This window comes from Cavia porcellus, unplaced genomic scaffold (assembly GCF_034190915.1).
Source record: "Cavia porcellus strain 051 isolate PalLab524CR breed Dunkin Hartley unplaced genomic scaffold, mCavPor4.1 scaffold_30, whole genome shotgun sequence".
Lineage (NCBI taxonomy): Eukaryota > Metazoa > Chordata > Mammalia > Rodentia > Caviidae > Cavia > Cavia porcellus.
Window position 1 is genome coordinate 44,184,218 of NW_026947513.1, and position 144,179 is coordinate 44,328,396.

Sequence of the window (144,179 nt, forward strand, 5' to 3'; positions counted from 1 at the left end):
TAAGTGTTGTATTACATGGGTGGCAGTTTCTCCAGTCATAGGTGAAACAAGCATATAATGAGAAAAGGTGTCTATGGTAATGTGTAGGTATTTTAATGACCCCAAAAAAGGATAATGAGTGACATCCATCTGCCAGATGTCGTTTGGATGGAGTCCTCCAGGGTTGACTCCAAAATGAGGTACTGGAAGGAGAGGCGCACATGAGGGACAGTTTTTAACAATTTCTCGTGCTTGCTGCAGTGTTATACCATATTGATATCATAAAACCTGTGCAGCTTGGTGATGAAGAGCATGTGACTGTTGTGTTTGTGAAACAGCAGACCAATATGCGTGGCTCGATCTGAAATTGCATTTCCATGAGTCAAAGCGCCTGGGAGATTAGAGTGACTGTGAATATGTCCTACAAAACAAGGTGCAAATCGAGAATGTAAAGATGATTGAATGAGACCAAATAACTGTGCAACAAGATATTAGCAGTGTTGATAACAGGTACACATTCTAAAACAGACAAGGCTTGTACTACATATTAGCTGTCTGAAAGCAAATTAAAGGGAACATCAAAGAAAAGAAAAGCCTGATGAACAGCATAAAGTTCAGTCTCCTGAGCTGAAGTATTCCTCAATTGCCATACATAGGTTTGATTTGGGGATACCAAAGTAGCTTTTCCATTGGAGCTTCCATCTGAAAATAAAGTAATAGCATTAACAAGGGGTTTCATGAGTATGATTTGAGGAAATGAAAAGATAACTTTAGAGGCAAATTGAAGAATTTTATCCTTGGGATAATGATGTTGGATTTGACTGGTATAGGACACTAGAGAAAGAGGAAAATAATCAGTCATATTAAGCAACCATTCCAGCTGTTCAGATGTTTAAGGGATTATAATAGAGTGAGGGTCTCTTCGTAAATGCATTATAGACAATTTCCTTCCTTGCATAATCCTTTCTGCAACCAAAGAGGTGTAAGTGGGGAGAGCCCTTTTCGGGCAATGTGAACCATGAATCCATGAATCCATGAGAGAACTCCCTGCTGATATAACACACCTGTAGGAGAAAAGGACATGGGTATGATGACAAGACACCTGGGAGTGGAATAATCACAATAATGAAGCTGCACACTTTGAAGAGCCTTATTAACCAGTTCAAGAGCTTTGCGAGCTTCTGCTGTCATTTGGCGGGGTGAACATGGGTCAGAATCTCTAGCTAATAAGGAAAACAATGGGTGGAGGTCTTGAGTAGTTAACTTTACAGACACCAGATCCAATTAATTTCACCTAAGAGATTTTGAAAATCATGTAAAGTAGGCAAGTGAGAAGTATTAACAGATAATTGTTGAGTAGAAAAATGCTGTGGATATAAGTGAAAACCTAGATAAGAAAAAAGAGGTGAAGTTTGGACCTTCTCAGGTGCGATGACCAGCCCATTATTTATTAAATCCTGATGAAGAGAGACATATACTTGCAAAAGCGTCTCAGAATCTTGATGGGCTATTAAAATATCATCCATATAATGAATAATGGTGGCAGAGGCAAATTTAGATCTGGTATTGGCAATGGCTGCATGTACAAACTTTTGACACAAGGTGGGCTATTAGCCATTCCTTGAGGTAACACAATCCACTCATATCTTTCCATAGGTGAGGACAAATTACAGGAAGGAATACTAAAAGAAAACCTCTTGCAATCCTCGGGGTGGAGAGGGATGGTATAAAAACAATCTTTCAAATCAAGAACAATACGATGATATGACAGAGGTATTGCCATAAGTGATGGAAGTCCAGGCTGAAGAGTCCCCATAGGAAACATAGTAGCATTAATTTTTCTAAGGTCTTGTAATAACCTCTATTTTCCTGATTTCTTTTTTATCACAAATATAGGCAAATTCCAGGGGGAGGAGGAAGGTCGAATATGACCACAGACTAACTGTTCCTGCACTAATTGCCTGGCGGCTTGGAGTTTAGCCTCAGGCATGGGCCACTGATCTACCCATACCGGTGTATCAGATTTCCAATTAATTTTATCAGCATGGATAGCAGGACGATCAGCGGTCACTAAGAAAAACCCAAGCCCTGTTTATTAACTTTTTGTGGGATGGATAAAGGGTCTTTGATACCTTGATTATTTTTTCCCAAGCCTGCAAGTGGCAATTGGCCCATTTGCAACAACTGTTTGGTTACAGTGGGGCACTCCCATTTGGCTTAGTATGTCTCGTCCCCACAAATTTAGGGAAAGATTAGGTAAAACATATGGTTGGAATTCTCCAGTATGTCCCTCTAAATCAGCCCAAGATAATATAGAAGAGGATTTAAAAGGAGCGGAGGCTTGCCCCATTCCTTGGAGAATGGCAGGGGCAGGATCCAAGGGCCAGGATGAAGGCCAATCTTGTCTTATAACAGAAACATCAGCCCCTGTATCCATTATTCCAAGAAAAGTTTTTCCCTGTATTTTTTGTAAGCATTCTAGCCTGTCTCTTGTATTTGTCGAATAAGAAAAGCATCAGAGGAGCCAAACCCTTGGGTGCCTCGTTTTTTCCTAAGCATCTTTTGTTTTCCTTGAATAAGGGCAACAATAATAACTGTGCTATACGAGTACCCAGAGGTATATTAATGACTACTGTATCAGTTTTAGCCATAACTTTAATTTCTCCCTCATAATCTTGATCTATCACACCAGGAAGTACTATAAGTCCTTTTAAAGTAAACCCACTTCTCCCTAGTAAAAACCCCCAATGGTTTTGAGGTAATGGGCCATAAATACCAGTAGGTATCAGTTGGACTCCTAGCTCTGGGTTTAACATGATGTGGGTGGTGGAACTGAAGTCCTATCCTGTGCTTCCGGGAGTTCATCTGGAGAGGTCTGAAAGGGATTGTTTCTGGGTTGAATTGCCCAAAGATTTGTTGCTGGGCCTGGGGCTGGCCCCTCTTGGAGTTTCCCTGCTGGGGGGGGTAGTAAATTGCCTTCCTTATCTCTTTTAGAATAACATTCATTAGCCTAGTGATCTCCTCTCTTACAGCGTGGACATAACCCTGGGGCTTTCAGCTTTTTATCAATTTTAACCTTATTATTTGCATTATTATTACCTTTTGGAGAATCAGAGCATTGTTTGGCAATATGCCCCACTTTTCCACAATTATAACAACTTCCTGGAGGGCCAGGGGCATGTTTTTTGCTTTCGATATGTTGTATTGCCAAACATTCGTGCAGGGTTTGTCCCTGCAAAGCAGCTGCCATAGACAATACTTGAATATATCCTGTTCCTATGTCTGCACAAAGTCTGATGTAATCATTTAAGGTGCCCCATCCCTTCCAGGGACAAAGAGCTGCTTGGCAGACTGCATTGGCATTTTCAAAGGCCAATTCTTTTACTAATATATTGCTGGTTTCTTGATCATTTATTAATTGTCCTGCAGTCTGAAGGAGGTGAGAGACAAAGTCCTGGAAAGGCTCATCAGGACCTTGTTTAATCTTGCCTAAATCTCCCTTCTTTGATCTTGATTGGGGCAATTTTTTCCATGCTGCTTAAGTGGCCCACCAAGTCAAATCATAGGCATAGCCAGGGTAATTCAATTGAGCACCCAGGGCTGCAAAAGCCCCTTTCCCTTGAAGATGATCCATAGAAATTCCATTAGTAATAGCTTGATCGTCTAATGCATATCCCATGGTAGTCTCTTCATATTCTGATAGCCAAAGAAGATAATCTGCCCCTTTCAGTATAGCCTTAGCTAAAAGCTTCCAATCTTGAGGCGGCAAAGCCTGGCTCGCTACTGATTCAAGAATAGACATAGTAAAAGGAGCAGTAGCTCCGTATTTTGCAGCTGCCATTTTTCTTTGTTTTAAAAGGAAGCCCCTCATGTTCATTGCATGATTGTCCTTGTAGAGTAATTCTCCTAACTACTGGGTAAACTTGAAATCCCTCTAAATTTTCGCCTTGCTTTCTAGCTTCTTGAAGTGCACGTTGTAAGGGGGATACCACTGAAAGTGCAACAGGATGTATAGGCACAGGTGGGGGCAATAAAGGCATTGGTCTAAATCCTACTCTAGCAACAAGAGGTGTAGTAGAAGTTCCATATCGATCAAACAAAGGCCTTGCCAATGAAGAAGTACTACAACTTTTATGCTGTTGATCCTTTAAATTAGCCTCAGATAACTATTGAATCTGCTAAGCCATATCAGACAATTCTTTTTTAAATGTTTCAATCAAGTTTTCTAGTCACTCCATTGGTTCTTTACCTTGTGGATTTGCCTGATCTTGAAGCATGAAAGCCTCATGTTGATGCTCATATTGAGAGGCTTCACACTCTAATTCTTCCCATTCTTTTGGACCTAATTCTTCATCTGAATCTGAATCAGTTTCTCTATCAGGGTTATTGACTTGTAAATCATCAGGCCTATTGTTTATTTTGTTAGTGGTAGTGAGGTCGGGCTGCTGGTAACAGGGCAGCTCAGAGAGTGGTGGTGGAGCAGAGGGGAGGGTATAAGGAGGATGCCACATTCTCTGAGGATTTGGTTTTTCTTATAACACTTTCTCGAGTTCTTTTTTCCCATTTACTAGACTCAGAGTCCCCTTTTAAACAGTCCTTAATTAAAGTCCAAATCGTAAACACATCCACAGTAACCTTCTCAGGACCCCAAGCACAATAATAATCTTTAACCTTTTCACCTACTGTCTTCCAAGTCTCAACATTAACCGTTCCCAGTTCGGGAAACCAGGAGCAAACCTGATGCACAAAATCAACAAACTGATGAATTTGGAGCTTAGCTACAGGAATGCCCCTACTCTTTAACAAAGAGGAAATAACTTGTGCAAAAAGTTCCCATTCTGAAGATGGTGAGTTATCCATTCTCAATCCCTGTGTATATGCCACTCCCTGCTACTTTCACTTTTCACTTACCCGGGTCTTTGTAGAAGTGATCATCTCAGAACTCCCGATTCTCCTTCCACTGGAAAAATGCTCCGAATGCTTATATTGCAAGCCCCATGTTTGGGCGACAGGTGCCAGGTGCTGTAGCCAGCGCAGGGAAGGAGTCATGCAAGAGACTGACGACACAGGGAGACCAGTTGCTCAGGAGGCAAAAGGCGATTTATTGAAGGACTCCAGAGTTTTTATAATGTTTCAAAACAAAGAGCAATACAAGTCACTTCAGGACACATTCTTGTGCATACAGCAAAGGTAATCATGTTCCTGGGCCCATGAGAAACTTCTTTTGTTTATGTTATGAAGCTATTTCTAGGTTAATGTCAGCACGATGCTTTGTCTAGAAGGCTGAGGTTACTGCAGGATGAGGAACTGGTTGAGGTCCAGCTTCAGTGTGTGGTTTTCCACACCTGTTCACTGCAGGACCCCTGGTTCCTGCTCCCAACAGTATATATACATTACTGTGCCATATTTATTTATAATATGACCCAATAAAAAAATAGAACAAAATTGAGAGTACCCTAGTGTATGTTTTAATAATTTGAGAAACTTTTCTAGCTGCTACTTTCACATGGATATATAATTGTATTTATGTAGATAGGTACATATCTACCTATTCAGATCCATATCTATCTACATATATATGTTTACATACTCAGTTTATCAATTTTTTAGCAAGAAGTGCATATTAATCATCAATAAAAATTAAGAATAATGCTTCAGAGTCCATTTCAAGGTACAAAGGAAAATAGAATAGCTCTCAGTTTTGAAAATATTGTGACTACCCTCTGGAAAGTTTTCTCTGTAGTTATGGTGATACTAATCACTTGTGGAGCTTGAAAAATTTAAAATTCATGTTACTTTTGGAGGCTTTAAGAGAAAATAAATGCATGTTTAATTGCAAAGTAGCTAAATTCTAATGTGATTTATGATTATTAAAACAGAGTAGTTGCAGAGAAAAAGTCTATGCTCATGATTTGTTTAAATGCATATATGAGGACTGCTGGGGAACTTGGCAGATAGATAACGGCCGCTGTGGAGGCTCTCTGAGATAGCCAGCTTAGATTCCAGTGATGGTGTGGTGTGGGGAGTCCTACACAGGGGAGATATACCCTGCCAACCAAGGAACAAACTAAACTGAGAGAAACCAACTGAAAATGCAATCCTGGCGCTATGACTAGAACAGCTAAAGTCTCAGTGCCAAAGCTGGAACCCATGCCTCTAGAAGTGGGATTGAACTTCCTGCCACCGCTGTTGCATCTGAATTGGCAGAGCAGGGATAGAGATGCGAAAGCTCTGAGAGTGGAATCCGTGAACTGAATTGAGAGCAGAGCTGGCAGAGAGCGCTGCATCAACCTGTGGCGAGTGAGAGGAATGGGGACCAGTCCCAGAGATGAGGAGCCTCCAACAGAGGACATTCTGAGACCAGGCAGGCTAGCCAGAACAGGACACTACAATTTCAGTCAAATATTCCCCTCTCAAGCAGGATTGGTGAGGAGCACTTGATCTAGATAGCGCGATGGGTTAAGATCCCGTAGGCTAGCCCAAACCAGGTCCCAGAGCCTGGCAGTGAACCCTAATGCAGTGAAGCCTTCAACAGGTTCATGACCTGAAGAGGCTGATCCAGAATAAGCTGCCCAGGTCTGTGTCTCCCTAGTACACTGCAGTGGGCAGAAACATCTAGCCGGCACAATTCAAACAAACTTAACTGACAAAGAAAGAAACTGGGCCTCCTATATATGCCTTTATGGAAGGAAAAAAAAGTATGGGAAGAGGGAGAAAGAAGAAAGGGTCTTCAGTCCACCATTCTGAGAATACTGATCCAAGAAAGGTAAATGCACAGGGGGAGGACAGAAAACATGCAATATCAGGCATGGCATCAATAGACATAAAGGGATATCTCTTGGACCTCATAGACAAGTTCAAAAGTGAAGTATTTAAGCAAGTAAAGCAAGATATAAGTAGAATAGTTAAAGAAATGCTAAGCACCCCCCCCAAAAAATAACAGATGGTAGAATGGGAGATCATAAATAAGGGGAGAATTGTTTGATGGAGATAGTAGAGAAAACAGAATACATGAAGCAGGTTCAAAGAGATCACCAGGAAACTAAAAACTCTTTTGAAAGCTGGCATAACAGCTTGAAAGAAATGAAGGATATATTTTCTGAACTGGAGGACAGATTTGTAATGTGGGACTATGAAAGGAAAATAATTCTTAAATAACAAGGAAACAAACAGTAACAACACAAAGGCTAGAAGATGATAAGAGGATCTATAACTTAAAAATTAAGAATGTAAAGAAAGAAGCAGTGATACAAATAAATGAACTGCAAATGAATTCACAGAAATAATCGAGGAGAACCTCCCTAATATGGGAAAACTTAAAGATACTCTGTTCTATGAGGCATACAGAACCCCAGCCACCTACAACCCAAACAGTACTACACCCAGGCATATAATAATCAAAATTCCAGAAATCCAGTATAAGAACAGAATATTAAAAGTTGTCAGAGACAAGAAAAATGATCGCTTACAAGGGAACACTCATCAGAATTACAGCAGACTTCTCAGCACAAACCATTAAATCACTAAGAGTGTGGGGTGAATTATTTCAAGCTTTGAAAGATAAAAACCTCCAGCCAAGATTGATATATCCTTCATAACTGTCCCTAGAAATTAATGGAGATACAAGGTGCTTCCAGGATGAAGAGGAACGAGGGGAATTTGCAACCACAAATTCAACTATACAGAGAATACTGCAGGGCATTCTAAAAAAGAAAAATACCAAGAATCCAGAAACAGTGGCAGAAAGGCCACAATGAATGGAGCAGAAAGCAAAATGAAGAAGACGAATGGACAATTAATGACAGAAAAAGAGCTCAGCCGAAATGAGGCAAAGAAGGTTGGATGATAGGAACAGCTATTTTGGAGAAAAAAAGACATCATAATAGCTATTGCTGATTTAATATCATCTTGTTTTGAAGTCCCATCAAGCTTTTGTTCTTCTGTCTCCATCAGTCTCAACATGTTGTATCTTATTGGATTTTATTATATGTGATAATATAAACAAAAACTTTTATAGACAAGGAGATTATACAGAAACCATTGTTCATTTTCTGTAGTTGGTTCTAAGTACCCTGTAATACTATCATTCTCTTGAATGGTTTTTCATTGTCTTGTTATGTTTGTTGCTATAGTATACCAAGGTATATTCAAAGATTTCAAGGAAAGAGACACTATAGTAACTACTTTTATGACAGGATATCTTGTGGTGAAACACTATTTTGCTTAAATTTTTATGTTATGACCTGTGCTGTTTTGCTGTTTTGTCCTCTTTTACCTGAATCTCCTCTTTTATTATTTATTTTTTATTGTTAACTTTTTAATTAAGGAAAAAATAAATGAAAAATAGCAGGATATATTATAGTAACCCACTTTGATTTCCTATTAACCTGATTTGAAACCCTGTATTGCTCTCACCGTCTTGTTTTGACTGATTTTAGTCTATTCTGTTTTGCTTGATAGTACCAAATTTGAGAGTATAAGCAGCAGCTGTGAAGACAATAAGATTCACTATCATGCCCATTCCAGTTTGACTATTATCTTCTCTTGAAGTCCTGTAATGTCTCCAATGTTTTGGTTTTATTGGTTTTGTTCTGTACTGTTTTGGTCAGTTTTATTATATTTGATGATATAGGCAATTCTTTTTAAGATAGTAAGAGGCATTATGGTAACAACTGTTGATCACTGTGTATTCTGCTTTACATCATGAACTATGTCCGTCCTTTTGATTTGAATGACTCTGTTTTGTTATGTCACGTTTGGTTTTATTCTCATCAAAAAAAATAAAAAAAGGAATAAGAACTTTGGGAGTAAGAAAACCCAAAATGTGAAGTTGTCATTGTAAAAAAGAGAGGAAAATAAAGTGCTCTTAAGGATATAATGACATGTATATTTAGAATATAAGATATTCTTTCAGTTTTTGTTGGGTCATTGAACAGAACTGTTTGCATTCTCACTGTTTGAATGTCCACTTTATATGCTATAATTTTGTAACTTGAACAACTATTTCTAAGTTGATAGTATGTAATGTGTTAACTAGTGATTTCCTACTATTTATTGTTTTTGAATTTCTGTATAACTTCTACCCCTTTTTTGTTTTTTTCCTTAAATAGAATTTAAAAAATAAATAAATGCATGTAAGAAATTACATAGTATAGTAATTTTGAAATATCTTATTCTTTGTTTGCATTTTTTCATTCTGGAATTTCCACCACTTTGTTTCAAAAGATAAATAGTACAAAAATAATAACATTATCATGTCAATGTAGAAGGTACAAATTAGTAAAATTGTTGGAATTATGTGACCAAAGAGTTACAAACCATCAGTGCTTCAGTAAAATAATCACATATATTTCCACACTAAAACGTAAGCATTTTATACATATACATACATTAGGATCTTGGCACAACACTAATCCCCGGAATCAGTACAAAAGCGAATGACCAAGATGAAAGAGTAATTGCATGATTTTTAGCTGTTCAGTAAGGTCGAGACCTTCTAACAAATTTCATGATACTTTAGAGGTTAGATAAAACACTTCTACAGGCAACCTATATTTATTTGATTTTCAAACAGCAGAAATTCATGCTAAGGCAAATGTGTGAACAGAGCAGGACATTGCAAGTCAATTTAAACACTCTTCAAAGCAGTACTTTTTGTCAACAAAGAGAACTCTTTGATCTCCAAGGACAGCAGGTTGTGGCTCTGGAAAAGAACGAGGAGCAGCCCTGTCCTTTGCTGTCTCTGCTAGTTTACTATCTTGCACAGGCTCTCTTCCAACACAGCCAAAGGTACCTGTGTCCAACCACTTAACCCTTTATAACACAAACTCTGACATTTATCCATAAGTTAATGTACTGAAAACCGCACATATATTACATAGACAAAGTGGAATTACCTTAAAAAAAGAGTAAAGGTAAAAACACACACATGGTCATAATTTTCCATTAGCATTAAAATGCATATTGCAGAATGAATTACATTTGTTTTCTTACAAAAGGTGTAAGTGAAAACAATTAACTTTTGAGATAAGCTGATTCTATCCAACAAACGGAGAGAACATTTCAAAAAATTCTTCACTTAGTATTCATTATTCAGCTGTTTAGTACGCTTTTCAATATTATAATAATACCTGAAGAGAATTTAGTGAACAATGTGACCAAATATAGTAATTTCTTAATGAGGAAATAGGCACATGAAGAAAAACTCTTTCTCATGAGGTTAAACAGTGTCTTGCCTGACCTGTACTTAAAACTGTGCAAATTATGCTGTATGTCAACAAAGACATTTAGCGAGGTTCACAGCTTTTTTTTTTTAACATAGATGAAATAGCAGTGTGTAAATAAGAGTATGTATGTGGTTTCTTCCCTAAAATATTCTAAGGTGTTAAATATTCAGGTTGAGAATAATCTTAGATACTTTTTCAAATATGATGGTGTATGGTTTCAAATTATACTATAATATATTCTAAAAATAATTGTGACACTGATGTGGTTTAGTGTGTACTTTTTAACAATTTCCTTGAAAAAATGAATTTCCATAATTTTATATTAATGCTGGCTCAATTTCAAAGGCAATGGAAAGGTAAGGTGTAAAAAAAAGAAAGTAAAATTTAAAAAGAAATTCACTCTACACTGATTTGATTTCTCTTTGGATGTATACAAACAAAAAGTATAATGAATTAAAAATCTCATTGTTTCCTAGTACACAAATATTTGATCCCTTAATTTTATGTAACTCCAATGGTAAAGGAAGAAGGAAATGAAAGCTCTTTCTGTACTTTTTCCCTCTAGAGTTAGGAGAGAATAAATACTGCACCAAATGTGTGTAAAAAATGTTTTGACCATTGCTGCAAAATAGAAATGAATGATATCTGCATGTACATTTGCTTAACTCATTCTTGTTGCACTAAATGTACTTACATATACTTGAGACAAATAATACATTACTCAGGGCTCCAAAGGTTAGGGAGTTCAAAGGTAGTGTACAACAATATACATTATCCAGTGAGAGTTTGGCCATTGCTTCTAACACAGATCATTGAACAGAAGTCCTCTAAGGAAAAGAAGCAGTCTGTCCTCACATGAGAAGGTGAATAGTGTTTTTGCCATGTTGCCTTCTCTATAAGAGCACTAGATGTAATTCTTGAGGGGAGCCTCTTTGGATTAAAATTCTCTTAAAGACCTCATCTCTTTAGAGAACACTGGCAATCCCTACATTTTGGTAGGCAAACACTGAACTCCTACCAAATGCTATTAATTTCCATGTTCATATGCACATGTGTGTATATACACATATACATACCAATATGTATATATGTCACATTTTCTAAGATGACAGAAAAAATCTTTCATGAATGGTACTAATTTGCTTTGAACATTAACGAATATTAGTTCTGGTTTTTCATTATATGGAAGACACATACGTAGCTCAATTACGTTCCCCGACTTGGGAAAAGGATACAGCATACATGAAAGTCAGGCATATGTAACTCAAACTAGCCTTAACCAAAGTAAATCTATACTGAGACATATAACAAACAAGATCCAAGAAATTGAGCACATTAACTGGATATTAAATGCTTTGACAAAAAAGAAACAAATCACATGTAAAGAGATGAACAGTGTATACTGCTCTAATCAGGATTGTAGATGACCTGAATTCAACAATACAAGGAAAAACAGGGAGGGTGGAATAAGAAACAAGGTTCATCAATATGTTATATACAAGAAATACATTTAACTTAAAAGGAAATTCATAGACTGAAAATCAGAGGAGAGGAAACAATTGTTTCATGCAACAGGAGATCATAGAAAAGCAAGATTACCTTGCCAGTCAACTTCAAAGTGGTAAGAAAGTTATGATGTTTTCATATCGTGGAAAGCTACTCTTGTAGGTAAATGGATGCAACTGGATGTCATGTTCATGAGTGAAATAGTTTGAACTAATAGGGGTGAACATTAGCATAAAAAACAGTTAGTGGAATCTGAAAACAAAATAGTGGGAAAGTGATACAGTAGGAAACACCTCAGAAGAGAAAGTCTTAACCTGTGCTAATTTCTTATTGTCTTGATTTAAACTCTTATACTTTTTCAAAGTTTTGTTTGGTTTGACAATCTTCTACCTTGCTTTGCTAGAGTTTGTCTCTTGATATAGGCAGCTACTTTCAACATAATGGGATGTATGTTGTTGATCATGGTCAGTTTCTTGTAAGCTTGTTTTGAAATTCTATAGTGCTTTCATGCTATAGTTTAATGGGTATAATTCTGTTCTTTGTGTTAGATTTTATTATGTGTGATGGTATGCAAAGCTATTTTGAAAAAAACTGGATATTATAGTTAATGATATCTGATTTTGTAATCGTGTAATGTTTTCTTTCTTTCTTTTTTTTTGTGCTTGGCTTTACTCTGGATTCTATGATTTGATTTAATTATTTATGAGGGTATGGACAGCCTATTTTGAAGTGAACAAGAGACACTACGGAAGTAATTGTTTATTTCCTACTGTATTTTTTGAGGTTCCACGATGCCTTCATTCTTTTATTTTGATTGGTTTGTTACTATTTGCCTTTGTTTGATTGTATTTGAGAATTTATGTTAAGTTATACTAAAACAAACAAGGCACATTATAGTAGCTACTTGATTTTTTTATGGTTTTGTTGTGAAGATCTGTGCTGCTTGTATTTTTCTACTCTGATTTGCTTTCTTCTGATTTGTTTTATTATCTTTAAAAGAAAAAAAAAACAAAGCATAAGGGGAAAAGGATTAAAATCTTGGGGGTAAAAAGAAACAAATGTTGCTCTCAAGTGCAAATATTCTACTGTACACGTAGTTATTGCATTGACAATTGTATATATTAACTAAAATATAACAAGATTGTTTATATTTCAACATTTCTATTAGTTTAAATGATTAAAAACTTACACAAGCAGTTGGGAATTAATCCATGGATTTTCTTCTGTCTGGAGCATGTGTTGAAGGATGCAATAATAATTGAATAACAAACTTGTTCCCATTAAGAGCAAAATTGTATATAGTGGTGAAGCTATGTATTAGATAATTAACAAAATATTTGAAATGAGAATGTTTAATTGAACCAATAAATGCTAATTTGAAATCATATTTTGAGGGATTCATGTGTATTAAAAACACAAAAGAAGTCTATTTTTCTTATTAATATTATGATTATTAGTGCATAGATAATATTTTGGTTCCTATCTAAATGTCCACTAAATTCTCTTGTAATTATTTTTGGGACTCTGGAATGGATGGATATGGTTATGACCAAAAATTAAGAGTATATGACTCCTAAATTACTGCACTGTTTGCTTTAACATAATTCTGGGTTCTGATAAAAGAAAAGACCACCAAAAAAATTGGTGACACCATCCAATATTATTGTGTCATAGTCCCTGTACTCTGAATGTCCGTTCAATATATGAACTTTCACCAGTACGAGTTATCCTTTAACCCCTGCTTGAATGTAGACATTTGTGATAACAAAAGGCAGCACAATTTGTAAATAAATATATCATTTTAACAAGATGTCCATGAAATGGATCTCAGCTCTGTTGATACCACAATTTTTGTGTTCTTTTAACATTGGGAGTTGTGGCAATGTTTTAGTATGGCCCATGGAATACAGCCACTGGATGAATATGAAGATCATAGTAGAGGAATTGATCCAGAGGAGACATGAGGTTACAGTTCTGATACCTTCAAGCTTCATTTTTGTTGGTGTCAATGCATCATCTGGAATTAAATTTGAAACATTTCCTACATCTCTCAGGAGAGATCAACTGGAAGAATTTTATACTCGAATGATTTCTAACTGGATGGATATTGGCTCAATAACTACCTGTTTGTCATATTTTCCTGTAATGGAGGAGATGTTCAAGGAATATTCTGCTAATTGGGAGAATGTTTGTAAAGATGTAGTTTCAAATAAAAATCTTGTGACAAAACTACAGGAATCAAACTTTGATGTCCTCCTTGCAGATCCTGCTGCTCCGTGTGGTGAGCTCGTGGCTGAGCTACTGAAGTTACCTTTTGTGTACAGTCTTCGCTTCTCCCCTGGCTTCCAACTGGAAAAAAGTGCTGGAGGGCTTCCATTTCCTCCTTCTTACATACCTGTCCTGATGTCACGCTTAAGTGGTGAAATGACTTTTATGGAAAGGGTCAAGAACATGATATGCATGCTTTATTTTGACTTTTGGATTGAAGTATTTAATCAGAAAAACTGGAACAAGCTTTACAGTGAAACGTTGGGTGAGTCATGTTTTGAATACGAAGAGGGAGGTGCTTAATATCCTATGCTTTGGAAGTCAGCTTGAATAAATGTACAATAAGTGGAATTCACTTTCTGTAGGAAAATGGTGAACTGAAAATTAAAATTATCTCTCTATCACTTACAAATTTTGAAAACATTCACATTATGGGATCATAGTCCAGCCAGTGGCTCATTACTGATAGAACATTCTCAGAGCTCACACACTGCCAAAGGCAAGATTTCATGCTTTCATGCTCTCAGTTGATACCAACTTTAATGTCTTTTGAAGGAAAAGTAAAAGCAATTTGGCATCTCTGTAATGTGTTTTTGAATGAACAAAAGCAGACTGAAGTTACACGTTTGTAGCAAAAATACCTAGTAACACAGAGGAACTTTTCTCATGAGTAAATCAGTTTCTTTGTCTAAAATTGTCATTTTCTATACCTTCTAAAACATTCTGTCCCCTCTGGGAAATATTTTCTATTCAAGGTTTGAAAAGTATAAATTGGACATTTTAGTGATTCCACAAACTATAATAGTTCCTTATCAACCATCCATTTCAGAAGTTATAAATTTGTAGAAACATTCATATACAAGTACTGTATTTAAGCATGTTGTTTTACAGAAAAAAGAATGATGTATCATGTATAATTAATAATATGTGTCTCCCTAATTTCTGCAAGCTTTCCTAGAGATGTATGAAAAGTGTGTAAATTACAAATAAAAACTATTACATATCTGGTGTAAACAAAAAGCAAAGAAATGAACAATTATCACAGCCATAACATTAAAGCATTCAGGGTTTCTGTTGTATCATTTTACAAATCAAAAAATACATAATTTCCTTAAAATTTTTTCATGGTTGGGGTAGGTATACTTGAAATTCTAGCTAGAATATTGGTTGATATTTGTGCCTACTATGTTGGCGTCTTTAGAGAAGGAAGAATGCATGGTTTCTTATACAGTATTGTACTAAAGCTTCTGATACAGAATGCACTGAGGAAATATTACAGAAATATTTTCTTTTCATTCTGGGTTTCTCACAGACACAACTGAGCCATACCTAAAAAAATTTGTTATTCATGTAAAACTGTACTTTGTTTTATGTTTTCTACTTTTTTCTTCTTTACAAACCAGGAAAACCAACTACATTTTATGAACAAATGCAGAAAGCAGATATGTGGCTTATTCGAAGCTACTGGGACTTGGAATTTCCTCGCCCTACCTTACCAAATTTTGAGTTTGTAGGAGGACTCCACTGCAAACCTGCCAAACCACTACCTAAGGTAAGTATAACCCTGTCTTAGCTTTTATTTTAATTTTCAGTGAGAATGCTCTGCATTATTCTTGCGAGTCTCAGCTCACAATGAGAAAGATTTGAGAATTTGCAAAACTTACTTGCTGAATAGGAACCTAAACAGCAGGCAAGCATGGTATGAAATACCTGTAACCCTAGAATTCTATAACCTGAGACAGGAGAATCACCTGTACAAGCATGTCTGCGCTACATTGCACATTTAGGATTGCATAGAAAGACTTTGTTCAGAAAATTGAATTTTGATTTCATCACAGCTATCTGATCTTCATTACCATTACAAAAAATATGGGAAGCCTAAGAAGTATTCAGAAAAATCTCTATTAAATTACGGTCTTCATTTTTCATTTTGTCAACATTGTTTATTCAAAATGTATCCTTTGAATACTGTTCACCATCATTACAATATAATAAGCCTAGACACAACACAGACACTAGTCCCCTCCCACAATCTTGTATACTATATTAAAAACTAGAATATAAAAATTAATAAGAAGTACATGAAGAATAATTTATGAAAAGACTAATACTAAGAAAACTTTCAGTTGTGCTTGTAATCTATGCCATGATAATTGGTAATAATCCAAAGTTAATAAGGTGCAGAAATAAGCCAATTTATGAGAAGTCCAAAAAGATATAAAATAGAACGTCTAAAAAGTAGAAAGGATGGTATCTCAAGAACAGCAAGCTTATTGCATCAGGATAATAAATTTGCTAGGTAATTAACGTACAACCAAATAAGAGAGTAAAAATTATCTAATGAAAGCATTGGTGACATAGGAAAACATTGAGCTAGGGAGAGATAATCAGATTTTCTTTTTAAAAAATCTATGAAGATGTAGCAAATGGATTAGATTGCAGAGATTCAGAACACTAGAAATAGGAAGCACTCAGAGGGTTGGTGTAAGAGTTCAGGAAATTCATGAGTGAAATACAGACATAGGTAATCATCCAAAAGAAAGAGCTGCTACTATAGTAAAACTGTGACTTGATATTTAATTTTTCTTTTAATTTTTTTATATATTGAAGGTAGTACAACAGACAAGATAGAACAAAGTCAATCAAGACAGTGCAGTGAAATTGGTACAAAATATCACAACAGTTTACCAGGATAACAGTAATAGATACCATGGTATATTTCATTGTCTTAAAAATAATTTCTCTTTCAATCAGGTATAGAAAAATCAAATAAAATACAGAGCATTATAGAAATTACAACAACAGAATATTGAATAGAGCAATATAATTAATTAGCACAAAGCAAAACAGTGAGAATATTTGTCTTGAAAGAGATGGTGGAAGGAATTCCCTGCTATTTGGTATATCGCATATAGTCAACCTCCCAAGAGGCACACAGACCTCTGGCTCCCATTTGCTAAAAGGGGTATGGGGTGTGGTGAAGGATGTTTGATTCTTAGCCCGTGCACAAGTAGGCTCATGGCTGCTTACCAGAGAGGCAAGTGGGTTGCTAGGTTTCCTAGCACCCTAAGTTTCAGCATGGCATGGATCTCAGGAGATGTTGGCAGATTTTTCCCTGCGGAGGCCACTGCTTGCCTGAGCCACAGCTGCTTACCAGGGAGGCAAGTAGGTTTCTTTGTGTCCCAGGACCCTAAGTTCCAACATGGCCCATATTTAGTTCTTTGGGAAGAAAATTTAAATCATTTGCAAGAAAATCTCAGTGGCAATAATTCAATGGTACACATTAATGGAGGATGGGCAGAAAATGGATGCTATTGGTATCTTGTATTTTGACACTAAATTGATTAAGAAGTTCTGAATTTATTTATTTTCATACCGGGGATCAAACTCATTAATTTGCAATTGGTGGACAGGCTGTGCTGCTGATCTATGTCCTCAGCCCCTAAGAACTATTTTACATTTAATTTCACTAAATGGAATTTGACATTCCAACAGTTTAAGATAATAATCTCAAATAAACACACAATAAAAAGCAATTGTATGTACTTGTATAAAAGTAAATGGCTAGGTTCAGACAATTATATGAACAAGGTAAAATGAGGATGTATTATATAAACCTGTGAAGCTCTTTGTTAACATTTTACATTGCAAAAATACAAAAACAAAAAAGAACATTCCATTGAACCAAGGTGTGTTTGTGTACCCACAGCAATATTTGCTGTGAAACGGCATGCCGTTCACCTTGGCTTGAACACAGATTCAAAGACATTTTTCCTTCCAATAATACAATTTTATAGCTCAGAGCTCTCAAGGACTGAAGCACTTTGTTGAAACATATATTTAATGTCATTTGCCAAGGCAGCAGGATACCTGAGTAAAGTTTCCTCGTCTGATATAATCATGGCATGAGCATGACCTGACAGAGAAACACACAGAAAATTCAACAGACTGTAAATTAAGCAATTGATAGCACCAATGATTTCTCTGAAAGTCACATTGATGTGATCATACACTGTGGTGTTGTACAAGGTAATATTCCTATGAAAGGAACCAAAAATATAACATATTTTAAATTGATAATATAATTCTAAGCTATATATAGAAATGAAGCTATTATTATTGTTTCAGGATTATGACACTTCAAGAAATTCTTTTTTTTAACCTAAAGGTTTTTCAGAAATAGATAATGGAAATTTAAAAAAAATGGAAAAAACCAATATTTTTTAAATGCAGTTCATTTAGAAAATGCAAGTAATCCAGAAGTCAAACATTTGAAGCATTATCAATGTATATATGTATATGCTAAACAGAATATATATATATATATATATATATATATATATATATATACCAGAGAATATTTTCTGAATGAAAATATAACACTGTTAGGAGCAGCAGAACAAATAAAAAGCAGAGAAAAAAAAAGAACATGGAAAAACATCACTATGAATAGTACAAAAACTAGCTGCGGTTACATGCACAAAATTGAAATTTACAATCTCGCATCGTCTTAACATTTATATCCTTTGACCTAATGAGATACTCCTTTGAAAGTATGTGAAGAAAAATAATCCAGAAACACAAACCTAAAGGAAACTTCAGATTAAATAACATTTCTATGTTTATATCACTGCTCTTATTGTTGTAACATCAAAGTATTCTTCAGTAACTATAAATCAGCTATAATAAGAATGTGAAATGAAATCTTGGTGTAAATATTTTAAATTAACTTTGCTTTTAAGGGATTAAATAGAAACATAGGGGTGATGGTTTGGCTCATTGCACAACTGCCTGCCTGTCAAACACTGGGTCAGGAGTTTGATCGTGATTACCAAAAATCAATAAGCAAACAAATAAAAAGAAACATAAATGAAAAAATATTTTTAAAATGTTGTAAAAGACCAATTACATATAAATCTTTAGTTCAAGAAATGACTCTTAGAAACATTGATTCCACAACCATATTGTTAACATTACGCCTTGTATCTTCACCTGAATTTTTAAGGATGGTGAACTTTTTCTTACAAAAATTTTACCAGATGCTAATTGCCATTCCTTCTTGCCTGTATCAATTTCATCTATTTAAATACACTTTTTTTCAATAGTGTCTGCTGTGCTTTTGATTTTTTTACAATGGAGTCAGTTTTTTCTTCCCAGGAAATGGAAAACTTCGTGCAGAGCTCTGGAGACCATGGCATCGTGGTGTTTTCCCTGGGGTCCATGGTCAGTGACATGTCAGAAGCAACAGCCAATGCCATCGCTTCAGCCCTTGGACAGATTCCACAAAAGGTTGGCAAAGAGTCTCGATGGCAGCATTCACTAGAGAAATCATGAAGCTCTGCAAAGATTTTATTTCAGAAACTTACTCTTTTTTCCTATAGGATTGTTAAGGTCACTGTAATATGCAAGCAATGTTATGGAAAGAGTTAAACTTTACTGAAAATTCTGCTATCTGAGTAACATGAGACAGGTATCAAAAAAAGGCTTGAAGTAAATTATTTAATTTAGGATTTTTGTGTTATGTCCTCCTTTTAGTTCATACAAATTTTGGAATACACTTCTGTATTGTAATTTTAAGGGGGTATTAGAGCAGAGAAAAGCAAGAGTGGCCTATTCAGGATTCATATATGCATTCAGTCATGTTAATCCTAAAATAAGAAATCCTAGTCTGAGAGATTCCTGACTACACCTAAAGCAGGAAGAAGTTAATAATAGTTTGGGGATGACCTCTGCCCTTACAGTGGTACTTATGTATTACAAAATATTTTCTGCAAGGACTCTGAATTTTTCCCACTCGGTTAATGTCTTTCTAATCATGAAGCCAAAAAGGAGGAGAACAATAAACTGAAAGATACCTTTCTAGGGAGGTTGCACAGTTAACCTCAGCATATAATGGAGAAAATGTTTCTCACATCTTATACATGTGCAATCAGTAGCTATGAAATAGAGTAGGTTTTAGTTAATGTCAGTTGCATAAGCTTTATATTCTCCTATGCCAATTTTTGTCCCAGAATGTGAAGTTGCGTTTGACATTCCCCCAGTAACGGGATCTCTAATTCCTGCAAATGTTTCTCCAGTTAAGGAGAATATCACGGAATTACTAAAACCATTACCTCATTGGAGGACATTGTAATGAAATGCTTAAGCTATAACAGTAGATTAAGTTCAGCTGTGAAAATTTTCTATGGTGTCATGGGAAATGAAAGACTTTTAAAAAATAATTATTCATATGTTCTTTTTTGAAACATTGTATCACTTTTGAATTGCAAACCAACTCTTTGTGTTTAACATAGATTCCAGTCCTAAAAGTAGTGATGATATTATGAATTGTTTTCACAAATGCCCAGTAAATATATTCTATAATAAGGAATTAAAACTTAATAAAATCCTGTTATACGTCCTTCTGCATAAAATCAATTAATATCCAATAGAATTTGATTATATGAATTAGATATTTACAGATCAAAGTGCTTTTTTGCATGTTGATTGAGACACAGGTATCTACTTGGAATCTATAATGGTATTATAAAATCAGTCAATGATAACATTAGAAGGTATCATAAACATATACTAATGTAAATACAAATGTAATAAATTCTCTAATCCTTCTTAAATATTAATGTAGGGAGACAATTTTCAAATAATTCAACTTTTTTATATAAATTGCTTTATACAAAATAATTCAATTTTTATCTAAATTGCTATATACAAGATATTATGAGTATATTCAAACCATTAAAATGTAAAATGACTGTGGAAATTGTTTGTGTTCTGTTTGTATCAGTTTTTTTTTTTTTGCAGTTGTTAATATGTAGTCTCCCTCTGTTGATTTAAAAAAATTACCCCTTAGAAGGCACTCAAATTGTTTTCTAGGCTTTAAAACTCACAATATGGTATAATGCAAACTATATCCTAACAGGTGATTTGGAGATTTGATGGCAAGAAACCAGATACCCTAGGAGCTAACACTCAGTTATTGAAGTGGATCCCCCAGAATGACCTACTTGGTAAGATGCTGGAGAACAAGTACTGAAAGCATAAGGCTATAAGCCAAATGATTGCTAAAAAAGAAACAAACCAGGGAACACTTTTAATTACAAAGTCAAAACTAAACCAAACTTTATACTGCACCTTTGCAATGGAAGAGGAAGTAAAATAATTTGTAACAATTGGATTTTTGGAACAATTGTTTAGCAACAATTTTAAGATCCTCATTTCAAATATACTTGTCTCTAGAACAGGGATGTTTTAATAAATTATTTTTCTATTCTTTTAGTTCAATCATTGATTAAGAAATACCAACTCCTTTCTTTCTATAGAAACACGTGTTTATAAAAACAAATCAAAAAAATCTTGATTTATTTACATTAAAGTTGTATTTCTATTTATTGATGTGACACTTTAAGGCAAAAATTTCATTTTGTAATCATGATTTAATATCACACTCTTTATTCCCACTGCTGTATGCTGCTGACATGCAGTAACTCTATGTCAGATCTGTGACTGAACTACAGTTGAATATGTTGTAATGCACACACGACTCTTCATGATGATCATTTATTCATTGGTAAAGACATCTACTGTATCTTCCATGTAACATTCACTTACCTTTCCAGTGGATTTGCTGATTTTTATTCTGAGACATAAAAGGGACATCATTGCTCTTTCATAGATGTACATTATTTATATATAAAATGGAACCCTTTTAGTGACTCATAATGTGTATTTCACATTGTATTTCTAACCTTTATGATTAATTATGTTACTGACATTCACCCCACCTTAGGTCATTCAAAAACTAGAGCTTTTATAACTCATGGTGGAGCCAATGGTGTTTATGAGGCAATCTACCATGGAATCCCTATGGTGGGCATTCCTCTGTTTGCGGAGCAACATGATAACATTGTTTACATGGAGGCTAAAGGAGCAGCTATTAAACTGGATTTCCACACAATTTCAACAACAGATTTGTTAAATGCACTGAAGAAAGTCATTAACAACCCTTCGTGAGTACAAACTTTTGAAAAATTCCTTATCATTCTATTCGATAACTTCTTACATAACTTCCAAGAAAGTAGCAATAAGTGTGAATTAAGGATAATGGAATACAAACTTTCTTAATGCTGAATCCATCATTAGTAACCAAGTGGCAGTGCAAGAAATAATATTTTCAGCACTTTTATTGGATAAAAGCTTTAGGCAAACTTTAGCCAAGGTGTAAACTTTAGAAATAGCCTGTAAAATGAATAAGAAGAATCACTGAATGTGATCACAGAGGAATGACAATGAAATGTGAAGAAATAAAAATTTTAAAAGAATTTATACCTGCCATTTAGCTGGGAATTCATAAGAGATATATGTCATAAAACGATACATAAAGCTGTGCAGCATTCCAGAAAGGCATTCTGTTTTGTAGTTTTAATGACTAACCTGTGGATAAATTTCAATACTGGTTTTTAATTACTCATGTAATGATTACTAAGGTTACTTACAAGTGTTGGATGAACCATGGCAAGGATTTGTACTTGGTCTTTAAATTATACTCCTGATTTTGACCTTTAGAACAATATCAGAAACTCCAAAAATATTCATTCTATTATTTGTGAATTTTTCTGAACTTGTTTAATTTTCTTCAGCTATAAACACAATGCTATGAGGTTATCAAGTATTCAGCGTGATCAACCAATGAGGCCCCTGGACAGAGCAGTCTTCTGGATCGAGTTTGTCATGCGCCACAAGGGGGCCAAGCATCTGAGGCCTCTTGCCCAGAACCTCACCTGGTACCAGTACCACTCTCTGGATGTGATTGGCTTCCTCCTGGCTTGTGCTGCAATCATTACTTTTGTTCCCATAAAGTGTTGTTTGTTTTGTTTTCAAAAGTTTGTCAAGACAGGAAAGAAAAAAAAGAGAGAGTAGAGCTGTTCAGATACATGGCTTTACACATGAGAAAGCTTCATCTAATTCCACTGCCATGGATAGACTCATTAAGAAATGATCCACCATGTTGTGTAATATCTTTGCCTTGGAGATTTAAACATACAATGCAATCTTGTTCAAAGAATCTACAATTCAAATTTCAGTGTTCAATTAACAGTTGTAATTTAATTTTCACATGTATGTCATGATGAACCTTAAAAGAATGAGAATGACTGAACCCACAATATATTGATTTGAGACAAATAGGAAGCCTTATAACTATTGTATCCTCAGGTATATTTTCAGATTCAATAAAATGTAAACCACTGAATATTATTTTTATGTAAATAAATCAGAGGCAGGTAGTAAAAGCAGGGGCATCATCTTGTTAATGATAACAAGATGTATTGAAGATATATATAGCTAAAATAGAGGACAAAAAGTTCAATATAGCCAGAGCTCAACTTAATAATAAATATGAATACTACTGTCTTGTAGCAAAAATCAGAATTTGGTGAAGTATGGAAGCCAAAGTGAACCAGGACACTGTAGGAAAATGGAAAATTTAAGTTGGAAGGAAATAGAAAATTTCACAAAATGGCCTGACATCTGGGGTTAGTGAAGATAGTACATTGTGAATTCTGGGAGAATAACATTTACATGAGGAAAGATATAAGAAGAAGGGCAGGATCAGCTGTAGGGACAAAACAATGACTTAGGAAAAATAGAAGACATGATGAATTTAGCCATTTTCACAGCACATTGGTAATGCAAGTATTTAATTTCATGGGATTTTTATCAGAGCATATCTCTTGAGGAATATCAAATATATACTACAAAATATCAGTTCTTTAACAAATTTTCTTTGTTGTAACTAGCTTCCTTAAACCTTGTATCCCAATGATAGATTTCATTTGAATAAAGTATCTTCTGTCTTCGACTGGAATTTTCTCTAGCTATTATTTTCGGTTTACCAAATAATGATATATAGTTGAATAACTAGACAAAACAAGAAAGGAGTTTTGGCTGAGGTTCTAAGAGTATAGTTCATTAACAGTAAAGTACAATATTAGTATAATATTCCCGCCTCCTCCTACCAGATCATTACTTTTTAACCTTATTTTTCTAATTCAATATATCTACCACCTCAGTATACAAAATATTGAGGACATAGAACCAGAAATTTGTATTACATTGGTATGTTTCCTTTCTCAAAACACGTAGAAAAATACCAGAAAATGAAACTTTGAGTCAAAGTATTGTGTGCAGCCATTTGTAAAGCCTATGTTTAGAGAGCCATGAATTCTCCATATCTTGTCTTTTCATAACTACAGTAATCATGTGTGAACTGCTCAGTGCAACCCACAGAAAGGGAAGAAATGGAGGACCAGAACTTCTTGGTACAAAGATGTTTCTAAACAGCTGTTTGCCACATAAATATAATTATCATTTTGACATAAGGAAAACACCTATCTATATTAATAAATTTCAAATGATTTTCAACCAAAATTTTAAGGTAGCTATGTAAATAAGTGAAATGATAATTATTCATTTTTTTAAAGACTGTAAAACTAAACCTAATGAAACAGAACAAAGAACAACAGAAGAAACAGTGTATGTGACACAGATTTCTAAACAATAAAACAGGAAATCTACAATGGCTACCATAATGTCTCGATTTCTTCTAAATAGTTATCTATATGTTCACACACAATGAATTCATATAGGATCAAATAGCATAAAACTGATCAAAACAGTGTAATGACAGTGAATTACCTTCAAAGCCTTCAAAAGTAGACAATACACAATCAATAATGGCTGCCATAAACTCTCTCAATCTTTAAAAAATGTCTGTCCATACCTTCATGTATGCAGAAACTAAACAATTCAAAAGAGATTAAAACTATTCTGAACCAAAACTAAAAGCACTAGTGGATTACACTGCATGAGGATACGGAATCAGCAATAGATACCATAATGTGTCTTTTTCTTAAAAGTAGATATTCATTTCTTCATACATAATATAATCGAATCTCATAGAGTATTTAGGAAAATTTCACATGTATAAGGCTCTATGTGTATACCTGTCATTTCTGTAATAGAGGAAAAAATAAAACAAAACAGATTGCTACAAAAACAGGAAAAATGAAAAATAGCAATAGCAGAGGCCAAAACATTGACTTTCAAACAAAGTGGTAGACAGGTAACTGAGGTTGTGATTATGCACAGTGATCTTCAGAGTTCCTCATATCACCAGACACAAACACGCACAATCGTTCCAATACAATGAATGTCAGCTGTTTTGTTTCATGCACTTATAGAGACTGTAGCACAATCATCTTAACTATCCTAAGTGTCTTTATACAAATTTAGAGGCTTTTTCCTTTCCTTTTTCTTTTTCCTCATTCTCTCAGAGATGTTATTTTTCCCACTTTGAGAAGATTCTTACAATTTCACTGTATTTTACTGAGGACTTTGGATCTTATATACTGTTACCATTTCTTACCTGAGTGAAACAACACAGTATCTACACAAATGAGTTTGATTTATTTCACGTATGAGTATGGCCTCAAGTTGCATCCATTTATTTATAAGTATCTTAATGCAATCATTCTTTATAGCTAAGTAGTACTCCATTACATAAAAATACCACATCTGGGGCTGGGCATTTAGCTCAGCTGCATAAGTGCCCGCCTTGTAAGTAGGCAGTCGTGAGTTCGATCCCTGGTGCTGATAAAAACGAAAAAGACAAAAAAAAAGTACCACATCCTTTGTATTCATTCCTCAGTTGATGGGCATTTAGATTGTCTACAAGATGTGGCTATTATAAATTGTGTTCCTACAAACGTAGGTGTACATATATCAATGCGGTACGAAGTTTGCAGATTTTCTGGGAATATGCTCAGAAGTGGAATAGCTAAATAAAATGAGACTTTCAGCCACAGCTTTTGAGAAACCTCCAGACCTACTTCCCTAATGGTTGTACCAGTCTACACTCCCAATGACAGTGCAGGTGAGTTCCTTTTTCCTTGCAGTCTCTCCAGCATTTGTTGTTGGTAGATTTCTTGATCCTGGCAATTCTTTCTGGAGTGAGATAGGATCTCAGGGTGGTTTTATTTGTATTTCTCTAAGGACCAATAAGCTGAGCATTTTTTCATGTATTTGTTTGACATTTGTATTTCTTCATCTGAGAACTGTGTCATCATCTCAGGTGGCCATTTTTGGATTGAGCCTTTGAATTTCAGGGGACAGGGTTTTTAAATTCTTTATATGTCCTGGACGAAATTCCTTTATCTAAGGGACACTTAACTAATATTTTTTCCCAATTTTTGTGTTTTCTTTTCACTATTTTGGAGATTTCTTTAGATATGCCAAACCTTTATAATAAGACATGATCCTAGGTATTGATTCTGGGTATTGTTTCCCATTAAGTCAGAATTTTGTATATGAATTCCCTACTTACCCTATGTTTTCAAGATTTCTACCTAATTTATATTCTAGAAGATTTAGTATTTTGGTTTTAATATTTGTATCTTTGATCCATTTTTATTTTTGTTTAGAACATGTTAACAGGCATGGGTTTAGTTTTACTTTTCAACATATGAAGAGCCAGTTTTTCCAGCTCCTTTTATTACAGAGACTTTCTTTCTTTCAGTGAACGTGTTTGTCCCCTTTATCATAGATGAAATGACTGAGTGTGTTTGCAGATGTAGTTGTATCTTCTAATCTATTCCATTGATTTTTAGGTATGTTTTAATTTAAGTTCCCTGTCAATTTTATTACAGTAACTTTGTAGTATGACTTCAAGCCCAGGGTAGTAATGCTTCCTGCCTTTGCTTTGTTCCTCAGAATTACCTTTGCTATTCTAGGTCTTTTCTGGTTCCAGATGAATTTTAGAAATGATTTATCTAGATTTATGTGGTATCCTAGTGGAATTTTGATTGGAATTCCATTACATCTCTGGAACAATTTTAGGAGAATGGCCATTTTCACAATAGTTGTTCTTTGTTCGTGGAAACAAATAGAACAAAAAAAAAAGAACAACTATTGTGAAAATGGCCATTCTCCTAAAATTTTTTCACAGGTTTAATGCAATTCCAATCAAAATGCCACTAGCACATCTTCCATGAACAAGGTATGTCTTTCCATTCTCTGAGATCCTCTGGAATTCCTTTTTCAGAATATTATAATTTTTCCTGAACAGAAATTTTACTTCATTTCTTAGATTAATTCCTATGTATTTTATTTTTTAGATGGTATTTTAAAGGATATGATTTCTCTTATTTCTCTCTCAGGGACTTTGTTGTTTATGTATAGCTATGCTGTTGGTTTTTGGGTGCTGACATTATATCCAGCTACATAAGTGAATTTTGTTTTTATTCCTAGGAATCTCTCAATGGAGTTTTGGGGACTTCTATGTGTTGCATCATGTAATCCTGAAATATTAATAATTTAACATATTTTCCTATTCATACACTTTTATTTCTCTTTTTTCTAATTGCTCTGGCTAGTATTTCCAGCACTATATTGAATAGGAGTGGTGATAAAAGATGTCTTTGTTTTTTTCCTGATTGTAATCTAAAGGTTATCAGGTTTTTGCCTTTTAATGTGATAATGGATATTAGTTTGTCATAGATGGCTTTTATCATATAAAGTTAAAGAGCATGAATTCCAATATTATGTAGGTTTCTTAGCATGAATAAATGTTGGACCTTATCAAAGCTTTTTCTGCTTCTTTAGAAATTATCATGTGATTCTTATTTTCTGCTTTATTGATATAGTGGATTACATTAATTGATTAGTATATTTGAAACATCCCTGCATTCCTGGGATGAATCCCACTTGATTGTGGTGTATAATCTTCTTGATGATTTGCTTCATTCTGTTTGCCAATATTTTATTGAAAAGTTTTGCATATATGTTCTTTAAGGAGATTGAATTGTATTTCTCTTTTATGGTTGGGTCTTTCTCTGTCTTTTGTATTAGAGTAATGCTTGCTTCCAGTAATGAGTTAGGGAGAATTGCTTCCCTTTCAATTTCATTGAAGAGTTAGAGGACTGTCAGCAGTAAAACTTTGAATTTCTTGTAGAATTCCACCATGAATACATCTAGACCTGGGCTTTTCTTTTTGGATAAGTTTATAGTTATATTTTCTATATTATTAATTAAAATTGAGTTATTCAGCTGTTTAACATCTTTTTTAAACTATATTTCCTGTTTTATTAATGAATTGAATTATTCAACTCTTTTACATTTTCTTGACCCAGCTTTTGTAATTCATGTGTTTTTAGGAATCTATTAATTTCTTCTGTGTTAGCAAATCTATGATAGTAGAAGTTTTTGAAATAAGCATTGATGATCTTCTGTTTTCCCAGAAAGTTGGTACTGATTTCATTCTTTTCATTCCTTGTTGTATAAATTTGAGTTTTTCTTTCCTTTTTAAACAAGGTTGCGTAGGGGGGCTTATCAAATGTACTTATTCTTTTTTATATTTTTCCTTTTTTTTGGTACTTGGGGAATCAAAATCATGACTGTGTGCTTGCCAGGCAGACGCTTACACCACTGTGCTAAACTTTCAGTAATTTTATTTTTTCTTTCAAAGAACAAAATCTTTGATTCATTTATTCTTTGTATTATTATTTTTTTAGTCTCTATTGCGTTTACTGCTGCTCTGACCTTTATCGTTACCTCCCTTCCTTTGGCTTTGTTCTTGACCTGCTCTTCTTTTTCTACATGCTTAATGTGTACCATCAAGCATGGTACACATGTTTTTCATTTGTGTTCATTCTATTTTACTGATGTGGGAATTCATCGCAATAAATTTTCCTCTAAAAACAGCTTTCACTACATCCCACTGGTTCAGGTATTTTCACTTGCTTATAGATATTGTTTAATTTCTGCTTTAATTTCCTCTGTGACACACTGATTGCTCAGGACTGTATTATTAAATTTCTACATGTTTGTTTGGGTTATGCAGTTTCTTTTGTCATCAACTTCTAATTCGTGGTGCTATGATCTGATAACATGCATTGGATAATTTCATTTTTTTTGCATCTACTTAAGCATAGTCTGTGGGCTAGTATATGCTCTATTTTAGAGAATATGCCATGTGCTTCTGAGAAAAATGTATATTCTGATGTTGTTGGGAAAAACACTGTGTTCATACACCAATCCCATTTAATCAAAGTGTAAATTCTTCTGTTATGTATTTGCTGATATTCTATCTAGTTGAAAGGTCTGTTTCTGTCAGTCAGGTGTTAAGGCCTTTGTTATAATTGAGTTATTGCTAATTTGACTTTTCATTTCTGGAAACATTTGTTTTGTATAGCTTAGTGCTCCCTAACTTGGTGCCGAGATATTTAAGATTTTGTTTCTCTCTTTATGTTTTCCCCTAACTAGTATATAGTGACCTTTTTTTATCTCTTTGTGTCATTCTTGGTTTGAAGTTCACATTGTCTGAAGACAGAATAGCTACCCCCTGTTTTTATGGTGTGTGGAGGATTCCTGTTGCATGAAGTGTTGTTTCTATCCTTTGACTTTCATTCTATGAGTTTCCTTTTGGGTTATATGGGTTTCTTATATACAGCAAATGTGTGGATTTTGTTTCTTGATCCACTATGCAAGTCTTTTTTTTTAATTGGTAAACTGAGGCCATTTACATTTAAGTTATAAGTGTTATATATTGGTTTGTTGTTGATATGTTATCTTTCTGCTGGTACATCTTTATTTTTCAATTCTGTTTAATTGTCTGCCTTGCTTATTGTTTTTTTCCTGTGTGTATCTAGAATATCTTTCAGTATTCTTTGCATGGTTGGTTTGGGGATCATGAAGATCTTCAGCTCTTCTTTGTCATGGGAGTATCTTATTTCTCAGAAATTTTGAAGGGCAGTTTTGCAAGATACATTAGTGTGGGCTGTAAGTAATTTTTTGTTAGAATCTGAAATACTTCACTCTATGCTCTTTATAACTTCATTTTTTGTATTGAAAATCTCCTGTCATTCTGATAGACTTTCTTTTATAGGTGATTTATTTCTTCTCTCTAACAACTTTTAATATTTTCTTCTTATGTTGCCTTACTGGGATGTTGGCAATAATTATATGTTGCTGTAGTTTTATTTTGGTTATGACTATTTGTGATTCTATAGGTTTCACTTATCTGTTCCTCAGGTTTATTCTCACATTTGGGATATTTCATCTATTACTTCTGTAATTAGCTCTTGACACCATTTGTTTTGTCATGTGTTTTGTTTATGACTATCAATCTTATGTTATTTTTGTTTGTATCTTTGTACTAGCTTTAATCTTATCTTTAAGCCAAAAGGTCTATCTTCACTTTGGCAATTTTGTCAACTTTTGATGGAATTTTTGATTTCTTGAATATCTCTTTGAATCTATTTCATGCATTTGCTTTAATTCTTATATTGTTCATTTAAGCTTTCCATCTTTTGGCATTGTTTCTCGAACTTTTTAACTATTTCTTCTTTAGATGCATTCAACACCTCTTTCATTACATTTATCATTTTTGTTCTTTTGCTTGGAAGATAGTTTCTGAACTGAGATTTTTTCTTAGCTTCCCAGAGTTGTTTCTTTACTTCAGTTGCTGTCATTTCAGGAGTTTCACGTGTATGTCTTACATTTTCTCTATATCCGTATCTTCTAGGCTTGCTTTGGTTGGGCTAGAAGTTTGAGACTGGATTTGGTGCTTTTTTCTTTTTGTAATTAACTATAATCTCTTAATGAAGCCAAAGGCAAGGTCTCAGTTGTTTCTTGGGTTGGGAATACCTATCCCTATTAAAAGGAGTTTCCCCAGTTGAGTGGATATCCTTAGACAGACTTTATCATATGGCTTCCTGTCACTTGTGGTCACTGTGTGGGGTCCTCCCAGTCTCAGAGCAGTGTGTCAAGGCCTCCTTGTGAGGTGGAAATCACTGCACACCATTTCAGCTCACAAGACAATATAGGAAGCTGTAGTGCACTTGGGGGTTGCTGGATGTGGCCCAAAAAGGCCCAGAGGGACCTTTTGATGTGTCCTCCGGTCATGTGTGACACTGGACAGGGCCTACCAGCCTTGGAGTGATACACTAAAGCTTCCCTGTGGGATGGAAATAACCGTGCACTCTTTTGGTCACAAGGGGAATGCAGGTTCCTGTGGGCCACTCAAGGGTCACAGGGTGGGGCTCAAATATGCCCAGAGGGACCTTTCAATGTGTCCTCTAGTAATGTAGGACACTGAGAAGGGCCCTAGCAGTCCTTCAGCTATATGCCAAAGCTTTCTCTTGGGGTAGAAATCATTGCATGACTTTTAGAATCACAAGGCTGAATGCAGTTGGCCATAGATTATGAGCGGTCACAGGGTTGGGACCAATGAGGACAAGAGAGGCCCTCTGCAGCATTCACCAGTGATGTAGAATACTGTTCAGGGCCCTATAAGTCTCAGAACAACACATCAAAGCTTCCCCACTGGATGGAAATTGCTGCCCCCCACTTTCAGCTGGCAAGGCAGAATACAGGCAGCCATGGGTTACTTGGGAGTTGCTGGGGGGAGACAATGATTTTCTCTAATTAAAATGCACATGTAATCACTAAGGAGAGAAAAACAGAATGTATGAAGATTACTTTGAGAAGTACTGGGACTATGTTCACTAGTTTACACAAATATCAACCTAGTTTGCATTCCATAGTAAGATATTCTCTGAAAATTAAGTGAATTTATTAACCTTCTCTTCTTCACAATTATTAAATTATTGAAATATACACATAACTTTGAGTCTTTCTATGTGGTCAAAGAATTCTTTGATTGATTTTTCTTCAATTTTGTTAAAATGGCAGTTTGACTGTTTACAATCTTAGAATGTAAGCTGTGTTCGCAATGATGTACAACAATGACTTTTGTCAAACTTAGATTATCGTATTTATCCCCCCATCAAGACAGTCTACCTAGTAGTATCAACATTGAATGCCTGTCATCTAAATGTAGGAAACCATTCATCTTGTATTTCTGTAGATTTTACTATTCTGGTAATGATTTTCACTTTTTATGCCAAATAGACTATGACCATAGCACCAATAAAGATCTTAATATATCCAAAGCCATAGAAACATGCAAAGTAATCTCTCAAAACGTGGTGAATAAATAAGAAACAGTCAGCATAGATATACTTAGAAAACAATAAATTTTCTCTTTTTACCCTTTTATCTAAATAAACTTCTTAGAATGCAAACCATGCAGTGTTCCTGCTTATGTATCTGACTTACATTTCTCAACATTATGATCTCAAATTACATCCACATTCCTACAACTGTGTCATATTTATCTTTCTTTAAGCTGTTATTCCATTGTTAGAATACTAACAATTAATGAAATATACTGTTCAAAGAAACAGTATATTTCTTTGAAATGATTCCTCCAGGAATGGGCACACACACTGTTTGTAAGACTTAGCTATGATGAATTGTGCTGCTGTAAACATGGGAATACATGGGAATACATACATCACTTAATATTTCTAACTCTTGTGGCAAGGTAAATAAAGGTTAATAGCCATGAAAAATGTAATTTATAATTGTAGTATTTAAGGACTCTCAATTCTGATTCCTACAGTGCCTTTATCCCTTTACACTCACACCAACAATGAAGAGTGGTTCCTTTCTCTTCATAGCCTCACTAACGTTGCTATTGGTGGACTTAATGATGGTTGCCATTCTTCCGTAAAAGATATAGAATGTTGTTGTTGCTCTAATTTGCATTTCTGATATGTGGGTTGTTAGGGAAATATTAAAAGAAGCAGAGGTTAGAATTCAGCATGACAGGTTCATTTCAAAACGAACTGAGAAGCACTACTCTGGGCTTCAGCTCTGACCAGCCATGCTCCCGCAGGCTACAAAGACATTTAGAAGGTCTTAAGTATCAAAGGGAAGACTGTAGGAAAAAATGACACTAGAACTTTTAAGGGAGAGAGCTCAGTATGGAGGTTGGCTACTTAGCAAAATAACAGATTGAAAACATACATGGAATTTTGTTTCAGTTGTTAAGAAGAGTATCAACAATTCAATGGAAATTCTCCCATTTAAATGTGTTTCTGAGCCTTCTGGACTTATAATACTGCATCTGAAGCCACATTCAAAGCAGAGTAGGGGGAAAGTTTTAAACTGGTCTCTGTTTTTTCAAAATGGCAGTGAATAGATACCGTTTCAAATGATTCTCAAAATTTTTCATGTATTTATTTTCTGTTAGTATTTCTCCAGCTCAGAAATGATAATTCACTTTAGAATTGATTCTTTAAGTAGAGAGTTTAACACCTTCTGTGTTTTTTCATATATTCTGGGGGTTACTCTTTGTCTAACAAGTAACTGGCCAACATGTTTTCCCATTCTGTAGATTTTGTGTTCACTTGGTTGGTTGATTCTTTGTCATGAAGAATATTTAAATATAATATGATCCTATTTGTTGATTCTTGATATTATTTCTTGCACAACATAGACTTTATTGAGAAATTATTTGTATACAACTTATGTCTTTGAATGTTTATGTATTTTATCTGCCAGCATATTAAGTGTTTTTGCTTTAATGCTGAGATTTTAGTCTCATTTTTTTTGTATTATTACATATGGTATGAGTTATGGGAAAAAGTTCAAATTTAAGCATGTTGGCTCATTTTTTCCAGAACAATTTGTTCATGAATCTGTTTTTCCTACAAAGAAAGGTTGGCTTCTTTGTGCAGGTCATGTAACTTTGTATCTGGAGTTGTGTCTCCACCTTCTCTTCTGTGTGACTGGTCTACAATTTTTACAATCCTATTCTGTATTGATCTCTATAGATTTGTTTGGGAATATGAAGCCATTGTTATGCCCTTGTTTCTCAGAATTCCTTTTACAGTTCCAGGTATCTTCTATTTCTATGTGAATTTTTAGGTTTGCTTTCTCCAGTTTTATTACTGATAAAGTGAATGATGTTATGAATGGCATTGCATTTAATCTATATAATAGTTTGATAGAATGGCCATTTTAGATGTATTGATTCTGTCATTCCCAGAAAAAGGAAAATCTCTTCATTTCCTGCTATCTTCTTTAATCTTTTTCAAAGCATTATTGAAATTGCTTCATTGTAGTGGAATATCACTATCTTTGTTTTTCCTCCGTTACTTCATTGTTTTTTTAATACTGTTGTGAAAAGTATATTTGTGTACTTTTTTCTCTCCACAAGTTTACAGTTGGTGTAAAAGAACACTATTAATTTTGGTGTGTTGGCTTTCTAAACTGGTACCCTTGAGTTTTGTGTTAATTCTCATTTTTGGTATAGTTTTGTGGGTCTTTTATGAGGAAGATCATGGCATCTACAAATAATGGTAATTTAATTTCTTTGTTCGGTATCTATGCTGTCTTTTGTATTTTTTCTTGTCCGATTACTTTATTAAGTCTTTTGAGAACTATATGGAATAAAAGTTATAAGCATAAACATCCATGTTTCCAGAATCTAGAGGGAAAATTTCCAGATTTTTACAATTTTACATATGAAGGTGACCATTACTTAGTAACATAAATTTACAAAATTAACCTAAAACAGCTGAAGATTTAGCTCAGTGACTTTGGCTGCCTTCTAAGTGCAAGGTAGATTCCTGGTACAAAATTACAAGATTAAAATAAGGATCTTCTATTCTTACTTTCTTGAAAGTTTTCCCGTCAATGGATACTGAATATTTTAGATGCTTTTAGATGTATCAAAATGAACATATATTTTTTCCTTGATTCTATTATCTGGTGAACATATATTTTTTCCTTAATTCTAGTATCTGAGGAATTACAGTAAACCATTTCTGCATCTCTGAAGTAAATTTTCCTTGGTCATGCTGTATGATCTTTGTGATACTTTGCTTCAATTTATCTGTTGGAATCTTACTGAAGAGCTTTGCCTCTGTGTTCATTAAAGAGTTTAGAAAGTAGTTTTCCTTATTCATTTAGGACCTTTTCTGGTTTTGGAGTTAGAGTATTTCTTGCTTCCACAAATTCATTTGGAAATATTTCTTTCTTTTTCAGTTTTCGGGAAGTTCTGAGAGGTACTGGTGGTACATCTAAAGAGCTCAGGAGTGAATGTGTTAAAAGCAAGAATTTTTTTATTTGGTAGTTCTTTATTATTTTATTACTGACTGATTCTGAAAATTTAGAATTTGCATATCTCTTTCATTAAACTTTTGTATTTCATATGCATCGAAGAATTCCAACTGTTTTTCACAGTTTTACATTATAAAGAGTACAGCTTCTCATAGTAGCTACCAATAGTCTTCAGGGTTTAGGCAGAATGTTTGGGATGTCACTGCTTTGATTTCTAATTGTATGATTATCTTATCTTTGCTAACTTTTTAAAATAAATTGATTATCATATTAAGTATTTCAAAGAATCAACTCTTCAATTCATGAATTCTTTTTATTGATTCCTAGCTGCAATGACATTAATGTGTTCTGATGTTTATAAATTATTTTTCTTTGTTGTCTATCCACATTTGTAATATATTTCTTTGTATAAGTATTGGGTTTGGATTTTGTTTTTGTTTGCTTTCTAGGACCTCAAAATACAACATTTGAATCAGGTTATTTTTTTTAGTACAGTGTGATTTTCTTTGTTTTCTTTTTCTTTTCTTTTCTTGTTTTATTTTATTTTATTTTATTTTATTTTATTTTATTTTATTTTATTTTATTTTATTTTTGGTCCAAGAGATGGAACTCAGGCCCTTGTGCCAACCATGAAGGTGCTTATGCTGCTGAACTAAACCCTGGCCTCATTTGATATTCTAATATGGCAATTTACTCCTGTAAACATGTCAATTAGTACTGCTTTATTTGTGTTCTATATTTTCTTTGTCTCACCTGCATAGTCTCATGATTACAGAGATTAATTCTTCTTTAATTTCATCTATACCCATTCATTCTGGAGAGTATTATTTAATTTTACTGTGTCTGCATAGATTCTGCACCATCTTTAGTCAATGGTTTTTGTTTTCTTGCACTTTGGTTTGATACTGTGCATGGAATAATTTCAGCACTTTTTCAATTTCTTAATTATGTGTTATGCAGTAGACTGTGATCCATTTTGGAAATAAATCCCCCATGCTGCTGATAACAATTTGTACTTTTTTCATAGATATATAATCTGTAGATCTCTACTAAGCCCATGTCTTTAAAGGTTAGGCTCAACACAAGATTTTCTGGATGACAACAACAGAGATTTATTATTTATTCAGGTTTTCTATCGACATAGTGTACTCATATTCTCTTGTAGAATTCTTCTGTTGTCTCTACTTTGGTAAAGAAAAATTCAAAATGGTAAAAGTTGTGACTGCTAAAACACAAATCTGGAAAACAGAGTAATTCACAGTACTTGGAATTGGAATTCTTTCAGACTTATTGGTTAAAAGTAAAATCAAAAAATTTCATGCAAAGTGATAAGAATTAAGCACAACATCTAAGTCACACAGTGATCTTTGGTAGAGATGGATTATTCATAGCACCTGAAGTCCCTATAGGTAGAACAATTCATTGTTGAATTCAGTTCTGAGACAAACTCATCATGTTAATTAACAAGTTTTGATAAAATTTATTATCAGTGATTATGTCCAGAAACACCTAAAAACAAGAGAGCTATAGATATAAATCAGGAATTAAGGGAAGCTCTAGTTCATAGTATTAATAAACCACACTTTTAATTAGTTGCTTAGCAATTTCTGCACCACTTAAGCAATTATGATAGGAGCTTGTTGTTACTCAGAAAAACAGAAAATTCAATAATTTTTTCTGTTAATTCCTTTATTCTTTAATTTTGCTTCATAGAGTCAAATGTATTTCATAAAATCAGTAAATCTATTTCTGATATCAAGACTTTTCTAACAGTTTCCTTTATAGTTATCTTTCTCAACTCACCTAATTCTATTATTTCACTGATGTTTTTATCTTAAAATATTTAGACCGTGCTTATTTTGTTTCCCAATTATTGTTTATCTCTAGCTACAATCTTTGAGCACTTATCATTCTACTTCATGTGACTGATTGTTTCTCCATGTACATTTATCAGTTAAACATTGGCAGATATTAATTAGGATCATGGTGATCTTGTCTTGAGAATAGTAGGTTTGCATCTGCTCTACCATACCCAGGTCACTAGTTGTATTACAATTTATTTTATTTATTTAAAGCAATAAGTCACTGCACTTAAAAATGTCATAGTTTGTTCCCTAATGTTAGCCTTTGTCACTTTTGAATCCACAACAGATTCTCTATACTATAGTTCTTATAAGCCCTTGCTCTTGGAATTCCTTCATACACTAATGATAGCTAGATATTGTTTTCCTGTTTGCAAATCTTGCTTGGTATGTTGCTCTGTCTTGTTTCTTCTGCTGAATACATGTCAATGTGCAAGTGTACAAATGTGTATGCATGTCTGCATAAGATAAAAATAGTTGAATCATTTATGATGTTCTTAGTCTATTAAGCTGAACCACATTCCAAACTTTATGTATTTGGTAGTGAGTGTTACGTTTACTTTTTCAATGGTCTTTTCATTATATATCATTGTATGCAATGTCTGAGCTAATTGGTTTCACATTTCTGAGACAAACTGTAGAACATTCAAAGTTAAAAGGGGAAAGGTTTATAAGACTCACAGTGTATAGATATTTTTGTCTATGACTGGTTGGCTTTAAAACAGGGAGAGATGGTAGGATCACATGAGGAAGATGTGGCATCAGAGAGGAGAATCAGTTCATGACAAGCATTAACCAGCAAGGCATAAGCAACAAACTACAAATGGCAATCAGGGACCACAATAGTTCACTTTCTGCCCCTAATATTTTATTCCACCTGTATATATTTTCCTCAGCAATCTTGGAAGACACATAATGCTCCTGACCAGCAAGCATCAGTCCTCAACACCGTGCATTATTTTCTCCAAGGAAAATCAAGATTGTTCTCCTTTTACTTCTTAATTCATTTAACAGCAATGCATGGAAATAAAAATATGGTCTCTCTAATCTGATTTCTGTAACAATAAGCTATGTGGGAACTACATACTGTTTTTTGGTACTGATCTTTTAAGAATTTCTAATGATTCATTTTGTCTCGTTCTAAACAACTGTACAGAACAAAATGAAATTCATTATGCCCCAGTGACATGCAAATAGTACTGTTGGGATCTTTTGAAATGATACCCAATATTCAATCACCTTACAGAAATAACTATGATATTCAATGAGTTTGGAGAGGATGGTTTGAAATGATTATTCTTATATCTTTATACTTAGTCAAACTTCAGATGAGAATTCCTTCTCTTTTCAGTCCTTGCCTTTTTTCCCTCAAGAGACTTTGGTAAAATTCCCTCAAAATTTTACATGGAAATATGATTTTACTAAACTTCCTGTCATTGAACATCACTGATATCATTTCATGGAATACAGAATTTATCAGTATTTGTTGAAATGGCGTAAATGAAATCCAGAAGCTTTCATATTCTCTTGAATTTTGCATGTGAAGGCATAAGTTTATTAACAAGATTGTCCATGTTTCTGAAAACCTAGATAATATTATAGGCAATAACTTTAAGACAAAATATATTCTATGAAAAACAAATATTTGAAATTTATTGTTCAGGTATATAGCTCATTGTCCACTGGTTGCCATATAGTATGAAATTTTGAATCTGATGTTATTAACTAAAATACAAAACAAATTGAAAATTTAAAAATGAAAAAGTTGCTGTTACAGGCCTTAAAATGTAATTAAAAGAAAATTATTCAAAGACTTCAATAATTGTTACATTTTAAGGGGAATTGATCAGTGATAGAGTATAGTAGAATCTAATATGATATCATATCACAAACATAAAAAATAAATTAAATTTCAAGAAGCTCATCTGCCACAATCGTGGTGTCCACAGGTCAATGAAAATTTATGTAAATCATCACATTAGAGGACAAAAGTCAATATGAGCAGAAATGTGCAAACATGGATAAGAAACATGAAAAAATAAAAAGCTTATAACTGAGTTATATGAGCAATAAAATGCCAACCCATTTCATCATTTGAATGAAGTGGAAATTTTTATGAACATACCTTTATGAAAAAAAAATCTATTTTAGAACAACAAAGAATTAGTAATGCAAAAATAATACCTATTTAGAAAAACTCTTATTTTGGGGGTATTTACCTTGATTGTTCTATGATGCTGAAATGTGTAATTCTTCAAATATCAATTTACACAGTTGAACCAGTAGAAATATTTCCCAAAATATTCAACAATTTATCAAAGTTAAAAGCTTCCATATTCTTCACCAGAAACCCTTAACAAATATATCTTAGGAAAATAGATACAATGTCCTCAAAACATGCTAATTTAAAAAGAAAGAAAAAGAAAAATACAAAATCACATCCTTTCTATGGTTATGTATAATTTATCTCTTAATTGACAGGTAATTATGATAAATTTAATATTGGAAATCTCAATAGATAAATATGTTGGATCATAAAAGTAGAAAACAAGCTCTGAACTATCATCTAAAAAATTCAGAAAACAAATCATGTTTCAACTGTGTATTGATCATAGGTAGCTTTTATCAGATTATCTATTATATTATCTATTCCCATTTGGAATAGTCAACCTTCCATTCTGCCAAAGGAGAAATTATCAACTCCTTCTCATGTATTAGGAAATACAAGAAAACAGTTACTACTTTTCTGTCTGTTTGCTACATCACCTTAACGATACAGTGCCTACTCCTGTGTAACTAAGCTTGCTTTGTCATGATTTTTTGGTGTCTGAGTACTTTATTTATACACTAGGAAATGGAGCCTGGGGCTCTTTGTCAGAAATGGGAAATATAAATAAATCATATTTGTGGTATACTTTTGTAGACTTTTGAAATTTTATCAAATCAAGGTTGTATTTTTTTACAAGAATTTTACAGAATGTGGCAAATATATTGAAACTATTCATCAGTTTGTAAATGGAAATTTCCTTATGTTTTCTCCAGAGTGAACAATCATCCACAGATTAAGTGAAGATTGACTTGGACAATGAGGAAGTTAAATAAAACATTAAACATAAATTGCTTTACATAGTACCAGTTACTAGAGTCACAGGGTTTCTTGAGGTCCTGTGAAAGTTATAAAAGTAATACAATAATCTTTTTATGTAAACCAAGGTCATCAGGCTACAATTGGAACTTTTAAGAATACTCTGAGCAATAATTTGTGTAGTCAGTATTTGGAAAATATTAATTGCTTCTGATTTCCTTTAAGAATATGCAAAAGACTAGTAGTAGAATATACATTTTGCATTCAAAATATTATGTGATTCTTATACAGTGATTAAAAGATGAATGTAGAAAGTAATGAATCCTTGGTATTTAACTCAGTGATGTAAGTAACTTTCTGGCAAGTGAAAATTCAAGAGTTGATCAGCAGTACCAGAGGAAAAATGAAATAATGACCACCAAAATTAGACTATGGCTTTGATACACTATGCTTGAAATTTTTGCTCCTCTAAATTATTTTTAACAAAGTTAAAATATATTTAGATGTTTATATCTTTCAAAAGTCTGTGTTGGAGGCTTGGTCTCTTCCAGTACATGGTGCTCTTACTGTAAAACTTCTAGCAGGTAGGGTTATGTAGGAGAAGCCAGTATTGAGAATGACACCTAGAAACAGATATCAATCCCGTATTTCCATTTCTCCTCCTTTGCCACACACTCCAATCTTATGTGTGTTGTAGAAGGTCCACCAAAAAATGATCACACTGACAATGAATTCAAATATCCAACACTTTCAGCCAAAATAAACCTTTCTCCTAAGAATCTGAGAATCTCTCATATTTTGTTATAAACTGACTAATAAATAGAAAGAAAGAATTGAGTCATTTGAGATTTTTATTTTACAGATAATTTAATTTTAAAAATTACGAAGAATGCTTATTTAAAGCATGTGTTGGTTAGACCTGGACAAACTTGAATATCTGCCCACAGAATTTGTGAAATACATTTCTGGCCAAGGCACTGTGTAGTTCATGATGTGTTTCCCTGAGATCTGTGTGGCCTCTCATCCCTTTCCCTCTTTGCTGTTTCTCTGGTCTGCAATCTGGCTGCCACTGATTGAGAAACACACTTGCATCATAACATTTCTGTCTCAGATTCAGTGGACTCAGGCAGTATCTATCCACTGTAAGGGGAAATACACTTTCCTGCTTTAAATTATATGTATGTTAGATAAGTTGTCCCAGCAGTGGGAAAATGTGTGATACATAAAATTGGCATCCCAAATGAGGCTATTCCTTTGATGCTACCTGAACACGTGGTATTGAAGGTATTGAGTCCTTTTATGTAAGGAACCTGAAAAGGATTGGAAATACAGACGTGAAAATTTCTAAATTATTGTAAATGGACAAGAGGCACAGTCTATATAAAGAGGCACAGTCTATATAAAACTCTATGTGCATTTCAGAGAACCAGCCCTGTTGGACGGTAGGAGGTTTCTAAGAGTAACAGTCACGCATGTGGTGAGAAGGTTACAGGCATGTTTTGGCAAAATTAACTACACTGGAAGGCAGGCAGGCAGGAGAACTCATCTTGCCATTTGAGGTCCTGGTTCTCCAGGAGGTCATTCCCTAGTCATGCCGCAACCCTGTCCCTGTGTTCAATTTCCGGTTTCAATGACTCCTAACAAATAAATATAAGAATGTGAGAAGGACATTTTAGAACTAAAATATAACATTCCTCTCTTAGATATCCAAATACTTTTGTATGTCATATGCAAAATGCATTTAATTCGCATACTGTAGTTTCTTCAAACATTGCTAAAGATTTGAAATCCAAAGTACCCTGTAACATTCCAAGAAACTCCTAGCTGTCTCTGTAAAAATCAAAATAATCATGAAATTGTCCAACGTACAATTGCACACAGTAGGCATTTCCATCCAAAAATGTCAGACTAGGGCAAACTCAATACCACAAAGAAAACATGTCTTACATTTTAAATCTAGCACCTGAAAATAATGTTGAGTTGTGTGCTCCCAATTGCTTATGCTCCTCCAAGATATTGTCATTTCTAGTTGCACAGCATATATCTTGTATCTTAGAGTTGCTCTGTAAATTCTGTGCACCATTTCTTAGCAGATTATCCATGTTCTTGGTATTTGAAACTTCCTAGGTCTTCCACTCTATTTTAGCCATCATTGACACAGCTCAGCACTCAACACTGTTAGTGGAGCATTTTCTGCTCTCCCAAGGAAACTTTGGCAATCTCAGTGAAAGTCTCCATGACTCATGGCTTCTTCATTCTGAATGGCTGGGAAAGCATGATATGTGAATGATACTAGAATCTGTTGCCCACTTGGCCACCAGACATGCCCACTAAGACCATGGTGCAGTGAAATGTGGGATTTGATAGCCAACCAGACTGCTCATGTTGTCTGTTTCTTCTAAACTGAGCCATAGTTTAGCTTCCTCATTATTTTGTTTTTGCATGCAAGTGGAGAACATTGTAAATTACCACAAATTATGAAAGAAGCTTTTTAGCATGTAATGGTACCTGTTAAGTGGTATTGATTTCTTGTCTCAACACAACCAGTGTGCTACTTTAGAGAAATTGTTGAAAAGTTGTGGCATAGCTCACAAAACCCAGTCACTGGATGAATAGAAGGACAATTCTGGATGACGTACCAGAGAGCTCAGTAAGTCGGTATCCTGACACTGTCAGTTTCCATTCTTGTAATCCAAAAAAAAAAAAAAAAAAAAAAAGAAAAAAAAAATCAGCAACTTGAACTTTACTATGTATTTTCATGTAAAGATGATTTTAAACATATTTTTATGAAATGGATCAGTCACTACGTGTATGATTTTCAGAAGAAATATGTTACCATATTATCTTTTATTGCAAAAATTATGGAAGGTATATCTGATCTTTTTGAAAGTTTCTTCAGAAATATATTTCTCAAATTTCAATAATAAACACAAAAAATCTTTCACTTTGGGGGTGAGGTTCATGATAAACTTTAGATGCTCAACTTAATGATATATTTTAAGATATATGCTTTCTTAGGAAACACAAATCTTTTATCTTAAGAAGGTTTAAAATTTTTCAGTTGTCATGTAATTCTTTCTCTTCATCTATATATTATACAAATTATATGAAATATTTTATCAGTCTGTATAAAGCAATGTTATCATTGTTAATGTTTTACTAGTACCTGGGTACAGATATATTCACTAAGAACAAACTTATACTATAAAGAATATGAAAATTCAGTTAAAGAATCAAAGATCTCTGAATAATTTATATAGTTTTTCAAGTTATAATGAGCACTCCCTACAACATCATCTTTAATGAAATGAGAGTATGAATCTTTTATGGATCTCAAAATGTCTAAAATTTATATGTTGCTATCACATTGTTAGAGAGAAAACAAATGTAGGTTTAATTGTATGGTGTCTAATTTAATAATTATTTGTGTTTAAAACACACTAATGCATCATTATGTATGAAACACTAATCACATAATTTATTTAGAAATATGCACAAAATCTAGAAAAATATAAATTGTACTATGCATGAATATGCACATATGTATCACTTTTGTTGATTGTAGAGACTTTAATCACTGGGTGCGACTTACACACAACCATTTCAGGGAATTAATATAGCATACTCATCTATCTTTAATAACCCTACCATCATAAAAAGGTGACCTTAAAGTAGGAAAAATACAATAATTGCATGTTTCATAACTAATGTGATTCACCATATGGTAGCCCACATTGAATATAGGAGTTTGCATAAAATTAAGAGGGGAGGAACAGAAACACAAAGCCATCAATAAGAAGTATCATTAAGTTTTGTTCTTAAAGTGCATTATTATCATGACACATCCACATATTATTAAGAATATTATTTAGTTAATATTTAATATGAATTTTAATTATTCTCTGTTTTTTAAGAATCGGTTCTTCTGAAGATCATTTCGGGAACACTCTTCCGGGCCTGGAGACCAGGAAGCAGTTCCCTGCTGGGATCAGTGAGTGAAGCAGTGGCACGGAATCCCAACCCAGCCTGGTGGAACTCTCTTCCTGGCCCGGGGACCAGGCTGAGGTTCCCTGCTGGGATTGGTGAGTGGGGCAGCAGTGCAGAATCCCATCCCAGCCTGGGGAAACTCCCTTCCTCCCCTGGGGACCAGGCTGTTTCCCTGCCAGGACTGGTGAGTGGAGTAGCAACTTGGAATTCTGTCCTAGCCTGGGGGAACTCTCTACCTGGCCTAGGGACCAGGCACAGTTCCCTGCCTGAACCAGTGAGTAGAGCAGCTGCATGTAATCCCATCCCAGCCTGGGGGAACTCTCTTCCTTGCCAGGAGGCCAGGCCATGGTTCTCTGCTGGTTCCAGCGAGTGGGGCCAACGCAGGGAACCCCATCCCAGGCTGGCAGAACTCTCTCCCACACTTGGAAAAACACTTTAAGCTCGAAAATATAGGAAAATGAAAAAATGAAAGACCAAAATGCAATCTCAAACATCCAGCCCATCCCAAGAAAGCCTAGGAGCCATGTGCATAGAAGAAAACACATGCAACATAACTGAAATACCTGAAATAATACTAACTGAAATAAAGAAGCAACTCTGGGAAGCCTTAAAGGAATTCAAACTAGAAATAATCTCTCAGGTAGAAGAAGAAATGATAAAAGAAATGAAGGAGATGCTGAACATAGCTAAAGAAAACACAGTTAAAAAACTGGAGGAACTAAACAAAAAGATAGAATCTCTGGATGAACAATATAAGAAACAAACAATATACAAAGCAGATGCAAAGAGATATACAGGAAATCAAAAACTCCATTGAAAGTTGTAAAAACCACCTCAATGAATGTGAAGACAGAATCTCAGACTTTGAAGACAAGATTGCAGCCAGTGAATAGGAAAGGAAAGATCTTTAAAAATAACTAGAAATCAGGAAATAACAATTGAACACCTGCAAGATGACCCAAAGAAAAACAACATAAGGTTGATAGGGATAAATGAAAAAGAAGGGGACAACATGAAGGATGTCAAGAGGATATTTAGAGAAATTAAAGATGAAAATTTCCCAAACATAAAATTGGAAACTGATATCAGGATCAATGAAACATATAGAACTCCAAATAGCCATAGCCAAAATATAACTACACCAGACATAAAATAATCACCATCCAACAAATCGAACAAAAGAATAGAATATTAAAAGTTGTAGGAGAGAAAAGACAGATCACTTATAAAGGAAAACCGACCAGGATCACAGCAGACTTCTCACCACAAACAATAAAGTCAAGAAAAGGATGGAGTGAAGTATTTCAGATTCTAAAGGAAAATGATTACCAACCCAAGCTGATGTACCCTGCAAAACTGTCCTTCAAAATCAATGGAGAAATAAGATACTTTCATGACAAAGATCAGCTGAAAAACTTCATGATCACCAAGCGAACCCTGCAAAGAATACTGAAAGACAGTCTAGATACATTTAGGAAAAAACCACTAAAAAAGCAGACAATTAAACAGAGCAAAAAGATAAAGATGCAACAGCAGAAAGATAACATGTCAACAATAAACCAGTACATAAAAGTTCTAACCATTAATGTAAGTGGTGTCAATACACCAATCAAAAGAAACAGACTGGCAGATTGGATCAAGAAACAAAATCCAACCATATGCTGTCTACAAGAAACCCTTCTAACCCAACAGGATACTCCCAGACTGAAAGTCAAAGGGTGGAAAATAATACTTCATGCAATAGGAACCCCCCCCAAAAAGTGGGGGTAGCTACATGTTTGCAGACAAAGTGAACTTCAAGCCAATAATGATCAGAAGGGATAAAGAAGGTCACTACATGCTGGTTAGGGGAAAACTCCAAGAGAAAGAGCTAACTATCTTAAATATATATGACCAAACTCCAGAGCACACAGTTATATAAAGCAAGTACTAACAGAAATGAAAAACCAAATTAGCAGTAATGCAATTCTAACAGGAGATCTTAACACACCATTGACACCAATGGACAGACAAACCAGACAGAAAATCAGCAAAGAAATAAAAGAACTGAATCGCACCTCTGAACAAATGGACTTAATAGACATATATAGAGTATTTTACCAACAACAACAGAATACACATTCTTCTCAGCAGTACATGGGACATGCTCTAAAACAGACCTTTTATTAACTCACAGAACATAATTTAAAAATGCAAAATATTTGAAATTATCCCTTGCATGCTATCAGATCAGAGCGCTATGAAATTAGAAATTAATGATAAAAGATTTTTAAAAAGGAACTAAACAAAAAGAGGACAAATTTGCAAAAACACATGGAAACTGAATAACACACTCTTGAGTAATCAGTGGGTCACACAGGAAATTAAAGAGAAATTGAACAATACCTACAAGAAAATGAAAATACAGATACAGCTTACCAGAATCTGAGGGATGCAATGAAAACCATCCTCAGAGGAAAATTTATTGCACTGAATTTCCACATCAGGAAAACAGAATGAATACAAATAAATAAGCTGATGCTACACTTCAAACAGCTAGAAAAGAACAGCGAGTCAAGCCCAAAGCCAAAAGAAGAGAGGAAATTATAAACATCAGAGCAGAAATCAACACAATAGAGACTAAGAAAACAATCCAAAGAATCAACGAATCAAAAAGTTGGTTTTTTAAAAGAATAAATAAAATCGATAAGCTCCTAGCCAATCTTATTTTAAAAAGGGAAGAAAAAGCTCAAATTCATGCAATAAGAAATAAAAAACGTGAAATAATTATAGACTCTAAAGAATACAGAAGATCACCAACACCTATTTCAAAAACCTCTACTCTCAAAGGTTTGATAACACAGAAAAAATAGAGAGATTCTTAGAAACATATGAAGTTCCAAAGCTAGATCAAGAGGATGTAAAACTGCTGAATAACCCAATCTCTGTTAATGAAATTGAAAATGTAATTAAGTCCTTACCTACAAAGAAGAGCCCAGGCCCAGAAGGATTCACTGCAGAATTCTACAAGAAATACAAAGAAGACCTAATGCTGACACACCTCAAACTCTTCAATGAAATTGAAAGGGAAGTAATCCTTCCTAAGTCATTCCTAGAAGCAAATATTACTCTAGTACCAAAACCTGAGAAAGACCCAACTAAAAAAGAGAACTATAGACCAATCTCCCTAATGAACACAGATGCAAAAATCCTCAATAAAATATTGGCAAACAGGATGCAGCAAATCATCAAGAAGATTATACGCCATGACCAGGTGGAATTCACCCCAGGCATGCAGGGATGGTTCAACATGCATAAATCAATAAATGTAATCCATCATATCAATAAAGTCAAAAGTAAGAATCACATCATCATTTCTATAGATGCAGAAAAAGCCTCTGATAAGGTCCAACATTCATTCATGCTAAGAACTTTACAAAAAATTGGAATAGATGGTCTCAATATAATAAAGTTAATCTATGACAAACCAACAGCCAGTATCATACTAAAGGGCCAGAAATTGAAAGCCTTTACTTTAAAATCAGACACAAGACAAGGATGTCTTTTAACACCACTCCTATTTAATATAGTACTGGAATTACTAGCCTGAGCAATTAGACAAGAGAAAGAAATAAAAGGGGTAAAGATAGGAAAAGAAGAATTTAAATTATCATTGTTTCCAAATGACATGATACTCTACACAGAAGACCCCTAAACTCCATTGAAAGACTTTTAGATACAAAAAATAAATTCAGTAATGTAGCTGGAAACAAAACCAATACTCAGAAATCAATAGCATTCCTATACACGAACAACAAATTCACAGATAGGAAAATAAGAGAAACTGCACTCTTCACATTAGCAAGCAAAAAAAATGAAATATATAGGAATTACTCTTATGAGAAAGTGAATGACTTACATAGTGAAAATTATAATACACTGAAAAATGAAATTGAAGATGATCTCAGAAAATGGAAAGACATCCCTTGCTCATGGATAGGAAGAACAAACATTGTGAAAATGACCATTCTTCCAAAACTGTTATACAGATTCAATGCAATTCTAATAAAAATACCGTTAACATACCTTATAGTTCTAAAGAAATCACTCCTAAAATTCATCTAGAACCAGAAGAGACATAGAATAGGAAAGGCAATTCTAAGCAGCAAAGCCAAGGCTGGAGACATCACATCCCTGACTGCAAGTTATACTACAAAGCAACTGTGGTAAAATCAAAAAGGTAAAATCAAAACAGAGCCAAAGATCAATGGAATAGATTTGAACATACAACCACAACTACAAACATTCAACAACCTTATCTTTGAAAAAGGGGCCAAACATTCACTGAAAGAACGACAGTCTCTTTAATAAATGATGTTGGAAAAACTGGCTCTCCATTTGCCAAAAACTAAAACTAGACCCATGCCTGTCACCATGTAGTAAATGAAAATCTAAATGGATCAAAGATATGAATGTTAAAACAGACATTAAATCTATTGGAAGACAAATTAGGTAGAAATCTTAAAGACATAGGGGTAGGTAGAGAATTCATGAACAGGAATCAAACTGCATGGGAAATACTTTCCAGAATGTGTCTAAATATATTGTTTTCTAAATTAGGAAACAGCAATGTAAAGAGGAACTCCTCATTAATTTAAACATTGTCTTGCTTGACCTGTACTTAAAACTCTGCAAACTATGTTGTATGTCAACAAAGACATTTATTGAAGTTTCATAGATTTTTTTAGATAAAGTAAATATCAGTGTATAAATAAGGGTATATATGTGAATTGTTTCCTAAAAAATGCCAAGGTGCTAAATACTCAAGTTTTATTTCTTGGATTAATTCTTTAAATATTGTAAGCATATAGTTCCAAATGATTCTATACTATATTTTCAAAATAATTATGACATTAATGTATTGTGTAGTATATGCTTTATACCACTTTACTTCACACAGATGAATTTCCTTGATTTTATATTAATGCTAGCTCAATTTTAAAGGCAATGGAAAGGCAATGCTAAAAATTGTAAACAAAATTTACCTAGGACCTCACTCTACACGGGTTTGACTTCTCTTTAAATGTATACAAACAAAAAGTATGATAAATTATAAATATTGTTTCCTTTTACACAAGTATTTGATTTCTTAGTTTTATATAACCACAGGGATGTAGGAAGAAGGGAATGAAATCCCTTTCTCTACTATTTTCTAATAGAATTAAGATAGAAGAAATACTGCACACAATGTGTGTTGAAAAGGTTTTGGCCATTTCTTCAAATGGGAATAAATGATATCTGAAATATGGACATTTGTTTAATTCATTTTCATGGCTCTGAAAGTACTTAGATATATTTGAGACAGGTAACAAATTTCTCAGGGCTCTAGAGGCTGGTGTGTTCAAGGGCAGGGCACAAGCATATCCATAATCCAGCAAGCGTCTAGCCTCTGCTTTCAACATGGTTCCTTGAAGAAAAACCTTAGAGTGAAAACAAGCACTCTGTCCTCACATGAGAAAAAGATGACTAGCGTCATTGTCTTGTTGCCTTCTTTTATAAAGGCACTGGATATGATCCACGAGAGGAGCCCCCTTAGATCAAACAACTCTTAAATACCTCATCTCTTAAAAGAACATTGACAATATCTAAATTTTGGGAAAGAAACAATGAATTCCTGCCATAAGCTATTAATTTCCATGTTCATATACATATATATATATATATATATATATATATATATGTATATATATGGGAATATGTGCAAAATAGTTTTTGTAGCTTTGAAAATATACCCACTATGTACCTCTTGTAAAACAATAAGCTCCCTAGATAGTTTGTCAAGAAGTTTCCCATGATTCTTTAGTATGATATAAAAGTAAAATATTGAATACTTTGTTGATTTCATGGTGGAAGACAATCATATCAGGAAATACCTTTCAGAGTCCCATGGAATAATTTCATTAAGCATTGCCTCTAAAGTGACCCAATGCTTCAGTCCATTGTGCACCCCAATAATTTTCCTTTACTCTAATGTACTGTGTGAAAAATTCAATCCATTGCTGCTTCTCATTTTTTAATCTTAAGTCCTAAATTTTCTTTCAATATTCATGAGAGAAATCAATTTTCAGGAGCTGGAGATTTATCTTAGAGGTATAAGCACCTGTGTGGCAAGTGTGATGTCTTGAGTTCAATACCACACATCCAAAAAAATGAAGAAGGCATCAATTTTTAGATATTTTGAATAATTTTGTGTTTTCTTGTTGATGACATTTTTATTTAGAAGGCTATAAAGTATAGTGGATTTGCTCAAAATATTAATTTTTCTCATGTTTAAGGTGTCATATGCCTTGTCAAATTTGAGATTCCAAGGATGCTCCTTGTTACTCAAAGAACTAGTGTCATTGCTCTGGTATTTTGACTCCCGTTTATTTAAAAATTCCTATAATATGATCCAAAGGGTAAAATGCTATATTTTTCATTCCAATAATGAATATAATTTCAAGTATGTTTATGACTTTTCCAAAGAATGGTTGACATTCTTTGAAAAATGAATTGACAGGATCCCAACTTGACAGTGTATATTAGAGGTGTGTGTGAGAGCTTTGGAGGAAAGTCACCTGATAATGCAGTGACCAAGTGCAATGCTGGTATACTGAATAGGTCACAGTAATAACCAATATCTGCTAACTATACTAATACCAAACTAATGAAAGTAGAATTTATCTAGTGATCTTCCTAGCAACACTATTCTCATTTGTTATTTTACTTCAAACTGAGCACCTATGCATAGATACACCATTGCACATATATGCAAACTAACAAGCACATACATAAATACACAAATATGCTAAATAAATACATGTCAATGAACTTGCTCCAAATGCTTTCAAAACTTTTAAAACACATGTATACTCTCCATCTATACACAGCCTTCTTTGAACCATGTGTCCAAATAGGAAGTATCTTTAGAAATTTATAATTCTATCCTATACTGTTTTAATCCCACAAATTGTGATCCTGTCATACTTTGTTTTTTCCCCACATTCTACCTAAACTCATTGTAGTGGTGTTCTGCAGTGATCAATTACTATTAGTTAAAATTATTTATAAGGATTATATCATGTCTAGGATTATCTCACTCATTGCTGAAAGATGCTTAGATTATGTCCAGAATTCCTTGTTTAAATAAGTTCAAAGGCTACTATTATGTATATCTTCATCATTTTTCTTTATAATTATTGTGAAACTAGTGACTATATTCATTTTTAAAACAAAGTTTTCTGTTAAATGTTTATTTTTATAGTAAGTACAGTTATTTATCTAGTGGGAAAAAATATATTTTGGGCAGTAATTTTCTGTCAGAATACAGAATATGCTTCAAATTTATTGATCTAAATTACAGTGCTTACATAAATTAATACCAGTAGCCACTAATACTACTTTATAATATTCTATAACTGTTAATCCTGATATTTCAATTCACTCTCTTCTTACTCTCTGATTTCCATTCTAAAACTGTCACATGTTCTAAGATGAAAGAAAAAAAAATCTATGAATGGTACAAGTTTGCATTCACAAATATTACCTCAGTTCTTCTAGTATATGAAACACACAAAAGTAGTACAATGTCTTTCATTTAATTTAGGCACTGGCTAAATGTGATTTTAGTTTTCTATTACATCCATGAGATAAATTAATAAAATGTGTTAATAAAAGATAAAATTAAGCAAATATAGTGAAGAATGCTTGCTTGATAACAATGTTATATTACACGAAATTGTATTAGATTCTTGTGTTCTTTCAAAAGAAACATCATTCTACTGTTGTTTTTTTCTGACTTTAAATTAACACGTGTTTTCAGGAAAAGATAATAGAAATATAAGATGCTGCTTGCAAATCCAAAGTACATTTTCTGCAATTTTTGAAAACAACACTATTGTTGATACCCATGCTTTTCCAATAGAGCTTCATTAAGGTGTCCTGCATCTAGACACAAGGCAATAACTAACTGAGGAATATAATCCAGTCCTTTTGTGGTCAAAGTTATAAAATCATGGAATCTTGAAAGAAAAATAGTCTTTTTTTGTGGACTGCCAGTGCAGGCACAAAGAGCCAGTAGATCCCCTTCTGCCTCCAGGAAACCACCACTGGAAGCCTCTTCCACTGAGCAGCCAGCAAAGCCAAGAGAGTCATCAGATCTGCGTATGTCTTCCAGGCCTACCACAATGAAGTCCTTTTCCAGGGGGCAGCTAGTGCAGGCAGAGAAAACCAGGAGGCCCATTCTGCCTGTTCTTCACTGATGGTGGAAGACTTGCACTTCCTGTGGCCAGCCAGCTAGAATAGGGACATGCAGCCATGTAAGCCCTATGCAACTCATCCACAAGCCACCACTGCAAGCCATTTCTTCCTTCTGCAGCCATCACTCACTAGGGAGATCAGAAAAACACAGCACTGTGTGCCTGCCACAATCACTGGAGTCTAATATAGATGCACAGGCTGACAGAAGCTGCCCCAACACCATGCAACTCTGGCCATTAGTGAAGGCCCAGGGTAGCTGCACAGGTTTGGAGAAGCCTAGAATAAACCCTACTATTTTCCTGAATACCTGATGTGAGTCCAATTCCCCTGCCAATATTGGAAGTGCCTGGGATCCCACATTGCTTGTTAGGAGGAACCCAGGAGAATTTAAAGGTGAAGGAGCAAAAGGGAATCTCAGACCTCCAGTTCACACAGAACAAGTCTAGGAGATACAGTGAAGGAAGAATACAGAAGTCACACACCTGAAAACCCTGAAAGGATAACAACTGAAGTAAAGTAACAACTGTATGAGACTGTAAAAGTAATCAAATCAGAAATAATGTTTCAGGTAAAAGAACAAATCAAAGAAACAATTGCTCAGCATATCAAAAAAAGACACATAAGAAAGATGAGCATAGGAAAATTATAGAAACCTTGACATACAATATAACATGGAATTACAATATATGAAATGGATTCCAAAAATCCAGGAAATTGAAAAGTTGATGAAAGCTTGGCAAGGCCACTTGAGTCTGAAGATAGATTTTCAGATCTTGAAGACAGGATTTCAGCTAAAAATCATGAAAGATCTTTTAAAAATAACAAGGAAAAAGAAAATAATTCTCCAAATGGTTGCAAGATAATGCAAAGAGAAATAATTTAAGAATAATAGGTATCAGTGAAGAATCAGGTGTCAACATAAATGAAATTAAAACACTATTTACAGAAGTAATACCATAAAAATTCCCAAATATGGGAAAAAGATCTGGCATACAGGTAAGTGAGGCATATAGAACTCCAACTAGCCATAACTGAAGTAAATCCACACCTAGACATATAATAATCAAGATCCAAGAAATTCAGCTGAAGAATAGAATACTAAAATCTATTCGAGAAAAGAAACAGATCACCTATAAAGGAAAACTTATCAGAATCAAGACAGACTCATCAACACAAACCATCAAGTTAAGAAGAGTTTGGAGTGAAATGTTTCAAATCCTGAAGGAAATGACTTCCAAACATGATTGATGTACTTTGTAAGACAACAAGAAATTAATATTGTTTACAACCTTCTCTTCCTAGGTGTTTCTTCACCTATCATTTTCACACTATCTATTGTGAGAAATATCTTTCAAAACTGATAGAAAAACAAGATACTTCCATGACAAAGAACAACTGAAGGAATTCAAACTCTACAGAGTACTGAAGCACTAGCTAAAGTTAGATAAAAATGATCATTGTTCCAGTACTAACAGCATAGGAAGATCATCAAACAGGACAGACAACTGAAGGAGAGGAAAAAGGGGGGGGGGGCAACAGCAGGAGGATATCATGGCACAGACAAATCAATGTATGCTGGCTGTGACCAGTAATGTAGATAGCCTCAGTTCAGCAATAAAAAGAACACAGGGAGAGTGGATCAAGAAATAAAATCAATCAATATACTGTATACAAGAAATACTTTTAACTTGAAAGGAAATTCATAGACTGAAAAATCAAAGGGGAGAAAACAATTTTTCCATGCAGGAGACCAGAAAAAAGCAAAGCTACCTTTCCCATCAAAAACAGAATGGGTAAGAAAGATGTAGTATTTTCACACAATAGAAAGCTACCCAGCTATAAGGTAGGGTAATCAAAAAGTTCTTATAGGTAAATGGATGCAATTGGATGTCATGTTCATGGGTGAAACAGTTTGTACTGGTATGGGTGGACACTAGCATAAAAAATACAGTTAGTGGGATCCATAAATGCAATAAATAGTGTGAAAGTAATGCGAGAGGAAACACACAAGAAAGGAAGGTGGCAACCAATGTTAACTTCTTATTCTCTTGTCCTGAACTTTTGCAATTTTTCAAACTTTTGTTAGGTTTGATTCTTTTCTGTATTGTTTTGTGAGTTTTACTTTGTTGATGGTATGGGCAGCTATTTTGCACATAATGGGATGTATTGTGATAATCATGGTTGGTTTCCTGTAATCTTGTTTTGAAATCATATAGTGCTTTCAAGCTATTATTTAATTGGTATAATTATGTTTGTTTTGTTTGATTTTATTACATGTGATTGTATGTACAGCCATTTTGAAGAAAATCAGACATAGTAGTTACCATTGTTCATTTCCCGTTATCTGGTTTAGTGATCTTGTAATGTTTTCATCTTTTTTTTTTTTTTTTTTTTGCTTGGTTTTACTCTGGTTTCTATGATTGACTTCACCATGCATGAGTGTATGGACAGTTATTTTGAAAAGAACAAGAGACATTAAGGTAGCAAATATAGGTTTCCTACTGTATTGCTTTGAAACCCCACAATACCTTAATTCTTTTGTTTTGTACTATTTAGTTTTGTTTGATTGTGTTGTGTGTGAAGGTATAGAAAACTACTTTGAAGAAACCACGAGAAATTATGTTAACCACTGTTGATTTATTGTTTTATTGTGAATACATGTGTTGCTTGCATTGTTCTATTCTGATTTTCTTTCTTCTGATTTGTTTTGTTGCATTCTCCTTAATAGGAAAAAAAAGAAAAACAATTAAAATTTTAGGAGTAAAAACAAAGTAATGTTGTTCTTAAGTGAAAATATTGTTAGTAAAAGTATTTGTTGTGTTTAAAATTTTATATATTATCTAGAATATACCAAGACAGTTTATGTTTCAACATTTCTATTAGTTTATATGATTAAAAATTTATGTAGGTAGCTGTGAGAGAATCTATTGAATATCTTCTATCTAGAGCATATGTTGAAGAATCAAAATAAGGATTGAATGAAAAACTAGTTCACATTAAGAGAAAAATTATATATAATGGTGCCGGTATGTGTTAGATAATTAACAGCATTAGTTATAAAACATTAATAATTATGACAATGTTTAAATGAACCACTAAATATTAATTTTTCATAATATTTTGAATTATTTATATGCATTAAACACACAAAGTAGATCTATTTTTATTATTAATATTTTTATTCCAAGACAATATTTGGTTTCTATCTAAATGCCCACTCAAATTCACTTGCACTTATTTTTGAGGCTTTTAGAGTGGCTAGATTTGTCTATGAACAAGTATTAAGGCTATAATATTACAAATACAGTGCATTATTTACTTTATCCTAGTTTTGGTGTTAATAAGAGGAAGGCCCACTCAGTAGTCAGTGACACCATCCAATAGTCTTGTGCCATCAGTCCTCATACTCTGACTGTCCATTGAATAAATGACCTTTCACCAGTACAAGTTATGCTTTAACTTCTTGGAGAATTCCTTCTTGAATATAGACATGAGTGATAACAAAAGGTAGCACAATTTGAAAAGAAATACAGCATTTTAATAAGATGTCAATAAAATGGATCACAGCTCTGTTGCTCCTACAATTTTTCTGCTATTTTAGCATTGGAAGCTGTGGAAATATTTTAGCATGGCCAATGGAATACAGCCATTGGATGAATATGAAGATCATAGTAGAGGAACTGATCCAGAGGGGCCATGAGGTGACAGTTACGATATCTTCAAGCTTCCCTTTTGTTGGTATTAACGCAACATCTGGAGTTAAATTTGAAAAACATTTACTACATCTATCAGTAGAGAACAACTGGAAGAATTATACATTTGGTTGATTACTAAGGGGATTAATTTTGACTCAATAAATACCTGTTTGTGATATTTTCTGGTGATGGAAGACATGTTTCTGGAATATTCTGCTATTTGGGAGAATGTTTGTAAAGATATAGTTTCACATAAAAACCTTGTGACAAAACTGCCGGAATCAAACTTTGATGTGCTCCTTGCCAAACATATTGCTATATGTGGTGAGCTTGTTGCTGAGCTATTGAAATTACCTTTTGTGTACAGTATTTGGGGCACCCGTGGCTTCCAGTTGGAAAAAAAAGTGCTTCCATTTTCTCCTTCTCACAAACCCATCTTGTTTTCATGCTTAAGTAGTGAAATGGAAAGGGTTAGGAACATGATATGCATGCTTTAATTGAATTTTGGTTTGAAATATTTAATCAGAAAAACTGGAACAAGCTTTACAGTGAAACATTAGGTAAGTCATGTTTTTAGTTATCAGAAGGATGTCATTAATATCTTGTGTCTTTGGAAGTCAGTTTAAGGAAAATAGTGAACTATAAATTAATGACTGTCTATATCTGGCAAATAGTAGAATCTTTCACATTATGGGATCATAGTTCATCTAGTGGATCATTACTGATAGAACGTATTCATGGCTCACACAATTCCAATGGCAAGATTTCAGGCTTTAATTTTGCAATTGGTTGCCACATTTATCCATTAAACATATGAGAAAGGTCAAAAGTACCTTGCTTAATAGGAACTCATAAATCAGGTGGGCATGGTACATTGTACCTATAAACCTAGAACTCCAGAGCCTGAGCCAGGAGAACCACAAGTTCAAGCAGGCCTGGGAAACATAGCAGATTTGAGACTGCATAAAAAAACCCAGTTCAGAAAATTGCACTTTGATTTCATCACAAGTATCTGAACTTTATTGCCATTACATTATGGGAGACCTAGGAGGTATTCAGAAAAAGAGTCTATCATTATGGTCTTCATTGTTCATTTTGTCAGTTTTTCATTCAATCATAATATGTAAATTGAATAACGTTCACCATTAGTAAAATTTTGAAAAGCATAGACACAACACAGACACTGTCCCTCCCACAATCTTGCACAACATATGGAAAATAGAACATAAATAAGAAATAAAAAGTGTGTGCAGTATAATTTAAAAAGAAGACTCTAATACTAAGAAATTTTTTCAGTTGTGATTATAATCTATGCCATGAAAACTGATAATAGATGCTTGGAGAACTGTGGAGTTCTAAGCAAGCAGGCAGGCACCCATTTTCCCTGGACCCCATCTTGTTTGGGGCCTTCATACTTTCCGGTGCATTGGAACAGCTAGGCGAGTCTGGGGCCCTTGCATCCAACTTCCCATTATGGCTGTGTTTGGAGAAATGTGGAGTTCTAAGCAAGCAGGCAAGGACCACCTGTTCCAGAGGCCCGGTGACCTAGGAGAATTGGGTGCCAGACTCCCAGGAGCTGAGGGCATAGAAGTGGATTTCCAACAGACCCTGAGGAAGCATTTAAATAACACTTGAAACTCAGAAATATAGGAAAATGACAAAATGAAAGACCAAATTACAATCTCAAACCTCCAGCCCATACAAAGAAACCTTAGGAGTGATGTACATAGAAGAAAATATATGCCATACACCTCAAATATTGGACATAATAGCAACTGAAATAAGCTGGTAAGCTTTAAAGGAATTCAAACCAGAAATAATCTCCCAGGTAAGAAGAAATGATAAAAGAAATGAAAGAGATGCTGAACATATCTAAAGAAAACAGTTAAAAAATTGGAGGAACTAAACAAAAAGAGAATCCCTAGATGAGCAATATAAGAAACAAACAGAATACATAAAGCAGCTGCACAGAGATAAACAGAAAATCAAATACTGCACTGAAAGCTGCACAAGCTACCTCAATTCTGTGAAGACAGAATTTCAGACCTTAAAGACAAGATTGAAGCTAGTGAACAGGAAGGGAAAGATCTTTTAAAAATAGCAAGGAATCGGGGAATAACAATTCAACAACTGCAAAACAATGCAAAGAAAAACAACATAAGATTGATAGAGATTAATGAAACAGAAGGGGGCAACCAAAGGGACATCAAGAGGATATTTAGAGAAGTAATATCTGAAAATTTCCCAAATATGAGATCAGAAATCGACATTAGTATCAGTGAAGCATATACAACTCCAAATAATATAACCAAAATAAAACTACACCAAGATATGTAATAATCACCATCCCAGAAATCTAACATAAGAATAGAATATTAAAAGTTGGCAGAGAGAAGAGAGATCACTTACAAAGGGAAACCTATCAGAATAACAGCAGACTTCTCAGCACAAACAATAAAGTCAAGAAGAGCATCTAGTGAAGCATTACAGATACTAAAGGAAAATGATTTCCAAGCTAGGCTGATGTACCCTGCAAAAATGTCCTTCAAAATCAATGGAGAGATCCACATCCGCCTCCCCATTCCAGCTGCACTAGGAGAACTGCGGAGTTTCCAGCAAGCAGGCGGGTGCACACTATCCCTGGAGCCCAGCCTATTTGGGACTCCTGCACCACACCATCTGGGTGCAGACGAAGGGCTGGGCAGATCTGGGGCGCCTGCATCCGCCTCCCCATGTGTCTGGAGGACTGTGGATATCTCAGCAAGCAGGTGAGCATCGCAGGTTCCAGAGGCCCCATGGCCTGCAGTAAGTGCTCAGAGCTGTCTGCCCCAAGCCCAGACTGTTCGGGACCCTTCCAGCCTTCTGGGTGCACTGAAGTGCATAAGTGGGTTTGAGGCATCTACATCTGCCACCCCATTCTGGCTGTGCTTGGAGAACTGTGGAGCTTCCAGCAAGCAGGTAGGCACACAGTGTCATTGTAGCCCAGCTTATCTGAAACTACAGAGTTCTACACAGGCAGAAGAGGCTCATTGGTTCTAGAGGCCCAGTGGCTTGAGGGAACTAGGTGCCAGAGTACCACGAGCTGTGAACATAAAAGTGGATTTCCAACAGACCCTGAGAAAGCTTTCAAATAACACTTGAAACACAGAAATATAGGAAAATGACAAAACAAAAGACAAAATTACAACCTCAAATCTCCAGCCCATCTCAAGAAACCCTAGGAGTGATGTATATAGAAGAAAATATATGCTATTCACCTCAAATATCGGACATAATAGCTACTGAAATTAACAAGCAACTCCAGGAAACTTTAAAGGAATTCAAACTCGAAATAATCTGCCAGGTAAAAGAAGAAATGATAAAAGAAATGAAAGAGATTCTGAATATATCTAAAGAAAACACAGTTAAAAACTTGGAGGAACTAAACAAAAAGATAGAATCCCTAGATGCGCAATATAAGAAACAAACAAAATACATAATGCAGATGCACGGAGATATACAGGAAATAAAAGACTCCACTGAAAGTTGTAAAACCACCTCAAAGAAAGTGAAGATAGAATTTCAGACCTTGAAGACAGGATTGCAGCTAGTGAACAGGAAAGGAAAGATCTTTTAAAAATAACAAGGAATCAGGAAATAACAATTCAACAACTGCAAGATGATGCAAAGAAACATAACATAAGATTGTTAGGGATTAATGAAAAAAAAAAGGAGACAATGTAAAGGATGTCAAGAGGATATTTAGAGAAGTAATAGCTGAAAATTTCCCAAGCATGAGATCAGAAACCGACATCAGGATCAGTGAAGCATATAGAACTCCAAATACTCATAACCAAAATAAAACTACACCCAGACATATAATAATCACCACCCCAGAAACCCAACACAAGAATAGATTATTAAAAGCTGTCAGAAAGAAAAGACAGATCACGTATAAAGGAAAACCTATCAGAATCACAGCAAACTTCTCAGCACAAAAAATAAAGACAAGAAGAGCATGGAGTGAAGTATTCCAGATCCTAAAGCAAAATGATTTCCCACCTAGACTGATGTGCCCTACCAAACTGTCATTCAAAAATTATGGTGAAATATGATACTTGCATGACAAAGAACAGCTGAAGAACTTCATGAACACCAAGCCAACCCTGCAAAAATATTGAAAGACAGTTTAGATACACAAAGGAAAAAACCACTAAGCAAAGCAGATAATTAAACAGAACAGAAAGATAAAGATGCAACAACAGAGAGATAACATTCCAACAATAAACTAGCATTTAACAGTTATAACCATTAATGCCAATGGTCTCAATGCACCAATCAAAAGAAACAAACTAGCAGAATGGATTCAACCATATGCTGTTTAAAGGAAACCCATTTAACCCAAAAGGATACTCACAGACTGAAAGTCAAAGGATGGAAAACAATACTTCATGCAGCAGGAATCAAAAAAAAAAAAAAAAAAAAAAAAAAAGCAGGAGTAGCTATTCTGTTTGCAGACAACGTGAATTTTAAACCAACAGTGACCATAAAGGACAAAGAAAGTCACTACATACTCCTTAGGGGAAAACTCGAAGTGGAAGAGATAACTATTTTAAATATATATGCACCAAACTCCAGAGCACCCAGTTATATAAAACAACTATTAACAGAAATGAAAACTCAAATTATCAGTAACACAATTGTAACAGGGGACCTTAATACACCATTGACACCAAGGGGCATATCAACCAGAAAGAAAATGAGCAAAGAAGTAACAGGACTGAATCACACCTGTGAACAAATCGATTTGATGGACATATACAGAATGTTCCACCAAGCAACATCAGAATACACATTCTTCTCAGCAGTACCTGGGGATCAGTCTCTAAAATAGACTATATATTAGCTCACAGAACATATTTAAACAAATGCAAAAGAGTTGAAACCATCTTTTGCATATTATCTTATCATAGCTCTCTGAAATTAGAAATTAATGATAAAAGATACTGCAAAAATCCCACAAACACATGGAAACTGAATAACACACTCTTGAGTAATCAGTGGGTCACAGTAGAAATTAAACAATACCTACAAGAAAATGAAAATGCAGGTACAACTTACCGGAATCTGTGGGATGCAATGAAAGCTGTTCTCAGAGGAAAATTTATTGCACTGAGCTCCCACATCAGAAAACAGAGCAAATACAAATAAATAACCTGAGGCTATACTTCAAACAGCTAGAAAAAGAAGAGCAAGTCAAGCCCAAAGCCAAAAGAAGAGAGGAAATTATAAAAATCAGAGCAGAAATCAATGCAATAGAGACTAAGAAAACCATCCAAAGAATCAAAGAGTTGGTTCATTGAAAGGATAAATGAAATTGATAAGCCACTAGACAACCTTATTTTAAAAAGGGGAATCAAAGCTCAAATTAATGCAATAAGAAATGAAAAAGGTGAAATCACTAGACTCTACAGAAATACAGAAGATTATCAACACCTATTTCACAAACTTCTACTCTCACAGATTTGATAACACCGAAGAATAGAGAACTTCCTAGAAACATATGAAGTACCAAAGCTAGGTCAAGAGGATGTAAAACTGCTGAATAACCCAATTTCTATTAATGAAACTGAAAATGTAATTAAGTCCTTACTTACAAAGAAAAGCCCAGGCCCAGATGGATTCACTGCAGAATTCTACAAGGAATACAAAGAAGACCTAATGCTGACACACCTCAAACTCTTCAATGAAATTGAAAGGGAAGCAATCTTTCTTAAGTCATTCATGGAATCAAATTTTACTCTAGTACCAAAACCTGAGAAAGACCCAACTGAAAAAGGGTACTCTAGACCAATCTCCCTAATGAACACAGATGCAAACATCTTCAATAAAATATTGTCAAATAGGATGCAGCAAATCATCAAGAAGATTATACATGATTATCAAGTGGGATTCATTTCAGGTATGCAGGGATGGTTCAACATACGTAAATCAATAAATGTAATCCACCATACAATAAAGCCAAAAGTAAGAATCACATAACCATTTCTATAGATGGAGAAAAAGCTTTCAATAATTCAAACATTTTTCATGATAAGAACTTTACAGGAAATTGGAATAGATGATCTTTACCTCAATATAATAAAGGCCACCTATGACAAACCAATAGCCTGTATCGTACTAACTGGCCAAAAATTGAAGGCTGTTACTTTAAAATCTGGCACAAGACAAGGATGTCCTTTGTCACCACTCGTATTTAATATAGTATTGGAAACACTAGCCAAAGCAATTAGACAAGAGATAGAAATGAAAGGGGTAAAGATAAGAAGAACAAATTAAATTATCATTTTTAGCAGATGACATGATACTCTACATAGAAGACCTGTAAACTCCATTGAAAGACTCTTAGTATAATGAATAATTCAATAGTGTAGCTGGATACAAATCAATGCTCAAAAATCAGTAGCATTCCTATACAGTAACAAAAAAATCACAAAGAGAGAAATAAAAGAAGCCACACCCTTCACACTAAAAACCAAGAAACTGAAATATTTAGCAAGTACTCTTATAAAAATAGTGAAAGACCTATACAGGGTAAATTACACACTGAAAAAAGAAATTGTATATGTTCTCAGAAAATGGAAATTCATCCCTTGTTCATGGATAGGAAGAATAAATATTGTTAAAGTGGCCATTTTCTCAAAACTCATATACAGATTCAATGAAATCCCAATAAAAATACCAACATACTTCATAGATCTAGATAAATCACTCCTCAAATTTATCTGGAGTTAGATGAGACCTAGAATAGCAAAGACAGTTCTAAGCAACAAAAGCAAGGCAGGAGGCATCACAATCCCTGATTTTAAGTTATACTACAAAGCAACCATAGTAAAATGAACATGGTACTGGAATCAAAACAGAGCCAAAGATCAATGGAATAGATTAGAAGATACAACCACAACTACAAACACACTCAACCACTTTATCTTTGATAAAGGAGCCAAACAGGTTCATTGAAGAACGACTGTCTCTTTAATAAATGGTGTTGTAAAAACTGGCTCTCCATTTGCAGAAAACTAAAACTAGATCCATGCCTATCATCATGTACTAAATTAAAATCTAAATGGATCAAAGATCTGAATATTAAAACAGAAACAATAAATCTATTGGAAGACAAATTGAGTAGAAACCTTGAAGATATAGGGGTAGGTAGAGAATTCATGAGCAGGACTCAAACAGCATGGGAAATACTTCTCAGAATCAATAACTGGGACCACCTCTTATTAAAATGTTTCTGCATGTCAAAAGAAATCACCGGCATAGTGAAAAGAAAACCCACAAACTGGGAAAAAATATTAGTGAACTCTCCCTCAGACAAAGGCATTCTGTCTAAAACATATAAAGAATTAAAAAAAAATCAGACCTCAAATATTCAAAGATCCAATCCAAAAATGGGCATCTGAGATGAATACACACTTCTCAGATGAAGAAATACAAATTGCAAATAAATACATGAAAAAATGTTCATTATCATTAGTCATTAGAGAAATGCAAATTGAAGCCACACTGAGATTCCATCTCACTCCTGAAAGAATGGCCAGGATCAAGAAAACCATGAACAACAAATGCTGGAGAGGCTGTGGTGATAAAGGAACTCTCATGGGCTCTTGGTTGGAGTGTGGACTGGTGCAACCATTTTGGAAGTCAGTCTGGAGATTTCTCCAAAATTTGTGATTGGAATTTCCATTTGTTCCAGCTATCCCACTTCTAGGCATATTCCCAGAAGAACTGAAAGCATCATATCACAGTTATATGTTTATAGAAGCACAATTTGTAGATCTTGGAAACAACCCATGTGTCCATTGACTGAGAAATGGATAAAAAAGTTGTAGTATTTTAATACAATGGAGTATTACTCAGCTATTAACAAGGATCACATTGAGATATTTATCAATAAATGGGCACAGCTTGAGACCATACTCATAAGTGAAATAAATCAAACTCACATGTATGAATACTGAATATTTTTCCTATTGTAAGAAATGATTCAAATATATAAAGGTATGTGGTAATCATCATTCCCCATTATGTGGCTCTGAAGCCTTGTAAAGTTTTCACTCATTAATTGGAATGACTTTATTCTGGGCTGTTTGATATTATTGCCTGTGATGAAATGAACAGCTATTTTGAAGAAAACAAAACAGCATAATAGATAGTGCTGATTTAACACCATCTTGTTTTGAAGTACCACCAAACTGTTGCTATTCTGTCTCCATTATTTTTATCATGTTGTATCTTACTGGTTTTTATTATCCCACTGGGTGGAGCTGTCAGAAAAACACAACACTGTTTGTTTGTCACAATTACAAGAGTCCCAGTCTATACACAGGCTGAAAGCTGCAACCACATCACCATGAAAACCTAGCCAATGTAACTGCACAGATCTGGAGAAAACCAGAAAATGCCCTACTATATCCCTGTACACCTAGTGTCAGTTAAACAAAATTACCTCATTCTCCTGTTTCATGGAGGGGCAGCCAAAGTGTGAAGTTTGTGGGAATCCACAAACAGCTCTTTGGAAGGAACCCACGAGAATGTTATAATGAAGGAGCAAAAGGCAGTCTCAGACCTGTATCCCCTGCAGAGCAAGTCTGGGAGATACAATGAAGGAAGAATACGGAAGTCACACACATGAAACCTCTGAGAGGATAATAACTAAAATAAAGGATCAACTGCATAAGTCTTTAAAAGCAATCTAACCAGAAGTAATGTCTCAGGTAAACAACAAATGAAAAAAGAATTGCTCAGCATATGTAGAGAAGACATAGCAAGAAAGATGAGCATAGGAAAATAATGAAAGCTTTGAGTGAAAATATAAAAAAAAGAATTGCAGTGCATGAAATGGATTCATAAACATACCCAGGAAATTAAAAAGTTGATCAAAAGCTGGCAAAATCTCTTAAAAGAGACTGAAGATAGATTTTCACATCTTGAAGACAGGATTCCAGCTAGTAATCATGGAAGCAAAGATCTTTTAAAAATAACAAGGAACCAGGGAATAATATTCCATTGGTTGCAAGATAATGCAAAGAGAAATAATTTAAGAGTGATAGGCATCATTGAAGAATCAAGGGTCAACACAAATGAAGTTAGAAGGCTATTTACAGAAGTTATAGCACAAAACTTCCTAAACATGGGAAAAGTATCCAGCACACAGGTAAGTGAGGCATGTAGAACTCAAACTAGCCATAACCAAAGTAAATCTACACCAAGAAATATAATAATCAAAGTACCAGAATTTGAGCACATCAGCAGAATATTAAAAGCTGTTAGACAAAAGCAACAGATCACCTGTAAAGGAAAACCTGTCACAATCGTGGCAGACTCATCAACACAAACCATCAAGTGAAGAAAAATTTGGAGTGATGTGTTTCAAATCCTGAAAGAAAATACCTTCCAAATTTGATTTAAGCACACTGTGAGACAATAAGAAATTAACACTGGTTACCACCTTCTCTTCCTAGGTGTTTTTCACCTATCACTTTCATATTATTTATTGTTTGAACTATCTTTAAAATTGATGATAAAATAAGATACTTCCATGACAAAGAACAACTGAAGGAATTCATGACCACCCAATCTACTCTACAGAGAGTGCTGAAGGATATTCTATCGAGAGATAAAAATGACCATTTTTCCAGTAACAGTAGCAGAAAAGGAACACCATACAGGAGGGACAACTGAAGGAACATGAAAAGTGGATGGCCAACAGCAGGAGGATGGCAGGGAAAAAACAAACAAATGTATGTTGGCTTTAACCATTAATGTAGAAGGCCTCAGTTCAGCAGTAAAAAGAAACACAGGGAAGGAGAATCAAGAGACAAGATCCATTAATATACTGTATGAAATAATACATTTAAATTGAAAGGAAATTCATAGACAGAAAAATTAAAGGAGAGAAAACAATTGTTACAAGAAGGAGGAGGCCAGAGAAAAGCAAGATTATCTTTCACATCAAAGACAGAATGGGTAAGAAATATGTGGTATTTACACATAATGGAAAGGTCCTCAGCTATAAAGTAGAAAAATCCCAAAGCTCTTGTAGGTAAATAGATGCAACTGGATGTCATATTCATGGGTGAAACAATTTGAACTCATATTGGTGAACACTAGCATAAAAAATTGAAGGAGTTAGTGGAGTCCATAAACAAAATAGAGAGTGTGAAACTGACACAGGAAAAAACACATAAGAAGAGAAGGTGCTAACCAATGCTAATTTCTTATTCTGTTGTCCTGAGCTCTTGTATGTTTTCAAACTTTTGTTAGATTTGGTTCTGTTCTGTCTTGTTTTGTTAGAATTTACTTTGTCTTATGGTATAGGCAGTTATTTTGAACATAATGGGTTGCATTGTGTTAATCATGATTGGTTTCCTGTAATCTTGTTTTGAAATCTATAGTGCTTTCATGCTATTATGTAATTTGTATAATTGTTTTGTTTTGTTTGATATTTTTATTACATTTATGGTATGCACAGCTATTTTGATGAAAAGCAGATATTAGAGTAAACTGTTTATTTCCTGTTATCTGATTTGGCAATCTTTTAATGCTCTCATTCTTTTGTTTTGCTTGGTTTTAGGGTGGTTTTTATAATTTGATTTCATTATGAATGAGTGTATGGACAGCTATTTTGAAGAGAACAAAAGACATTAGGCTAGCAGTTGTTGATTTCCTACTGTATTGTTTTGAAGCCCTACAAGTCCTTTTTTCTTGTGTTTTGATCGGCTTTGTAGTATTTTGTTTTGTTTGATTGTGTTGTATATGAATGTATGGACAACTATTTTGAAGAAAAAGAGACAGTATGGTAACCACTGGTGATTTCCTTTTGTTTTGTTGTGAAGTGTTGTATTCATTTCATTGTTTAATTCAGATTTGCTTTCTTCTGATTTGTTTTTTTAATTATATTTAAAAGAAAAGAAATAAAAAAGAAAAATGATTAAAAATTTTAGGTACAAAAATAAACAAATGTTGCAATTAAGTACAAATATTCTAGGGTACAAGTATTTGTTGTTTTGAAATTTTATATATTATTGAGAATATATCAAGACAGTTTATATTTAAACATTTATATATGTTTATATGACTAAAAATTTAAATGTGCATTTGTGAAAGAATCTATAGAATATTCTCTACCTACAGCATGTTTTGAAGAATTCAATGATGATTGAAATACTAATTCTCATTACGAGAAAAATTATATATAATAGTGTAGGTATGAATTAGATAGATAATAGCATTAGTTATGAACTATTCATGATAATGACAATATTTAATTGAACCTCTGAAAGCTAATTAGAGATCATATTTTAAATTATTTATGTGTACTGAACACATAACATACTTAATTTTTATTAATAATTATATCATTTTTCTTACAGATAATATTTAGATTTTTATCTAAATGTCCATTCAAATTCCCTTGCACTTATTGTTAGGGGTTTTTGGAGTGGCTGGATTTGTGTAAGAACAAATATAAAGAGTGTATGACTAATAAAATATTGCACTGCTTGGCTTAACATAGTTCTGGGTGTTGATAATAGGAAAGCCCACCTGGTGGTAGGTGACACCATCCAATAATCTTGTGCCAGCAGTCCCCATGCTCTCACTGTCCATTCAGTATATGAACTTTCACCGGTAAAAGTTAAATATTAACACTTCGGAGAATTCCTGCTTGAATGTAGACATGAGTAATAACAAAAGATAACACAATTTGAAAAGCAATACAGCATTTGACAAGATGTCCATGAAATGGATCTCAGCTCTGTTACTACTACAATTTTTTTGTTATTTTAGCATTGGGAGCTGCGGAAATATTTTGGTATGGCCAATGGAATACAGCCACTGGATGAATATGAAGATCATACTAGAGGAACTTATTCAGAGGGGACATGAGGTTACAGTTCTGATACCTTCAAGCTTCATTTTTGTTGGTGTTAATGCATCATCTGGAATTAAATTTGAAACATTTCCTACATCTCTCAGGAGAGATCAACTGGAACAATTTTATACTCGATTCGTTTCTAAGTGGATGGATATTGGCTCAATAACTACCTGTTTGTCATATATTCCTGTAATGGAGGAGATGTTCAAGGAATATTCTGCTAATTGGGAGAATGTTTGTAAAGATGTAGTTTCAAATAAAAATCTTGTGACAAAACTACAGCAATCAAACTTTGATGTCCTCCTTGCCGATCCCGTTGCTCCGTGTGGTGAGCTTGTTGCTGAGCTATTGAAATTACCTTTTGTGTACAGTCTTCGCTTCTCCCCTGGATTCCAACTGGAAAAAAGTGCTGGAGGGCTTCCGTTTCCTCCCTCTTATATACCTGTCCTGATGTCACGCTTAAGTGGTGAAATGACTTTTATGGAAAGGGTCAAAAACATGATATGCATGCTTTATTTTGACTTTTGGTTTGAAACATTTAACCTGAAAAACTGGAACAAGCTTTACAGTGAAGTTTTAGGTAAGTAATGTTTTTAATTATCAGAGACATGTCCTCAATATGTTGTGCCTTTGAAAGTCAGGTTGAATGAATTTACAATAGGAAGAATTAACTATCTATCTCTTGTATATAGTAGAATCGTTCACATTATAAGATCATAGAACAACCCGCATCTCGTTACTGATAGATCATCCTTGGAGCTCATGCAATTCCAAAGGCAAGATTTCAGGCTTTAATTTTGCAATTGGATACCACGTTTATTGTCTTTTCATGTAAAATTAAAAGTAAATTGGCATTCTGCAATATGTTTTTGAATGAAGACAAGGAGTTTCTAACAAAAATATTAGTAGCACTGAGAAAACTTGTTTCTCATGAGTAAATCATTTTCCTTGCCCAAAATTGCCATTTTGTCCATACCATCGAAAATACGCGTTCACTTTTGTAAAACATTTTCTATTTAAGTTTCAAACATTTAAGTTGGATACTTTAATGATTCTACATGCTCTGATATAGGTCCTTATTAACCACCCATTACAAAGGTTTGAAATCTGTAGAAATATGCACATATAATTAATATTTTAAGTGTATTTTTCTCTGGAAAAAGAAAAAAAGAATGATGCAATATCATGCATAAGTACTAATATCTGTGTCTATAATTTCTTCAAATGTTCTCAGGATGTGTGCAAAAGCTTGTAAATGATATACACAATTAAACTCCTAGTATACACAATAAGAAGTTGCATTAATACGAATTGCAGCTATAACATTAAGGCAACCACAGCTCATTTGTATCATGTTATAATTCAGTAAATGCAGAATTTCTTGAAAACTTATTTCATGGTTAGCGTAGGAGTACTTGAGTTTCCAGCTACAAAATTTGTTGATATTTGCATCTATTGCATTGGCAGCATTAGAGACACAAGAAAGCTTGCTTTATTATACAGTATTGTAATTAATGCTTCTGATTAAGAATACACTGATGAAATATTACAGAAATATTCTCTTTTCATTCTGGGTTTCTAACAGAAACAATTGAACCATACATAAAATGTACATTATTTGTTATTCATATATAACTCTAATTTATGAATATTTATGTTTTCTAATTTTTCTTCTTTCCAACATAGGGAATCCCACTACATTGTACAAGCAAATGCAAAAATCAGATATGTGGCTTATTCGAAGCTACTGGGATTTGGAACTTCCACGCCCTACCTTACCAAATTTTGATTTTGTTGGAGGACTCCACTGCAAACCTGCCAAACCACTACCTAAGTTAAGTATAATCCTGTCTTAGTTTTTATTTTAATTTTTAGTGAGAATGTTCTGCACTATTCATCGAGAATATTGACTACCAGTGAGAGAGATATTTAAAAAGGGCAAAAGCGTCTTGATGATTAGAAACTTGTACATGAGGTGATGATGGTATAACATACTTGTGACTCTAGATTTCCAGAGACGGAGCAGAACTATCAGTTCAAACAAGCCTGAGCAACATAGAAGATCTGAGATTGCATAGAAAGACTGGTTCAAAAATTATATTTGATTTCATCCCAAGTATCTGAAATTCATTACCATTACAAAAAATGGGATGTTTAGGAATTACTCAGAAAATGATCCAATTAAATTATGGTGTTCATGATTCATTTTATCAATATGTTCATTCAAAATCCTTAATATGAATCGTATTCACCATCAGTAAAAGTTTGATAAGCATAGACACAACACAGACACTGTGTCTGTCCTGCAATCTTGTATACTTGTATAGAAAAATAGAGCATAAATAAGTAATAAGCATAAATAAATAATAATTTAAGGAGAAGTGCTCTAATACTAAGATGTCTTTCAGTTTTTGTTATAATCTATGCCTTCAAAGTTGATAATAACAAAGAGTGAACAAGGTTCAGAAACAGGCTGGCTGATGCAAAGTCAAAAAAAGATACAAACACAACAGCTGTTAGAGTAGTAATGAAGACATCTCAAGAACTGCAAGCTTAATTTATTAGGATGCTAAATTTGCTAGATAGCTAACTCAGAACCAGATAATAAAGTAAAAAAAAAATATCTAATGGAAGCACTGATAACATAGAAAAAATTGAGCTAGAGAAAGATATTCCTATTTCCTTTAAAAATATCCATGAATATGTCATCAGTGGATTAGATTGCAGAGATTCAGCATAGTAGAAATGAAAAGCATTTAGAAGGTAGTTGAAAAAGTTCAGGCAACACATGTTGGAAATACAGACACAGGTATTCATCCAAATGAAACAGCTACTCCTATTGTCAAAATGCAACTTCATACTTAGTTTTGTGGAAATAAAATTTAAAACATTGAAAAGAAAATTTTTGTGACATTAATTCAATGGTCCACATTAATGGGAATGGGGGAGTCAACTAATGTTATTGATATCTTGTTTTTGATACTAATTATATAATATTTGAGAAGTTATGAATTTATTTATTTATTTTCATACCACAGATCAAACTCATTACCTTGAAACTGCCAGACAGGACCTGTCCTGCTGTGTCCTCAGCTACTAGGAAGTATTTTACATGTAATTTCATTAAATGGGATCTGACATTCCAACAGTTTAAGATAGCAATCTCAAGTAAAGACAAAAAGAAAAGCAATTCCTATTCTTGTTTAAAAGTAAATTCCCAGGTTCAGGCAATTATATGAACAAGATATAATGAGGAAATATTATATGAACCGTTGAAGCTCTTTATTAGTATTTTAGATTTCAAAGAAGAACATTGTACTATGGAGTGCTTATGCACCAACAGCAACAATTGCTGTGAAACTTCAGATTGCCTTGTGTTGCACACAGATTCAAAACCATCTTCCTTTATGTACAAAAATTTTACAGCTTAGGCTACAAAAGGTCTGAATTACTTTGTGTAAACATACATTTAATATCATATGCCAAGGCAGCAGGATACCTGAGCAAAGTTACTTCTTCTGGTATGATCATAGTATCAACATGACCCAACAGAGCAAACATAGGGAAAATTTCACAGAGTGTGAATTAAGCAACTCATAGTTCCTAAGATTTCTCAATCAAATTGATGTGATCATGCACTCTACTGTAGTAGAGAGTGGCATTCCTTATGAAAGGAACCAAAAATCTAATGTATTTTAAATTGATATTAAACGTCCAAGATATATGAATCTATCTTATTATATGAAGTTATTCTTATTGCTCCAGAATTATGAGGCTTTAAGGAATTACTTTTGTTTACCATCATTTTGACAGCAATATCTGAAAAAATGAAAAAAAATCCAGTATTATTTTAAATGCAATTCATTTAGAAAGTGCAAGAAATCCAGAAGTCAAATATTTGAAGCATTATTGATATATGTATTAAACAATGCATCTATAAAATTGAATATTTTCTAAGTTAAAATATAACAATGTTAGTAGCAGCAGAACATAGAAAAAGCAGAGAAAAAAGAAAAAGAACACTGAAAAACACTGTTATGAAAAATTGCTAACAATAGCTGTTATTACATTCACAAACTAGAAATTTACAAATGTGCATCAAGTCTTAATGCTTATACCCTTGGCCCAATGTGATACTCCTTTGAAAATATGTGAAGAAAAATAATCCAGATGTATAAATCTATCTATCTAGTAATTAAGCTCTAAAAATAAAACTTTAACATGCAAATAACTTTAACATCCAAATTTAGGTAATAGCTACAATTAAAATGTGTACGTAACACAGTATCACAATTGTTTTACCAAAGAGACATTGTTAACACTGTATCAGCCATAAGGAATCTTCAGATTAAATAATATATGTATGTTTGTATCATATATCTATAGCTGTGACACTGAAGTATCCTTCAACAATTGTAGATAAGCTATAATAAGAACGTGAGATGAAATCAAAGGGAAAAAGAAAATTTTAAAAAAATCACTATTTTTATAGGATTAAATAGAAATATGGGGCTGACGTTTTGCTCAGTGTCACAACCACCTGACTGGCAAACACAAGGACATGAGTATGATCTTGTGTACCAACAAATTAATAAACAAACAAATAAAAAATAAATACAAAGAAACATAAATGAGAATTATCTTTTTAAAAAATGTTAAGATACATGAAATACGAATATTTAATTCAAGAACTAATTGTTTGAATCATTGATTCCACAATCATACCATTAACAATACTCCTTGTATAGCTTCACTTGAAGTGCTCAGGATGGTGAAATTTGACTTACAAAAGTTTTACCAGACTCTCTAATTGCTATTCATTCTTTCATGTATCACTTTCATTTTCTTTAACCACACTGTTTTCAGGAGTGTTTGCTTCGCTTTTACCATTTTTTTCTGATGGGGGCAATTCTTTCTTTACAGGAAATGGAAAACTTCGTGCAGAGCTCTGACGACCATGGCATTGTGGTGTTTTCCCTGGGGTCCATGGTCAGTGACATGTCAGAAGCAACAGCCAATGCGATTGCTTTAGCCCTTGGACAGATTCCACAAAAGGTTGGCAACGTGTCTTGGTGGCACTATCCAGTAGAGAAGTCATGAAGCTTTGCAAAGATCAGATTTCAGAAACTTGCTCTCTGTTTCCTATAGGATTTTTGAGGTCAATGTATACAAAAGCAATGTTATGGAATGTGTTAAATTTTGCTGAAAAATGTGCTATCTTGATAACAGGAATCAGCTGTTGAAAAAGACTTAACTCATATAATTTAGGATTTTTGTGTAATCTCCTTTTAATTCATCCAAATCTTTGAATAAACTTCTGTATTGTACCTTTAAGGGGGACATTAGGGCAGAGAAAAGAAAGAGTGGCCAATTCAGGGTCCATGTTTGCACTCAGTCTTGTTAATTATAAAAGAAGGAAACCTAATCTTAGAGATATCTGATCACAGCTGAAGCAGGAAGATGTTAGTAACATTTGGGGATGACCTCTTCCTTATAGTGGTACCTATATATTACAAAACAATCTCTCCAAGGACTCTGACTTTATTCCACCAGTTTAATGTCCACAGAATCATGAAAGAAAAGAGAAAGTGTTTGACAAACTGAAAGAAATCTGTCTAGGGAAATTGCTCATATAACCTCCATATAACATTTAATGGGAAATATGTTTCTCACATATCTAATACATGTTCAGTCTTTGAGTAGCTATGATGTAGATTTTAGTTAGTGTAAGGTGCCTATACTTTGTATAATCCTATGCAAGGGAACAAGAGAGTATCATAAATATGTATATTACTGAAAAAGCAAATAAAATTATCTCTTCCTTGTAAAAATTATCATTTCATAACAATTTTTAAAATAATGTTACTTAGCATGTTATATCTGATTTATCTAAATTGCTATGGATGAAATATCACGAATACATTCAAAACATTAAAATGTAACATAAATATAGAAAATACTTGTATTCTGGTTACATCAGTCTTTTTGCTGGTTTTAATATCATATTCTTATCTTGATTTTAAAAATCTATAGAAAGCACTTAAATTGTTGTTCTCTAGGTGGTAAAACTCACAGTATGGTATAATGCAATCTATACCCTAACAGGTGATTTGGAGATTTGATGGCAGGAAACCAGATACATTAGGAGCCAACACTCGGTTGTTCAAGTGGATCCCACAGAATGACCTACTTGGTAAGAATAAATACTGAAAACCTAAGGCAGTAAGGATGATGATTGCTCAAGAAAACAAACCTGGGAACATTTGTTTTTACTAAATCAAAACTAAAACCAAACTTCATTATAAATATTGCCATTGTTAGAGGAAGTAAAATAAATTGTGACAGTTGGCTTTTTGATATATTTAGAAACAACCTAAAGGTACTCAGGTGATATGTATTTGTCTTAAGAGAGGATGTTTCAATAAATTTTAGGGTTGTCACTCTATTTCTAATTCAATCCATTGTTGAGAAATATCAAATCCTTTCTATCTATAGAAATAAGTATTTATAAATACCAATCAAAATAAGTCTTGATTTGTTTACACTTATGTTGTATTTCTGTTTTATTTAATGTGGCATTTTAATGAAAACAAATCCCATTTTATCATTATTTAATGTCACAGTCTTTATTTCCATTGCTGTATGTTGCTGATGTGCACAATCTTTATGGCAGAATTAGTGATTGAACTATACTTTAATATAACAAGTTCTAATGCACACATGACTCTTCACAATTAGCACTTATTCATTGTTAAAGACATTCACGATACCTTCCAGGTAACATTCACTTACCTTTCCAGTAGTTTATGTGCTTTTTTTATGAGATATGAAAGTGACATCACTGCATTTTCATACATACAAAATCATATATTAAAAGCACTCTTTCAATGATTCATAATGTGTATTTCTGATTTTATTTGTAACATTTAAAACTACTTATCTTGCTGACATTCACCTAATCCTAGGTCATCCAAAAACCAGAGTTTTTATAACTCATGGTGGAGCCAATGGTGTTTTTGAGGCAATCTACCATGGAATCCCAATGGTGGGCATTCCCTTGTTTGGAGAACAACATGATAACATTGCTTACATGGAGGCTAAAGGAGCAGCTGTTACACTGGATTTCCAAACAATTTCAACAACAGATTTGCTAAATGCACTGAACAAAGTCATTAACAATACTTCGTGAGTACAAACATTTTTAAATGTCCTCGTTGTTCTAATCAATAACTTCTTACATGATTGTCAAGAAACGAGTATGAATTAAAAGTAATGAAATACAAATGTTCATAATGCTGAAGCCATCATTAATATCCAATTGGAAGTGTAACAAAAAGTATTTCATTATTTTTGTTAGATAAATGTGTGCAAGTTTTAAACAAGTTGTAAAATCTTGAAATAGCCTTGTAAATGGAATGAGAGAAGTCACTGATGATGGTCACAAAAGAATGGCAATCAAATGTGAAGAAACATGAGTTTGAAAGAGTTTATACTTGCCATTTAGCTATGAATTCAAAAGGGGAATATGTGGGGCTGGGGATTTAGCTCAGTGGCATAAGTGCCTGCCTTGGAAGCAGGCAGTCATGAGTTTGATCCCCGGTACTGATAAAAAATAAATAAATAAATAAATAAATAAATAATAAAAAAGGGGGAATGTGTACATAAAATGACACATAACGCCATTAAAGAAAGGTATTCTGTTTCACAGTTTCATGACTAACTTGCTCATGAAATTTCAATACTGGTTTTACTTAACACTCTAATCCTTTGCAAGGTTACTCATAAATGTTTGACGAACCATGGCAAGGATTTGCATTTTGTCTTCAAATTATGGTACTGATTTTGACCTTTAGAACTGCTTCAAAACCTCCAACGTTATCCATTCTATCATTTCTAAATATTTCTGAACTTGTTTAATTTTCCTTCAGCTATAAACACAATGCTCTGAGGTTATCAACTATTCACCATGATCAACCTATGAAGCCGCTGGACAGAGCTGTCTTCTGGATCGAGTTTGTCATGCGCCACAAGGGGGCCAAACACCTGAGGCCTCTTGCCCAGAATCTCACCTGGTATCAGTATCACTCTCTGGATGTGATTGGTTTCCTTCTGGCTTGTGCTGCAACCATTATCTTCCTTGTCATAAAATGTTGCTTATTTTTCTTTCAAAATTTTGTGATGGTAGGAAAGAAAGAAAAGAGGGAGTAGTGTTTCAGGTGTATAGCTTTACAAGTGAGACAATTTCATCTAACTCCAGTGCCAAAGACAGAGTCATATGAGATGATCAGCCATGTTCTATAGCATCTTTGCCTTGCTGATTTTCCCATATATTGCAAACATGCTCAAGGAATCTACAATACAAATTTCAGTGTTCCTTTAACAGTTGTACTTTAATTATCACATGCATTTTATTATGAATCTTAAGAGTCACTTAACCCACAGTATGTTGGTTTGAGCCAAGTAGGAAGCCTGAAAATTGTAGTATTTCAGATACATTTTCAGTTTCAATAAAATATAATGCAGTAGACTTTTTGTGTGTGAAAGATCATCAAAAGCAGGTATACATACATCACTGAGGCTTAATATTTCTAACAGTTGTGGCAAGATACTTAAAGGGGGAATACATGTATAAAATGTAATTCATATTTGTAGTTTTTAAGCACTCTCAATTCTGATTTCTACAGTGGTTGTATTCGTTTACCCTCACACCAGCAATGAAGAGTGGTTTCTTTCTCTTCATAGCCTCACTAACTTTGCTACTGGTGGACTTGCTGATTGTAGCCATTCCTCCATGGGTGAAATAGAATGTTGTTGTTGCTGTAATTTGCATTTCTGAAATGCCAGTTGTTGGGGAAAATTAAAAGAAACAGAGGTAAGAGTTCAACATGACAGGTTTATTTCAGAGCGAACCAAGAAGCACTACTCTATGCTGCAGGCCTGACTGACGATGCTCTTGCAGGCTCCAAGGTCTTTTAGAAAGTCATGAATACAAAGCAGAGGATTAAGGAACCTGACACTGGAATTTTGAGGGGGGCGGGGGAAAGCTCAGTATGGAGACAGCCTATTTCAAAAATCAGAGTTTGAAAACATACAAGGATGTTTTGTTTCATTTGTTAAGAAAAGGATCAAAAATTGATTGGGACTTCTCAGATTTAGATGTGTTCCTAAGCCTTCTGAATCCATAGTACTAAAACCAAAGCAATGTTAAATGCATATTACAGGGAAGGGATTTGAAGTGGTGTGTGTTGTGTCAAGATAGCAGTGCACAGATTCTTACACTACTGATATTGAAAAGTTTGCCAAGTGTTTATTGACTGTTGGTGTTTCTCCAGCTTAGAAATGATTTTTAGAATTAGGTCTTTAAATTTAAAGGTTTAATTTTAATTGTTTTCATATATTCTAAATGTTATATCTTCGTCTAACAAGTAACTGGCCAAAAATTTTTCCCCATTCTGTAGATTATGTGTACACTTCATTGATGGTTTCCTTTGCCATGAAAAAAGACTTAAATTTAATATGATTCCATTTTCTAATTCTTGGTATTATTTCTTGCACAACTGAGACTTTATTCAAAAATATCTTTGCATACAACTTATGTCTCTAATTTTAATGCATTTTATTTTCCCACAAATTCAGTGTTTCTCTTTTAATTCTGAGATTTTTGAGTGTAATAGTCTATACGATTATGGGACAAATTTCAAACTTAAGCATGTGGACCATTTTTCCAGCACAATTTGTTCATAAGTCTCTTTCCTCCAGTGAAGGATTGGCTCCTTTTGCACAGATTATGTAACACTGTGTCTGGAGTCGTTTCTCTACTTCCATTCTGTGCGATTGATCCACACTTTTTAAAAAATACCATTCTGTATTGATCACTAGAGCTTTGTAGTATAATTTGAGTTCTGGGATGTGATGCCACAGCCATGCCCTTACTGTGCAGAATTATTTTTGTTCTTCTATGTGTCTTCAAGTTCTATGTGAATTTTAGGGTTACTTTCTCTAGCTTTATTATTGATAAAGTTCTTGATAGTTTGAATGGTATTGCATTATATAGATTGCATATCATGCAGTCTACATAAGTAGTTTCAGAGGGATGGTGATTTTAGGTCTATTGATTCTGTCTGTGCCAGAAAAGAAACACCTTTCCATTTTCTGATATCTTTAGTCTTTTTCAAAGCATTATTGAGATTGCTTCATTGTAGTGGAATATCACTACCTAGGTTTCTTGATACTATTTTGAAAAGTATATTTTTGTAATTTTCCTCTCTATAATTTTGCTGTTGGTGTAGAGGAACACTTTTAATTTTGCTGTGTTGGCTTTATATAATGCCACATTACTAAATTTGATTACTCTCAACTTTGGTAAACATTTTGGGTCTTCTATGTAGAAGGTTGTGACATCTACAAATAATACTAATTTCACTTCTTTGTTCTTTTTTATCAGTACTGGGGTTCAAACTCTCAACCACCTGCTTGCAAGGCAGGTGTTTATGCCGCAGAGCTAAATCCCCAGCCCACACTTCTTCATTCTTTATCCATATTCTTTTTTGTGTTTTTTTCTTGTCTAATTTCTACAACGAATATTTTGAGAACTATATGAAACAAAGTTTATAATGAACACCCCTGTTATGTTCCTGAATCTAGAGAAAAATTTTGCAGCCTTCCACGATTACCTAGGAAATTAACCATTATTTTGTAACAGATAACTTTTACAAAATTAAGAGGGCCAAGGACTTAGCTCAGTGGCTTAACTACCTGCCTGGCAAGGGCAAGGTTATGAATTAGGTCTCTGGTGCCTAAAAAAAGAAGATTAAAATTAGGGTCTTCTATTCCTATCATCTTGAAAATTTTCACCTGAATGCATGCTGAATTTTTCAGATGTTTTTCCTTCATCTATGAAAGTGAATATATAGCTTTCTCTCCATACTTCTAGTATGTGGGGAATTACATATTTTAAATAATTTCTGCATCTCTGAAATGAATTTTCTTTTGTCAGGATGTATGATCTTTTTGATAATTTGCTGCAGTCTGTCTTCTAGGATCTTACTGAAGAGTGTTGCATCTATGTTCATTAAAGGGTTTACACTGCATTGTCTTTATTCGTTTAGGACCTTTTCTGGTTTTGGAGTTAGGGTACATCTTGCTTCCAGAAATGACTTTGAAAATACTTCTTGCTTTTTCAGTTTTCTGGAAGTGTTTGAGATGTTTTGGTGGAATCTAAAGAACTCAGCAGTGAATGTGTTAAGAACAGGGATTTTCTTTTTTGGTAGGTTTTTATTTTATAACTGACTGATTCTGAAAATTTAGAATTTTCATATCTTTTTTGTTTAGCTTTGTTAGTTCATATGTATCTAGCAATTCTATCTTCGGCGTTAAATATGATAGATTATAGGTAGTTGCCAATAATCTTTCAGAATTAAGCAAAATGTTTTGTAATATCATTGCTTTCATATCTAATTACATGGTTGTATTTCTTTGCTTTCCTTTTTAAATAAAATTGACTTATCGGTTGTCTGCCTTTTTCAGTATTTCAAAGAATCAACTCTTCAGTTCAGGAATTCTTTGTATTGATTTCTAGTCTCAATTACATTAATTTGTGTTCTGATGTTTATAATTTATTTCTTCATATAAGCATTCGGTTTTGATATTTTTGTTTTTCCAGGACCTCAAAATGAAGGATTTGGATTTGGTGTTTAATTTGAGTTCATTTTGGTTACCTTTTCTTGGTGGGGTCAGTAATGTATATCAAACTCAGCACCTGGTGCTTGTGCTGTGAAGCTAAACATCTGACCTCATTCTGATTTTCTAAGCTGGGAATTTACTACATAAACTTAGTAGTTATAACTGCTTTCTTAAGGTCCTATATTTTCTTTGTCACATTTTGATTGTAGAGCCTAAGTTCTTCTTTAATTTCATCTGGAATGACTATTCATTCAAGAGAGAATTATTTAATCTCCATGTGCTTGCACTTTTTCTGTAATTTCTTTGGTTTTTAATTTTTGTTTGATTGCACTTTGCACTTTGATTTGATACTGTGCATTTAGTAATGCCAGTTGGTTTTCAATTTCTTAAGTGTGTGTTATGGGGTATCACATGATCTATTTTGAAGAAAATCCCTTGTGCTTCTGAGAAGAATGTAGACTGTTTTGGTAAACAGAAAATCTGTAAATCTCTACTAAGCCAATCTGTTTGAAGGTTAATTTTGACAAAGATATTTCTTTCCCTTTTGTTTTTGTTTTATTTTTTTAAATTTTATTTAAAGAAAGACTGAACAAAACTGAAAATAGGTAAAATAATACATACATGCACAGAAAAAAAAGCAAACAGTAAGAAATCACTAGTCAATGTTTATGTGTTGTCATTTTACAAATAGTTGTTCAAGATACAAAAATGGAAAACATAAATTGGGAATTCAAACAGTGAGACTGCAAACAATTCTATTCAACTGTCCAATAAAAACTTAGTAACATGGTTGTCAATTCTATATACTTAAACAAAAATGCAATTATCCATATCTTCATTTATGTTTACATTGAACAGAATAAAGCAGATTAAAATCATTCTGAACAAAAAATAATAGTATTGCTGAGCACTGGGTACTTTAGTGTCTTGTTTTAAATTTAATTTAAAGAAAGACTAAAAAAAGAAAATGCATAGAAATAATACATAATTTCAAAGAAAAAATAAACAGTAAGAAATCACTAGATGATTGCAGATTGTCCTCTTACAAATAGATATTCAAGATACTAAAGTGGAGCATATAAAGGGGAGATTCAAACAGTAATACTAGTTCTCTTCAACTATCCAAGAAAATCTTAGAAATATGGTTATCAATCCTATACACTTAAACATACCTGCAGTTATCCATGTCTTCAATTATGTTGAGATTGAATAAACCAAGCAGGCTAATATCACTCTGAACAAAGAATAATACTATTGCTGTGTTTCACATTATGACACTCCAGGATCAACATAGGGTATGTTAGTGTCTCCTTTGTTTCAAAGTGTTTGTTCATTTCATTTTGTGTCATAAGATCAGTTCTCATAAACTGTTTATAGTTTCTACACATGCATGAGTCTTAACATGTATTTCTATCCTTTCTATCATAGGGGGAGAAACAAAACAAAGCAAGACAAAACAAAACATATTCCTATAAACACATGAAATGAAATAAACATATAAGACTGTTGTACAAAGAATTCTGGTTCCTGCGTTGTCTCTTGTTATCTCCAATAGAATTGGTTATTTAATCAGACATAGTATAATTGAATATTTCAGTACATAACAATATTAATAAAAACACAACTTTGTATATAGTGTAGAACTTCAGAAACTGGCAGTTATAAAACCAAAATGTATATTGTAGAGTCTTATCATTTTCAGTGTAGTTGCCTATACTCTCAGACTTGATACTGTCAATCATATCAGTTTTGAATAAAATTTTCTCTTCCTCATTTCTGTTATGCTGTTCTATTTGCCATCCTTTGTATTCTTATCTTCTTCATTCTAGAGACAATTTAACAGAGTATATCAATATAGGATGGAGGGTATTTTCTTTCAGAGCTTGGAATATTTTGCTCCAGGTTCTTCTTGACTTCAGGGTTTGTGTTGAAAAGTCTGACGTTATTCTGATGGACCTTTTTCTGTAGGTTACCTGTTTCTTGTCTCTAAGAGCTTTTAATATTCTGTTCTTATATTGAATTTCTGGGATCTTGATTACTATATGCCTTGGTGTAGCTCTGTTTTGGTTGTAGGTGGCTCGAGTTCTGTATGCCTCATATATCAGAACATCATTTCCTTTTCCTATTTTGGGGATGTTTTACTTAATTATTTCTGTAAATAACCTTTGTAGTTCCTTTGTTTGTACCCCTACTTCTTCATTCACATTCTTTATTCTCAAGTTATAGATCCTTGTGTCATCTTTAGCCTTTGTATTGTTACTGCTTGTTTCCTTCTTACTTTTAAAAAATTTTCCCTTTCATACTCTCACATTGAAAAATTGTCCTCCAGTTTGAATAATCTATCCTTAGTTTCTTTCAGGCTGATTTGGCATCTTTCCATAGAGTTTATAATTTCCTGTTGATCTCTTTGAATCTGCTTAATGTATTCTATATATTTTATATTCTTCATCAAATGGTTCTCTCCTTTGAGTTCCCCCCTTCTTCTGTCTATGTCTGCTTGAGGGGTGCTTATTATCTCTTTTATTAATCTTCTTATATCTTGCTTTATTTGGCTAAATATTTCACTTTAAACTCATCTATGAGGTCCTGAATATATCTCTTTATATCCACTGGCACTGTGTCTGATATTGCATGTTTGCTGTTCTCATCATCCTTTGCATTTACCTGTTCTGGGTCAGTGTTCTCAGGGTTGGGACCTGGGGACTTTTTGTTGTTTCTCCCTCTTCCCATATTTTATGCTTCTTCCAAGAGGCCCAGGTTTCTTTCTTTGTTGATCACAATTCTGAAGCACATGGGCTAGATAACCCTTCCCACTGCTCTGTGTTGGTGAGTTGCAGACAGGAACAGTATATGCTGGCCCCTCTCCTCCATATCAGTCAAGTTGCTGTGGCCTGCACTGTATTACTTTGCTCCACCTCCCATCCAGATCAGTCAAACTTCTGAGGCTTCACTGGGATAGTATGGTTAGTGTGCAGCACCACTGTAGGGACTTGATTTCAGATAACCTATTGGGTCTCAGCCAGGTCACATGACCCAAGCCTAGCTCACTTCAACAATCTCATGGGAAGGAAACAATTGACTGAAGTCACTGCTGCCCCTTTTACTTTCTAGTCCTACCGAGTCCCAGAACGTCATCCGCCAGAGCTCCCCTTTCTATGGAATGGCTCCACTCCTGTCACTCACCACAGGTGATGCAGGCCAACTGCCAACTCAGTTTCTGTTCAGCTCACCAACCCCCAAACTCTATGTAACTGCACCTCCAGTGACTCGAAGCAGTGGGACCTTTGATGGCTCAGCAAGTCATGGCAGGACCTTGGCAAGTTGCAGTGGCACCCCACATGGTCAACAAGTCACCTGCTTAATTTCTTTTTGGACGAGAGAATTCATCTCCCTTTGTTCGGGGTTACCCATTTTGTATTATGTGGAATTCTAAGTTGAATTTCTCAGGCAGCCTCTGTAGCCAGTTGTTATCTATCCACCATCTTTGCTCCTCCCAAAATAGACCTAAGAATCAATGGAACAGATTAGAAGATGCAAACATAACTACAAATACACTCTGCCATCTGATTATTGACAAACAGGATAAAGATGTTCCCTGGAAGAAGAATAGACTCTTTAATAAATGGTGTTGGAAAAATTGGCTCTCCATATGCTGAATACTGAAACTAGATCTGTGTCTATCACCATGCATAAAACTAAACTCTAAGTGGATCAAAGATCTAAATATTTAAACAGATACACTAAATATACTGGAAGACAAGGTAGGTAGGAGTCTTAGAGACATAGGAGTAGGCAGAGAATTCATTAATACCATGCCAACTGCACAGAAACACTTCAAAGAATCAACATCTGGGATCTCATATTATTGAAGAGTTTCTGCACTGCAAAAGAAATCACCAACAGACTGAAAAGAAAACCCATATAAATGAAAAGAAATATAGCCAGCAACTCCTCAAACAAAGGATTCATATCCAGAACATACAAAGAACTGAAAAACATCAAGCTCCCCCAAATTCAAAGGCCCTATCCAAAAATGGGCATCTGAGATGAACACACATTTCTCAGATGAATATATACCAATGGCAAATAAATACATGAGGAAATGTTCACCAACACTCGTCACTTGAGAAATGCAAATTGAAACAGCATTGAGATTATATCTCACTTCAGAAAAAATGGCTGTCATCAAGAAATCAACTGAAAAAAAAATGTTGGAGAGGCTGTGAAGAAAAAGAAACACTTCTTCAGTGTTGGTGGCAGTGTAGTCTGGTTCAGCCACTATGGAAATCAGTATGGGTAATTCTCAGAAGACTAGGATTAGTAGTTCATTTCAACCAAACTATTCCACTCCTGGGTATTTTCCCAGAAAAGCTGAAAAGATCATGTCACAGTGATATATGTGCACCCATGTTCATCACAGCATAATTTGTGAAAACTAAATCTTGGAAACAACCAAGATGCCAGTCTACTGCAGAGTAGATTAAAAAATGTGGTTTTTTAGTACAATGGAATATTACTCAGCTGTAAAGGAGGATAATCTTGAAGCCTTCATAGGCAAATGGAGACAACTTGAGGCTATCCTCATTAGTGAAATAAAAAAGAATCATATTTATAAATATCACATTGTATCTCTAGTATAAAAAGTAGTAAGAAAAGTAGGAGTAATAAAACCCAAAATGTGTAATTGCAATTGTAAAAGGAGAGGAAAAGAGAGTGCTCTAAAAGATATAACTCCATGTATCTTGAAGTGTATATGATTGATAAACATATTACTACATTTTTGTTGTATATTTGAACAGAACTGTTTTTAGTCTCACTGTTTGAATGTCCTCTTTGAACACTTTACTTTTGTAATTTGAACAACTGTTTCTAAGAGGACAATATGTAATTATCAACTAGTGATTTCTTACTGTTTATTTTTTGAAATTATGTATTATTTCTACCCATTTTCTGTTTTGTTTTTTTTTCTTTATATAAAAAAATTATTAAAAGGGCTGGGGATTCAAGTAAGGCTTTGGGTTCAAGCCTCTGTACTGGAAAAAAATACACACTAAAAAGTTACTCACTTATAATGATAAATCTAAATTTAACTGTATGCCTTGTATTTTTATTTTCCAAATCTATCATTTTTATGATTCTGGCTATTGAGGAGAGTTTTGTGTTTTGTAGGGGAAGTAACATGGAATATTCCTTAACTGGCTTTTTGAGAAGTCTAGGAAGCTGTTGTGGCTAACCTAGAGACGGAGGAAGAGGGGTAGTTAAAGAATATGTATTGTAGGTAGAGTCAAAGATGGCTGTGTTCTAGTAAAGAAGGAGAAGCATCAGGTGATGCCTAAACTTTTTGATACCTGGTTGAATAATCACATAATGATTATGGTTTTCACTGTGTGTCCAACAAAGTCTGCATATATGTGGCTATTGAGCAAAAATAACAAATCAAAACAAGACAAAGAGGTTTAAGAGGTAAAGAACCTGTTTCTGATTAGTAATCAACAACTCTCCAATCTGATTGTCTTAAAACCAATGGAGACTGACATACTTAAAACCAGATTATTCATTAATTTTTTTTTTCTGGAAAGGAAAACTTTATAATTTTTACTTGAATTAAGAAAAGGAAGAAACATGAAATGTTATTTGATAATTAGCACAAGCACTTATTATACTTTGGATGAATCATATGGCCAGTTGGTCACTCTATAGAAAGAGCATGATAGGAATGAGTTAGGAGTGTGGGCAGTAGAAGAAACAGAGGCCACTAGAGAAGAAGAACAAGACTGAAAAAATACAGGTGGTTCAAAGAGTTTGATTTCTAAACTACCTGCTGGTCCATTTCTTTTTTAAGTTGGTTAATCAGATTGTATTTAAGGCACCAGTTAAAACAGGTTAATTATAACAGTTAGGTAGTCTAAGAGTGCTTATTGAGATAGCATTATTAGATACTACATGCTTTAAATAAGTGTTTTCAATTTTTACAAAAACCTTTGATGTAGGTATGTCTATAACTGTTTCACAGAAGTTAGAAGCTTGCCCAAGAAGAAACTGTAAATGATTAGACTTAGATCTGAAGGTGGGTAATTTAGCTAAACTACAAGTATGTAGCTTTTTTATTATATCATCTTCCTCATGGAACTATAAAAGTTAACTGTCTTCAGACTTAATAAATATTTATAATAAAAACAAATAAAAAACAAATAAAATGTTTATTTTTATAACTTCATATTGTCTTACTTCACATGTCAATTTCTTCCCTTCTGAATTCTTCATTTTTGCCTCAGAACACATTACTACAATTTCCTTAACCTGTTTATATGGAAATATTAAATATCTTATAAGGATTAAAAGTAAAATCACAGCTCTGTGAATTTACTATACATCCTGTGATTGAACATCAATGGTATCAATACATGGAATATAAAATTTATAGAAACTTAAATGGTGCAAATGAAACAACAGAAATTTTTATGTTGTCTTGAATGTTGCATGTGATGGAATAAGTTCATCAGTAAAGTGGTCCAGGTTTTTGAAAATGTAGTTAAATTCATATGTAAAAACATTTTAAGACAAAAAAATACTGTGTGAAAAAATATTGTAAAAATAGTTTATAGTTCAGATATTATAGCTCAGGTGCACAATGACTGGCTTTCAATTATGAAATTTTGAGTTGGATTCTCAGTACTAAAATACAAAATAAATACAAAATTTAAAAATAATAAAAATAGTTGTTACAGGCACTAAAATGTAATTAAAGAGAAAACTGTCACATAATTTTATAACTGACACATTTTAAAAGGAAGTTATCAATAATAGATACAGTAGAACGTAATATGATAATATTATCTTATAAACATAAAGAATAAATTGATTTTCATAGAGCTTATACTGCCACACAAGTGGTATCCAAAGGATAGTAGACATTTATGTAAATCATCACACTAGAAGGAAAAAGTGAAGATCAATAGAAACTTGAAAACATATGTAAGAAACATACAAAAATAAAAGGATTACATTAGTTATATGAACAATAAAATGCCAAGCCATTTCATAATCTTAGTGAAGTGGAGATTTTTAGGAACATACAACTTATGAAACAAAGTTTAAATAAATCTATTTCAGAGAAACACAGAAATAATAATGAAAAATGATGCCAATTTGGAAAACCTCATATTTTTACTTGGGTTTTTCTAAATTACTGCATTATACTTTATGTAATTCTTCAAATATCAATTTACACAGTTGAACTGGAGGAAATATTTCCTAACTTATTTAACATGGTCTCCATATTAAAGCCACAAGACTATTCACCAGAAAACCATAACAAATATATCTTAGGCAAATAGATAAAATGTCTTCAATACATGCTTTTTAAAAAAAGGGAAAAGAACATTACAAAATCACAATCATTCTATGGCTATGCAAAATTTATTTTTCAAATGGCAGGTAATTATGGTGTCTTTCATATCTGAAAAGTGAATTGATGAACATGCTACCTCATAACAGTAAAAAAAAAAAAAAATTAACAATTCTGAATTACCACCCAAATGAATTCACAAAACCAAACATTTGTTGATCATGTGCTCGTCATACATGGCTTACATCAGATTATATCTAATATATTATATATTCACTTAGAATATTCAATCAGGATAGCCTTTTACTCCACCAATGGGGAAAATCAACTCTTTCTCATGTATTAAGATAAACAAGAAGACGGTTGCTGCCTCTTTGTCTGCTTGTTTCCTCACCTTAAGGGTATAGTGTTGACTCCTGTGCAAGCGAGCTTGCTTTGTCAAGATTTTTTGGTGTCTGAATATTTTATTTATATACTAAGTAATTGGGTCTGGAGCTCATTGCCAACAATTGGAATTATGGAAGAGTCTTATTCATGGTATACTGTTTTAGGCTTTTCAAATTTTCTTAAGTTAAGGTTGCATTATTTTCATAAGAATGTTACAGAATGTGGAAAATATATTGAAACTATTCCTAAATCTCTAAATAAAAGTTTTCTTATTGTCTCTCCAGGGGGAACAATCATCCACAGGTTAAATGAAGGTTGATTTGGACAATGAGGAAGTAAAATAAAATATTGAACATAAATTGATTTACATGGTGCCAGTTAGTAGATTCACATACAGTACCTCAAGGTTCTGTGAAGGTCATAAAAGTAATACAGCAATCTTATGTAAACCAATATCATCAGGTTACAGTTAGAACATTTTTTTATTTTTTTTAATTTTATTTAAGGAGAAAAAGGAAAAAAAGCAGAAAAAGCATACAAGTTATACAGAATTTCAGAAAAAAATAAACAGTAGAAAATCACTAGTTAATGGATTACATATTGTCATCTTAGAAATATTTGTTCAGGTTACTAAATTAAAGCATATAAAGTGGACATTCAAACAGTGAGACTGCAAACAGTTCTGTTCAGTGATCCAACAAAACTCAGTAATATCATTGTCTATCTTATACACTTAAATATACATGCAGTTATACCATTTATAGCACTTTCTTTTCCTCTCTTTTGTACAATGACTATTACACATTTTGGGTTTTATTGCTCCCACAGTTCTTATTCCTTTTTTTGGAAGAGAGTAAAACCAAATGTGACATAACAGAACAGAGTCAGTTAAATCAAAAGGGTGGACATAATAGATAATGTAAAAACATAATACAAGGTGATCAACAATGGTTACCATAATGCTTCCTGCTATCTCAAATAGAATTGCCTATATCATCAGTTATAATACAATTGAACAAAACAGTAAAGAACGAAACCAACAAAACCAAAACATTGGAGACATTACAGGTCTTCAAAAGTAGATAATAGTCAACCAGAATGGGCGTCATAATGAATCCCACTATCTTCACAGCTGTTGCCTAAACTTTCGAACCTGGTACTATCAAGCAAAACAGAATAGAGAAACATCAGTCCAAACAAGATGGTGAGAGCAATACAGGACTTCAAATCAAGTTAATAGAAAGTCAAAGTGCGTCACTATAATATATCCTGCTATTAAGAATGATTTCATCAACCTGTTGCTTGTCAATATTTCAAAATTTTACTTGCTTCTGGTTTCCATTAACAGAGTGCCAAAGATCAGTAGTAGAAAATGCACATTGAGCCAGGTAAGGTGGCATACTCCCATAGCCCCAGCACTTGGAAGGCCAAGGTAAGTGGATCACTGCAAGTTCAAGATCAGCCTGGGCAAAAAAGTGATTCTAAGACCAACCAGAAGTGCAAGTAAGACTCTGTCTCAAAAAGACCAAAAAAAAAGTAAATTTTATATTCAAAATTTTAAGTGACTTTAATGCAGTGGTCAAGAGATGAATATACAAAGTAATGAATGGCCAGGGATTTAACTCAGTGGTATAAGTCTTGCCTTGCTTGGTAAGTGCAAGGTCAAGAGTTTGATCCCCAGCACCAAAAACAAAAACAAAAAGAAATGAATGTGATATCTATGAAATTTTGGCTACTCTATATTAACAGAAATAAAATATTTCTATCTCTAACAGATAAAATATGTTTTGATTTTGACGTCCTTCAAAACTCCAAGTGTTGGAGGCTTGGCCCCCAGTACATGGCACTCTTAGGATATTGTAAAACTTCTAGAAGGCGGATGAAGTAGGAGAATGGTGTCATTAAGGATGCGACCCAGAAACAGATTATCAATCCGTTATTTTTACTTATCTTCATTCTTTTTGATTCTCAACCATGAGGTAATAGCTTCTTCTGCCACACATTCCAGTAATTATGTGTCTTGCACAAGGCTCAACATCAATGATCACACCTGACAATGGATTCAAACTTCCAACACTTTCAGCCAAAATAAATGTTTTCTCTTAAGAATCTGAGTATCTCTAGTATTTATTATAAACTGACTAACAGATGAGAAAAACAAATTGAGTCATTTGAGATTATTATTTTACAGATAATAATTTAATTTAAAAAATTACAAGGACCACTTATTTAAAGCAGGTGTTGGTTAGACCTTGAAAAGCTTACATATCAACCAACAGAATTTGTGAAGTACATTTCTGGCCAAGACACAGTAGTTTGTGATGTGTTTCCTTGAGATCTGTGTGGCCCCTAATCCCCACTGTGCTATTTCTCTGGTCTGCAACCCGGCTGCCATTGATCGAGATACACACTTCCACCATGAAATTTCTGTCTTGGATTCAGTGGACTTCATCAGCATCTTTACACTGTGAGCCAAAAAAACTCTTTCCTGCTTTAAATTGTGTTAAATATGCTGTCCTAACAGTTGGAAAATGTCTAATACATAAAATTGGCATCCTGAATGAAGCTATTCCTGATGCTACCAGACGATGTGGTACACATTTAGTATATTTGTGCAAGGAATCTGAAAAGGATTAGAAATATAGGTGTGAAAATTCCTAGGTACCTGGCAATAAACACAAGGCACCCAGTGTTCAAAAACATTCTCTGTAAAAATTGATGAGCATTACAAATAACAAATTCCTATTACAAGATAGGAGGTTTCTAAGAGTAACAGTGGCCATGAGGAGAGAGGGTTACAGGCAGTTTTGGCAAAATGAACCACACTAGAAAGCAGGCAGCCAGGGGAACTTACCTTGTCTTTTGAGACATCTCTTTAATTTCTGTTAGGCCATGCTGTAGCACTGCCCATTTTTAAATTTGAAGTTTCAATGGCTCCCAAAAAGATACGTATGAGAACTTCAGAAGGATATTTTTGAAATAAACCAAAACATTCCTATCCTGAATTCCTAAAGAAATTTGTAGATCTCATTATACAAAAGGCATTTAATTCATATGTAGGAATTAGTTCTGACATTTTAAAAAATTTGAAATTCAAATTCCCTGTATTATTCAAAGAAATCCCTAGCTATGAATATCTGTGAAAATCAAAATGATCATTAAATATTCCAACATACTATGGCACAGAGTAAACATTTTCAATCTAAAATGGCAGACTAGGGCAAAAGAAAACATTTGAAACAAAATACCACAAAGAAGACATTAAATTTTACATGTTACATCTAGCATCTGAAGATAATTTTGAGTTGTGAGTTCCAAATTGCTTGAATTCCTCCGAAATAACAACATTTTGAGTTTCAGGACCTGTGTCTTCTTTCTTAGGGTTGCTCTGTAAATTTTATGCACCATTTCTCAGCAGACTATCCAAATTCTTGGTATCTCAAACCTACAAGAGCCTCCACTGTACTTTAGGCATCATTCACACAATTTAATGTACAACACATTAGTGGAGCGTTTTCAGGCCTCCCAAAGGTAATTTAGATATCTGAGTGAAAGCCTCCAAGACTCATGGCTTTTGCATTTTGCATGGCTGTGAAAGCAATGATGTGTGAGTATCAGAACCTGCTGCCAATTTGACCACCAGACATGCCCACTAGGACCATGGTGCAGTGACATGTGACATCTGCTGGCTAAACATATTGTTCATGTTATCTCTTTCTTCTAAATTGGGCCATAGTTTAACTTCATTACTTTGTCTTTGGATTCAAAAGCAGAAAATTGTAAAAGAACACTAATTATGAAAGAAGCATTGTAGTACATAATGGTACTTGTTAAGTGGTATTTCTATTTCTTCTTTTGACAAAACCAGTGTTTCAGTTTAGGTAAGTTGTTGGAAATTTCTGGCATAGCTCAAAAAACCCAGTCACTAGATAAATAGAAAGACAATTCTGGATGAATGACCTGAGAGCTCATGAGGTCAGAGTGTCCTGACACAGCCAGTTCCCATTTTTCTAATCACAATGAATCAGCAACTTGAAGCTTACTATGTGTTTCTGTGTAAAGTAGAATTTGAATGTTTTTATATGAAATGCATCAGTGACTACATACATGATTTCTTAATAGAAATATTTTTTCATATAATTTTTTATTGTAAAAATTATGGAGGAGCTGACCTTATTGAAAAGCATTTCAGAAATGCAGTGTTCAAAATTCAACAATAAATGCATAAAAATCTTAAGCTTTGGAAGGCTAAATTCTTGATGAAATATGGATGCTCTATTTAATAACATATTTTTTAGAATGTGCTTCCCTAGGAGGCACATCTTTATATTAGTAAGATTTAAAAACATTTTCAGTTGTCATATGTTTTTTCTTTCCATATATATATATATATATATATATATATATATGAGAATATATTTTATGTATGTAAAGCAATGCTAAAATTGTTAACATTTTATTAAAACATAGATGCAGAAATACTAAGAATACATTTATATTGCACAGAACATGAAAGTTCAATTGAAGAATCAAGGATCACTGAATAACTTGTGCAGTTTTTCAAGCTATAGTGAGTACTCCACACAATATCATCTTTCTTGGGACAAAGATATATATGTTTTATGAATCTCAAACTGTTTAAAATTTATATGTTTCTATCATATAGTTAGAGAGAAAACAAATGTAAGTTTTATTATATGTTAGTTTAATAATTATTTGTTTAAAACACACTAATGGAACATTACATGTGACACTTTATTCAAATATTTTATTTAAATATTTGTACAAAATCTAAAAAAAGCAACTGTACTATAAATAAATATGCACAAAAATGTCACTTTTCTTGAAGTGTAGAGATGTTAAACATCATGTTTTCCTTATACTCATTTGTTTCTGGGAATCTATAAAACACATTCATCTATTTTTAAAGAACCTATCAGCACAAAAAATGATAACTTGAAAGTTTAAAATATATATAGCTGGGTGTTTCATAGCTAATGCAATTTATATATGCTGGGCCATATAGAATATAGAAGTCTGCATTATTTGTATGGAGTTTATAACTGAGGAATACAAACTCTAAAAAATAGTAAAATAATTATCATTATTTTTTCTTATTAATGTACAGTGCTATTATGACATACCCACATAATACTGAAAATTTTTAGTTAATGTATAACTCAAATTTTAATTACTCTATTTTTCAAGTATAAGCTCTTCTGAAGATAAAGTCAATATTCTTAGGCAGTATTCTAGACAGATTATGCCTTCAAATTGATTTGAAAGTAAATGCATGGTATGTGGCAATAGAGTTTACAACTAGAAAATATAATATTCTACTGTATGAAGTAGAAAGCAAGCATTAGGTTATAAGCTTATCATGTTTCTTACAAGCTGTTTATACTTGTCTAATGACATTGATATAAAACTGAAAACGTATTCAAGCACATAACTTAAATTCCAATTAAAATGGAAATTGTTTATTGCCTATGTTAACTTTCAAAGCTAGACAAGCAGAAAATTTTGCTGAATATCCTTAGCAAATAATTACCTTTATTGAGAGATTTCTCCACTTATTTAAAGAGAAAGTCCCATCAAAGTGTATGTGGGTAGTGGGAAGGACAATGGTGAAGGATGAGAGTGGAGTAATTTAAACAGCAGCCCAAACATGACGTAGCAAGAGTTGCTGATGCTATTTAATTGTACACATAAGATTTCCATGTACATCAATATTATGAGGCCTGTCCTTTTATTTATGGTATTACATCAAATAATTCCCATCATTGACTGCTTTCATTAATTATTATATCATGTAATTTCTGCATTGTTTAAAAAGAAATAAAACATTTGGCATCAAGCCAAAACCCAACTACGTCATAACAGTTAAAAATTAAAATACTTAATACTTCTGAGTTCTGCTCATATGAAGATATACAGGTAAAAAGCGTGTGAATATAAGCAATGTTTCTGGCACATTGTCTTAAAAATATTGGAAAATACCGAAATACTGTATTTACAAAACAATGTAAAAATGTGCGGTCTGTGCTATCACATTCTTTCAGTGACTTAAGTTAGAAATTGCTAGGCAAGATAACAAATATAAAAATGGGACTGTGTATTGGAAAAATTGTTCAGGAAAGAAGTTTGATTTTCTATCAATAAAGTTTAGCGAATCTTTTTCAATGAGTATTCCACAGATGAACACACATTCCTAATAAACTTTAACTTAATCAGCAAGCGATGTCTTGCAATCTAAGCATTACCTCATGCTGAATGTCATGCAAATGAGACAATGATTTTAATTTCACTGCATAGTTACTGGTGAACCTCTCCCAAAAGCAATAAGCAATGGAAGAGATCTCATCAGTGTAAAATGAACAGAACAAGACAGGCGATTGCCTCTGTTAGAATCACATCAGTGAGATTTGGAATACTAGGAAAGCAATGCAACCTTTTGTAGAGAAGCATCTACCAGAAGACACTGTAGTCACAAGTGATATGTTTAATGACAATGCAACATCACATTTTTTGATATCCTTAAAAAGGAGGCAAAAACAAGGGCCCCTAGATAGAACTTCCATTAAATTTCATGAAAAGAGAGTACACTAAGCCAATAGATAGCCATAATTCATGTAATGATAATGAAAGTCATCCTAGGAAATCACCCTCCTTTCTCATGTCTGCCTCACATTAGTGCTAGATATATTAAAGGTCATTGTAAGTTAATTTCTTCATTTTCTTCACATTTTATATCATGCTATATTTATATTTTATAATAAAATTCATATTTATAATAAATACATTTCTATTTTATAATAAAAATAAAATCATTTATTTTATTTATACTTATAATAAAAATAAAATTATATCACACTACATTTATATTTTATAATAAAATTTATAATTATAATAAATACATTTATATTTATAATAAAAATAAATTTATTCATATGCATATATATATAGAGAGAGAGATAGATAGTCTAGGGCTGTAGAATTAATCTTATGAGTTTCTTTCATTTCCCTATGGGAAACTAACTTTGATATTTAAGTGCTTTGGGTTATAATCATGTCTGTAGAAAGAATTACATTTGTGAAGCAAGCTTTACCAAACAAGGTTTTCAAATAGTATCAGTGAAACATCTGTCTACTCCACATTATCAGCCTTTTGAAAGACGCAGAGATGCTATTATATTCTTTGTCTATGTTTTCCCACAGAATTCCATGTATTCACTGCTTGACTCTCTGTCCGTGACACCATCAAGTGGTTGTAGAACATTTTGTAGTTGAGGTCAAGTGGAAGGAAGATTTCATTGAGTTCACCCAATGTGGAGAACATTCACAACCTAGATCTTCTTTTTCTGCTGAGTGTTTTTTTGGGTTTTTGTTTGTTTGTTTTGTTTTGTTTTTTGCTGTAAGATAAGGGAATTTCTTTATGACCCACCATACATTTATGAATATATGTCTCCCCTGTGACCCAACAACAGTGGTCCCAAAAGACTATTCAAACATCCAATACTTTTATGAACATAAGACTTATCCACTCATAAATTGATTATTCCAGGTATTTTGTTGCAATCACACGAAAGTTACTAACAAAGAGAATAAATTGAACAGTAAAAGACCATTACTTTTAATGAGACTGTCATAACTTACAAATTTTCCATGAATTATGTATATGAAAAATAAAACACTATTTCAAACAAACTCATCTTCACTACGATCAAGTGATATAATCAAGGTGTTGACAGTTATCTAGTGGGAAAAGCCTGGTTATTCTCTCACGGTTCTCTGGAGCCCAAAAAATTGATAAACATATATCCCATGTCATGTTTACAACAGTCCATTCTCCAAAACCTCTGAGTTTCAAACCATTGGGAATTTATTCATATCAAATTCCTTATAATTAAATTTACTTTGTCATAAATAATTTGTTACAGGAGTGCAAAGTGAAATGCCTGAAGGGAAAAATGAGTTCATTCCATTTATGATAGGACCACACTATTCAGGGAATATACACTTAATGATTGAGTTATAGATTTCTAAATCATAGATTGCATGGTACATGTATTTTATATCTTCAAAATTTGTCTTAAAATACCCAGAATCTCAGCATTCAAGAAATACTGTTGTACATTTGATGTCTAAACCTATGTGAAGTTTTTTGTGGCTACTAGTGCTATTTCATAGCCATAGTACTTTATATTATTCCAAAATGTCATGTGAAAAACAGACGACTAAAATGCTAGATCAATACTTGGTGGATAAAGTAGGTATTAAACTAAGGGAACAAGCAAACTTTCATGACTTTTAGGTCACCTAAGTTGTGTTTGTTCACCTGAAATACACATAAACAGGAGTTCATAGCATTTATTTACTTTGAATGTGTGAGTTATTTTTTAACTTTTATTGATCTATCATTGAATGTAGACATAAGTCAATACAGAATGAACATTTCAGAGGAAGTTTACCAGTGCAACAAGGTATCTATCAAGTGGACTTCAGCTTTTTGCTGATAGAAGTCATGTCCTACTTCATTTCATAAAGTTGCATAAAAGTCTGATGTAGGCTCACAGAGTGTAGCTGCTTAACCAGTGTAGGCATAATCATGAATGCACTTGTCCAGAGAGGTCAGGAAGTGACCATCCTGACATCTTCTGGTTTCATTCTTAGTGACCCTCATAGATCACCTGATATTCTACTTTAATTTTAATCTATGTCTTATCTCTTTGAAGGTGAACTTTTGTGACTGTAGCATTAGAAGAGTAGTTTGATATTTTAAGCAAAATGATGGGAATATAAATCATCACGTAATCTTACAAATATATGAATAATTTTATGTTGTGTAAGGCCAGCTAGGACCGTATGATCATGCACTGTTTAGAGCACTGAAAGAAACAACTCTGCAAGTGAAATCATTGAAGTTTTGTCACAGAACTTGAATATGTCTTCTTCTATAATTTTCTTTAACTTCCAAGAAGTTAAAGTTAGGAAACTCACCAAATCTCTTTTTTGATAGTGCACATGGGCATTAAGTATTTATACATATTTTATCAGCATTATTCTTTATAGAATATTGACAAAAATGTTATCTCCATGCAGTTCAAATTTCTTATTTAGGTATTAAAATATATTCCTCTCTAAATATTCTAAATTGAGCCTTCTCAGTCATCACATTAATTGATAAGTATATAAAAGTCATATTAATTCTAAAACCTTGATGAGAATGGATATATACATTATTACCACATATTATCTTATAAAAACCTTATGTAAAATCAAAGGAAATAGGATCAAAATTGACAGTGAACACAAGTTACTGTTTTAATGATTTGTGAAAACTTAACAACTGTTATTTGCACATACATATTAAATTGTAGGTGTAGATATAGATACATAAATACATGTCAGTTTAGGTATCTATATATTCACAAACATAATGGTATTGTCAATTTTTAGTATGCTACGTGAAATGCTCATCAATAAAATTCAAATACTACTTTAGAGTTCATTTCAAGGTACAAAGAATAACGGAAGAGCTTTCAGTTTTTGAAATTATTGAGACCACCCCATGGAGGGTCATCTCTATTGTTACAGTGGTACTAATCAGTTGTGGAACTTGAAAAGTTTGAAATTTATGTTACTCTTGAAGACTTTAAGAAAATAGATATGTGCTTATTTCTAAAGTGGCTAAATTGTCATTGCTTGTAATTATTAAACCACTGTAAAATACAGAAATAAATTACTGCGTTCATCATTTACTTAAATAAATGTGAAAATAGTCTGTACAACATCAATTTTAGTATGTATAACATATATACCTCTGGTCTATATTATTTCCATCTCATTTTTGGAAGTTACATAGCATTTTAGTGCTGAAAATGTCTCATTCTTTGCCTATATTTTCCCATTCTGGAATTCTCACTGCATTGTCTCAAAAAACAAATAGTACAAAAAGTAATAACATTATCCTGTGATATAGCACGTACCAATTAGCAAAAATGTTGGAATTATGTGACCAAATAGTTAGAAACCATCAGTGCTTCATTAAAATAAACACATATATTTCAACACTGAAATATAAGCATTTTACGTACATATCTGGTAAAATCTTGGTCCAGCACTAATTACCTGAATTAGTAAAAAAAAAAAATAATAATAATGACCAATATGGAAGATAAAATATGTTTTTTAGGTCTTCAGGAAGATCAAAACCCTCTAACAAAATTCAAATTTATTTAGGGGTTAGATAAAGATCTTCTAAGGGCAGCTCATATTTATTTGATTTTCAAACAGAAGAAAGTCATGCTAAGGCAAGTGCAAGAACAAACTAGGACTTTGGGAGTCAGTTTAAAGACTTTTACAAACAGTACAGTTTGTGAACAAAGAGAACTCTTCGATCTCCAGGGTCAGCAGGTCGTGGCTCTAGAATAGGAGGAGGAGCAGCCCCTGTCCTCAGCTGTCTCAGCTGTGTTGCTATCTTGCACAGGCTCTCTTCCAACGCAGCTAGAGGTACCTGTGCCCAGCCACTTAACCCTTTATAGCACAAACTCTGACATTCATCCATAACTTGATGTGCCTGAAAATTGCATGTATATTACATAGACTAGGTGGAGTTACCTTGAAAATGGTATTACAGTAACAACACACACGTATAGTCATAATTTTCCATTAGCATTAAAATACATACGCAGAATGAACTTCACTTGTTTTCTTATAAAAGGTGTCAACACAAGTTTGAAGTCAATTGATTCTACAAAACCAATGGAGAGAAAACTAAACTCAACTTAGTTTTCACAATTTAGCTGCTTAGTACTCATTGTGGTATTATACAATTAGCTGAAGAGAATTTAGTAAACCATGTGGCAAATTAAATTAATTTCTAAATTAGGAAATAGCCACATGAAGAGAAACTGTTTCTCATTAATTTAAATGCTATCTTTTTAAATCATACTTCAAACTCTTAAAACTATGTTGTATTTCAATCAAGACATTTAGATTGGCTCATAGTTATCATTTTTAGATAGATGAAATTTCAGAGAAAAAATAAAGGTACACATGAGAATCCTTTTCTAAAACACTCTAAGGAGCTAAATACTCACACTCAGCATTTCTTGGATATTTCTGTAAATGTCCTACATTTGCAGTTCCAAGTGTCTCTATAATATACTTTCAAAATAATTGTGACATTGATATAATTTTAGTATATACTTTTTATGATTTTATTTTAAACCAATGAATTTCCCTGATTTTATATTAATGCTGGCTCATTTCCAAAAGCAGTGGAAAGATAAGCTGGAAAAAAATGAAATCAAAATTTACCTAGAACCTCACTCCATATAGATTTGACTTCTCTTTGAATTTATGCACACAAAAGTACAATAACTTATAAATATCATAGTTTCCTTGTGCACAAATATTTGATTCCTTAATTTTACATAACCACGAGGATATAGCAGGAAGAGATTGAAAGCATTTTCTGTACTATTTCCTTCATTAGGAGAGAAGAAATACTGCAGGTAAGGTGGATTTAAAATACTTTGACCATCTCTTCAAAATAGAAATAATAAATATCTGAAATATGGACATTTGTTTAATTCATTCTTGTTGCTCTAAAAGTACTTGGATATATCTGAAACAGGTAACATATTTCTCAGGGCTCCAGAGGCTAGGGAATTCAGGGGCAAGACACAAGCATATTCATTATGCAGTGACAGTCTGGCCTCTGCTTCCAACATGGATCCTTGAACAAAAAACCTTCCAGAGAAACAAGCACTCTGTCCTCACAAGAAAAGAAGGTGAATTGGGTCATTGTCTTGATGAATTCTTTTATAAAGGCACTGGATGTCATCCATGAAAGGAAACCAAATAAATTAAACATCTCTTAAGGATTTCATGTCTTAAAAGAACATTGACAATAGCTAAATTTTGGAAAAGAAACATCGAATGCCTGCCATGATATACATATACATATACATATACATATACATATACATATACATATACATATACATATACATGTATATATATATATATATATATATATATATATATATAAAATGAGAGACAGAGGGAAAGAGAGGAGACAGAGACAGGGAGAGAGAGAGTGAAAATATGCACCAAATCATTTTTGTAGTGTTGAAAAATATGCCCACTATGTACCTCTTGGAAAACAATAAGCTCCCTAGATTGTTTGTCAAGGAGTTTGCCATGACACTTTAGTATAAGATTTAAAAGAAAGATATTGAATAGTTTGTTGATTTTATGACTAAAGACAATTCACGTCAAAAAAGTTCTTTTAGAGTCCCATGGAATTATTTCATTAAGCATTGCCTATAAATTGATCCAATGCTTCAGTCCATTTTGCATCCCAATAATTTTCCACAATTCTAATGTGTTGTGTGAAAAATTCAGTCTGGTGTTGTCTCATTTTTTATTCTTGAGTTCTAAATTTTCTTTAAATGTTCACAATAAAAATCAATTTTTTGGAATCAGATATTTAGCTCAGAAGTATAAGTACCTGTGTGGCAAGTGTGATGTGTTGCATTTCATACCAGGTACAAGAAAGAAAGAAAGAAAGAAAGAAAGAAAGAAAGAAAGAAAGAAAGAAAGAAAGAAAGAAAGGAAGGAAGGAAAGGAGGAAGGAAATAGTTTTCAGATTTTGATTTAAGAATATTTTAAATAATTTTGTATCTTTTTAAATTTCTTGACAATAATTTTTTTTTACTTACAAAGGTTTAAAGTGTAGTGGATTTACTCAATATATCAATTTTTGTGTTATTTAAGGTGTCATATGTATTGTGAAATTTGAGATTGCAAAGATTCAGCTTGTTACTGAAAGCACTACTGTCATTGCTCTGGTATTTAGATTCCTGTTCATTTAAAAATTTCTATAATATGATCTAAAGGGACAAATGTCATATTTTCCATTCTCAAAATGAATTTCGTTTAAAGTATGTATAGTAATTTTCCAAGTATGTGTTGGTCTTCTTTGAAATACTAATTGACAGGATTTCAACTTTACAAAGTAGAGATAGAGGTGTGTGTGAAAGCCTTGGAGGAATGTCACTGATAAGGCAGTGACCAAGTGCAATGCTGTTATACTGAATAGGTTACAGTAGTAACCAGTATCTGCTAACTTAACTAAGATCACATCAACGGAAGCAGAATCTATCTAGTGATCTTCATAGCAAAACTATCCTTATTATGTTATCTTACCTCAAAATGAGGGGTTATACATGTATACACTCTTGCACATATATGCAAACAACTACATACATAAATACACAAATATACTAAATGAATAAATGTCAACAAAATTGCTCCAAAAGCTTTAAACACTTTTTTTTTTGTCTTTTTCCTTTTTATCGCTACCAGGGATCAAACTCATGACTGCCTGCTTGCAAGGCAGGCACTTATGCCGCTGAGCTAAATCCCCAGCCCCCAAAACCTTTAAACACTTTTAAAAAACATCTATACTATCCATCTAAACACAGCTTTCTTTGAACCATGTGTACAAATATGAAATATTTTTAGAAGTTGTAATTCTATTCAATACTATTTTAATTCCACAAATTGTGACCCTTTAATACTTTACTTTTTCCCTCACATTCTACCTGAACTCAGACGAGTGGTGTTCTGCAGTGATCAATTATTATTCATTAAATTATTATTATTGTCATTATTTTTAAAGATTTTATCATATCTAGGGTTATGTCACTCTTTGCTGAAAGATTCTTAGATTATGTCTTGAATTTCTTGTGTAAATAACTTTAAGGCTATTGTGTATATAGTCATCAATTTTCTTTATAATTTCTTGTGAAACTAATGACTGTATTTATTTTTAATATTCAATGTATTTTTTAAAATGTTCATGCTTATAATAATTGAAGTCATCAAGAACTTAATAATTAGTATGAAAACAAGATTTCTTGGGGAGCAATTACTTATCAAAATGTAGGGTATACTTCAAATCTGTTGGTTTTTATATTCCAGTATTTACATAAATTAATGCCAGTAGTTAGCAATGATATTTTGTAATATTCTGTAATTACTAATCATGATCTCTCCATTCATTTGCTTCTTTCTCTCTTTTCCATCCTGAAACTGTCACTTTTTCCTAAAATGAATGAAAAATTCTTTCATGAATGGTACTAGATTGCTAGAATTTTCACAAATTTTACTGTAGGTCTTACACTGTATGAAAGTCACATATGTAGCACAACAATAGTCATTTAATTTAGGCACTTGCTGAATTCCTTAGACATGGTCTTAATTTTGTACTATATTCATGAATAAAATAAATAAAATGACCTCCTAAAAGATTAAAACTGAAAATATTTGTGAAGAATATTTACTTTTGACATTTGCATTAACAGTGTTACATTAAGTTAACGTGTATCACACTGTTATGTTCTTTTAAAAGAAACATCATCCAACTATTGTTTTTCTTTTTTTTTACTATAAAGTAAAATCTGTTTTTAGTTATAGATAGTAGAAATATAAGGTGCTTATTCCAAATCCAAGATACATTTTCTACAATTTCTTTCAGGCAGCAATGTTGCTGATATACATGTTTTTCCAAAAGAGCGTCACTAAGGTGCCCTAGAGTCTAGACACAAGGCAATTGTAACACACCAAAAAAAAGGCCCCATGATGAAAAATGGGATGATGTATTTTTAAAAGAAGTGTAAAAGTGCTTTTAGCTGGCCCAGTGACACAGTGCAGATGGAATTTGCAAAGGTGTGCAACTGAGTTAGAATTTTGAATTCATTTATGATTAGCTCATTGATCATTAACTACATAGCGATTAGAAGCATAAACAAGGTGGGCCTTTGTTCCCCTTTGCTAGAGGTCAGAGGCATTTCACAGTGGATGTCAGCCAATTCATAGCCCTTGGTCTGCCAATTCCAGGAACATTTGTCTCTCATGAAGGGAACAATGGTTGAAACAGCGTGATTTGTCTCTTACAAGGGGAACAAAAGTTGACACAGCAAACAGGTTACTGGGGTGGGGGAAATGACGCATACAGAACAGCATGATGACTTGGTCAGTTAATCTATAACTGTGTGGTTGGTGCTTGGTTTCTAGAGTGATAAGCATAGAGTATAATGGCAATAACTTATTGAGAAATGTAATCCAGTCCTTTTATGATCAAAGTTATGAAATCATGTAATCTTGAAAGAAAAATGGTTAAAATGCTTGAAGTAAAAATAAGCAAAATGTTGCTTTTATGTGCAAATATTCTAAGGTACAAGTACTTATTTTTTTGAAAATGATACATATTAGCCAGAATATATAAAGACTATATTTCAACAGTTCTATTAGTTTACCTGATTGTAAACATTTACATACATACCTGTCAGTTAAACTAGGGAATATTTGCTATCTATGGCATGTACTGAAGATTATCATAATGATTGAATGAAAAACTAGCCCCTAATAAGAGAAAAAATATATATATAATGGTGTAGCTTATATTAGAAAATTAACAGTTTTAGTTGTAAAATATTATTCATAATGTCATGTTTAATGTGGTCCATTAATGTTATTTTGAAATCATATTTAATAATTTATGTGTATTAAACACAATAAACTGATCAATTATAATTATAGTAATTATTATTATTGCAGAGACACATTTTGGTTTATGTCTAAATGTCCATCCAAAGCCTCTTACATTTATTGTTGGAGATTTTGGAATGGTTTGATTTGTGTGAACATACATTAAGTGTAGGTATGTGACAACCAAATTAGTCCACTGTTTGGTTTAGCATAGTTCTGTGTGTTTGTAGGAGCAAGGCCCACCCAGGGTGTGGGTGACACCACCCAATAGTCTTAAATCCAAAGAGAAAGGACATCTTGATTCTGTTTTTATTACTTTCTGCCTAGCTGTCAGAAGCTGTTTCTCCCGTCATTCTCCTGCTGAAGTGGAGCTAGCCAACTTTGGACTGAAATATCTACAAACTGTGTTCTCCTAAGTAAACTTTAACCATTTAACTTTGTGTGTCAAGTATTTTGTGTCAATAAGAAAAGCAACTAATAGTGATAATAATCTTTATGAAAATTCAAGTTATGTTTTTAGTCAACTTTTGTCTGAAATCTTATAATGTCAAACATTCTCTTCATCCAGTCTTATACTCAGCAATTATCTGTTAAATAAATACAGAATTTTGGTAACAAAATAAATCTAATTCTATCTCATGCTTAAATCATTTTCATGACTTCTCAATACTCCAATTGTTTCAAATTCCTCATTACTTTTAGAGTATAATGTACCTCTTTACTCAGTTTCTTCCTTTAAAACTAAGTTTGGCACTGGGAAGTGGTACTCACCACCTCATTTGTTTCAATCTTTATGTGTTTTTCCAATTATTTTCACCTAATTTATACAGCATAAAAGCTCCATTCAATAATCAATCATGTTTGTATAGCTTCTACTATCCTCAAAAATTTTATTTGCATTTATATTTAATCTTTTTACAAACTTTAGACATTCTGTCATTACATGTTTATACTCTGCAAGCTTTCTGTAAGTATTTGAAGGTAGAAACTATGTCTACATTTTTTACTTTATATGTAGTATATAACAGTGGTTCATTCCAATAACATTTAAAATATTTTTAGAGTGCATGATTGACAGTTTCTTGTGTGCTGAATAGTGAAATATTTTGTTTCTCATACCATTCTCAAAATATCTAATGTATTTTACCTTATTCTTTAGTGACAATAAAAGAAAGACACTTGGTGATACCAAAATATGTGGTTCAAACTGACAATTCTTTATCTCACTTTCCATACCTTCCCACTATAAGTCAGAACAGTAAGGGAATAGAGCAAGATCCTTCCCTGAAAAAGAAAAGCAAACAAGAAAACACAGAAGAATGCTGAAATCTTAGGGAAATTTTTGGTAAATTTGTACTGAAGCCCTCCAATAATATCAAAATTTGGTTAAGAATCATCTGAAAAATAGTAAATCCCAGTAAATTTAAATGAGCTACACCTCATCTTTCATCATTCCTTAGATAATGCAGTGCCATCTTCACTCTTCAGATGGAAAAAAAATACATGACATAAGAAAATGTTTGTGTGAATATACTAGATAATTTTTGGAAAGAAGTTGAAATTATATGAGTAAAAAAGTCTGAAGTGGAGAACAAATCAGTGTCTCCTGAGATCCAGCCATTTTGGAACTTGGGGGATCAAGCTAGAAGGCAACCAGCCCTCTTTCTTGGCAAATGAGCAGCAGCACAGTGCAAATGAACAGAGGGGACACCAGCGAGAAAATAAGTTAGCATCTTTCATGAGCCTACCAGTGCATGGGCTGAGAATCAAATGCCCCATTCCTTCCTCCATCAGCAGCTGGATGGTTTCGAGGACAGCCAGAGTTGATAGAAACTAAGGTACATAAAGCAATTAAATGCTTGTACTGTTGGTTTAATTTTGCTGACCTGGGGTCAGAGGTCTAAGCTTCTCTTGGGAGAATGACCATATGAAACATAGCAAATATGGGGGAATTCTTTCTATCTTCTCTTTGAAGGTAAATATTGTTTTCACTCTTTTGCTTTGGTGCTGATTAATTGTTTTGCTATTCTTAATATTCTGTTTTTGGTTTGATTTTGCTATACCTGATCAAATGGACAACTATTGTGAAGATAACAAGATATACTATGGTACCTATTACTATTATCCTGGTATCCTGCTCTGAAGTTCTGTACCAATTTCACTGCATTGTCTTGATTGGCTTTCTTCTGTCTTGCTTTGTTGTATTTTACTGTCTTCAAAATTAAAAATAAAATTAAAAAATGAAAAACAGAAAAAGAAGTCTGAAGTGTCATGGATTTGACATACCAAATATTTATTTTTACGTTGAAAGATATATCTATATATGAATAAATATTTGTATGTATATTTTTCATAATTTATTTTTTGTGTATAATGCATAAATTGTATGTATAGATAAACTGACATAGCTTGAGAGCAAATCTTGTTGTTAATTCTATATGAATATTCCTAGAAATTAAAAAGAGCACTACATTATAATAGTGAAGAATTAATTTCATTTGATTTCTAATGATACAATAGTAGCAAATATAAATGTAAACAGATGAGACTGATCATGTTCAGGTTTAAAAGAAAACAGAAACAATATCTCTTAATATAAATACCTATTCTTCAAGATGAATGCAAAGTTTGTATGGATTTATGAAATTTCATGTGCTACAAAGATACACTAACACAATAAAATAACTCATACGAGAAAAATTTGTAAACAATTATTTGAACTTCAAAACAAATTGATCTTACATGCACGTGGAACTAGCTTTCTACATGTAAAATAGTATCTATAATTTATCATTACTATGCATGATAGCATTTATGAACAAAGTATGAGGTAATTCACTTGATTATCCTGTTAAATATTTTAAATTTTACATAGTGGGAGAGTCATATTATCAGGAAACTTTTCTAATTACTATATGCCGAATTGTGATACAATAGATTGACAAATTATCTACATGACTCTAACTATCAAGAAGTTTAGTTAGATTTATCTTTTCATGTCATTAGAAAGGTAATGACAATAAAAATAAATAGATGTGTAATATATAAAAATAAATCTAGGCTTTACCATTTTGTAAGTGTATGGTTTTTATATTGCTCCATGAAAAGGATGGCCCCAGTATTCTAACTGATACTTGAATGGAAAATTTTTCAAAATATTTGTGAAATTGGTAAGTTATGGATTTGTTATGTTTTGTCATATTGAGGTAGGATTCCTCTACCTCATTTGAGGCAAATCTTGAACTCACTTTTTAACCCAGACAGGTCTCAAACTTGTAACAATTCTTTTGTGAGCTTCTTGTGTGCTGGAATTGTAGACATATACTACTACATCTGGATCTGATAAGCTTTGTTATATTTTCATTTTTCACTTCATCTATAACAGATAAGTTCCTCTGAATTTATAGTCATGCATTCTCCCCTACCCTAAGGAAAACAAAAGTTATGCCCACATTTTACACACAGAAATAAAAAGTTTCCTAGAATTTCAATGTTAAAAAATTGAATTCTTCTCCTTAAACACCATGGGGGAAATACATTTTTTAAACATTTTATTTAATGAGAAAAAGAAAAAAAAACAGAAAAAGGATACAAGTAATACAGACTTTCAAAAAATACACAGTAGGAAATTGCTAGTTAATAGATTACATATTGTCTTCTTAGAAATAGATGTTCAAGTAACAAAATCAAAGCATACAAAATGGAAATTCAAACAGTGAGTCTGCAAACAGTTCTGTCCAATGATCCAACAAAAATTCAGTAATATGTTTTTCCATCCCATATACTCAAATATACACACAGTTATATCCTTTAGAGCACTTTTTTCCTCTCGTTTTTGTTTTTTTTTTTTTTTTTTTTTTTGTCTTTTTCATTTTTATCGGTACCAGGGATCGAACTCACGACCGCCTGCTTGCAAGGCAGGTGCTTATGCCGCTGAGCTAAATCCCCAGCCCCTTTTCCTCTCGTTTTTACAATGAGAATTACACATTTTGGTTTTTATTATGCCCACAGTTCTTATTACTTTTCTTTTTGAAGAGAATAAAGCCAAATGTGACATGACAAAACATAGTCAGTCAAATCAAAAGGATGGACATAATACAAAATGTAAAAACAGAATACAAGGTGATCAACAATGGTTACCATAATGTCTCTTGCTATCTTAAAAAGAATTGCCTATATCATCAGTTATAACAAAATTGAACAAAACAGTAAAGAACAAAACCAATAAAACCAAAACCTTGGAGACATTACAGGACTTCAAAAGAAGATAGTAGTCAAACCAGCATGGGCATCATAGTGAATCTTATTGTCTTCAAAGTTGTTGCCTATACTCTCAAACGTGGTACTATCAAGCAAAACAGAATAAAGTAAAATCAGTCAAAACAAGATGGTGAGAGCAATAAAGGTTTTCAAACCAAGTTAAAAAAAATCAAAGTGGGTTACTATAATATATACTCCTATTTTTTATTTATTTTTCCATTGGGCAAAATTCATAATATAGCAAAGTGTCAGATTTCTCCTCCATAAACATAATTTGCCTACTTAATTTTAGGTAAAATAGGGAGATGGAAAGAAGGGAATAGGAGTCTCCCACAATGTTATCCTAGAATATAATTAGGAGAAAATAAAACAAAAATATGTGTAAAAAAAGCATAATTCAAGTATTTTAGTGGTTCAACACAGGAAAGAATAGCATATATAAAAAGGATATTCTCTTTATCAAGTTGTGTTACTAAAAGAAAATATTTTTATAATTTCTAATTGGCCTGAGTAACCAGAGGTTGATCTCCAGAAAGCAATTTATCTGTCTGTTTGATCTACATTACATTGACTCCATTGGCCACTGGCTTCAATGGGTATTCACCAAACAGATGCTGAAAAACCTGTGCTCTGCTATAAGAGCAATTAATTAAGTGACAGAGTAATCACATTGTCAAGGTTCTATAAAGGAGTGTTAAAATCCTGAGCAAGATCATTACCCAGTGCTCCATAAATTTATAATAAAGGTTTTAAAGTTCACCACTTGAAAGGTTGGAGAGCCCCTTTAGTCTAAACGGGTTTAGGTTTCATAAGTGTGCTGCTTTTGGAAACAGCTCCTTCTGGTTTCACCCAGAAGTCGGTTCTTTCCACTGTGTCTCAGGATCAGTGTCTGGAGGAAACTGTATCCAGAACACTAAGCTGGGACATGGCTTTTATGTGTGTTCTCCTGGACCAGCAAAATTTTGACATCACTTCTGACCCAGAGATGGTATACATGTCTCTGCTCTAAGATGACTTCCTTGTCTTTGACATTAAATAAACACACATTTTCTGTGGGTGTAACTTAGGAGGAAAAGGTTGGAAGAGTCTAAAGTTCTTTCTGATCTTATGTGCCTCTTTAAGGAAAGTACAAAGTGGGGAAATGATTCAAAGTAAAGCCAAAGAGAGGAAACTGAGCCAGAACAGGCTTGACATTTGATCTAGAGTGAAGAGAAGGATCAGAGAAATTCTTTCTCAGTGAAAACTTCCATCCAAGATTTCAAGGCTTTCCACCAGCCTCCCTACCACTTAAATGGTGGAAGGAGTCCAGTTTTATTTTTGTCATGTATATTTTCTAAACTTGCACTAGATTTCATTTAATAAGAATCATGTTACAGAAGTTTATATTAAAGTCTATTAGGGATGTTCTAATATTATTTTCTCTGGTGCTATTGTCTAAATGCAGTCAAGCAAGGAGTGCCAGTAAATTTAGCAACTAACTTGGATGCAACATGTACAAGAATGAACTGGTAAAAATATCTAATTAAGGAAATATCATACCTTTATTATTTTCCCATGTTTTAACTCAGATTTATTATTATTTTAATAAAACTACATGAAATAATGCAATTACAAAAAAGGACAAAAACAAATCATAAGCAATTATCACAGGAAATTATAAGTAACTGGCAAAGACAAAGCAAAATTTGAGGCTACCTAATGGAGTCCCAGTCTAGAGTCAACGAAACAAAAGAAACCTCTTACTTCCATGCAATGATCTTGGTGGAAGAACTTATATTACATAGGAGAGTGAGACTCCCAACCTACTATATGTCTGGTACAAGTTCATGTTCTCTAAAATCAAAGAATGAATTTTAGAAAGAATGGGTTTAAGAGCAGAATAAAATTGTTCAGAAAACAAAACTTCTGTCTGAGACACAGATAGAAGTCCCAAATGGGTTGCCAAAGATTGTCTTTTCTTTGGGTTTTTAATAAAGTAAAACCACAAAGTGAGACATCAAAGATAGGGAAAATACGGGAACTTGCAAGGTGGGCAAGAGGTAGGACAGAAGTGTGGTAAGGCAATAAGATGAATTTTTCAGGTAAAGTTGACCAAATCAGGCACCAATGGGAAAGTAAGTCACAAAGTAAATGGACATGCTTAAAGAGGAGTGATTCTTCCTATAAAGCTTGTATGGGGACTCCTGACTTCCTCAAGGTGATCCATACATATTGAGAATATCAACCCATAATGTTTATACTTCGGGTGTACCTTTGTTTTGCCTTTTGTCATGATATCTGGTACACAGTGGGAAGTGTCTGTCTCCTCCTGGGATGTAAGTTATCTAGTTTTCTGTATTCACTCCTTCAAGGGCCTGCTCTGTCTGCCTAATATTTCTAACTTAGCTACCTGTAACAATATAAATTATAACTAAGAGCACATATAAATATCCCAATGGGGACTTTGGATAAGTGGAAAATACATAAACTTGACACTTATTGCTGAATGACCAATCAGAGGATAAATACAATATATATGAAATTAACTCACTTGGTAATGAGCAGATATGTTTGAGTGTAATGTTAATTTATATAAATGTATAAACTGTGTTGTAATAACTTAATGTACTTAATGCATTTACATAAAGTAAATAAATGTTTTCTGAATTTTGGGAACTGAATCTGGATTCAATTTTCTCTGGATCATCATTTAAAAATATTTTTTCTATTGCCACTCGACTTGTAAGTCTTCAATTAACATTTAATTTAATAGATTATTATGAAGCTAGCTTGCAAATATTCATGAATTGTTTAAAATACTAACGGGATAAAATCACTGACTATTCTATTGTCCATGCAATATGAAAATCCCACATGGACAAGAAGTACTTGTGTAAGGAGCCATGTCCCTTCACTGAAAGTAACGTACTCTTTAACAAATAGGCATGGGAAAACTAGACAGCCAAATGGTTAAGTTTGAAATTGAACCAATGTCTCTCATCATGCACAAAAGTAAAATCAAAATAGATCAAAGATCATAAAATCAACAAAACAAAACAAAGCCAAAAAAAAACCACTTAATCTACGAGGAGACAAAATAGATAAAACTCCCCAGATACTGACCACGTGCCTGGGTTGAATTTCAGTGCAAAGGGGAAACGTGAAACTTTGCGCCCAGGTGGTAAAACCACACGCTGAATCTGAAGTCACCCTAACACACTCAAAAGGTAATGGCCAACCTATGCAAGCCATGCTCAGCAAACTCCAAGAAGCAAGCAGGGCCAGAATCCAGTCCCAAAATGTGAACGCAGAAGTTTGAATCCAGTGCCCAGGGCAAACTTGGAACTTTACTCCCAAGGAGTAACACTATGCTATGTGTCTGAACTCACCAGAGGATACATGGAGTCACCATGGGCCCAACTGGCACACACCTAGTGAGCTCACACTGGCAAGCAGTTGCCAGCAGTCTGGCTGTGGAGCCAAAAGTAGGCCAGGTGATTCCCAGTGATAGAGGAAGCTTTGAAACATTGCTCAAAACCCAGAAATCAGCAGGACTTGAGCCAGCACTGAGGAATGCCACATGGCCTTGGGTCCTTGGCTCGCTCCACTACGAGATGCCTGCATGACACCCACTGGCCCTGGGGAGTGCATTGTGCCCTTGTTCCTTGGCCTGTGCTGCTACCCACTTACTGTGCAACTCCAGTCAGCACTCAGGAACACCACACTGCCTTAGGCACTTGGCCCATTCCCAGAAGATGCCCGGTCCCAAGACATCTGCTGGCACATCGGGGACACTCCCTATCTCCTGGGCTTAATAGTGTTGTTGACCTTCAGCCCCCACTCTTTATCCCAGAACCTTGGACTACAGTGGATTAACTGTGCTAGCTTGAAGGGAGATTCAGTAACTGACTCACAAAAACAGAAGGCCTCAGCAGGCTCCAGTCAGTGTGCCCCTTAAACAGAGGTGTACAGGGGGTAAAGAGGGCCAGCAGTAAAGCTCCCTCCAATTAACTGTAAGACTTTTGTGAGTCTGGCAAGAGTGTGGGCGACCCCTTCCCACACACAGAAAACATCCGGCAGTGAGAAGTGTCCCAATACAGACTGCCCCAACTTGGAGAACATCAAAAGGGCTAATGAGACACATAAGTACATAATAGGGACACAGTAGGGCCTCAGTGAATACAAACACTATAGACAGGGAGATTTGGTGACCTGGAATAACCTGAAGATAAAATAAGTAGAAACTAAAAGGTGACCTATATCAATACTAGGAGGCTTGTAAGCCCAGTAAAAATACAAAACTCCCCCTACAGACCTTGCAGTAAGAAGACTGGCCCACCTCTTCACTAATGAACCCAGCAACTGGACAAGCATCAAACTTACATTAGAACACCAAGACACACACTACCAACAGTTGAAACTAGTGGGATTAAAGGACCAAATATTAACCTGAAAGGGGAAAATGACAAAACAAAAAAGAAAAATGCAATCTCAAACATCTAGTCCACCAGAAGCAAGTACAGGACACTCTGAAATAGAGGACTTCAAAAGTAACACACTGGAAATCTCTGAAAAGATATGAAATAAAAATTAAATTAAAAAACCTCCATGAGGTTATAGAGGAAATCCATTTAGATTTACATCTCCCATGTAAAGATAGAAATCACAACCTTAGTAAAGGAGTTCCTGAGCACGGCTAAAGAAGAAATAGAGAAAAAAGTCAAGGAGCATGGAAAATGATTGAAACCTTGAATGAACAAAATAGAAATCAAGCAGAATCCTTGAAACAAACTCAAAGACATATCTAAGAAACAAAAATCTCTATTCAAAGCTAGCAAAGTATTAAAATGAAGCTGAGGATAGGATTTTGGACCTTGAAGACAGGAACACAATTAGTGATAATGAAAGGATAGAACTTTTAAAAATAACATAGCACCATGAAATGACAATCCATAAGCTTCAAGATGCTGCCAAGAGCATCAGTAATAGGCATGTGATGATGCAAGAGTTGATATAAATGACATAATTAAAATATTCACAGAAGTAATAGCAGAACATTTTCCAAACATGGAGAAAAAATCGGATATGCCCATAAGTGAGGCACATAGAATGCCAATCAGTCATAATCAACATAAATCTACATTCAGACATATAATAATGAATCTCTCAGGCATACAGCATTAAGAACAGAATACTAAAAGCTGAGAAAAGACCGAATTCACTTATCAATGAAAGCCCAGTAGAATCACAACAGGCTTTGCAGCACAAACACTCAAGTAAAGACAAGTTTGGAGTGAGATATTTCAAGCCCTGAAAGAAAATAACTTTGAACCCAGATCGATGTACCCAGAAACACTTCCATTCAAATTTAGTGGAGAAACAAAATACTTCCATGACAAACAATAACTGAATAAATTCATACCCACCAACCAAGCCTAGAAAGAGTATTCAAAGACATACTTGATAGATATAAAAGTGACTGCAATACTCAGAACAAGAACAGAAAGAAAACAAACAAACAATGGGGAAAAGCAAAAAGCAAACAAGTGGAACATAAAAAGGCAAAGTCAAGCCTCTACATATCAGTGATGTCCATAAATATAATTTGCTATAACTTACCTATCAAAAGAAAAAGGTTGACAGAATGTATCAAGAAACAGGATTCCACAATATGCTCTATACCAGAAACACATCTGATGCAAAAGTAAACTCATAAATAAAAGTCAAAGGATGGAAAACAGTATTTCATGTGATAAGGACCCACAAAAAAAGTAGTGGTATCTATTCTATTTGCAGCCAACATGAACTTGAATCATAAATGATAAAAAGAGATAAGAAAGGTCACTACATACTTATTAGTGGAAAGTTTCAAGAGGAAGAAGTAACAATTATGAATATATATTCAGCAAACTCAGAAGCACCCAACTATGTAAGACAAATACTAATGGACATGAAAAGCAAATACACAAGAACACAATTATAACTAACAGTCCATTGTCACAAAGAGGTAGATAGACTAGACAAAAGGTCTGCAAAGTAGAACTGAATAATATCTCTGAGCAATTAGACTTAGTAGATATTTACAGAGTGTTCCATCCAACCACATCAGAATACACATTCTTCTCAGCTGCACGTGGAACATTCTCCAAAATAGACTATATACCAACCCATAAAACATTCTTAAGTAAATGCAAAGGTATTGATATTTTCCCACGCATAATATCTGACCATAGCACACTGAAATTGGAAATTAATGGAAAAAGAAAATTCAAAACCTGCATAAATACATGGAAATTAAATAACAACCTTTACAAGATCCAGTGGGCTACAGATAAACTTAAATAAGAAATACATCAATACCTACAATTCAATGAAAATGCAGAAACAATGTGCTGCAATTTGTGGGGTGCAATGAAAGTGGTCTTATGAGAGAAATATATAGCAATAAACTGTCATATCAAGAAAACAGAATGAGCACAAATAAACAACCTAATGCTTCAACTCAAGTCTCTAGAAAAAGAAGAGCAAGTTAAACTCAAAAGTCATTAAAGAGTGGAAATTGTTAAGATTAGGGCATAAATCAATGCAATTGAAACTAAAAAGAATATTGAATCAAAAAGCTGGTTTTTTGAGAGAATAAACAAAATTTACAAATCTTTAGCTCATCTTATAAACAAAAACAAAAAATTCATGCAATAAGTTCTCAAAATGGGGAAATTATGACAGATTCCATGGTAATTTTAAAGATCATAAATACCTACCTTGAAAATCTCTACTCACAAACAGTGGGAAACACTGAGGAAATAGATAGATTGCTAGAAACATATGAACTACCAAAGCTCAACTAAGAATATACAGCTATTTTGAATAACCAAATATCAGCTATTGGAAATGAAAATGTAATTAAAAAATTACCCACAAAGCAAAGCTCTGGTCTTGATAGATTCACAGCTGGATTCTAAAAGAATCTTGGAGAAGATTTGATGCCAATACTCCTTAAACTCTTCAATGAAGTTGAAAAGGCAACAATCCCCCCTAAATCACTCCTGGAGGCAAGTATTACTTTCATACCAAAACCAGCAGAAGAGCCAGCCAAAAAGGAGAACTACAAGCCAATCTCACTATCGAATAATGATGCAAAAATTCTAAGTAAAATACTGGAAAATAGAATACAGCAAATCATCAAAGAAGATTATACATCAGGATTTCCAAGAGAACATGGCAGATAGATAACAACAGCTACAGAAGTTCTCTGAGATAGCCAGCTTAGATTCCAGGAATGGTGCAGTGTGAGGAGTCCTAAGCAAGCAGAGACATACAGTGCCAACCCAGGATTGAACTAAGCTGAGAGAAAACAACTGGAAATGCAATCCTGGTGCTATCACTGAAACAGATAAAAAAAATCTCAGCACTGAAGCTGGAACCTGCATTTCTGGAATCCACGATTTGAATTCCCTGCCCCCGCTGCTGCATCTGAATCAGCACAGCAGAGATACAAACATGAAAGTTCTGAGAGTGGGAATCAGTGAATGGAGTTTAGAGATGGACTGATGGGAAACCCTGCATCGACCTGTGGTGAGTGAGAGGAATGGAGAACTCTCCATAGATAGATAAGGGGGCTCCAACAGAGGACATTCTGGGACTGGGCTGACTAGCTGGAACAGGATGCTGCACTGACTTTAGTTTCCCATTCTCAAGTGGGATTGGTGGGGAGCACTTGGCCTGGGTGACACCGTGGACTAAGACCAAGTAGGCTAGCCCAAACTAGATCCCAGCACCTGGCAGTGCACCCTAGCAGTGAAGTCTTTAATAGGATGACCTGGAGGGGCAGGACCAGTACAGGCTGCCCAGGTTTGTGTCTCCCTTGTACACTGCAGTGGGCGGGAACAGCTAGCAGACAGATTCAAACAAACTGTAACCGACAAAGACAGAAACTGGGCCTCCTATGTACGCTTGTATGGAAGGAACAAAAAGTATGGGAAGAGGGGGCAACAAGAAAGGTTCCTCAGTCCCCAATCCTGAGAACACTGATCCAGGAACGGTAAATGCAAAGGAGAATGAGGACAGAAAACATGCAATATTGGACACAGCACTAATAGACATAAAGCAATATCTCTGGAGCCTCATAGACGAGTTCAAAAGTGAAGTATTTAATGAAGTAAAGCAAGATATAAGTAGAATAGTTAGAGAAATGCTAAGCACCACCCAAGAAAAAACAGATAGTGGAATGGAAGAAAACAAAATGGGGAGAATTGTTTGATGGAGAAAAGAGAGAAAACATAGGATACGTGAAGCAGGTTCAAAGAGATTATGAGGGAACTAAAAACTCTATTGAATGCTGGCATAACAGATTGAAAGAAACTAAGGATAGATTATCTGAACTGGAGGACAGATTAGTAATATGGGAGCATGAAATGAAAAACGTCTTAAAAATAATGGGGAAACAATCATCAACAATACAAAGGCTAGAAGATGATAAGAGGATCTATAATTTAAGAATTAAGAACATAAAAGAAGAAGTAGGGACACAAACAAATGAATTACAAAGGCTCTTCACAGAAATAATCCAGGAGAATTTCTGTTATTTAGCAAAAGGTAAAGATACTAAAATGTATGAGGCATACAGGACCCTAGCCACCTACAACACAAACAAAGCTATACCCAGTCATATAATAATCAAAATTCCAGAAATCCAAAGAAGAACAGAATATTAAAAGCCATAGAGTCAAGAAACAGATCACTTACAAGGGAACACCCATCAGAATTATAGCACACTTCTTGGCACAAACCATCAAATCACAAAGAGTGGGGGGGGGGGGATAATTCAAGCTTTGAAAAATAATAACCTCCAGGCAAGATAGATATATTCTGCACAACTCTCCCTAGAAATTGATGGAAAAACAAGGTGGTTCCAGCATAAAGAGGATCTAGGGGAATTTTCAACCACCAATTCAACTCTACAGAGAATACTGCATGACATTCTAAAAAATAAAAATACCAAGATTCCAGAAACAGTGACAGAGAGGCCATAATGAATAGAGCAGAAAGAGAAATGAAGAAGACAAATAGACAACTAGTGACAGAAAAAGAGTCCCACAAAAATGAGGCAGAGAAGGTTGGATGGTAGGAACAGCTATTTTGGAGAAAACAAGACATCATAATAGCTAGTGCTGATTTAATGTCATCTTGTTTTGAAGTCCCATCAAGCTTTTGTTCTTCTGTCTCCATTGGTCTTAACATGTATCTTATTGGATTTTTTATAGGTGATAATATAAACAAAAACTTTTTATAGACAAGGAAATTATACAGAAACCATTGTTCATTTTCTATTAGTTGATTCTAAATACCCTGTAATACTATCATTCTCTTGAATGGTTTTACATTGTCTTGATATGTTTGATGCTACAGTATACCAAGTTATACTCAAAGATTTCAAGGAAAGACACACTATGGTAACTATATTTATGTCGGGATATCTTGTGGTGAAACACTATTCTGCTTAAATGGTTATGTTTTACCTGTGCTGTCTTGCTGTTATGCCCTCTTTAATCTCAATCTCTTTTTGTATTATTTACTTTTTTAATCTTTTTAATTAAGGGAAAAATAAATAAAAATAGCAGGATATATTATAGTAACACACTTTGATTTCCTATTAACTTGATTTGTAACCTTGCATTGCTCTCACCATCTTGTTTTGACTGATTTTACTCTATTCTGTTTTGCTCGATAGTACCAAGTTTGAGAGTATAGGCGACAACTGTGAAGACAATAAGATTTATTATGACACACATTCTGGTTGACTATTATCTTCTTTTGAAGTCCTTTAATGTCTCCAGTGTTTTGGTTTTATTGGTTTTGTTCTTTACTGTTTTGTTCAATTTTGTTATAACTGATGATGTAGGCAATTCTTTTTAAGATAGCAAGAGGTACTATGGTAATCATTACTGATCATCTTGTATTTTGTTTTCACATTATATATTATGTCCATCCTTTTGATTTGACTGACTCTGTTTTGTTATGTCACATTTAGTTTTACTCTCTTCAAAAAAAGTAATAAGTCCTGTGGGCGTAATAAAACCCAAAATGTGTAATTCTCATTGCACAAAAGAGAGGAAAAGAAAGTGCTCTAAAGTATATAACTGCATGTATATATAAGTGTATAAAATAAATAACCATATTACTGAGTTTTGTTGGATCTTTAAACAGAACTGTTTGCAGTTGCACTGTTTGAATGTCCACTTTATATGCTTAATTTTGTAACTTGAACAACTGTATCAAAGATAACAATATGTAATCTTTTAACTAGTGATTTCCTATTTATTTTTTCTTTAATTCAGTATAACTTGTACTTTTTTTCTGTTTTTTTTCTTCTCCTTAAATAATATTAAAAAAAAGTTTGCCCCCCCCCCAAAAAAAAAGATTATACATCATGACCAAGTGGGATTCATCCCAGGAATGAAGGGATGTTTAACATATGCAAAGAAATAAATGTAATACACCACATCCACAGAACCAAAAACAAAAACCATATAGCTAACTCAATAGATGCAGAAAATTTTTTTGATAAAGTCCAACACATGTTCATGATAAAAAACTCTTCAGAAAATAGAAATACATGGTGTCTACCTCTATCTTATAAAGGATATCTATGACAAACCAATAGCCAACATATACTAAAAAGGACAAAAAAGAAAGCTTTCACTTTAAAATCAGGAACAAGACAAAGATGTCCACTATCACCACTCCTATTCAATACAGTTCTGGAAACACTAGCCAGAGTAAGCCGATGAGAGAGAGAAATAAAAGCAATAAAGATATGAATGCAATAAATTAAATTATCACTATTTGCAGATGACATGTTATTCTATATAGGAGATCCAAAAAATTCCATTCAAAGACTACCAGAAGAGATAAACAAATTCAGTAGCATAGCTGGACACAAAGTCAATGCTAAAAAACAATATCATTCCTGTACATGAACAAAAAAATAACTGAGAGAGAAATTATGGAAATATTGCCCTTCACAATAGCATCTAAAAAATGAAATACTTAGGAATCAACCTAATTAAGGATGTAAAACATCATTTATGCTGAAAACTATGCTTGGCTAAAAAGGGAGATTGAAGAGGATATTAGAAAATGGAAGGACATTTCTTGCTCTTGTCTAGGGAGACCCAACACTGTGAAAATGGCCAAAGTTCCAAAATGGTTATAAAGATTTAATGCAATCCCAATCAAAATACCACTAACATGCCTCACAGATATAGAGAAAACACACCTAAAATTCATTTGGATGCAGAAGAAACCTAGAATAGCAAAGACAAGTCTGCACAACAAAGGCAAGGCAGGGAATATTAAATGAATATCAATTATTCACTTGAAACTATACTATAAAGCCACAGTGTAAAAATCAGCATAGTACTGGCAAACAAATAGACCTGAGGATCAATGAAACAGTTTAGAAGAAGCAAACATAACTACAAAGACACTCAGCCACGTGATATTTGAAAAAGAGGCTAAACATATTCCCTGGAAGAAGGATAGCATCTTTAATAAATGGTGTAGGAAAAATTGGCTCTCCACGTGTAAGGACTGGAATGAGATCCATGCCTATCATCATGCATAAAACTAAAGTCTAAATAGATCAAATATCTAAATATTAAAACAAAAGCACTAAATCTACTGGAAGACAAGGTAGGTAGAAGTCTTGGAGACATAGGAGTTAGGCAGAGAATTCATGAACAAAATGCAAACTGCCAGGAAACACTTCAAAGAATCAACATCTGGGATCTCATATGATTGAAGAGTTTCTGCACTTCAAAAGAAATATAGTAAAAAGAAACATAGTGAAAAGAAAACCAAATGAACGGGAAAGAATGTTAGCCAGCAACCCCTCAGACAAAGGACTTATATCCAGAACGTATAAAGAAATGAAAACCATCAAGGCCCCTAAATTCAAAGACCCTCTCCAAAAATGGGCATCTGAGTTGAGGACACAGTTCTCACAGGAATATATACAAATGGAAAATAAATACATGAAAAAATGTTCACCAACACTGGTCATTTGAGAATTGCAAATTAAAACAGCACTGAAATTTCATCTCACTCCAGAAAAATTGTCTGACTTCAAGAAATCAACTGGTAATGAATGTTGCTGAGGCTGCGGGGAAAAAGGGACACTCCTCCACTTTTGGTGGGGGTTCAGAATGGTGCAACCACTATGGAAATCAGTATGGGGAATTCTCAGAAGACTAGGATTAGAAGTTTCATTCAACCTAACTAGTCTCCTCCTACATATTTTTCCAGAAAAACTGTACAGATAATATCACCGTGATATATGTGCACCCATGTTTATTATAACAGCACAATTTATAATAGCTAAATCTTGTAAACAACCACAAGATGCCAGTCAACCACACAGTGTATAAAAAAGTTTCTTCATGCAAAATTTTCTACAAATTCTTAAAGTTTAAGTGAAAAAATTGAAACTAACTGAGAAAAGTTAGGGAAATAACACCTTTCATTATAGCATCAAAAATAATGAAATAACTAGGGATGTATCTAATGAGGGAAGCAAGTACAGTTAAATGGAAAACTCTTCTCTGAATCAAAAGATTGAAAGATATCAGAAAATAGAGATATCCTTTTTTGTGAGTGAGAAAAAATGAATATATTGAAAATGGCCAAATATTCAATATTGTTATATATAGTTAATGCAATGAGGATAAAAATACAAATAGTATATTTTACCAGAATAAATAAAATAATCCTTAAACTCAATGGCAAACGGGAGTCTTAGAATAGCAAAACCAGTTCTAGGCAAGGAAGACTGGCAGAGAATATCACAATTCCTAATTGAACTTTTACTACAAATTTACTGGGCCAAAAAAAAATCTGACAAAGAAAAAGCCAAAAAATCAATGAAAAATATTGTATAATGTAGAAAATATGCCAAACACAGTAAGCACCTTATATTTGAAAAAGGAGCCAAACACTGTCACTGGACAATAGGTAGACCCTTTAATAAATGGTATTTCAAAGACTGGCTTTCCACAGATCAGAAATTAAAATTAGACTCATATCTGTCACCAGGCTCTAACGTAATCAAAATAGATCAAAGATCTAAAGTTTAAAATGAAAACACTGATTCTGTTGGAATAAAGTGTAGATAGAATATTGAAAGTATTGTTGTAAGCAAACCTTATGAACAAAAGACTGATCAAGCTGGAACTATTACTAAGAATGTTAACTGGGATTTCATCTCATTAAAAGCTTTTGCCTGTCAGAGAAATCGTTGAAAGAATGAAGAAGTTACCGATAGTATGGAAAAAGAAAATTGATGGTTGTTCTTCAGATAAAGGCCTAACATCTAGAATAGATAAAGCATTCAAAGAAAAAACAATAAAGCAAGTCCCTCAAATTTAAAGACTCAATTAAAAAATAGGCAGGGGAAATGAGCAGATACTTCTTAGATGAAGAAATGGAAATGGCACCTAAATGTATAAAAATGTTCAAAATCACTGGGTATTTGTCAAAATCAAATTAATGTAACACTAAGATTCCATCTCACTTCAGAAAGAATGACTATAAAGAAATCAGCCAATAACTAATGCTGAAGTGGTTGCGGGGAAAAATAAATGCTTCTCCACTGTTGGTGGAGTATAGATCAGTGCAACCATTATGGAAATCAGGATGGAGATTCTTCAATTAAAACAAAGCTAGAGGTTCCATTTGACCCAGCTATGTTCCTTCTTGGTATCATTTTGAAAGAATTATAAGCATCATACCACAGAGAAATACCCCCCCCACACACACACACACATACATTTATAGCAGCACAATTGGTATCAGCTACATCTTGGAAACAACTCAAATGCCTGGCAATCAATGAATGGATAAAGTGGATGTGTGCTTTGTACAATGGAGTTATACTTAGGCAAAAAGGATACACTTCAGATACTTCTCTTTACATGTATGCTTCTTAAAACTACATTTGTAAATGAAATAAATCAGACACACATGTTTAAATACTGCACTGTTTCTTTGTTATGAAAAACCAAAAGTGTAAATAAGGACCACGATGAATAATGGATACTATGAAATGGGAAGAAAATATTCAAGTGGAAAAGGGAATATTAGTGGGGAATTGGCAAGGAAGAAAGGGATAAAACAAAACAATGAAATAAATGGAAACAAAGCTTTTATAAATCAGAAGCAGAAGTAGGTTTAAAAAGAGGCGAGGGAATGGGAAAAAAGAAAGATTACATATATATATGCACACACACATTTCTTATGCTGAGTATTAATATTATGTGTAATTAAAATATATCAAATAGAATAAATTCAAACAATTTTTAAAGCCTAAAGAATTCTTTGAATTTAGGTGAGGTATCAACATTATTGTCTTGGTTTATGTTTGTGTCCCCCAGTCCTCATGAGTTTGAATTGTGCATTTGTTATTCATTCATTGTATAGTGCTTGGATTGATGGTGTTAGTGCTACACCCACTTAGGGGTGGATCCAGGATGTGACATAATGGCAGGAAGAAGCTGTGCCTTTCTCTTTGCTTGTTCCTGTTTGCTGTTTGCAGCCACCATGAACTGTGATCCAGCCATGCCTGCCTGTATTGGAGCTAACTAAATATGGACTGAAACATCCAAAAACTGTAAGAAATAACCCTTTCCTTTCCCAGCTTGGGCTTCAGGTATTTTGCCTCAGCAACAAGCATAAAGTAACTAAGACAATTATCCATTTAGCACTTCGATCTAGTATTCACAAAAAACATATAGTTTAACAAATTTGTCATTTTATTTTAAGAGATTATTTCATTATAAATTAAAAATAGATTGGAATTTGGATCCTGTAGTGTACATACACATTCTCATTATTGCTCAGAATATTTATATATAGTATTTATTCATTTTTAGTGATAAAATATTTAAAATTGAATAAAATAAAATAATGGTCACTTTTTCTGCTTGACACTTTTATATAATTTATTTCATTCAGTTTTTAAAATTTATTTATAAAGATAAATGATTTTAGAATATTTCCATAAGTCATAAATGGTAATTATCTCTGCTTACAACTATTTAAATATATCATTTTTGGGGGAGAAGAAATACTCTTCAAATGGTTTCTTTATTTTTCCTGTTGTTTCTCATAGCATGTTGTATATTCATAGATGATGACTGTAGACATTTATGACAAGATATGAATAACTTTTACAATTTATATCCTTAAAAATGGTATCACACAATATTAGATCTGTTGTTCTATTATCAGTTTTTACCCATATGTTTTGAGAGGAGATAATACAAAATGATATCAATTTATGAACCTTAATTCCTCACTATCCAGAGTCTTGATGTGTTAGAAGCACAGATAAGAAGCCACAAATCTATATGAAGGAGGAGGAAAGTCTAATATTATAATCTAGTGGTACTGAGCCAAGCTCTTAGAGATACAGCTAATATTCCTAAATAGACATATTTCTCTCCCTTTCTCTGTCTCTCTGTCTCAGTCTGTAACTCTGTTTCTCTGTGTGCTTGTCAGTCTGTCTATCTGTCTCTCTCCACTTCTGTCTCTGTCTGTTTCTCTCTGTTTCTCTATGTGTCTGTCTGTCTGTCTGTCTGTCTCTCTCTCTCCAAATTTCCCTTTGATATTCTGTCATCACTTCATCAGAGACTATTTTTTTCTCATAAAAATTTCATTTCTTTTTAGTACAAGATCAGCTCCATTACATTGAAGTTTCTGTCTCCTACTTCATTTTTCTAAATTAAATTTGTCATCCTTCTACTATCTAACATCTGCCTCTGCTGTTCTTTGACATGAAAAACATTCAGAGAATTACATTTCATTTTAATAGAAAATGTTTCTAAAAATACAACAAAATATTCCTTTTCTCAATTTTACAAAATGAGCTGCAGTTGTAGGCAACCATGGGGAGCATGGAGAATGAAAGTATTCCCTGGACATAAGATTTTGTTCAATCTGCTGAGATGTCCCCAAGAGACATTTAACAAGTGAGAGCAAACAGCCATTAAAGAAACTCTGAGAGAGAGAAAAAAAAAAGGCCACAAAGCTGAGAACGGTCTAATATTATTTATACAATCAGTGTGAGAGAAAATAGCAAGAGAAAAATACGTTGGAACAGGAGCTGTCTCAAAGCTAACCACATTGTCTTGAGGCTTGAGGAGGACACTTCCAGGCAAAAATCCTTTATAAATATAAAATTCTTGTTCTTTAATTGTTTGCCTCTTACAATGCATGCATGATTTTCACCCAATAGGTTATGCATTCATTCTTCTCAAAGTCTGTGTATTTTATACTCCACAGTTTAACTATGCGCTCTGCCTGCATTTACCATAAAGTTAATTATCTGTGTGATTTTGCCCCATATGTAAACCATTTACACCTCATATAGAATAACTGCTTTTACCTCACAGTTTAATCATTCAGTTTAATCATTCACTCCTGGCCAGGTTGCCCACAAGAGGTTTAAGTGTGACTCATTTATTTTACATTGACTGAAATATATGTCCACACAAAATGAATTATTATATGAATGCTGAAATTTGAATTGTACATTCTGTAAGCAGGATTAAAATATGTGTGAATATCAAGAAGGCAAATGTCTTGCAAATCATTGAATATCATTTTGTAGTGACTCTATTCATGGTGGTGGAGTTAAATGAAATTATTTCACTTCTGATAACCAACTGAAAGAGCTCACTCCCTCTTTTTCTTGTTTTCTGCCTTCACAACTTTTGAAAATAAAACAAGCAACTTTTTTGACAAGGAGAATAATGGTTGCCACACAAGCAAGTAGAAAGCCAATCACATCCAGCGAATGGTACTGGTACCAGGTGAGGTTATAGGCAAATGGCTGCAGGTGGTTGGCCCCTTTGTGGTGCATGACAAACTGCTCAGTCCAGGGCCTTCATTGGCTGATCATGATGGATGGCTGATATTCACATAGCATTCTCCTGATAGCTGAAGAAATTTAAATACTTTTATAGTTATTTCAAAACACTGAAATGAAAATTTTTGCATTCACAAATCTGAATGCACAAAAATGCTTCAAAACTTCTTTTTCTCCAGAAATCATTTTAGAAGGCTTAGTGTGTAAGTTAGAGCTTCTCGATCAATGGGATTTAAAGATGTGAACAAAGAATCCTGGAACTTGTTAGTATTTCTAACACAGTTTGGAATCATTTCCTTAACAAAGGTACAAATAACAATCAAATATACAAAACCCAAACCATGTTACTTTTTAAGGCTTAGAATGAGACTTTCACATTAAAAGAAAAGAACTGTTAAAAGACCTGCTGTTTAAGGTTCAAATTACAACCAATTTTTAGAGGCACATCTTTCTTTAGGTTCATACTACATGTGGAAGTAAACTTATTAAAGATGACAGTGTTAACCAGAAACTAGTACTGAAATTTTATGGTTTACTCAGTAGAACTATAAAACAGATTGCCTTTTAGAATACTACATTGGCTTTTTATTGTTGTCTCCTTGTTTGTTTGTTTGTTTATTTATTTATTTATTGGTATCTTGAATGGAACTCACAATCTAGTGCTTGGCAGGTAAGTTGCTTATGCCTTGAGCTAAATCCTGAGTCATTTGCTGGAGTTTTATAAATACTTTGTCTTGAGTTCATCAATAAGTAGAAATACCATATCCTCACAACATTCATGACTCCTGTTTTACTGCTTAATTCATATTCCTTATTCCTTAATTCATATTACTCTGTTACCATTATCCGTGACTCTTCTCATCCCATTTACAGACAATTTCAAAATTCTGCATCATGCTTAACCTTGCCAAAATATTTCAAATAAGAATACCAGAAGAGTTCTTTGTGCTCCTCAAAGTAGGTTACTAATGATGGCTTATACATTAAGCACATTTGCATTTCATTAATTTTCACTTCAGACTCATTGATACTTTCTTGGATTTTTACGAGAACTTATATAAAAGGACAATTTGAACAAAATGTTTGTATTCATGAAGAGTTGTTAGGGACTGTCTTCAGTGCACTTAGCAAATCGGAACTTGACAGTGTTTTGAATTCTAGTTTAACAGCTGCTCCTTTAGCCTCCACATGAGAAATGTTATCATGCTGTTCCCCAAACAAGGGAAGGCCCACCATTAGGATTCCATGGTAAATTGCTTCATAAACTGGGCTCCTCCATGAGTTATAAAAGCTCTGGTTTTTGAATGACCTAAGATCAGGTAAATGTCAGCATAATAATTCAGTATAAATCTTTAGAAATTAAATGAGAAATGTACAATATGAGCCACTGAAATATGTAGTACTTTATAAGTCGTTTGTGTGCATATATCATTGTATATGTTTAACATTGTTTTTGTTTTGTGGACAAGTTCTCCCTATGTAGTCCATGGTGCCCTTTGTCTCTCTGTGTGGTCCAGTGTGACCTCAAACTCTCAACAGTTCTCCTGCTTCTGCCTAACATATGCTGGGGTTACAGTTGTGCACCACCACACTTAGAACAATCACATTGCTTTTGTATCTGAGGGCAAGAAAAGACAGGAAAGTGAATGCTACCTGGAAGACGGGGTATATTACCATAGCAGTGAATACATGATTGCCAGAAAAAGTTGTCACATGATGTGACAAAATGAACCAAGTAATATAGTTAAAGGATGAAGTTTGGCTTAGAACTTGTTCCTTTTTCTGGTAAAAAATGTGCAAGTCAGCAAGATGTGACACTGAGACTAAATTTAAGGAAATATTAAATCATAATAAAAGCAAAAATTTTTTCTCATTGAAAATGTAGCTTAACTAAAAATAAATCAACGGTGTTATTTTAAATAATATTTGAAAAACTCCATTTTGGTGAAAAGACACCTGTAAAAAAATTCTGGCAATTATTAAAACATCCTCTGAGAAGTATGTATATTTGCAATGAGAACTATAAAATTATTTCTGTGGAGAAAAAAATCAACTATTATAATTTATTTCCTGCTTCTACTGAAACTGTTATTTTGTAATAAATTTCGTATGTTTAAAATATACACTAATAATGTTTCATAGATTTGATGTGTGAAGTTATTACATCATCTAAACAATTGGTAATCAAAAAGCTAACATGTTTTCTATTTTAAACCCATTATCAGATTTCAGGTTTTTTGTTTGTTTGTTTGTTTGTTTGGTCTTTTTCATTTTTATCAAACTCACGACTGCCTGCTTGCAACGCAGGCGCATATGCTGCTGAGCTAAATCCCCATCCCCTCAGATTTCAGTTTTATAGATTTCTTAAACATCATTTATAATGAACCAAAAATATGCCTCATTTCTGCATAGGCTTTGGAAATATGATGTCAATTTAAAGTATATTATTATATTCCTTCAAAAGGAATATCATTCTAGTCACTGCCAAAATAATTTTGTAATTCACATCAAATCACTTTTCAGAGAAACCATAGACCTTTCAAGTGTGTAATTCGCATGTCATGGAGCTTTCCTTTGCACTCACATGGTAAGCACTATTGACGTCCACAGCTTGTTACTCTGCGGAGCTTTCTAGAGCTAGCCTACAGACTTGAGATATTAAATACTTGCTTCATGAAAGTAATCCATTCTTATGTACACTGAGATGGAAAACTCTGGGATCAGAAGTGGGGACTGATTTCAATGCCATGCAAAAAGCAAGGAGGTTTTTGGCTTAATTATAACTATTGCTGGAGCCTCACAGGCATGCTATAGAGCTAGTTCTTTTTGTAAGTTAGAATAATAATAAAGAGCTACAGTACTTAAATAAAATTTCCTCATACAACTTGTTCATCCAATCGCCTGATATTGTGCATTTACTTTCAGAGAATTCTATAGAACCTTTTCAGTATGAATTCACATGAGATTGTCATTTTAAATTGTTTGGTTAGTAGTTTAAACTTAATGAGATTTTTAAATCAAATATTAGATAAATAACATGAAAAATAAAATGACAATAACATCAATTAACTGCCCTTAAATCTGGACCACATATTAAATGTAATGCATAAGTTCTATGAACTGTTTTACATTTCATCCATACAACATTGCATCCAAACTTGTATTTTGATTATATGAGCAGGTTTTGCACACATAGTCTACATTTCCACCTGTGTTGCCTGAACACATACAGTTGCCTTCCATATGCTTACCATTGCTACCAGTCTATATCTCTCCAATGTAATTCACAGATGTTATCTTCAAGGTAAAAAAAAAAAAAAACAAAAAAAAACAAAAAAAAACAAAAAAAAAAAACGGATATCTGATAATCTCCTTCTCCAGCTCAGCTTTTTCCTATATTTCAAGTGATTTTATTATACCTATTGGACATGGTAATGTCATTCTAAATTAGCAATCAAACAAAATTAGCTTCCTGAAAAAAGAAGATTTCAGTTTTTGGCAGTTGTACCTATTATTTTAGCATCTAATCTTTCTCACTCATTATTTGGCTCATTCTTGTACTTTGTTCATTTATTATTATGATTAATTCCTCTGGAAAAGTTACTATAATCCCCAAAGAAAAAAATTTCTTAATCATATAATCAATCCATTTAAAAATACATTTCATGCAAGATCCCAATCTAACTCTACCTGTAGCTGTCTGTCACTGTGATCCTACACATAGTTGCAAGCATCTGATCACTGTGACTTTGAGGGTTGGGACACCCAAATATTTAAACAAACACATGATATTTTATGTTTAAAAATACATGTCACACAATAATTATAATTATAATAATTATGATTTTGGAATAACTTTTTCAGAAATTCCTTACTGTTTATCTATTACCAAGTTGGTACAAGATCAAAGATTAGGCATGAATGTACTGCTTTATCATTGGTTTGCATGCATATACAAAGCTTAATGATACTTACTTATCTTTGGCAAGCATTTGTAGACATCTTAGGGAAAAGTTACCAAAATTACCGCAAGAGAGATTGGTATTTGTACTTGATCATGTCTAATTGTTTTTACTATTGAAAACACATAATAGAAAACATTGTATCTATGTCTGCACTTCTACATACTTTAAAACTTTGAAATGAATCATTGCTAAGGGTCTAGCACAGTATATCAGATCATTAGAATACTCAAAGTAAAGTATAGGAGGCTAGGATACAATTCTGAAACACAAGAGTCAAGGAATGTTTTAGATTGTAAAGCAAAAATAGTTGTTTTACATAAGGAAATCGATCTACTCATAAACAATTCTGTCAATGCTACTTTTACTAGAAGCATGTATGACTCCTCATTATACGGGTATTCATTTATAAAGAGGTGGCAAATTACATTTATTTGGAAATGAAAACACTGTGAAATTGATACGAAATTGCAAAATGAAAGACTAAGTTCTTCATTATGAACTTGTGTGATCTCTAGGAATTTTCTCCATTAGTAGTAGGCTATTGTGTCAGATATATGACACTATAACATAAATGTCCTTAGATATTCTGTGAGAAGGACAGATAATTTAACTTTTTATTTCACTGTTTACATATAAAAGAGAAATCCATTTAGTTTATATTCATCCAAGCTCTATTTCAAAGCCAGAGTAAAGACTTCACCTTACTAACTGAAACCATGACTTACCTAAAATTTCACTATAAAACGTGTTCCACTTTTTCTCATAAAAAGTTTCAAACCAAAAGTCAAAATAAAGCATGCATATCATGTTTTTTACACTTTCCATGAAAGTCATTTGGCTGCTTAAGCATGACATTATGACAGGTACATAAGAAGGAGGAAACAGATTAGCCTCCACATTCTAGCTGTGTTTGGAGAACTGTGGAGTTCTAAGCAGGCAGGCAGACACCCACTTTCCCCAAAGCCCAGCTTGTTTGGGACCCTCACACCTTCTACGTGCAGTGGAACTTCTAGGCAGGTCTGGGGCGCCAGCATCCACCTCCCCATGTGTTTGTGGGACTGTGGAGTTCTAAGCAAGCAGGTGAACCCCACCGACTCCAGAGGCCTGGCGTCCTGGGGTAGGTGCCCTGTGCACTTTCCCCAAGCGCAGCTTTTTTGGGAATCTGGAGTCTTCTAGGTGCACTTGAAGAGCTAGGTGGGTCTGAGGCGCCTGCATCTGCCTACTCATTCTGGCTGTATTTGGAGAACTCTGGAGTTCTAAGCAAGCAAGTGGGCACCCCCTTTCTCTGGGGTCCAGCTTGTTTGGGACTCTCGCACCTTGTGGGTGCAGTGGAAAAGCTAGGCATGTCTGGGAAACCTGCATCTGCATTCCTGTTCAGGCTGTGCTTGGAGAACTGTGGAATTCTAAGCAACCAGGCTGCTGCCCACTTTCCTCTGAGCCCAGCTTGTTTGGGACTATGGATTTCCAAGCAAGCAGGCCAGTGCCACCAGTTCCAGAGGCCTGGTGGCTTGGGGGAACTGAGTGCCAGAGTCCCAGGAGCTGCAAGCATAGAAGTGAATTTCCAACAGACCCTGAAGAAGCTTTTGAATAACACTTGAAATATGGAAATATAGGAAAATGACAAAATGAAAGACCAAATTACAGTTTCAAACCTCCAGCTTATACCAAGAATCTTTAGGGGTGATGTATATAGTAGAAAATACATGCCATACACCTCAAATATCAGACTTAACAGCTACCAAAATAAACAAGCAACTCCAAAGCTTTAAAGGAATTCAAACTAGAAATAATCTCTCAGGTAGAAGAAGAAATGATAAAAGAAACAAAAGAGATGCTGAACATATTTAAGAAAACAGTTAAAAAATTGGAGGATCTGAACAAAAAGATAGAATCTCTAGATGAGCATAATAAGAAACAAACAATACATAAGGCAGATGCACAGAGATATACAGGAAATCAAAATTCCACTGAAAGCTGTAAAACCACGTCAATGAAAGTGAAGATGGAATTTCAGAGCTTGAAGACAGGAATGCAGCTAGTGAACAGGAAAGGAAAAATCTTTAAAAGTAACAACGAATCAGGAAGTAACAATTCAACAACTGCAAGATGACACAAAGTAAAACATAAGATTCATAGGGATTAATGAAAAAGAAGGGGATGACATAAAGGACATCAAGAGAATATTTAGAGAAGTAATAGCTGAAAATTCCCCAAGCATAAGATTGGAAACCAAGTTTATGTTCAGTGAACCATATAAAAGTCCAAATAGTCATTACCAAAATAAAACTACAGCCAGACATGTAATAATAAGCATCCCAGAAATCCAACACAAGAATAGATTATTAAAAGCTGTCAGAGAAAAAAGACAGATCAATTATAAAGAAAAACCTATCAGAATCACAGCAGATATCTCAGAACAAAAAATAAAGTCAAGAAGAACATGGAGTGAAGTATTCCAGATCCTAAAGGAAAATGATTTTCAACCTAGACTGATGTACCCTGCAAAACTATCCTTCAAAATCGATGGTGAAATAAGATAGTTCCATGACAAAGAACAGCTGAAGAACTTCATCACCACCCTGCCAACCATGCAAAAAATATTGAAAGACAGGTTAGATACATTTAGGAAAAACCACTAAGCAAAGCAGATAATTAAACAGAACAGGAAGATAAAGATGCAACATCAGAATGATAACATGTCAACAATGACCCAACATATAACACTTATAACGGTTAATGTAAATGGTCTCAATGCACCAATTAAAAGAAACAGGCTGGCAGAATGGATCAAGAAACAAAATCCAACAATATGCTGTCAACAAGATACCCATCTAGTATCCTTCCTTCCCAGAAGGATACTAACAGATTGAAAGTCAAAGGATGGAAAACAATACTTCATGCAACAGGAACCCCAAAAAAGCAGGAGTAGTCATTATGTTTGCAGACAATGTGAACTTTATACTAATAATGATCAGAGGAGACAAAGAAGGTCACTCCAATAATCGTTAGAGGAAAACTTCAAGAGGAAGAGAAAACTATATTAAATATATATGCACCAAATTCCAGAGCACCAGTTGTATAAAACAAGTAGTAACAAAAATGAAAAATCAAATTATCAGTAACACAATTGTAACAAGGGACAGATCAACCAGACAGAAAATAAAAAAAAAATAAATAATAGAACTGAATTACACATGTGAACAAATGGACTTGATAGACATATAGAGAGTGTTCCATCCAACAACATCAGAATACACATTCTTCTCAGGAGTATATGGGCTATTCTCTAAAATAGACCATATATAAGCTCACAGAACATATTTAAATAAATGAAAAAGGGTTGAAATTATCCCTTGCATGTTACTGGACAATAACACTTTGAAATTAGGAATTAATGATAAAAGATACAGCAAAAATCCACAAACACATGGAAACTGAATAACACACTCTTGAGTAATCAGTGGGTCACAGGGGAAAATTTTTTAAAAAGTTAAACAATACCTAAAATAAAATGAAAATCTAAATACAACTTGCTGGAATCTGCAGGATGCAAAGAAAGCCATCCTCAGAGGAAAATTTGTTGCACTGACTTCCCACATCAGTAAAACAAAGTGAATACAAATAAATAACCTGAGGCTACACCTCAAACATCTAGAAAAATAAGAGCAAGTCAAGCCCAAAGTGAAAAGAAGAGAGGAAATTATAAATATCAGAGCAGAAATCAATGCAGTAGAGACTAAAAAAAAAAAATCCAAAAAAATCAATGCATCAAAAAGTTGGTTCTTTGAAAGAATAAATAAAATTGATAATCCCCTACACAACCTTATTTTAAAAAAAGGGAAGAAAAAGCTCAAATTCAGGCAATAAGAAATGAAAAAGGTGAAATCACTACAGACTCTGTAGAAATACAGAAGATCATCAACACCTGTTTCAAAAACCTCTACTCTTAAAGGTTTGATAACATGGAAGAAATAGATTACTAGAAACATATGAAGTACCAAAGCTAGGTCAGAGGATGTAAAACTGCTGAATAATTCAATGAAACTGAAAATGTAATTAAGTACTTACCTACAAAGAAGAGCCCAGGCCCAGATGGATTCACTGCAGAACTCTACAATGAAGTACAAAGAAGTACAATGAAGACATAATGCCAACACTCTTTAAACTATTCAATGAAATTGAAAGGGAAGCAATTATTCCAATGTCATTCCTGGAAGCAAATATTACTCTAGTACCAAAACCTGAGGAAGACCCAACTAAAAAAGTGAACTATAGACCAATCTCCATAATGAACAGTGATGAAAAAATCCTCAATAAAATATTGGCAAATAGGATGCAGCATATCATCAAGAAGATAATACTCTAGGACCAAGTAGGATTCGTCCCAGGCATGCAGGGATGTTTCAATATACATAAATCAATAATTGCAATCCACCATATCAATAAAACCAAAAGTAAGAATCACATGATCATTTCTATAGATGCATAAAAAGCTTTTGATAAGGTCCAACACTCATTCATGATAAGAATGTTACAGTAAATTGGAATACATGGTCTTTACCTCCATGTAATAAAGGCCTTCTATGACAAACCAAAGCCAGTACCATACTAAATGGCCAAAAATTGAAGGCCTTTACATTAAAATCAGGCACAAGACAAGGATCCTTGTCCAGTTTAGTACTGGAATACTATTAATATAGTACTGGAAATATCAGTCACAGCAATTAGACAAGAGAGACAAAAGGGTAGAGATAGTATTAGAAGAAGTTAAATTATTATTGTTTGTGGATGACATGATACTCTATATAAAGAACCTCCTAAGCTTCATTGAAAGACTCTTTAATATAATAGATAAATTCAGTAATATAGTTGGATACAAAATCAGTACTCAAAAATCAAGAGCATTCCTATACACTAACAACAAAATCACAGAGAGAGAAATATTAGAAGCCACACCTTTCACACTAGCAACCAAAAAAATGAAATATGTTGGAATTACTCTTACAAAAGAATGAAAGACCTATACAGGGAAAATTATGATACACAGAAAAAAAATGGAAGATGATCTCAGAAAATGGAAAGACATCCCTTGCTCATGGATAGGAAGAATAAATATTGTGAAAATGGCCATTTTCCCAAAACTGTTATACAGATTCAATGCAATCCCAATAAATATACCATCAACATACCTCATAGATCTAGAGAAATCACTCCTAAAATTCATCTGGAGTGAAAAGAGACCTAGAATATCAAAGCCACTTCTAAGCAACAAAGGCAGGGCAGGAAGCATCATAATTCCTGACTTGAAGTTATACTACAAAGCAACTGTAGTAAAATCATCATGGTGCTGGAATCAAAACAGAGCCAAAGATCAATGGAATAGATTAGAAGGTACAAACACAACTACAAACACACTCAACCACCTTATCTTTGATAAAAGAGCCAAACAGGTTCACTGGAAGAATGACAGTCTCTTTAATAAATGGTGTTGGAAAACTGGCTCTCAATTTGCCAAAAACTAAAATTAACCCATGCTTATCACCATGTAATAAATTAAAATCTAAATGGATCAAAGATATGAATATTAAAACAGAAACACTAAATCTATTAGGAGACAAATTGGGTAGAATTCTTGAAGACATATGGGTAGGTAGACAATTCATGAACAGGACTCAAACCGCACGGGAAATACTTCGCAGAATCAATAACTGGGACTACCTTTTATTGAAAAGTTTCTGCATGTCCAAAGAAATCTCCAGCATAGTGAAAAGGAAATCCACAACCTGGGAAAAAATTTTAGTGAACTCTCCCTCAAACAAATGACTTCTGTCTAAAACATATAAGAAAAATTAAAAAAAAATTCAGACCTCCAAAATTCAAAGATGCAACCCAAAAAAGGGCATCTGAGATGAATACACACTTATGAGATGAAGAAATACAAATGGCAAATAAATACATGAAAAAATGTTCATCATTATTAGTCATTAGGGAAACACATTTAAAACCACACTGAGATTCCATCTCACTCTTGAAAGAATGGCCAGGATCAAGAAAACCACCAATAACAAATGCTGGAGAGGATGTGGGGAAAAATGAACTCTCCTGCACTGTTGGTAGAAGTATCGATGGGTGCAACCATTGTGGAGGTCTGTCTGGAGATTTCTCAAAAACCTGGAATTGGAAGTTTCATTTGTTCCAGCTCTTCCACTTCTAGGCATATTCCCAGACTAACTGAAAGCATCATACCACAGTGATATATGTGCACCTATGTTTATAGCAGCACAATTTGCAGTCGCCAGACCTTGGAAACAACCCAGTGTCCATCAACTGAGGAATGTTTAAAAAGTTGGGGATTTAGCTCAGCGGCATAAGCACCTGCCTTGCAAGCAGGTGGTCATGAGTTCGATCTCTGGTACCGAAAAAAACTGAAAAAGACAAAAAAAAAGTTGTAGTATTTTTATACAATGGAGTACTACTCAGCTATAAAGAAGGATCACATTGAGATATTTATAAATAAATGGGTGCAGCTTGAGACCATACTCATAAGTGAAATAAATCAAACTCACATATATGAATACCGAATAGTTTCCCTATTGTAAGAAATGATTCAAATATATAAACATATGTGGTAATCATCATTGCCCATTATGTGGCTTTGAAGCCTTATAAAGTTTTCCTTCATTAATTGGAATGGATTTATTCTGGGCTGTTTGATATTATTGCCTGTGATGAAATGAACAGCTATTCTGAAGAAAACAAGACATCATAATAGCTAGTGCAGATCTAATATCATCTTGTTTTGAAGCCCCACCAAACTGTGGCTCTTCTGTCTCTGTTGCTATTATCATGTTGTGTCTTACTGGATTTTATTATATATGATAGTATAAACAAAGAAGGTTTAGGCAAAGAGATAATATAGGAACCATTGTTCCTATATTTTGCCTATGATAGTATAGGCAAGAGATAATATAGGAACCATTGTTCATTTTCTGTTAGCTGGTTCTCAATGCCTTATAATACTTTCATCCACTTAAATGGTTTAACACTGTCTTGATATGTTTGATGCTATAGTATACAAAATTATATTCAAATATTTCAAGTAAAGAATCACTATGGTAACTAATATTAAGTTATCATTGAATTGTCTTGTGGTGAAGCACTAGGTACTGAAATTTTCATGCTTTGACCTGTATTTTTATGTTGTTATGTCCTCTTTTATCTCGATCTCCCCCTTATTTATAAAAAATAATTTATTTTTTATTATTTTTTAATTAAAGGAACAAATCAAAATTTAGGATATATTATAGTAACTTTATTGATTTCTTATTAACTTGATTTGAAGCCCTGTATTACTCCATGTTATTTTGACTGATTAGACTGTTCCATCTATTTGATAGTATCATGTCTGAAGGTATAGGCAACTACATTGAAGGCAATAAGATTCACTATGATGCCCATTCTGGTTTGACTAATATCTTCTTTTGAAGTCATGTAATGTTTCCAATGTTTAAGTGGAAGTAACAGCACATTTGTAGCAGCAACAGAGTGGAGATCAATTTCATGGACATCTTGGAAAAACGCAATATCTCCTTTTCAATTGTGCTACTTTCTGTCTTTGCTCAAGCTTATGTGTACAGGGAAAACTTAACCTAGATGTTAAAAGTTAACATGGAGTAGTGAAAATAAGCATATCAAACAGAGCAGGGGGAATGAGAACAGATACAAAATGCTAATGTATATTATAAAATATTTTTTAAAAAGCATTCAGGTTTTCTGTTATTGGTATTTTCAGATAGCTTTAATCTAATGACCAGCAAATGTCAGTCACCTATATTATGCATAGGATATTAAAATGATCCAGAACAGTGGCAAATGGAAAGTGACTTTTGCTGTAGCTTGTGGCCTTGATCTAGAAAGGAAGTAATTTAACAGATGTGGGGCAATTCTTTGATATCATGATTCATGAAAAACTTTCTACCAAGTTTGATAATGTATATTTCACATATGTACAACTCATTAATTTAAACTGTCATTCAAAGTTTCATATTTTTACAGCAATGTATAACATTCTGATTCTCAGATTTGTAGCATTTTGTCACTGCCATTATAAACCCTATTCCCTCTTTCAAGACATCAGCCAGATTACTGACTAGACTGCTTGAGTTCCTCCTTCTAAAACAAGGGACCAAAATAAAATTTACAGCCATTTGCTTGAAATATTTTATGCACTCTGTCCAAGTAAAGTGAGAAGAAGGCACATTTCTGAAAAGCACAGATATTCACAATGGTCTCCAAAAAAAGGGAAGTACTGAGTACCTGTTCTCTAATCATGTAATGTAGAGGAACTTACTTTCTTGAGAGTAATACTAGTAGGAAGTCCCAGAGAGTCTCTGTTCAGAATGAAATCATAAGTATTTGCTGATGAATAAAGCTCATGTCAAAAAGGTTGATTTTGAGATCTTCCAGATTACCATGCTGTTGTAGTGTTGCCATAGAAAAAGAACCCTTATATTCTTATGTTGCACCCTTGACAGCTGAAACTCCTGCCACACAGGTGATGCTATACAACTCATGGTTTTTCCTGTTTAGGTTTTCATTTATTTATTTAGTAAATGGCCAATTTTTCCAGTATCTCAGTTCATCTGCTTCTTAAAACTAATCAACTGTTGCTGTTGATTCTCACACAGCCATGAGAAATAGGTGAAAATTCTGCTTTTAACAGATCAGTCTCTGAAATCCTCTCCATTAAAAAATTATATAATCTACACATTTACCTGCTGTCTTTGGTGCATCCTGGTGTTTTTTCTTTCACTTGCTTGTTACCCTGAAAATCAACTGGGAAGTCCACACAGAGTAGCTTCATTCCCAGAAGCATTCAGAATTGAATGGCGTACACCATCTTCTGTTCCATATCCCTCCTCTATTGATAGGATAATGCTCTATCTCCTGTGAATTTTTCACCAAGGAATGTTCTGTCACTCTTAGAAAAATGACTGGTGGTATTTCCTGTACAAATTGAAACACATTTTTTCAGAGTTTCACGTGTCCACAGATTTTTCCCTTCAAAGTTCACACATATGTATATAGCTCTAAGTTTTAATTGCACCTCTGTTTCTCTTGATAGCAAAAACCCCATTACTTTTACTGTACACTTTTAAAATTCAGTCTAATTAATTCCTTTTCTGTGTCTTACTGATGAGTCCATTTGCTGTGATGAAAGTCAGATGAGTCATGGCTCCCCATCTTCACACTTTGGAACCAAACTGATGACAGTTTTCTCAATTCTAATGTTTAAATATATCTAAATCAAAGTAAAGAATATCTTGCATTGAATAACATATATTCTTAATTGAAAAAGAAACATTGATTAATGTAGTTTACATTTAAATGTTTAGCAGTTTATTGCACAAATGAGGAATTTTAAGGATGCTATCACTGTAAACAAGGGAAGATGAAACCAGCTTCACTAAAAATGTATTTTTAATATTTTCTATATTTAAAATACTAGGAAATCAAATTCCAGGAATAGATTAATTTGAGACTATTTTGATTTTTTGTGCGTTATTATTCTATTCGTTTTTACAACTTGTTGAAGAATCATGCCTGGTATAAATGTAAAATGATGAAAATGTTGAGTAAATGTAAAGCATTTTGTTTTATATTATTATGAAGGAACTATAAGGAATGCTATTAGATGTGATTTTCTGATGCAACGGTTTTTGTTTCATTACGTATGTAAAAACTTAAAGCACTACAAAGCATTGTGTCAAGTTCAAATATATTATACAACCTGAAATAGCTCTGATTTATGTATATTCCTTTTAAGCTCTGAAATTATTAATGTTAAATATTCTGTGTGTGTGTATAAATCTGTGGGAAACCAGAGAAGTGCTTGGTATGAATGTATATTAAAGGATCCTTAGCAGGTAAGTTTAAGGATGAGAACAGAACTGCAATAGCAACAACAGAACAGAATCAGTTACAGATTATTTTCAACATGTTTGCTCTAGTCAGTGTTCTGTCTGCCCTTCAATAAACTTTCTGCTCCTTGACTTTGGGGAAACTAGGTTACACACATCATATATAAGGCTATCACTTCAATTTCTGTCCTATTACTAAGATTCTGTAGAAATTCTGTAGATTTTCTTTTTTGTATCTTTATTCTTATATCATTGAGTTACAGAAAAAATTCTGGAAGTTTCAGTTGGAGGATGTTTCCTTGAGAGTCACTAGGATGAAGATGCAGCCACCATGTACTTCTCAGCCACACTGTGATGTGGTGATTTTTTTGAGAAGGGAAAACTAACCATGGGCAGTAAAAAAATTTCTGCTGACCTATGTGTAAGGCTTCTGTAAACTCAATATGTGAGCCACAAAGTCAAAAACTGAAAGACTGCTTCCACTTCTAAACCTCTGGGGATCAAGAGAGGTGACTAAAGTGGAGTTGCTGTAAGTCATGTTTTCATGCCCCAAATGCTTATTTAATCTGTGCTTCAAACAAGTTAAAAAAAGCAAGCAGCTCCTTTGTGCAAGAATAATATTTTTTTCTTTTTATTTTTATGGTACTGGGGATTGAACTCATGATTTTGTGCCTGACAGGTAGGTACATGTGCTACTGAGCTAAATCCAAGACCTTTATTTACTTTTTTGACTCTTTTTGAAATTTCCATACAAAAATTATGTTTATAAGCTTTTAGGTATGCCTTGTCTATAATAACTGATAACAAAGAAATTGGTTTATAAATACAAATTCTACCATTATATGTGTGAAATAATTTCAAATTTTTTCATTGATTACTGTGACAAATGATATGTCTTAAATTAATGTTAACTCTTGTAACTCCAGGGACTTTGAGCTTTGCTATGCCACATGATGGTTCTGGAGAAAGTCTTGCTAAAACATAGTGTTTATGAAAGCATGACTTTAGTTTCAGTGGAATGCTACCAAGCATTAGCATCAGTCCTAAACACTAAAGAGTTGTCCACTTATATTCAAACATGCCAAAATGTTGGCTCTTCCACTCATACTGTGATACTTATAGCACAGGCTGTGTCCCAATGCTTTACTGATAAATTAAATGTTTTAACTATGACAAAGGAAAACATCTCTAAAGGTGTCAGTCCCTTTAAATACTCAGGCTGCACCTAGTTTGTGCCCATGTTGTATGAAAGGGTTTCACTGGAAAAAACATTGTAAATCTAAATTTCATAAAAATAACACACTCTTGCAAAAAAACAAGTCAGGTGCCCAAATAAAATACCTCAATAAGAGAAAGAGACCTCCGAGCTGATACTTTAATAGTTCAAAACTGATTAAGCTAGTTTTATCTAGTCCTAATCAGACTAGCAACAATCTCTCTGTGCCCCTAGTTTTCTTGGTCCATCAAACCAATCAGCATGCAAAATTAGACTCACCCAGGGATACTGACAGTGGTTCTTTCAGAGTAAAAAAGTCAATTTTGAGTTCCATGAACATTTCCACTCCTGCTTTTCCCTGTAAATGAACCGGTCCAAAAAAAAAAAAAAAAAAGATTTAAGCAATAAACCTTGTTTTTCGCAGGGGATTTCACAGCATACAAGTTCTCATAAGTTAGTTGACAAAGCTCTTTCTGCATTGCTGCGTATGAGAACTGATGTCACTGTAGTAAACAGTGAATCACGGATGGAGACTTGGTTGCTTAGTCCTGCCTCCCCAACCTTGATAGGTTCAGGGTCTCAGTTACTGCAGCTACCTTATGTCAGCCATGATAGACAGACAGGAATTGTTACCTCACTTGTTGTGCCCTCAGTTAAAAAACATAGAGCTAAAGTTAGATTTATGATAAAAATTTTTGGTAGTTCTATGCAAAAAAGGTTGGAAATCTCATTTATATCTTTAAATAAAAACAATAAGTGGTCAATTCAAGCACATACTAAAACAAGTAATTTTAAAAATGCTATGGGATATATTCTTTAAAACTAGTCCATTCCTTAGTGGTCTTATTACAACCAATTTTAATTCCCCCAATTCATTGGCATTTGTTGATTATGATACAAATACTCTAGTAAATCTGGCTTCCATTTTTAATAATTCAGGACAAGCCTATAAATTTTTCATTATATTACCAAACCTTTATTAAGAACATTTAAAATTGCCATAGCACAAGGCTGGACAAATGGTATTATCGTATTTTGCCTGTAAAAATATTTCTAGGCCTGTTCCTCGACAGATTTATAATAACAAAAATTTAGAGCTCACCTATTATACCTTATAAGTAATAACCAGCTTAAATGTATTTGTGCCTCTATGGATAGCTTTCATGCAACCTGTCATTCAGGTAAACAGAATAAACATGTAATCATACATCACTGTGTATCAGCTTTTGCTAATTTAAGGATACCACTAACAATAAAATCTAATATTGGTGCTACTTATATTAACAAGCCTTTTCAGTATTATCCTGATAACTGGAATATTAAGCATTTCACAACTATACCCTATAATCCCAAAGGTCAGGCAGTAATTGAGTGTACTTGTTTTAAATTAAAATGTCAATTAAGCAAACAAAAATAAGGGGGAAAGAAGGTCAATATTCTCCTCAAATCTACTTAGATTTTGCTACATATGTTTTAAATTTTCTGAACTCTACCTTTGATTCAGATTTGCTGACAGATGTGATATGCTGGGGACAAAAATCTGACCATTCTTGGAAGTCCCTGTGCCCTATACCTTGGCATAGCCTCCAAGGAGGTGTATGGAATGATCTGGTTTCACTTTTAAATCAGGGCAGAGAATATTCTCATATCTCCACAGATTATTTGCAGACATTATGGTCATCAGAGCTGTTGTGTGGCCAGAATCTCACCCACCTACAGCAGGATGTGTCAAGACCTCGAGCAATGAACCTTACAGCATGTCACCCACTGTTTTGGAAGACCCTGCAGCAGACTGCTCATGGAGCTTGCCAACTAATTAACAGCCAGGGTTTGCATCAATCACCTTACAGTTTTTTTTTTCCTTATGGTGCTTGTTATCCTAACAGCTGCAACATGTATTCTTTTGGTTCAGGGAAATGAGTACTGGGCTTGCATATCCAATTCATCTCTGCTCAGACCCTTAACTTGGATGGACAGGCAACCAGAAATTTTTAATTCTATAAAAGGCAAGAATCCAAAGTTTACTGTTCTGCCAGGCACCCATATTTTCAAGCATCTACAAGAATTAGCTAAAGAAAATATTACCTCTCGTTTTGTATATCTTCCTTTGTGTGTAACTCAACTGCAGCAAGACTCTAACCCATTTATGTCTGCTGTAAGTCAGGTTTGGAAGATAGAGCTGTCAAAGGATCACTTTGCCTTATTGACCTTGACTTCTATTCCTTCACATGATAACCTTGTTAGAGAGTTCAAGCCTAACATTCCTATCTGTATTCCAGTAGCTCGTGCTCATTTCAAGGAAGGTGATTTGGGCCCTTAACAATTTTGCAGAGATCCATACCATGGGTGGATTATACGCAAATTCAATTATTCCTTAGTAGACTGTTGTCCCAAATGTCTACTTATGAGAAAAGTTCAAGATTGGCATGAGATTTCTTTTCAGGCTCTCCTGACAATACAATGACCTCAGAATCCTTATCTAATATTACATGGTTCAGGTAGAGGCCTCAATTCTTCTATTCCTAGAATTATTATCAATGACAGGGCTGGACCCAGACAGCACACTTTATGGAAGCTAGCCTTGCCTTTTCATGCAGGACAGGTGCAGACTGAGTTTCTGCACTCAGTTGATGGAGGAGAAACAAAAGTAGTGTTACAGAATCATAAGTATATAAAAGTAAATATATGTGGTTATGATCCTTATGTACTGTTGATAAGAAAGATGGAGTGACAACAAAATACATTCTCATGTACTGTTATCTAACACATTGTATCATTCCTGAATTTTTTTTTTTTTGTAAGGGCTCCATGATAATAGTTATAGGCAGAATGCCTGGAGATTGGCTTCCAGTCAAACTAATGAAGCCTTGGTTTCACTCACCTACTCCCCTGTTGGTGAAAACCTTGATCAAAAGATTTAACAATTAAACCAAGAGAATGTTTGGCTTGATCATTGCAGGGAGTACTTCCCTAGGTCTTTTGATAGCCACTGCAGCTATTGGCTCCACAGTATTAGCACATTCAATATGAACTGCTCTCTTTGTAGATACTAGGACAAGAACTGCCGATGATAGCTTGAAAATTCAGAGAGAGGTTGCTATCAAGTTACAAACCCATATGAGCATTCTAGAGTCTTCAGTCCTATAGATCAGAGATCAGGTTAAAGGCTTACAGATAAGGATGGGGATTTAGCTCAGAGGCATAAGCACCTGTCTTTTGAGCAGGCAGTTGTTAGGTTTGAGAGAAGGGAGAGGAGGAGAGAGGCGAGAGGAAGAAGTCCGTGGGAGGTATGGAGCGCACGGCTGTGAAAGTAGTGGGCAGCGATGGCTTTATTCCAGGAATTTGGGGAGGGGGCCCCCCACCACCGGCCCCGGGCACAGCCTCCACTGCACCCGGGGCTGTGGTTAACACGGGGAGAGGAGACTGGTGTGCTGGCCGCTGGAATCCGGTGAGCTCTCTCTCTCTGGTGAACTCTCTCTCTGGGGAACTCTCTCGGACACGTGGCGTGGGGGAATCTAAATAGCCTAAGCTTAGGGCAGCGCCCTAAGGCCATTAGAGATGTATAGGTATCTCATTGGCGCACAGGTTCTTAAGGATGGGGATATAGGGTTACAATCAAGTCCATAGGGGGCAGGGGGGGGAGGAGTTTAGCTGCAGCCTTTTCTGGTTACAGTGTTCAGTCTGAGCCAGCAACTCTTTCATATCCCGTCTTATGGTTATTAGGAAAAGGGGTGAAGATCTCTCTCTGTAACTACTTCCTGCTGGCTGAGGGCGTTGTATTGGGGGTCTAGGGGAGTTTGACGGGATGAAGGTTGATGCCCAGGTAGACACTGATGCCAGGTGTTTTAGCCAGGACAACTTTACTGATGAATGTACGTGTGTCAGACTGGAAAAACAAAGAGACATAATGTTATTAGGAGACATGGCACTATTATATTTAAGGACCCAGGTGAGGTAGATAGGAAGGTGACTTTGGTTTTGAGATGGTATTTTATCAGGGTGACGTTGAGGTGGCAAGGCAGAATTCTGAAAAATAAACGTGGGATTAGGAGGAGTGAAGTTATGAGAGGTGTTTACTCCCCCTTATGAAAGCATAAAAGTTAAAAGGTAGGTAGGTAAGGCTTGTCTCTGGTATATATGATGTTGGAGTCTGTAGGCAATCGTGTTAGGGACTCCTGCTATAGAAATGATCATTAATAGAATGTAAGAAATTAAGAATCAAACTGGACAACAAAACATGACAACCTGTGAGTCATAAGGCAGAGATGAGCATCAAAAGAATGGTTAGATCTAGGGCCTGAGTGATGTGAAACCAGAACGGCAGTTTAAAATGGAATAAAAGCATTTTATGACTTAGGACTGGGACCTGTATAAAAATGGGCCTGTTTGTAAATGGCATAGGTTGACCATCAATACCATGTCATAGAGATTGATTTAATATAGCAACCTGAATACTCAGGAAGAACCCTGTATATATGGCCTCTATGTCCACAAATATAGAGAATATCTTACCTGAGACTGTAGTGCGACTTGGAATCTGAGACGGACACCTTAAAGGGGGCTGTTGTTGCCCTGAACCCCCTCAGCCTCCAGCAGCAATTTTCTGTTGGTGACGAATCTGGCAGTGTCGACATTTTCTGTAAGGGCTATTACTTAGGATGACTTACCCACTCTCTGGTGGCTAGGACAGTCCAGTAGCCCTGGAGTAAGGTCTCAAAGAATGCCAGGATGGGGCATCTTCTGCTGCATTTGAGCGTGGTCCATGGAGGGGGCAGGCAGCTCCACCTTGTGTAGGTTTACCTGTCTTAGAACTCCAAGTGTCACAAGTGTTAAAAACATGAAAAACCATATTAAGATCTCTATAAGGTTTGAAGGTCAAGTTTTGCCTTTTTGTTTGGGATTTGGACTATAGTAGAATTAAGTAAGTATGTAGGGTTAGGTTGCTGGCTCAGACTGAACACTGTAACCAGAAAAGGCTGCAGCTAAACTCCTCCCCACCCTGCCCCCTATGGACTTGATTATAACCCTATATCCCCATCCTTAGATGTCCACAGAACATCCACAGAACCTGTGCACCAATGAGATACCTATACATCTCTAATGGC

General features: G+C 34.0%; 1 protein-coding gene across 3 annotated transcripts; it reads left to right on the forward strand.

The window, feature by feature from the left end:
• The first annotated feature begins 13,480 nt into the window (after positions 1-13,480).
• LOC100726785 (UDP-glucuronosyltransferase 2B17-like) lies at positions 13,481-79,340 on the forward strand. Of its 3 annotated transcripts, XM_063240334.1 has the most exons (7): positions 67,625-68,409; positions 69,516-69,663; position 70,280; positions 72,753-72,884; positions 73,935-74,022; positions 74,795-75,014; positions 75,758-79,340. In XM_063240334.1, exons 1-7 carry the CDS (start codon positions 67,686-67,688, stop codon positions 76,035-76,037), a joined length of 1,593 nt encoding a protein of 530 aa, XP_063096404.1. In that variant the 5' UTR covers positions 67,625-67,685; the 3' UTR covers positions 76,038-79,340. The 3 variants fall into 3 exon arrangements, with proteins under 3 accessions (XP_063096403.1, XP_063096402.1, XP_063096404.1); XM_063240333.1 differs by lacking the exons at positions 67,625-68,409; positions 69,516-69,663; position 70,280; positions 72,753-72,884; positions 73,935-74,022 and adding exons at positions 13,481-14,244; positions 15,383-15,531; positions 19,137-19,268; positions 20,899-20,986; XM_063240332.1 differs by lacking the exons at positions 67,625-68,409; positions 69,516-69,663; position 70,280; ... (2 more) ...; positions 74,795-75,014; positions 75,758-79,340 and adding exons at positions 13,488-14,244; positions 15,383-15,531; positions 19,137-19,268; ... (1 more) ...; positions 21,766-21,985; positions 22,616-23,841.
• The last annotated feature ends 64,839 nt before the right edge of the window (positions 79,341-144,179 follow it).

What these genes read in the sequence shown, in the direction of transcription:
- LOC100726785 (XM_063240333.1), top strand. Translation starts at nt 13,521, where the DNA reads ATGTCCATGAAATGGATCTCAGCTCTGTTGATACCACAATTTTTGTGT. An exon ending in TTGGACAGATTCCACAAAAG is followed by an intron (nt 19,269 to 20,898) that starts GTTGGCAAAGAG and finishes ATATCCTAACAG; the next exon opens with GTGATTTGGAGATTTGATGG. An exon ending in CCCCCAGAATGACCTACTTG is followed by an intron (nt 20,987 to 74,794) that starts GTAAGATGCTGG and finishes ACCTAATCCTAG; the next exon opens with GTCATCCAAAAACCAGAGTT.